At 49.0% G+C, this 141,896-nt stretch overlaps 1 protein-coding gene across 18 annotated transcripts; it reads left to right on the top strand.

Annotated features, from left to right (window-relative positions):
* The first annotated feature begins 31,533 nt into the window (after positions 1-31,533).
* FGFR2 (fibroblast growth factor receptor 2) lies at positions 31,534-134,462 on the top strand. Of its 18 annotated transcripts, none has more exons than XM_047702399.1 (18): positions 31,534-31,868; positions 35,811-36,102; positions 58,633-58,899; positions 59,817-59,894; positions 70,281-70,450; positions 82,001-82,124; positions 97,966-98,156; positions 100,845-100,989; positions 103,061-103,263; positions 112,206-112,357; positions 115,475-115,596; positions 117,853-117,963; positions 119,588-119,778; positions 125,956-126,078; positions 126,622-126,692; positions 128,433-128,570; positions 130,145-130,250; positions 133,646-134,462. In XM_047702399.1, exons 2-18 carry the CDS (start codon positions 35,934-35,936, stop codon positions 133,808-133,810), a joined length of 2,526 nt encoding a protein of 841 aa, XP_047558355.1. In that variant the 5' UTR covers positions 31,534-31,868; positions 35,811-35,933; the 3' UTR covers positions 133,811-134,462. The 18 variants fall into 18 exon arrangements, with proteins under 18 accessions (XP_047558355.1, XP_047558354.1, XP_047558365.1 ...); XM_047702398.1 differs by lacking the exon at positions 100,845-100,989 and adding an exon at positions 99,467-99,614; XM_047702397.1 differs by lacking the exons at positions 31,534-31,868; positions 100,845-100,989 and adding exons at positions 33,493-33,513; positions 99,467-99,614 and having other exon boundaries at positions 133,553-133,690.
* The last annotated feature ends 7,434 nt before the right edge of the window (positions 134,463-141,896 follow it).

Here is a 141,896-nt window from a genome sequence, read left to right as displayed (position 1 = left end):
GATTAGGACTTTTCCTTTTTCATATGGCCATAATACTATAATTACTCCCCACATTATTCCTTCATATCATCTAACACGTGGTGGGATCAGTTTTCCCTGATCACCCCCAACATGTCTTTTTGCAGCTGGATGTTTGAATCAAGATGCAACCACCCAACATCGCACTTGGGTGATATTTTTCATCTCTTTAGGGCAGTTTCCCACTCTTCTCCAGGCCATTTCTGGGTAGAATAGTCTAGATTTTGCTGTTTCTGTCGTGGTGGTGTCATTCAACCTGTTCCGTGGGAGTTAGAATGAGGGGTGGGATTCCATTCAGGCTTAATTCCCTGGAAAGAACCCTTTATGGGTATCGCTCTTCCTCCCTCGTAGGTAGGCTGTCTGGGGACACCGTTTTTAATGATGTGAATTGTTCTGTGGATTCAGGTGGTGTCAGCCTGGTCACTTCACGACCCTGCTCCCGGTTGGTCTTTGTAGCCATCGTGAGCACCGTCGAGGTCCCCCTGGGACAGCAAAATAGAGTTGTGTCTCCTCCTGCCATCCTGATCTGTATCCATTAGCTGAGCTGCTTCTCTGAAGTTTGCCCACTAACTCAGGCAGTTGGACTTGAGAGTTTGTATTCCGAAACTGGGCTTCTCGAACCTTCATGTGAGCCCAGATCAACTGAGAGTCTTGTTAGGTTGCAGATTCTGGCTCACTAGGACAGGGATGGGACGTGAGATTCTGTATTTTTAATAAGCTCCCAAGTGAATGGACTCCGGGTGCTGCTCCGTGAACCACATTTAAGGAGCAAGGCCAATCAATCACCAGTGTTTGCCCCCCAGTTAAATTTTTCTGGCTGTTTCTCTTCTCTACAGAATTATACTTGACTTATACAGGGACAAGCTATTCCAATGCTAAACTCTGGCTTCACAACTACCCAAGGCCAGTGGTTTTTACAAGAAAGTTTTTGCAAGAAGCTACCAGCATCGAAGATTGGATCTTCTCGTAGGATCGCCACTCCGCTACCTCCCAAAGCGACCCCACCAACACCGCCAATTGCAGCCACATCTAAAGGATGTTTCAATCATGGGGGTCTCCGTGAGGTCCCTGCATCATCAGACAAGTTTTGTGTAGTACATTCTGCTTAAGAAGGTAGGGAGGGGGAGGGCCCAGCTGGCACAGTTGGTTGAACGTTTGACTCTTGGTCTCGGCTCAGGTCATGGTCCTCAGGGTCGAGAGATGGAGCTCCGAGTCAGGCTTCATGCAGGGCGTGGAGTCTGCATGAGATTCTCTCCCCCTCCCTCTGACACTCCCCACTCGAGGGCATGCATGTGTGTGTGTGCGCACGCTACGTGCTCTCTCTCTCTCTCTCAAATGAAAAAAGGAAGGGAGGGTGGAATTTCTTGCTGAAGAAAGTAGAAGGATATTCATCCTCCTAATTCTCAACAAAACAAATTAGTAAATAACAAAAATAAAAATAAAACCCCAAAAAGCAAAGAGAGAAAAACAAATAGAAAGAAAAGAAAAGAAAAAAGCCCTACCAAAAACAAAGAAATTAACAAACAAACAAACCAAAAACCCACAAGTAGTAACCAAGCAAGGAATTACCTTTGTCTGGGAAAGTCATGACCTTGGAAAGAAACAGTAAATCCCAATGTAGGGCAGCTCCCGAGTCCAAACCTCTCTCTCCAAGAAAAGAAAGAACGTTGGTGAAATTCAGCATTTTTACTAATTCCCTTCCATTTAGAGAGAAACAGGATCTCCAGCTGAGAATGCAAGAGGAGGTAGCGCTGTGAAAAGATCCGTTGAATGTGCAAGGCCCAAAATGTCCCCTTGAAACCTCAGCCAAGGTTTGCCAGCGTTCAGGAAGCCAAAACCTGTAGAAATGAGATGCAGCCTTGGCTGGATGAAGTGGCCCTTGATTCATGACATCTAGTGACAGCCCCAAAGAGAGCAGTGCCCAGGTTTCCACAAGAAAGCTGCTGGCCCAGCTCCCTACCCCATGACCTGCTCCTTCCCCATCTCCTTTCCCCAGATTATAAAAGAATGGAGAGCTAGTAAAATCCCCACCAGGCTGTGACCTACAAGACAATGAACTCTCAATAATGCGAAGACCAAGGAAAATTCTTCTACTGTTTCTTTTCTTCTTCGTTGTCTTCTTCTTCCTTTTTTTTTTTTTAAAGATTTAATTATTTATTTTAGAAACAGAGAGGGGCGCCTGGGTGGCTCAGTGGGTTGGGGCCTCTGCTTTCGGCTCAGGTCATGATCCCGGGGTCCTGGGATTGAGCCCCACATCGGGCTCTCTGCCTGTCAGGGAGCCTGCTTCCTCCTGTCTCCCTCTCTCTCTCTGCCTGACTCTCTGCCTACTTGTGATCTCTGTCAAATAAATGGATAAAATCTTAAAAAAAAAATAGAAATAGAAACAGAGAGAGTACACGAGCTGGGGAGGAGCAGAGAGAGAGAGAGCAAGGGGAAGCAGACTCCTCACTGAGTGGGGAGCCTGAGGCAAGGTGGGGCTTGATCCCACAATCCTGAGACCATGCCCTGAGCTGAAACCAAGGGTCCAACGCTTAACCCATTAAGCAACCCAGGTGCCCCTAAAAATTCCTCCACTATTTTAGAGTAAATAGGTGCATAAATGGGTGCACTCATTCAACTTGAATAAGAAAGACACGGGATGACAACCCCGCAAATACATCCTAGCAACAGCAACGTAGGAAAGACAGGGAACACAGCTGGCAAAAAAACAAAAAGACGAGGAGCGGGCCACGGATGAAAACGTACTCCAGGAACTACCTGTGCACATGCTGGGTAACAGAATAACTTAGTACTACTGTGAATCCATTAACACAAGACCTCAAAAGCTAAATGATATAAAATAATTGAATGTGATTTTAAAAGATCTCAGAACAAAAGAAGCACACTGAGAAGTCCAAAAAAAAAAAAAAAGCAGTATTGATGATATCGCTAATACTGGAAGTCAGGAATAATAGAGATGCCACTGAAAAATCGAATTATTGACAAGGAAGACTTGCTGGAATTGTTCCTAGTATATACTCAGGAAGAAGCAAAGACGAGAGTAGAAAGCAAAGACCAAAGACGAGAGTAGGCTAGAACACATGAAAGCCACAGAGGACAAAGAGGGCCCAACATGGTCATGAGCGTGAGTGAGGGACCCGACAAATGAAAGAAAGGAAATGTGCTTGGATAGAGAAATTCTCGAAAAGAAAGTACAAACCTTAGAACAAAAGGGCATCGGGAAGAAAACAGCATGGACATACTGACGTTCAGCTGTATCCTGGTGAAGATCTTGAACTTGGAGGGTAAACAAAGGCTTCTCAGACATTCAGAAGAAGCCAATGAGGGGAAAAAGGCAGGTTTCGCAGACTCAGTAAGAGAAGACAATAAAGCAATGTCTTGAGTGTTCGGAAGGAAGGAAAGCCAAATCCAAAAATATTAAACCGATGCAAGTCATCACTCAAGCCAAAGAGCAGCGTGCAGACACCCGAGCAAAGTCCGTGCAGGACCTCCAGCGCCTGCCCGCTCCTCTGTAAGGAGCCCCTCCAGCCGAAAACACGAATTCAAGTGAAGACCTTGGAAGTGCCGTGCACGCAACAAAAACTAGGAGGGGGCTGGAAACGACTCCAAATTCGTGGTCTCTTTTTTTTAAGAATAAAAAATCAAGGGGCGCCTGAATGGCTCAGTTGGTTAAGTGTCTGCCTTTGGCTCAGGTCATATTAATATATCACAATCAGATCATTTAATATCCTATATTATATATAGCATTATAATATGTAATATAGCATAAATAGCATCTTAAATATATTATATTAATATATCATAGATCATATATCATACATTACATATGATACATATATACATAGCATTATTATATATGTTATACTATAAAATTATTTCTTATCCTTCTATCTATCCTTACAGAACTTTAGAATGATGTTCACCAAATATTAATGCTGTGATTTCTGGGTGGTTGGATGTGTGCCTTTGAAACTTTCATGTTGACTAAACTCTTTCTATAAAGCACATGTGTGACACTTTTCAGTGAAATACAGGTATTTAAAAAAAAAACTTTTATGAATGCTCTAGTTAATTGGAAATTGAGGAATTATTCCCTTTCACTTATTCATTTTGCTGCTTTTTCATTGTTAACGATGCTGAATGTTTTCCCATATCTTTGTTAGCTCAGGAATACATTAATCCTCATTGAAATGTTCAATGTTAGATAGTATTCCGCTTATTTGCCTGGATATATAAATGTGTTCTTTCGACTTTTACAATCTCCAACACATTTCTTCTTTACTGTACATATTATTCCTGGCCTTGTTTATGTTCATGTCTTAATTATTAAAATAATATATTTTTCTTTATAAAAATACATGATCATTGCAGAAAAATCAAATAATATAAATACAGTGAAGGGAGAAATCACACAATCCCACCTATTCAGAAACAACATCCATTAACACCTTGGAGTACAGATTTCCAGATGCTTTTCTGTATAAATACCAGTTGGGATTTTTTTTTTTTTAAACAAAAATGTCACAATTCCACACTGTTTTGCAATATGCTTTTCTTCACTTAATTTACTGTGAGCATCTTTCCATATCATTAAACTGTCCTGTTTTATTATTTGGCTCCTTATTTTTGGTTAATTCACTCTTGGCTCTTTCGATGGCTTCCTGTCTTTTGCTATTTTAATCCACAGCCGCATGGAGGTGTTTTATAAATAGATTTTTGTGCACACCCATGTTTCTTTCCATGTACAGTTGCTGGGACAAAAACTAGACACATTTTTAAAAGATGTTTGACATATATCAAAAACTGTCATCCAGGAAGACTGACCAAATTTCAGTCCCAAGGGAAGTAGACGGGTACTTTTGTCCTGACAACTTGCTGAAAAGTCATCCTGTTGGTTTCTTAAACCTCCTTACAGGTGAAAAATTGTGTCTGAAAGTTGCTTTAACATGAAATACTTTGATTAGGGGGAAGGTTGATTTTTTAAAATTCTTATCTGTCATTTCTTTTTCTTCTCTAAGAAATGTGTCCTCATGTCGCATCATTAGACGAACATGGGTATCTATTAGAGCTTCTTGTTTGGGAATAGTTACTTATGTCATAAGGACATAAGTCGCCCTTTATTATATATTTTATAACTCTTTTTTGTGGTTTGACATTTAATTTTTATTCTGATCTTTGTGCTGAAGTTTTGTTTATTTCTGTTGCAAAGTTATCAAAATTCTCCTTAAAAACACTAGGGGAGCGTAGAGCGTAACATACAGAGTTTCTACTTAACCTCAGTGAGAGCAGAAATGCTCAAGCACGTGACCTTGCAAATGGATTCTCCAGCATTGCTCTTTCCCCCAGGTTTCTTTTCCTTCTCCCCCCACCTAAATATTTTATTTATTTATTTGAGAGAGAGAGAGCACAAGCTCGGGGAGAGGGGGAAGGAGAAGCCGACTCCTTACTGTGCTGGGAGCCCAACATGGGGCTCTGATCCCAGGACCCTGGCATCATGAACCTGAGCCAAAGGCAGACACGTAACCACCATCCAGGCGTCCCTCTGCTGAGGGTTCCGATCACCCCGGTTCTGCCGCAGTTTGCTTTCATCTGTCCCCAGGATGCTGGTGACCTGCCACAATCCATTTCTCTTTTCTGGGGCACCTGCTACTCACCAGGTCGTGGATGAGAAGATGAGTTTGACAAGGCCAGTGCTCCGGGGTGCCCGCACTTTAAGCCGGGCTGGTGGAGCTGCCCCAGGCACCAAAGCAGTCCCCCTGCTTAGCCAGCCCTTCCCCCGGGGTGGGGGGGTGGGGGGGGCCTGCTGACATTGCTGCATGCAGGGCGTGTAGGTTTGGGCTCCAAGGGGATGTGGTTCTGGGCTGGACCCCCTCCCTGGGACCCCGGAAGGGGGCACGGCGAGGCTCCTCCAGTCCTGGGGAACATGGGGCGTCCCTAGACAGCCTGGCCACTAACAGATCTGAGGAAGCCGGGTTGTGGGGAGCAAAGTCAGGGTCCGGAAACCAGAGGTGGTCAGAGTGCAGCAGCTGCAAGAAAGGGGCTCTGAAGACCTTAACACCGGCAGGCTTTAATGTTTCTTGACTTACGAGTCCCGTGCCCCAAACTTCAGGCAATCCCCCCTGCGCCCATACGTATTCCCCACCTACTGTGTGGCACGCTTTGCTCTGGGCTAGGGTAACTGCTGCACAGGTGTTATCTGCCTCCTGGATCGCACCTCCCTGAGGTCCTGTGTCTGCACCCCCTCGAGCGCCCAACACGGAGCTTGGCCAGCACAAGCCTCCCTACAGAATGGATGCCTCACGGGGATGGGTGACCGGCCATGCACCGATTCAGTTGTCAAAACAGAAAGCTTCTCCTCCTCCTCCTCATGACGATGATGGAAGCGTTGGTGGCGGTGATACTTAATGAAGCATTTGTTTCCCTAAAGTTAGCGGCAGTCATCGCGCACTAAAGAAATAGGATTTTCCCAGCCATTCACTTTTGTCTCAAAGACGAGTTTTGCTGTAAACAAGGTTTCTTTGTTACAAAGTATGAAAACCGGATCCAAAGTGGCATTTTTCTGTTTGCTTCCCTGAGGACCGAACTCTGGTCGGGCGCTCACTGCAGGACTTCCTGATCTGTTTCCACAGGACCAGCCAAGGCCATGGACACAAGGGATGCAACCGTCCGAAGATATGGGAAGCAGGAAAGCCTGTGTCCTGCTCGAGCGGATGCCTGGGGGACACTTTACTCCAAGGATCCAGCCTACAATGTCACAGGGGGAAGGTGACCCCAAAACCACAGAAGCCAAGCCAAGACCCTGAGAAGAAGCACCGTCCATTTAGAGATGTGACACCCCAGCTCCTGGGGTGGGAGGTTGTGCAAAAGGAAGTGGTGGGACAATCAGGGAGACAACGGCAGAAGATAGTGAGGCTTCTGCTCCTGCCCTGTGGCCTGTTTCCAGCTTTGGGAAGGGAATGGTTGAACATGAACCTGAACTATTCATTTTCTCGCACATAAGCTCTGCTTACCCTTCTCGCCAGCTCTGACCTAGAAGTGTGGGGTGTCAGAATATATTCACACCCCAACTCAGACAACCGTGGGGCTCCGAGTCGCAGCACAGGCGTGGGGGGGCGGGCTTCCACCCTGCAGGTGCCCGCCCCCCCAGCTCCCTTCCCGGGGTCCCCCAGCAGCAGCATCCTAAACAAAAGCCCACTGGTGAAGGTTCTGGCTGGCGGGGGAGAAGAAAGGCGTACGGGTGGGTTTGCTGAGAGCCCAGAGCCATAAACCCAAGGTCCCCTCCACAGCCAGAAAGGAACAGAGGAGTGCTTGTTATTCTTTAAAATGTGTCTTTCTAAGCATCTGGCAAAGGCACCACATATAAATAAAGCACGTTCCGGTGAAGGGAGGGTTTAAGTGATACAGCTGACAGTTCACCGTCTGGCCGCGTGTTTGACTTGAACGACAGTGGGAAGGGTGAGTGTGTACTTGACATTTCTTCTTGAGCGTCTAATGTGTTGCCAATCTGTCTCCAGGATGGGACGTTCGTGGAAACCTCTATGTGTTCACCAGCAACGACGCAGCTTCTGAGTTGCCCAGCGTGGAACCGCTTTCGGCAAAACCCCTCAGAGATCCCAATTTTATTTCTTTGTTCCCAACCACACGGGGGTGTAGATTCCCAGCATCCGATTTGAGTTAGGCTACTTTGTCGCTGTGTTCCCACGGGCAGGTCGCTTGGCCTCTCTGTGCCCTAGTTTTAACATTTGCACAGAGCAGAGTGTCAGATTCAACATTTGTGCGAGCCATCTTTAGGCGAGAGTTCAGCAAACAGTGGCCCCTGGGTCAAATCTAGCTTTTGTATGGCTGGAGAGATAAGAAAGGTTTTTATATCTTTAGATCATTGAAAAACATCAAAAGAAGAATGTTTTGTGCAATGCCACAATTATTAAAATTCACACGATGCTAAGTAAAATAAGCCAGACACGAAAGGATAAAATACTGATTCTGCTCATGTGAGGTAAGTTCAAGTTCACAGGGACAGAAAGTAGAATGGTGGGTGCTGGGGGAGGGGAAAAGGGTGGGGGAGAGGAATGGGGAGTTAGTGTTTGATTTGTACGGAGTTTCAGTTTGGGAAGACGAAAATGTTCCAGAGATGGGTGGTGGCAGTGTGGTTACTGCCTACTGACCCGTACACTCCAAAATGGTTAACGTGGTCAATTTATGTTACGTGCACTTTATCACAATAAAACAATGATGCGGAGCTCCTGGGTGGCTCAGTCATTGAGCGTCTGTCTTTGGCTCAGGTCATGATCCCAGGGTTCTGGGATTGAGCCCTGCATCGGGCTCCCTGCTTGGCAGAAGGCCTGCTTCTCCTTCTCCCATTACCCCTCCTCACTCTGTCTCTCTCTGTCAAATAAGTAAATAAAATTAAAAAGAAAAAACAATGACGTGAAATTCAAATTTCAGCATCCATAGGTTAAGTCTGATCAGAATACTGTGCAGCCAGCCACTCACAGATCATCGACGGCTCCTTGTGCCACGACTGTGGACTCCAATAGTCACAACAGAGACCGTATGGTTCACAAAACCAACATCATTTCTATCTGGCCTTTTGCAGAGAAGGTTTGCTGAGCCCTTGAGTCGTAAAACACGTAAAACAGCACTGAGGCAGACGCAGCGACCCCCACGTATTCAGGCATCTCTGAATCCAAGGCATCTCTCGTGGAGGCGGGGTGGTGAGACAGAAAGACATGGCGACGTGGGGAGCGGTCGTCAAGCTCTGCTACCAGCTATCTGGGTGACTGTGGACAGGTCCTATCCCTCTCCGGGCCACAGTGTACTGAGAGGTGTGGGGGTGCATGTGGACCCTGGAGGGGCAGGTATATATCTACGACCAGTCAGAGCCACTTCTGAGCTGTGGGATGGTTGGATTAGGAATGGTACCGCCCCGTGCCTCAGTTTCCCCCCCTCACCGGATTAAAGAGGAGAAGTGTGTAGTTTGGGATGGTGAAAAAGTTCTGGACACAGGTGCTGGTGATGGTTGCACAACAATGTGATGAACTTCATGCCCTCGAACTGCCTACTTAGAACCCCTAAGACGATACACTTTACGTGATGGACATTTCACCACAACAATATAGAAAGAGTGGATCGCGCGCAGAGTTTAGCCTCGCACCTGGCATGCAGCAAGCACTTAATAAAGACAAACCATCTATGTGATGAAGGTTTGAAACCACATGATGGTGAAGAACGATGGTAACACTTGGGATCTGAGGGGTGTGTGCTCTTTGGATCCCAAATTTATTGCCCTCCCGTTAGTTCCTGAAAGCAGACTCTACCTGCTTGGGCCTTCTCCCATGGGGCTTTTGCTCAGTGCCCAGCAGGGACAACCGGTCAGCTGTTAGGATTTTCCTCCCCATTGAAGAGAGCCACCGCCTTAAGGAACATGCTTGCATTCTTCCTACTCCACGATACCCGGGGGGAAAAAACATGACTTCTACCTCCCACGGTCCCACCTGCGCTTCCTTGATGAGACCCAGCAAATGACTGGTCCTCAGTGGCCCCCGTTATGAGCTGAGAATGGGGACATTACCTCGCTTGCTTGATTCTCGTAAGAGAAGCAAATAGTTCCCTTCAGAGATGATTAAGAACATTACTGCTGCATAATGAAGTGTCCTAAAACCCACTATGCCAATGCCGTGACTTACTAGTTTTAGCAGGCTTTACCAGCCTCTGCGTTTGGTTTCCAAAATAATCGAGTTAGAGTTAAATTAACAAGGAGTGATCAGTTCATTGCTTTGAGAGGCTTGTACCGTCACATGGAACGGTCATTTCTAATAGGGCTGGAACAGGCGGGGAGGGCAGGAGAGTTAAATAAGACTTTTCTTCGAGGCAAAACTTTATTTCTGGTTTTTAAAACCATCACAGAGTAATGTTCGTGGAGAAAGCCAGCTGAAGCCCAGCCTCCCTGCGTCATTACCCAGGGAGCCCACATGCGTGGAAGCGGACCCACGAGAAAGGCCGGGGCTGAGACGAGCGCTTCTCAATTTGAGCAGGCGCGCTAAAAATCACAATCTGTGCTTTTGCAAAACGGCAGCTCAAATTTCAGTCTTGAGGTTTGCCACAGTCTGTGACCATCCGTTTAAACAGTCAGGTTGTAACTTAATTCTGTAGATCAGCGTTCCTCTAAAGGAGACGTTTTTAGCTGGGGGGCTCTGCCCAGCCTTTTCCTGGCAGCCTCGCTCGGAAGCCGTGTGTGCCTTTCTGCCTCCTCAGATCTTTAAGGACAGAACTGAATGCTGAGAAACTTTAGTCCATTTAAAAGAAACCCAGTCCGTATGTAGACCCCTGAGAGGACCCAGGGCATGCTGGAGATTAAAAAATGTGATGATCACACCTTGTTTGGGCTGTGGGAGGGCAGGTAGAGGGGAACGGGATAGTTTTTTAACCAGTAAAGGCATGTGTAGGACATAGATCTGAAAGAATTTCTGTAAATGCATTTTTACAAGCAGCATGCTAAATGCACTCGTTTTGGGGGGAAACTTGATGGTAAAGGATTCTCTTCCAGATGGTCTCTCTCTCTCTTTTTTTCTAAGCTTCTATCCATTTATCTTAGAGAGAGATAGAGGGAGTGAGCGGGAGGGGCTGGGGAAGAAAGACAAGCAGACTCCCCACTAAGTGAGAGCCCAATGAAGGCCCTATCCCAGGACCCTGGGATCATGACCTGAGCCGAAGGCAGATGCTTAACCGACTAAGCCACCCAGGCGCCCCCAGATGGTGTTTCCCTTTTTTTTTTTTGTTAAAGATTTTGTTTATTTATTTGACAGAGATCACAAGTAGGCAGAGAGGCAGGCAGAGAGAGAGGGGGAAGCAGGCTCCCTGCTGAGCAGAGAGCCTGATGCTGGGCTCGATCCCAGGACCCTGAGATCATGACCTGAGCTGAAGGCAGAGGCTTAACCCACTGAGCCACCCAGGCTTTGCAACAGTGTTATGCTGACTTGCCCACAATTGCCAGCGGAGGGCAGAGAACTGGGAGGATGGGTAGACACTGGGAGGAGTATGTGGGCTAAGAAGAGTCAGGCAGGGTTTGGTGCCATGATTATAGTAGCAGTATGCTTGTAAATGTGTAACATCTGCTTCCCCAAGAGGGGAAAAAAGCGCCCCGATTTATAGCATTTGCCGATGACTGTGGAAACACTCCCACCATGGCCATGCTCAAGCGATCCACATGACCTCTCCAGACATGCCCTCGGCGGGAGGTGCACACCGTGGGCTCCCGAGAACCCGAGGAGCCAGGTCCATCCCACCTATGGGATAAATAGTGATTCTCCGGGATTCAGGAGAGAGATGGCCGTGGGCACGAGGGAAGGAGACCTGGTTGAGGAAAGTCCCTGGCTGTGACCTAGGCTCAGTCATTGGGGGTGGGGACCTGGCACCTGACACTTTTCACTAGAGACAGGACATGTCAGCAGGGATGCTTGGGGCCCTTTCTGAGAATTTTCATGTCTCGACAGGGGAAATTTGGATCCCTGTCCGTTTGTATTGGGTTGTTGGCCATGATACTGACACGGAGAGCAATGACATTCAGCAACCTTCTCTGTGAGAGGCAGCAAGACCACCCTGGGCCAGGCATAGCCTCTCCCTCTGCAGAGCTCAGACCCCAGAAAGAGACATGTAACATACCAACGATGCTATGGTACGGATAGGTATGGCAGCGAGGTGAAGGGACGGTGACTTCTGACCAAATGTCTGCATTGTGCACCCACGATCACGACCAATCCGTGAGCTCCGAAACACACACACCAAACGAAGATGTGAGACGTTCCTGGAACTGCAGCTGACATCAACATGCCGACTCCCCCTTGAGCTCTTAGGAGCCACGTGCTGACATCCCACACTTCAGTGGAAGAGTCTGGGACACTGCCTGAGCTTACTGCTCTGTGGACTTAGGCAAGTTTCTTAACTTCTCTGAGGTTCATGGTCAAGCATTGCAGAATGGGACCTTGCAGAACCACAGGGATGGAGACCAGAGTGGCACTCCGCAGTGCTCGTGTTCTTGAGGGCAAGGAGCTTGCACCTGCAGCATGATTCTGAACCCGCATTCTGCTAATGGGCTTTGTGGCTTCAGGTCACTCTTTACCTCCCCAGGAATCACTAATTTATGTTTTGAATAAATAGTTTGGATCTGATCATCTCTAAGGATCTCTTTACGAAACAGGGACAAGGGGGTAACCATGTGCCTTCATTTACCCGGAACAGTCCTGATCGACACTTGCTGTTCTGGCATAATTATGAAAGTGCCCTATTTGCTGCCCAAAGTGTCCCTGTTTGGCCCATAGCATATACGGTCACCTTCTACAGCTGACATTTTTCAAGTACTTACTACTTGTCAGATGATGTGCTTTATAAATTTGATTTCATTTAATGATTTCACTTTCATTTCATCATTTAAATTTATGGGTTCATAAGCTTGGAAGGTGTAAGGTCATTCAGAGTGACAAACATCACTGAGACACGGACCCGGATCCTTCAGTCTGAAGCCAACGTCTCAGTTCCTTCCAGACACCAAGCTTCACTGCCTCAATGTTGTTCAGTCACTCAACAAATATTTATAGAGTGCCTGTTTTTCTATTCTAGGCCTGTGGTTCAGAAGAGGGTTCCAGAAACGAGTTCAAAAGGCTGTGCATGTGAAGTTGGTTATTGCTAATAAGGAAAAGCATCATTAATTAGCCTGTGCCTACGGCACACACTGTGGGCTTTCACGCACATGTGGTGCATACACGCGGCACATCTAGGCTTCAGGGAATCTTGCAGTAAAAAGAGTTTTGCCTTTTTCAACTTGATGCTTTGGGGAGGCCAAACTAATGTGAAACATTAGCTTAAGTAAAGCACCAATTAAGTAGGTGTGTTTGGTGCAAGGCGTGTTTCTGCTTGATAATTGTTCTTTATCTTACACAGATGTGGGTCAGATTCCCAGAGATGCCCAACCCTGACGCCAAAGAAAATCGGGGAGACCCATCGGGGGCTTAAAGAGACAGTAAAGCCTTTTCGGGTACAACTGGTTTTGCGTGATGTTTTTGCAAGGCTTCTCTGTGACTCCCAATTGCTGTCTTTTTCTCTGACCACCGCAGATCCGTTCGTCCTGCACTAAACCCATACACCGCACGCCCAGGTGGACGCCCAGCCGCTTCCTTCACATCGATAACTAGGATCCCCTTCTGCTTCAAGGCTGGGTAAACTCCAGGCTTCTAGGTCTGACTTCTCATCATACGAATGTCTGTTTCCTCTGGTCGCACCACACACTGCAAGGAAAGCAGGGCTGCACTGTTAGCCCGATCCGCAGATGGGCCTCCAGGACCAGGAGGTTCAGTGCTTGCTAGCAAGGTCGCTGGGGCTCGAGTGTCATCCCGCCCAACCTGCTGCTCCGTCCGAAGCACCCAGGGCGCCTGAGGACCGAGTACAGCCCTCGGAGACTGGGTAATGAAAAGATGCAGGTCCAAGCAGAGTAAAACGGCTGGGTCCTGAGATGCGTGTTGGGGGCGGGGGGCTGCTAAGGGCAAGCCACTCGGCCAGGGTCTGCAGCGTGCCCCGTGGTCTGTAGTCCTTGGACCAGCAGCATCGGCGTCATCTGAAAGCAGGTGTGACAGGCAGCGTCTCAAGGCCCAGCCCAGAACTCGGGTACGAGACTGCATTTTTTGGTAGGATCCGCAGGTGCTTCGTGGGCAAACTGAAGTTGGAGACCCTCTTTAGACAGTGGCTGCCCACCTGCCGGAGGGTGGGCTCCAAACCACAAGGACAAGACCCCTCGGGCACTCTTGACCTCCAGCCATTATTTTCTTGTTCCCTCTTGGTGTGATCTGTAATTGTCTTGTTTATATATTTACTGGGCTATTGTCTGTCCCTTCCAGAATATAAATTTTATTGAGGGGGGCAGCAAAGACATCGTCTTATTCCATGCTGAATTCCTGGTGCCTCATCCAGAGCTTGGCACAAGGCAGGTGTGCAAAAATATATTAGTAGTTTGGCTGGTTGGTTGGGTGAGAATGAATGAATATGGGGGGTAGGAAGGAAGGATGGGGTGCATTGGCAGACAAGTGGCCATCCTTTTCTCAAATCTCCTAAAGGCTCCTCTTGTTGCTTGTGAACTATTTGTTCCTCTGTCACAAAGCTGCCATTAGTAGAAATGGGTGACATTTATAGATTGACTGTAAGAGATACAGAGTTGTCAGTGGGATCCTTTAATGACCTAGCATTGGGGTTGTCACATTTACTTTAGCAGGGAAACTCCTTTGAAAGTGAAGTCTGATTGCAGAAACCCGACTTAGATGACGTACATAGCCAGCAGCAAAGGGATTCCAGATCAGGGGACCCTGGCATGTCCAGCCGAGGCCTCCCAGGTGCCCTGCATGGGGGCGGGGGTGCTGGGCACCTCCTCACTTCCATCCCTCTTGTTCTGGCCCTGACCACCTTCAGAATGAACACAGAGTGCCCCTGTTTCCCCTCTTCCACAATGGGGCTCGATGGTCAGCAGAGTGATGGAAAGCTGAAGGTGCTGCTCAGCCCAGGACAATGGGGGCAGCGGCCGGGACCTCCCTGGAGCCACAACCTTCCCAGGCCTGCACAGCGTGGGCCTTTCCCCTGCTAGACAGGTAACAGCACACAGATGCCCACACAACAGTGTGGTTGGGGACCAGCCTCTGGCCCCAGGGGAAGCTCCCCACCCCCGCCGCCCATTGCTCCCCTGTTGGTCAGTGGAAGAGCATGGCCCACCAGCCCTTTTCAACCAAGTTTGTAGATAAGAAAACAAAGCCAGAGAAGGGCAGTGTCTGCATTTGGCCTCCAGTGACCAAGCTGGGATGAGAACTGCCGTCCCTGGGGCAGTCCCAGTCCTTCCCCCACCTCCCCAGGCTGGGCCTGTCTTTTGGAAAGAAAGAAGGAAAGGAAGGAAGGAGGGAAGGGAGGAAAGGAGAGAGAAAGAAAGAAAGAGAGAGGGGGAGAGAGAAAGGAAGGAAGGAAGGAAGGAAGAGAGAAAGAAAGAAAAGAAGGACAGAAAGAAAGAGGGAGGGAGAGAGGAAGGAAGAGGGGGAGAGAGAGAAGGACAGAAGGAGAGAAGGAAAGAAGGAAAGAAAAGGAGGAAGGGATGAAGGAAGGAAGGGAAGAGGAGGAGGAAGGGAGGAAGAAAGGGGAGGGAAAGCCGGAGGGAGGAAAGCAGGGAATGCTGGGAACAGACAGCTTGCGTTCCCACCTCCCCGCCCCGGCCCTAAATTCAGATATTGAAACTGAATCCCAAATGTGACGAGATCTGGAGGTGGGGCTTTTGGAAGGGAATTAGGTCATGAGGGTGGAGTCCTCCTGAAGGAGATTCACGCCCTAATAATAGAGGCCCGAGAGCTCCCTTCCCCCTCCACCACTTGACGACCCAGCCGGAAGATGGTCATTCATGAACCAGAAGACGAGCTCTCACCAGACCTCCAATCTTCCAGCACCTTGATCTTGGCCTTCCCAGCCTCTGGAACCGTGAGAAACAACTATTTGATGTTTAAGGACCCGGTCTAGGTGTCTGTGTTGTAGCAACCCCAACAGACTCAGACACTGAGTCACCAGAATGATGGGCTGTAGGGATGAGTGGTGGAGGAGTGGCTGTTTGTCTCCACGGTCAAGTGTCCATTTCCTGGTGTGAACTTCAGACCAATCTCTGTGTGATATTTGGTAGCCGGGTCATGGCATCGCGTGCAGGACTGTGCCCATCGAAACTAGGCAGCAGACACCATTAATTCTCAAATCATTTGTTCATAATGTATTAATTTTTCAAACAGGACCTGGGCTGAGAGCTGCAGAACCAAATCTGTGCGGGCTTTGAGCGGAGACGCAGGACTAACGACATGATTCGCATTTGCAGTGAGACGTGGTTCTACGGCGTTCTTCCGACTCGTGATTACTTCTGGAACACCTGGGCTCCCACCTGACCGCAAGCTCCAGGACCATGGGCTCGAGCCGCCCAGCTACTCAGTAAACGGTGACTGAATGACTGAATGTACAAATCAGAGTCACTAGAAGTTGTCTGGAGTTTCTTGGTTATTCATTGCGTGGCTGTCTATGCATTTTATCAAATGTTCCAATTACCTCCCAGATATGTCTTGATGTGGAGACCGACCATTTTTTTTGGTTTCATTTTGTTGGATTTTAAATTGGTTTTGGGAACACCTCCAAAAGTAGGAGAATGCGCTGAGACAGCTGACCGGTGACACCATTAGTCACTGCGGAGAGCAGGGACACAGGCATGCGGTGACTGTCCCCACACCCCTGGGCTGCAGTCCACAGCAATATCTTTACACTCTCTGGAATTGCCTTGTGGATGAGAAATCACTTTCTGGAAACCTAGTGTGGTTTTCGCATTACTGTTTGGGAGTCCTTTAAATCTATTTCTGATACCCACACCCGTCCCCCACCGCTTTTCCCAGGAAAGGATTGGATTGGCCTTCTAGGTGTGGGGTGGGGGGGTCCTCGGGGGCTCAGTTCAGAGATCACCGCCAAGCTATAGTAGTATCTGTAGTCTGTGTGTGTGAAATCAGGCAGGGATGAGAGAAAGGAGGTTAAAAAAAAAAAAAAACAAAAAAACAAACAAACAAGTGTGTGTCTCTTTCCCGACTGTTCTCTATGTGGATTTAAGTGTTCTGCCGTGAATTCAGCCCCAAGCTTAAACTTCAGCGGATTTAGATCCCAGCACGGTCACCTAGAAAACGGCTCCTGGAAAGTGTGTTTGAAGCTTGGGATGGAAAAGTGCGGAGCGTTATGTGTCTTGTGGTCACCCGCAGACTCCAGTGGGTCAGTGAAAGCTCGCCGTTTGCATCAGGAATGTCCAAACCAGGGAAGAAGTGATGAGGCCAGGACAGGGTGGCTTCAAAGCCAAGCCATGCTCCCCCTGCCATCTCTCGCCCATTGAGGGAAAGGTGGAAAGTTTCCTTGTTTCCATGATTCGTGTCTCCAGCCATCGGTCTCTCTGCTGCTTCAATGTCAAGCTGGGACTGCTCTGTGACCGATCCTTCTGCCCAGGCTGCTGTGAGTCCTTAGCCACCAGTGGGGTCTTTAGCACCACAAAGGGGAGTGTCATCCTCCATCCCCCAAGAGTGGTCTCCTGCGGTGGATTAAAGATGGCCTCGAATTTTCTGCTGCTCCTCTCTCCTCCAAGGGTCCCTTCCCACTCCCCTTGGATTTGGGCTGGCCTGACTTGCTTGGATGAGAGGGATGTGAGGGAGCCTCCGGGGCTGGGGTCTCCCAGGTCTGCAGCTTCTGCTCGGAACACAGCGCTACCCCCACGAGAAGCTCAAGCCCTGCAGAGGGACTGTAGAGAGGGAAACTGAGGGTCTCTGTCGACGGCCCATTGGAGCTCCCAGATGACAGCTTGCACACATCACTGACTGTGCGAGTGGATGAGAGAGTGGGCATTCCTGCCCAGTGAAGCTTCCAGATAAGCGTGCCCCTGGTGACACCACTGGAGAGCCGAAAACCCCCAGCTGAGCCCAGCCAACCCACACAACTGTGGGGAGAGCAACTGGCTGCTGAGGCAGTCAAACATGCCTCAGAATCATGACAAAAAGGAGGTCCTGCTCAAGAGCCTCAGGTGGCCTCTCACCTGGCTTCCTTGACCTTGGCAGGTGCTCTGGGCTGAGCCGAGGCTGTGAGCGGCAGGTGCTGATCATGACCTCCTGGGCCGCTGGAAGCGTCGCCTGGCTTGTGGCGAGGGCCTGACTGGATTGCACCTGGAGATGTTCCAGAAGGATCTGCAGCTTGGACTCTCCCTCCCCCACAACCTAACAGGGAGCATTTCCTCTGAGCGGAACTTCCACACGCAGGCCCCTAGGAGGGATCCATAAACTAGGGTTATTAACCAGCTGAGAGGCGAGGAGCTCCGGACCCAGGGCTTTGACGCTAGGAGGATTCAAACATCACCACATTTGTTTATTTTTTTTTACGTTTCTGAGCGAATGTATATTTCTTCATGTTTAGAGATTGGCAGCCCTGGAAAATGAAGTTTATTTATCCACCAGATACACATCATATAAACAGCTGCAAACGGCTTCCCCCTACTCCCCCCGCGGCTGTGGCTCTCAGCTCTGACCTGTGGGACCGCAGGCTCTGTGACTGAAAGGTGGTTTCATTTTCTGGCATGCTCTGCCCTTGGCCTGGCCTGGGGTGGTGCCTATGGGAGGTGGAGAGCCTGCATTCTGGGACCCAGGTAGTGGGGAGACTAAGTCTCGGCTGCAAGAGGGGGCGGCTTTCAGAATCCTATCTGGTTGCCTCCAGTCATTCCCAGCTTGCGCTTATTTGTTCATTCAACAAACTGATATCCCTGTGCTAGTCACTGGTAATGCAGGGATAATCAGCCCAGCACCCCCGCTCCGAGGGGGACCCTTACCCTGAAGGTGAGAGCCTCGAGAAGCAGTGTCTTGGGGGAAACGGTGACTTCCCTCTGGGGCGTCTTTCAACCCCAACGGAGCCTACCTGCCTCTTCTATTTCCCCAGCGGCTACAGCTGTCCCTCGTCCTCCCTGCCCTGTTCCCATCTGTGCTGGGGGATGGGGGGGGGGTGAACTTAAGGACGTTTCCGGAAATGAGGAGAGGTCAGGATGCTAAAGTGTTTGGAAGTCATTCTAGAGGACGCCTGCTGAGGCCCTCGCTCTCCATGAAACTCTGCTTGTGGGACTGCTCTGGCTTTGCACGTGTTCCCATTTATTAAACGTGGAGGCGCTCAGCTTCGGGGTGAGATCCCAGGGCTGCTGATGGGATCCATCAAACCTTTCCTCCACTGCATATCGAAGGCGGGTGGACAGAAGAAATGCACAAGGGCGGTCATCAGCCAATACCCAGAGTCTTGCATGTAATGCAGATCCTCCAAGAATTATGGCTCCTGGAAGGCTCACTTGGCAAGAGTGTTTGGATGTTATTGTTTTTCTTTCTAGGAAGAGCAGTTCACGTTTACAAGATGGATGATTATCGGGCCAGGCGCGGCAGAGGGTGCAATTTCTTGCCTGAAAATTACTCGTCTTCTGAACCTTTCAGCCACTGAGTCAGCCCCTTGCTTTGTCTTTGCTTCTTCCTGGCGGGGCTGGGTTTTTCCTATCTGCATTTCCTAACAGGAAGGCTCTTTTTTCCGGCCAGCTGGGCAGCAGGATTTCCAGGGTGGTACGGCTTCTCCGTTCTCAGTCTTTAATCAGCTCAACCTGCCAGTGGGCACAGCACCTGAGATCTGGCCTTCCAGATCAGGTGGGACTTGAAGAGCGGCCAAGACGTGCATTTGGACAGCCCAGGGGTGGAGGGGGGCTCGCAGGCAAGGGGGCAGCCTGAGTTAAGGGCTCTAGGGAAAGCTGAACCCGTGCTGAGACAGGGATGGTCAGGAAGGCAGGACAGAAGGAGACTCCATTTCTCAGACTCTTGCCACACGTGCACCAGCTGGCCCAATGCATGCCCACCGGGACCCAGACCGCATGACCGTAGAGCTGCCCAGTGCCTCCCCCATTGGTTAAGCACCAGCCAGAGGTCTGGTCCCCATGCTAGGTGCTTTTCTGCCATTACCTTGTGTTTTGGGTTGAATTTTGTCCTTTTGAAGTCCTAACCCCATGATCTATGAATGCGACCTTGTCTGGAAATAGGATCTCTGCAGATGGAATCAAGTTAAGATGAGGTCGTCATGGTGGACCTCCCTTCAGTGGGACTGGTGTCCTTGGAAGAAGAGGGAAATTGGGACCCAGGCCTGCAGGAGAACACTGACTCCAGACAGAGGCAGAGCGGCAAGACTGGGACTCAGTGACTGCCAGCCACCACCAGGAGCCAGGAGAAGAGAGGGAGAATTCTTCTCTAAGGTTTCAGAGGAAGCATGGCCCCGCTGACCGCTTGATTTGGGCCTTCTAGACACCAGGACTGTGAGACGAGTCACCTGGCTTGTGGCACTTGGTTCCACTAGCCCTAGGAAACCAGTACGCCGGGGGTTACTCTACAACGTTGTCACCCCACCTGTGGTTGGCAAATAATGGCCCCTGTCCCGCGATGTCCATTCTCTACTCCCCAGAATCTGGTGAAAGGACTTGCAGATGACATTAGAGCTGCTGAGGTTGAAACAAGGAGCATACCTGGGTGGACCCAACCTGATCACGTGAGCCCCTGAAAGCAGACAGAGTCGTCCAGCTGGAGCAGAAGAGATGTGGCGGGGGGCAGGCACAGAGACTTGGAGGGTGACAGGGGCTGGAATGAAGCTGCCGGCTCTGAACATGAAGGCCAGGCACTGAGGGAGGCTCCCGGCTGCTGGTCAGGCCAGGAAACAGCAACTGAGTTCTGCAGCCACGAGGAACTGCCTTCTGCCAACAACCAGAACACGCCCAGAAGAGGTTCTTGCTCTGGAGTCTCCAGGAAGGAACACAGCTCCGCCGATGCCTTGATTTTGACGGAGTCCCCCCAGTCCCCTGGCCTTACAGAACTGTGATCTGAGAAATATGTGTTGTTTCAAGCCACCAAGTTTATGGTTACGTGTTCCAGCAGCCCTAGGACACCAATGCACCATGTATAAACCTCATGGAGCAGAGAGGGGTTAGCCACCTTGCCCAAGTTCAGATGAAGGCTCGGTCGAGAAGTGGGCACAGGGACCCAGCTCTGACTGAAACCAATGTCCACGACTTACCTGTTGGAAGCCGAAGACATTTGTGGCAAAAGTGAATGATGGGTAATGTGAGGCAGAGAACATCATTGATGTGACATATGGCGGCTGGCAGGGGGTAGGGGTGGGTAGACAGGGGGACTGTGATCCCCACGCTGGTAGGGGGGTGGTACCCACCAGACATGGCTGACACGGTCAGGGTCAGGAGAAGTTGCTGGGAACCCCACAGGCTCGAGCAGAGAGCCAGCCCTGACCAACCAGAACCAGGTAGAGTGGCAGAGGCTGGTGCTGGCAGGCAGCCTGAAAAATGGGCCAAGCGTGAGGGCGCATTTGTAGCAGGACGGTGGTCTGGCTCCATCCCGGACCAAAGTTCTATTTTCCCCATAAACTAACTCCCCATAGGATAGCTGAGACCAGGTAAGAAACCACAGTGGTGGGAGGCTGTCATCCCAAGCTTTGTGGCCAAAGTCCTCCTGGACCCACACTAACCCTGAACAGGAAGGCAGGACCCAGGACGGCCGGTGAAGCACCATTCTGTGGTGACATGGTCACTGGGTTCTAAGAAATGGATGGTGACCAGGATTTCTCCTGAGGGCAGGTGCCAGAGGCTGGCTGCTGAGGACCTGCCAATAGTGGTGAAACTGGCTGGTCCCTTAAATGTCTGGGGTCTTGGGCGCCTGGGTGGCTCAGTGGGTTAAGCCGCTGCCTTCGGCTCAGGTCATGATCTCAGGGTCCTGGGATCGAGTCCCGCATCGGGCTCTCTGCTCAGCAGGGAGCCTGCTTCCCTCTCTCTCTCTCTCTGCCTGCCTCTCTGTCTACTTGTGATCTCTCTCTGTCAAATAAATAAATAAAATCTTTAAAAAAAATAAATAAAAAAAATAAATGTCTGGGGTCTCACAGAGATTGTCCACTGTGGCAAGACTCTGCCCTGGGGAACTGACCCCAGCCACACGTCTCGTGTGCACATTTGATGACCAAACACCATAGCATCCTCACGCCCCAGTCGACAACCAGATGCTACTTCATTCAAGAGAAAAATATGGCGGGGCGCCCGGCTGGCTCAGTTGGGAGGGCGTGCGACTCGTAATCTCAGGTTGTGAGTTTGAGCTCCACGTTGGGTATAGAGATTACTTAAAAATAAAACCTTAAAAAAGATCCCTTTAATTAAAAAAAAGAGGAAACAGGACATTCTATAAGATTACTATCATTAACACCAAATATACAAATAGCTCTGTCAATTCATAAATTAATCACTTCAAAATAGGCCCAAGTCTGCCATACGGTGGCCCCAGAAACCAAGCCCAGGGAAAGCATTACACAGTTTCTGATCAGGCCTGACCCCCTTCTATTTAATGGAGACTTTTCCAGTGTGAGCCCAGGACGGAAGGAAAAGGCAGGTAATGCCCAGTGGTCTCTGGGAAGAATGCCCACTCTCTTGGACTTGTCCCAACCAGTCAACTTGTACGAGTGGCTTTTCCCCAGTACTGGGTTGCCATAGAAAATATAGAACACAAAGTTCAATCTGAGTTTCAGAAAAACAATAATTTTTTAAAAAGATTTTTTATTTATTTATTTGACTGAGATCACAAGTAGGCAGAGAGGCAGGCAGAGGGGTGGGGGGGAAGGAGGCTCCCCGCTGAGCAAAGACCCAGATTCAGGGCTCGATCCTAAGACCCTGAGATCATGACCCAAGCTAAAGGCAGAGACCCAACCCACTGAGCCACTGGCACCCTGAAAAACAATAATTTTTAACGTAAGTATGTCCCATGCAGTATTTGTTCATACAATATTGGGGAATGCTTCTCCTAAAAAAAAAAAAAAAGTGTTTATCTGAAATTCTAATTTAACTGGGTGTCCTGCATTTTTATTATTTGTTACCCCAAACTAGCAGTGTTCTGAAGTGGTATCTTGTCTTATTTGGAGGAGACAAGGTGAACAAATGTCTTGGTTCCCATTTTGAAGCACATAGAGGACTTTTTTTTTTTTTTTTTTTTTACAAAGGAAATGTCCTTGTCCCCAGAGGATGGGACAAAACAATGCTTCAGGTGGATCCATGCAGAAGGTGCCCATCACCATGACAAGCTACCTCTGGAATGAATCTGTGTGATTTCAGGAAGACCTTTAGAAGAAAGTTAGTGAATGCTCTGCCCTCAACAGCTCCAGCTTCTGCTGGAATCAAGGCTTTTAGAGGTGAGTCTGCAATATGGTTACATCCAATTTTCACAACCTATGAATAAGGACACAGACAGAAAAGCCAAGAAACTTGCCCAGAGTCACACAGCAAAGATAAACAGGGGGAAGTAAGGCCAGGGTTAGGACAGGGCTACAAAGAAGGTTCTGCATGCTTCTAGTCTGGAAACAGGAATCTCAGCTAACACACACTGACCGGTTGCCATGAACACTGAGCACCCCCCTGAAGCCTCCCATTCAATCCACACAAACTTGGGTAAGCACGTTAAGCAGGTTTATTACTCCAATTTACAGAGAAAGATGTGGTCAGAAGGGGCAGACATGAGGCCCTTTGGCAGCCAAACTGGCTTACAGATCCCGTGTTCCTAGCCACTTCCGGACAGCAGATGATAAGACCTGCAGACCCACAGGCCAACCCAACAAAGGAGTTAATGTCTAAAAATTGAGACAATTAGGGGCGCCTGGGTGGTTCAGTCGGTTCAGTGGCTGCCTTTTGCTCAGGTCATGATGCCAGGGTCCTGGGATGGAGCCCTACATTGTGCTCCCAGCTCAGTGGGGAGCCTGCTTCTCTCTCTCCCTCTGCCACTCCTCCCAGCTTGTGTTCTCAAGATCTCTCAAATAAATAAATAATATCTTAAAAAAAATAAAAACAGAGACAATTACCGTAATCTGGATCGGAAGGCCAACTTCTCCGGAAGGAATGGAAGAATGGGCTCCATTGGCCTACATTCCCAGTCTTGGGCTGCCCTGCCACTCTGGACCCTCCCCCACCTGGCCCACACCCCGTGCTCACCTATACGGACAGCATAAGTGAAAAGCAGACACTCAGAAATCAGGCTCCCTCCCTCAAGACCCTATGACCTTGGGCATGCTCTCAAAGTTTCCGCTGCCCAATTTGTTAAACTGGGGTCATAATGGAATCCACTTCACAGGGCCCTCGTAATCAATATGTGCTAATTCATGAAAGGCTCTGCTCACAGTTGTTTGGAATGTAATAGGAATCCAGTAAGTGTCCGCCACCACGCACCCAGTTCTGCGCAGAGAGAGCAGTTGCCATGATTCTTGCAAATGGGGACCCACCAAGTCTCTGAGTGACCTGATGGAGAAAGTTGACAGTGGTCCTCTCCTCTGGGCAGAGTGGCTGGCAAGCTGCCCAAGGATCCTGAATGACCATCCAGATGGAGCCTGGACAGCTTCAATGATACTAGAGAAAAGACCAAAAAGGAAGGGATACGTGGCTTTCAAAAGAAGCCCAGATCTAGGCTTGGGATGGCCTCGGTGAGAGGAGAGCTGGCAACCCCTGGCCTGGAGGGGGCCGGCCCAGGTGGAGACTGGGGCCTTAAGCTCAAACAGGAGGCCGGTAGTTGAAGTCGGTAAAGGCAGCTCTCTGGCTTGAGGATCCAGGCGAGGAGTTGCCGCCCCAAGCTGTGGACAGAGAGGAAGCGGAGATAGCTTCAGGCCAGGCCAGGTCCCGGGTGGAGACCGGGCAGGATCCCCTCCCAGCCACGCTTCAGCAAGCTCCAGGATTCCCGCCGCAGACACGCCTCGGCCTTGATCGCTCATCACCTGCACAGCCCGAACGAGTTCGGGGTGAGGCCTGGTGCAGACGGATCGCCCCTCCTCCGCGCCGGGCTTCCAACCCGCATCGCGCTCCTAGTCCCCCAGCCCCCTGCCCCCGGCGCCGACCGCCCCCGCACCCGCCCTGCGCCTCTCCGGACGCGCGCTGCCACACGGGGGCGCTGGCACCCGCCGCGCGTACCTGCGCAGAGCCCCGGGAACAAAGGGAGCCCTGGGGATCTGGGCCTCTTTCACCTGGAGCCACCTGCTCCCCAGGCTGCGGGCCCGAGCGCCACGCCGGCATCTGGCCCCCAGGAAGGAGTTAAGTTTTGCTCAACGCTGCTCTTAGAAATCTGTTAAAGAAATCGCTCCTCCCTTGATGGCCTTTCTCCCCAGCTTGGGGACAAAATATAAGAGCTCTGGGACTCTAAAAGGGTTACTGGGTTTGTGGTTTTACGATGCGTCCTGCTCTGTATTCTCCGTCTCCTTCCCGGAGTTTACCAGGATCCTGGCAGCATCATTTTTCTCCCCTTTGGTTTATTAAAGTGAACGTCTTTTCACGTTTGGACGAAGTAGACACACACTCTGGGGAAATGGTGTAACAAACTAAACAGAAATCAAGGGGAAGGAGGGAGGAACGCCTGGTGGAAACCGGGTCATTGCAAGGAAGGGAAACGTGCACTGCCGGGTTCCACAGGCCTTGCCCCGATGTAGCTTTTATTGTCTAACTTCGAAACATACCTCATCCGCTAGGCGCAAAACCCCGTGCTAATGTACCCGGATGCCTTAATTGGGAAACCCCCAAAGAGGCTAAGTTACAATCACCATCAATCAAGAATCTATTGAGGGTCTGTGAGCACAAAGGGCCTGTAGCAAACTGCCAGAGTCTGGCCAGGCAGCACGCCCGGCCCTCCAACTGCAAGATGGGGGAGGCAGCTGAGTTTTCTGGGGGTTCTAATTTAGTGGTCCCCGATGAACCCCCTCCCCCCAAACTGATGCCCTTGGTCAGATTCAATGGGGCGTTTTCGAAGTGCATCGCCCTCTTGGTTCAACCAGCCTTTCTCCCTTTGGGTTCCTGGCTCTGAACGCAAAGCTCTGAGTTCCTGGGGACTTGGGAGAGGAGGAGTCCTCCCAGAGAGAATCAGAACCCACAGAAATCCCCTGTGGGGGCTCCTTCAAGTGGTCCCCAGAATCAGGACATGATACTACAGACACCATATCACTTAGGTTCAGTCAACAGTAAGATTCCAGTTGTCCAACAAAGACCTTTCCTGGGAATCTCCAGGACTCTTGCCCAGCCGAGGAGTCGAGTTCCCACCCCTAAAGTCCTCTGGTAGCAGGACACCAGCGAGAATCCATGGGAGTTGTAGTGGGGGAGGGCAGAAGCAGTTCCTGGGGACTCTCCTGGCTAAGGAGACCTCAGAGGAAAAGAAGAAGACAGGGTACTCTCCAATGGCCATTTCCTGTAATCCCACCAACACTCAATTTGGTGGCCAGAGCCATTAGTGGCTGTTGAGCTTGTGAAATGTGGTTGGCACTCCTGAAGAGCTGATGTGTAAGTTTTATTTAGTTTTAATTAATTTAACTTGAAATCATCCCACTGGCTAGTGGCTACCATATCAGATAGTGCCGGTACAGCTCTAAGCAGGGACGGTGGGCAGGGGGTGGCAATAGGACATCATGGTTAATCTCTTTGTAGTTGCCTCACCCTGGCTAAAAGCACCTGCATAGCTTCCCTCCAGTCTGCTGGGAGCCCATTGTTGTGGTGGAGATGGGGGCAGAGTGCAGGCCAAGGGTGTTGGGAAGGCATGGAGCCTTGCAGCCAAGGAATGACATGCCATATGTTCTTAAGCAGCAATGGGCCAGGGATTAGAGGATTTTCCTGGTAGATACCGTTACCAGTAGACAGGGGTCAACAGCAGGGTTCCTAGACTGTGGTTTTAAAATACTTTAAAGGGTATGTTGATGTCCCCTAACGGGGTTGCTCTTTGGTGATGGGTCAATGACAACTTTTAGTGTCTCTGGAGGCAGCGAATGTTTAGTAATTGGAAAAGCTGGAGATCTTAGACAAATTTACTTTTTAAGGGGAGACATTATGCAAAAGAAGCAAGGCCAAGTGGGGGGAGGGGTGGGACATGTTCAATGACTGTCCCAGAATCATATGGTTCTTGGCAAAACTGGGTTAAAAACCCAGGTCTTGGATGTCTTGGCCTGGTGCTGTTCTACTACACAACATGGCAGGTGACTGTGACTTTGGGCAGTGTAGACATTACATGTGGCTGGTTTGGCCAACCATCGAACTGACCAATCGATTTTCCTTCACAGATGGGCAGGTGCCTGGTAGGATGCAGCCCTGGTAGTGGTGGTGAGGGGGGCTGGTTAGTGTTGAGCCCAAAGTAAAATTTCCCCAATTATTCCCCCTCCCGCTACTTTTACAGCAATTTTTGCTTTTCTTGAACCAGGATGCTGTCAAGGTTCCTGAATTGCCCATTCATCACCTTTGAGTAACAGACCTAGTTACCCAGTTTTAAATAGCAAACGTGTGGCAGATTATTAAGCCTTAATTCCTCAAACACAATTCTTCAGAATTTTCCATTTCTATTTGTTTTCATAATATTGCCGATAAGAGTCATTTCTATGAACCACAAACGTTGGCCCTTACCTCTTCCCCTATTTTGAAGACTGCGAATTCAGCTCGTGAACTGCAGGTGTGTGAAAGAGGTCTAACAGTCTTAGGTACCTGAACTTGAAGGTTTCTTGGAAACGTTAACAGCAACAATGACCCTCACCAAATTCTTGGAGCACTTGAAGAAGTCAGATGAACCTATGGTGTGGGGGTAACTGTTCTCTTGAAATATTAACACTTGGGGAGACAATGAATCCTACTCACATATTTTAGCTCTGGCCTGAGTTGGACCACCTAGAAGCCATCACGTGGCACGGAGAGGCGAATGAAAATGGTTGAGTTGCTGTAGTGGCTGCTGGAAGGAATCGCAGCCCCATCAGGAGACAAGACTTGGTTTCCCTGCCCTGAACCAGTGGTGTGACCCTGAGGCCACCACTTCCCCTCTCTGAGCTCCACTCCCCTCCCTTGTCAAATGTGGAGTGTCAACATGATGTTTTAACACACACTTCCTTGCCTGCGGGTCTGGTCTCCTTAGGAAGACCCATGCACGTCACTGAAGCCAGTTGGAGATCCGAAAAACCATAAGAGCAGAATGTCGTGGCAATTTTAATTCAGGTGCTTCTCATGTTTATACAAAAATTCTTTCTTGGGGCCGAATTTTTCACCAGTGTTAAAACAGCTTCTGTCTGACCTTCCTCCTGCCTCTCTTGCTACCCCCAGGTGGGGACCAGTGGGGACCAATAAGCATGAAGTTGCCTTCCGTTCGGATGATCATTTGTATGACAGGCATACATGCTGTGCAGGCGGCTTTCCGTCTCAGGTGGGCTTTGGGTGGGCGTCACCAGGTCCTTCAACTGGGGCAGAGGGTGGGCATGGGGAATTCAGAAGTCACGGCTCCAGACTCTGTGAAAACCAGGCCGCAGTCATATCCGGGTGGGGCCAGTGGGTTCTAGGCTCTTCACTGAAACACTTGAATCCTTCCGATAGACCCAGGGTTAGGAATATTAAGAACAGCTAATAATGATTATAGGGGACACATTGCATTTCCAGAACCATGAGGAGTATCTGAATAAAAACTGGTTTTGTCATACTTTCATTCATTTCGTCTTGTTAGTGACCCTATTAAAAAACTCCAAGATAGGTACCACGATTGTCCTCATTTTACCTGAGAAAATGGAAAACTCCGAGGAGTAACCTGCCCAAGGTCACACAGCCATTGAGTGAAGAGAGCGGCACCTTGCCTTTTGGAACCAAAGCGCCTTGCCTCAAAGCGAGGTAGGAATTCTGGAAGGACTGTGTCTCCAGGGACTCTTGGCTTTGAGATTCTGTTCTAAGTTTAGAAACATCGCTGATGTTCGATGGGCAGTGCTGGGATTTATGATGTCGCTTCAGTGAAATGCCGTAAGTTCCCTGAAGATGGGACTGAGCTGTGAGGGGTCAGACGCCTCCCCTCATCCCGGGAGTTAACTAGGCTAGCCACAGTCCTTGAACGAGTCTATATTTCACCTCTCAAATGCTTCTTTCATTCTCCGGACATTATTGAGATGTAGCCTAAAGAATGAAATTCATACTTTCCCAGTGAGCTCAGGACATTAGAAGGGCTTATTAGCACTTAATGCGAGTGGCCTTTATTCATCTAACTTTTCTATAGGGCAAAGGAACAACCACCCATTAAAAAACAAATTATTAAAAAAAAATTCTGAATCTTTAGAGGAGTATGGCCCGTGGCTGCAAGGGCTCCCACCCCTCCGACCGTTCCCCTCCCTTCCCTTCCCCTGCCCTCCCATCCCCTCCCCTCCCATAACCGATGGGCTAGTGACACAATTTGTTTCTTGAAAGTCATGGGGCATCGGAGTTCTGGTGTCCTCATTTTTCTTCCTTCCATTGATGTATCATTACTAGAGTGAAAGAAAGAAGGGCGTCTCGAGGGCTTTTGAAAAAAAAAAAAAAAAAGGTGGCTACTCAAGACATTTTTGTAAAGGGGCGAAAATTGTGAAGAAAAGGGACGCCAGTGGGGGGTGGAGGGGTGGTGAATGTGGCCTTGTCTGGCGGTCTTTCCCCAGAAACCTGGTGCTGGCGTTGTAGTTCAGTGCAAACTGTCACCTTTAGTTCTTGCTGGCTTTTCTGCCCTTGGCCCTGAACCTCAACAGATTGGGGCTTATTTACCTATTCACACTCGGCCGGGGAAGCTCATTAATAGGGTTATTAGCAACACCATTCACGGGAGGCCATTGACAAAAGGGGTTCCAGCCACTTGAAGAGGGAAGAGAAAAAAAAACTGTCCAGAGATTATTTTCTCATTCAGAAGCCTCACTGGTGTGAAAGCTTTCCTAGACCCTCTGAGATCACTTGAAGCCTAAATATGATGACAGAATTGGTTTTTGTTAAAAAAAAAAAAAAAAAAATTCCAAACATGCCTTTGCTTCTCTCAAAACTGAAGAAGGTTGCTGCTGTGGGCCTGTGGGCCTTGCTCCCTTAAAAACGGGAAAACTCTTACGGGAATAAGGGTCTCGTGATGGATGGGTGTCTTTTCATCCCTCGAAAGAATCAACTCTGCAAACTGCACTTGGACATGAAAGTAGGTGTTCTGATTTGTCATTTTCAGCGGAAGCCTGCCTTTTTATTCAGTGTGCGTAAAGCTATTGATGATCGGGGTGAGGGACGATGGCTTCCTGCACCAGTAATTTATGTGAGAACGTGTTAACAGCATTTTGAATGGCTGACGGATATGTTGCAGGACGGGAAGGGAATCTGTCCTGAGACACTTGAGTTTCCCCTTTGGTGGGGAATATAAAGATGTTAAGTGCCAGGACCTGAGCGGGCAGACATTCAGCCCCGTCTCTTTCTGTGACCCCAGGTCTGACGACTTGAAAAAGGTATTGGTGTGTCCAGAACCTTCCGGGTGTGTGAGCGGATCTGGGTGTGTGAGCAGACTGGTAAGATGTCAGTTCATGAAAAGACCTCTGGACCGATCCAGGTGAAAAGACTTGACCAAACACATACGCCAGCACTTGGACCAATAATTTTGGTTGAGAATCTATTCTTTTTGCTGTGAGATTTCCAAAATAGAATTTCACAGCCATTTGCCTGAAGCATGTCAATGGATTTGATACTCCCAGCATGTAAGTCATTTCATGAAAGTGTTCTGTGATGTATCGTGAAGAAAAATTATTTTCTCATGATGCGTGGCACCTTCAAAAAAAATTTTTTTTTCGTAAATGTTATTGAAGTGTGCTACGTCGGTGACCCAGGCGCAACTGCATTTCTCAATGCTGCAAAAGTCGATTTTCCAGGTCAGTTTTGTACTCACTACTCCATCTATCTTCAGGCCTCAAAAGCATTCTGAAGCACTTCAGGGTTTAATGACCTTTTCTAAAGAAAAATAATTAAGGTTTTTATCTATATTGTCTTGGACTTAAGCACAACAACTTAGGAGCTGGATGAGTGGGGAGGAGAGAAAGCATATTAAAAAATAAATTACCCCATTGCCACAGCCTCCCGAGAAAGGTAAATGGAAAATACGAACTTAAACCAGGTGCAGCCTGGCATTCAGTTGAAGAATCTGATTTTGCGGTTGAAGAATCTGAGATTCAGGAGGAGGAACTGCTTTGCTCAAGGCTACACAGCTATTTATAGCAGAGTCTTTAGAATCTTTCTAATTTCTTTGGATTACTCCAGATAGAATCACTAAACAACACTTTTTTTTTTTTTCTTTGTCGTTGCCGTTTTTTGACTTTCGGGAGGGGAGGCCGGATTCAAAGTCAGGCTGTGCCCATAAGCGGCTGTGTGGCCCTGGGCCAATGACTTAACCTCTCTGCTCCTGTTTCCTTATCAGAAAGTGGGAATAGGACCTTCTGCGGGGCGGTTGGGGCCGAGGAAGAATAACCTGCTCGGCGTGTCCTGCCCAGAGGAGGACCTCCAGAGATGCTGGTTTCTTCCCTCACCGCGGCTGTTTTGCAGGACAGAGAAGTGCAATGTCCTGCAGACCTTCTCATCCACAAGTTTCAGTTGCATTACCCCTACCTGCCCCCGCCCCCCGCCCCTGCCACCCCCACCGTGCAGACGCTTCAGGGGCAGGGCAGGCAGGCAGGTTGTCATTTGTTTTCTGCCTTGAACTAAAACAACGAACGCGATCAGCCGGCGCGCCGTCGGTCTGGGTCCCCCAGGGAAGGAGGGGGCGGTGGCGCGGGGCGAGGCCGTCGCCGCACGTCTCGGGGCCGGCGGTGGCCGCGGTCTCGGGCGGCTCGCGGGCGTCGGGAGCCGCGCGGAGTCGGGGCCGCCGGGCGCGCGGCGCTGATTGGCAGAGCGGGCGCCGCCGTCCAGGAAACGGCTCGGGTTTCAGCGGGGGCGTGACCCGCGGGGAGGGGGCGGTGGCGGCGGCGGCGGCGGCGGCGGCGGAGAGCGCCGCGGAGAGCCGAGCGGGCGGGCGGCGGGTGCGGAGCGGGGAGCGAGCGAGCGCGGCCGCCACAAAGCTCGGGCGCCGCGGGGTCTGCGCGCGGCGTAGCTGGCCTGGCGCGGCGACTGCTTCCCGGGCTGGCGGGGCCCGGGCGCCCCGAGGCCGCGGCTTTCCAGGGCGCCCCGAGCGTTCGCAAGTTGCGAGCAAAGTTTGGGGGAGGAGACGCCGAGCCTGAGTCCTTTCTTCCTCTCGCTCCTCAAACCCGAGGGCAGCCGGCGGGCGTCATGCCCGCGCTCCTCCGCAGCCTGGGCTGCGCCTGAAGCCTCGGAGCCTGGGCGCAGGCAGGACCCGAGGACCACTCGGTTTCCGAGTTTCCCCCGAGTTCGTCGCTTGCTGCATCCCGACTCGCGCGGGGCGCGGGGACAGACCGGCGGCCGCGGAGCGTTGCCATTCAAGGTAATCGCCGCGTCGGGTGCCTCGGGGAGCCTCGCCCGCCGGGGAAGCTGGCGCCACGGGAGTCCGGGACGCCGGGGGCACCCATCCCCGAGCGGAGGGCGCGGGGGACTGGCACCGTGGAGCCTGTTCCCCCTCCTCCTTCTTTGGCTGCGTAGGTGATGGGGGAGCCGGGTGCGTGCTGACCGCGGCCCCTCGGGAAGGTCTGCCTCTACTTACACCCCATCCAGATGCTGACATCTGCCTTTGGCGCTGACACCCCCTCCCTGTCAAACTCCGGCCGGCGCCGTCCCACGGGCCGGCGCGATCCTCCGACCCCAGGGCGGTCAGGCGAGTGGCGGGGCTACCTCGCTGGTGGTTCGGCCCCGCGGGTCCGGGGTTCGGAGGGGCATCGTCGGGGTGCCTCATTCCGGGGTCTGGGGGGCGCTCGCCTGTCCCATCCAGGCCGGGGGTGAGCGGGTGGAGACCCTTCCCCAGGAGGGAGCCGCTGGATGGGACCGGCGACCTCTCCATAGAGGGCTGGCTGTGCTCGGGGGGTGGCACCTTGGGCGGGTAGGCCGCTGGGGTTCCCCGGTTTCAGTAACCGGCGCCCCTCTCCCGCTGCCGCCGTCGGTGCTGGAGGGAGCGCCCCGCGCCTGGGGCTAGGGGGCGAACTGGACCGACTTTTCCCAGCTCGCCGCCTGCGCAGCCGGCAGCCGCTCGGGGGTGTCGAAAGCGCCGGCGAGTTCTAACTTGCGCGCTCATTCTTTCAGCGCCGGGGCCGCGCCGGGGAGTCAGCCGAGGGCCCTGCCAGGCGCTGGCTCCCACCCTCGCGGCCACAGGGCCAGGCTCAGGGGTCCCGGCCGGGCGCGCCGAGTGGCCGCCGCTCCCTTCGAAGCCCCGCTCCCGCCAGACCCTTCTCCGGGCTTGCCTTCCTCCGGCCCAATTCAATAAAACCTGCCCTTAAAAGCAAACCTGCTTTCACACTCGGGGCACCCATTATGTGTTTGGTGTGAAACGCTATCAACATTTAAAACCCCATTGTCCCCCTGGTCCCAAATCCCTGTAAATCTTCCACTGGCCGCGACTCATTTTCATCTGAAAAGCCTGTTTAGTTTGAATAGAAAAGCAATCAGGCGCCCCTCTCCCTCTCCCTGGAATGTCAATTAAAATGCAGATTTCTCTGAGCTCTTTAGCGCCCCAAGAAGGGGGAGAAAAACAGGATATTCCAGGCAAGCAAATGAAAGAAATGCTACAATGGAACAGGGGCTGGTGGTGTTCAGGAGTTCCCCAAAGCTGCGGCAAGTTCTCACTGGCTTGCTAACGTTAACCGGGGCATGGATCGTCGTCCTGGATCAGCCTGTATTTTGTGTTTTTTGAGATTTCTGTATGTTGAAGAATCTCTTCTCCATCCCCCCCTTTCCTCACCCACCCAGATTTGACCCCTGATAGCTCCCTCCATTACTCAGCTCAGAAGACAAGGAGAACAGTGGGGAGGCTTTGAGCTCACTGATAGGTCTGCCCCCTGGGGGGACCCAGGCATCCCAACCTTGCCTGGCACTGTTGACTTTCCTGAGGTAGAATCCACCAGAAACAAAGCACCCAAGTGCTCAGCATGGGTTAGCCGGCAGAGGACAGATAAGCGCTCAGCGATAGAAGCTCCGTTAAGGTAGGACTGTGTTGGTTTGTCTTCTTGGAGTGTAAGGGGGGTTGGGGAATATTTTGGTTAATTGAGCCCAGCACGAACCTGGCATAGGGGCTACTCGCCAGCCAGGCTCCCTTGCTTGTCACTTTGCCTGTCTATGGGGGCAGGCTTGTGTCCAGGTGAAAACAGACCAGGGGAGCAGGTGGCCACGGAGAGCCGTCCATCATAGGGAGGGTGACAACTCCTCCCTGGGCCCAGGCTGAGAAGAGAGTTCCCTTTCAGGGGGAAAAATAAACACGCTGGGGCTTTCACTGAGGCTCAGACTCCAGGAAGGATTATGGTATTGAAGGCAGGAAGCCGGGATTGTGGCCGTCAGCAGCCTGCTGGGCCTGTGTTCCCAACACCGAGCCTCGGGACCTAATTATCCTGCCTAGGAGGTCCCTCCACACTTGTGTCCACTCTGGTGAGGAGCTGTGCAGACCTGCTGCCTTAGGCCTCTGCCTTCCAGAGATTTGGGCAGGGGGAGGCCTGGGGCCTCGAGCTGGTAATGGCTAAAATTCAGGTTTCTCCTGCAAGCTGATGGGATGAATGAATGGTGTGAGATTTAGCTGGTTTAGGTCACTGGCCAGTTTTCTCTGCTTGGAGCAAAGGAGGCCCCTCTGGGCCGGGACAGGTGTGTGATGAGGCCAGGGAAGCAGCCCAGGATGGAATCTGCTAGGATTTAAGATTGTTTAACGAAGTCGTATCAGAGGCAGAACATTCCCATGCATTCTGGAAATGCTTAGTAAATCGATGAGAATGCTTGTGTACTTTCCTCCCACACGTGTGTAGAAATAGATACGGAGTTATCTTTTGAGGCTCTTAACTTCAAGAGGAAAGAAAATTGAGGGGGGGAAAACATCCTTCAAGCAAGCTGAAAATAGAGGGTGTGCTCCTAGGCACAGGCTTTTCTCGCTTGTGCCCTGAATCACACCGTTTCATACGTGCTTTCTTTTGAAGCAGAGGTTTTCTTTTTTCCTTCCCAGGAACTAGTGCAGCATTCTCTTTTCCCATTTTAATCCTTAGTCAAGGCTAGCAGGAACAGTTTTTCTGATGTAGCTTTGGAGAGGCTCAGGCAATGTTGAAGTCTTACACGGCAGAATTTGGAAACATCGAGTTGGCATGCCAAAAATCCAGGCTTTGGAGATTTTTATATTAAAGTTCTCACCCTTACACTCCCCCCTCCCCCCTTAAAGTGAGGTTCATTTGTTTCACCCAGTCTGTGGTTGTTTCAAATTTTCTCAAGTTTGTATATTTCGGTTGTGCACTTAGTCATGGAGGATAATGAATGCACTTAAAGTTATTTGGAATCGTTAAGCTTGGACGGTTCTCTTTGCTTTTGGGTCACATGGGTGCACAGACCAGTGAGTGGAGCACCCTCTGTAATTTCTGAAGTCTTAACTAATAGGTTAGCCTATTGGAAGTTATTGGCCCAATCCCATACCAGGGCAGTAATTTGCATATCACCTTTGTCCTTAATAAACACCTGCCTTTGCATCTGCTCCCTTCGGTCACCAACGCCGTGTGGGCTGAAGACAGTTACGGGGGTGGGGGGGTTGCGTGGAGTGGTAGTGGAGGGGGATTCAGGCTTTGAATGTATTGGCGGCTCCGTTCATTCTCCTGTAAGTGGCTGCTTGGTGAAAGATGGAAATACATTTCCGTATTGGAAAATGAATCCTGACAAGTGTAAACTGGTGGGGGCTTTCTGGTCGCCTTCCTGGGGTTCCCTTTATTTTGCTGGTCTCCTTTCTGGTCCAGTGCTACAGGGAGGGTGGGGCCAGCTGCTCTGCTGCAGCCGCAGCAGAAAGTCTGCACGCAGACGCCTCCACCGTCCAGCTGTCTGAAGCCCCGCTGGCCTAAGAGAAGTTAACAAGGCGGGTTCTGCCAACCCGAGCACTGGTTAACTCGCTTTTGTAGTTGCCCTTGAAACTAAGGTCACGTTGCTTCTGCGTTTTGAGGGCTGCGGAGGTGACAGTGGATGGCAGAAGAGAGTGCGCCTTGCCTAACCGGAGTGGCCGCAGGGAGCTGTGTCCTGGAGCTACTCCTTCATCTCCGTTTCTTAAAAGTATGCTTTCCTCCGATCAGCCCGACACGGCTCGCAGGGCACCGGTCTGGCGGGAGCACCTGGGACCCTGAGGCGTGTGTGCCAGGCATTTGCGGATAATGCCGAGGAACTGCTGGCGCCCGTTCGAAGAGGCTGAGAAACTGTTGTAGCCCACTTGGGTTTGCACCCGTTGGCACTGGGGAGGATTTCACTGACTCGCCGACTCTGTCTCCCCTAGAGGCTGCAGCAGCTGCGGGAGCAGCGGCCAGACCGGCAGCGGCTGCGGGAGCACCTGGGCTCCGGAGCCCACCGCAGGCTGGAGGCGTTGCTGGCAGTCCATGCTCGCAGGCGACGTGTGCAGATGGGAGTGACGTCCACATGGAGATATGGAAGAGGACGGGGGATTGGCACCGCCGCAGCCATGGTCAGCTGGGCCCGCTTCGGCTGCCTGGTCGCGGTCACCATGGCAACCTTGTCCCTGGCCAGGCCCTCCTTCAATTTAGTGGAGGACACCACATTAGAGCCGGAAGGTAAGTTGTTTCCTCTCACCCTTCAGGTCACCAAGTTTGTTTGGGGATGTGTCTGGGGAAGTGGCCCTGAGGTCAAGGCCTGCATTGTAAGTGAATCTTTAAGAGCAAGACGCATGGGCTCTCTGCTCCCCGGCAGGTCAGAGATTGGCAACTTCCGCCTCCTCCAAAGTCAGAGATTGTGTGAGACGCTTCCTTGCTGTGACACTGTGGTTAGAACGGTCCAGTTTGGTGGCTTCTTGGTGTGTGCGTTTGTTTTCCTGCGCTGGCTGAGGGAGGCAGCCGGCCCTTCACCTTTTTCCACTGCCCCGGGGAGCTGTGGGAGGGGACCTCTAGGTGAATGCCATCTAGAGCCTACCTGGCAGGAACAGTCTTACTGGAGGGAGAGTCTTGCTTATGATGTAAAGAATTGGCTATTTTCTGACAAAAGGAGCCACAAAGGGAAATTGCCAACATCTGAAATGCTGACATTTTATTTTCATTGTCTAAGGAGAAAAAGAAGCTTCTGGAGCTCACAGAGATGCTTGATGTTTAATTTTTTTTTTTTTTTTTTTAAGACACTGTAATTCCTAATACCTAAGCAATACATCACAGAAGCTGCAGATTCTGTTTGAGGTAAATTTGTAAGTGACGGTACCTGGGTGTCTTCCACATCTGTGACAACTTCCAGGTCGACCAGGCCACACACTGGTGTTTCAGTTTTAGAAATTTAATTCTAAAGGTAGAAAGCCAGTTGCGAACACTAAATGGGAGCGAATAACTCAGCTGGGCAGGTCTGGAACCTCTTTTCCAGGTCTTTCCAAGACGACAGTAGCCAAGCCTCCACTTGGGGTGGCATTGAAATCTGTCATCAGCCAGGAATATTGGTAGCTGAGTTATTTTTTGAGTGGTAATCCGAGAATAAAATGGCAGATCCCAGCACTCATCGCCACTTAATGAACCTGTTTGCTGAGAGCCCACCTGGTGCTTGCTTTGCTTTGGGGGCCTGCCGTGGTCCCGAGTGGTCTGGGGTCAGTTCAGCTGTTCTGGAAAAGCACCCAGGGCCACAGGCTGGCCGAGGACAGAGAGCCTGGTCAGGACAACACGGGAAGGAGGGCTGCATTCCTGCCCGAGGTGACCACACTGAGAGAGGGGCTCCCAGTGGGACCCCATGCATGGGTTGTGAAGGGATAGGAAAGAGCAACGGCTTTTCTAAAACGGCCCTGATTTTCCCCAGAGCAGTTGTGCTCTAGCTAGAGGGAGGCTGGTGCTGTGTCTCACACAGAGGCACAGAGGCCTCGTGAGAACAGGTGCGGTGATGTCACAGTAGCTTCTCAGGGAGGGGAGTCTGGCAAGAGTTTGTTTCTGTGGACTTACAGGCTCTAGCTACGGTGATGAGGGGACACCCTCCTTTTGACCTGTGCTGGGACGTAAGCACACGTGTGATTTGCAAAGGCAGTACCTTTCTGCGGGGCTTAAAGGGAGAGAAAAGGGTCCTGGTTTCTGAAAGTCAGGGCGTACTTCTTTAATTTTGCTAATAATTAAAATCGATGTGTTTCCTAATTGCTGGTTTTCCCTTGAGTGTGAGGCTCAGCACGCAGCCAGGCAGCTGAGCCAGGATTTCCCACCCGATGTGCCCGGAATGGCCCAGGTTAGGAAGAAACTGTCATTTTTCATTTCGACTCTCAGGGCAGCATATTCTTGGGAGTTTATCTCAGCAGAAAGTGTAAAACGGTCCTGGAGGACTTCTTTTCTCCTCCTTAATTACTGAGGAAAGTTTAAAATATGCAGGAAGAATGAGGTGGGGTAGAGAGGGGCAGAAACCATGGACAGCGATAAAGTGCCCCCAATGGTTCTTTGTGTAAAAATTTGTCTCCAACAATGGGAGTATTGTTGAAAGCAGGTCTTCCCAACCCGGGATCTGGGGCTGCTCTTGGGGATTGGGGGTGGGGTGGTTCGCCAATTCCCCCAAATTATAGGAAATACTTTGCCAAAGTTGTTTGATGCATTTTCCTGGGCTCACAGCTTCAATGAAGTTTGTGTCCAGGGTTGTGAGATGTTTTAAATGGAAGGTGCAGACCCGCAGAGGACTGGCTTTGGAAAAGCATGGGAACCCCCGCCCCTCTGTTTTCCTTCCTGTCCTCCCATGGTTTGATAAGGTGACCTTGAAAGGTCTTCATTAGTGTTGTGTATATTAACGTCCTCAGGAGGCTTCAGGTTCCTTACGTTAAGAGATCACCAGGAGATTCCAGCATCCCTGGGAGCAGAGAGTGGACAGCATGTGGCCTGGTGTCTCCGGGGGACCCAGGACATGTCAGCCTCCTTGTTGCCCGTGAGATGGGCTCACGTGTCTGCCTTGTCCTGTGTGGTCTGGTCCTGCTAGGTGCCACAATGTCAGGAAACGTGGAGGCTCTTGGGGACAGTTGGGAAGAAAGTCGCTCTGTCATGGCGAAGGCCCTTTGTGACTCCAAGCAGCCGTGTTTGCTTTCTGGAGCGTCCGGGCCACCCTGGTCTGTCCTGATCTGTCAGTACCATGTCGGCGACCGATTTGAGTTCTTCCATTGCAGGTAGTTTTGCTTTAGGGTCAGAGGTTATTAGGAAGGTCGGCTAATTCTAGATGAGGAAAGAGTTAGCTGGAAGCCAGTCGATTGACTGGGACAGCTCTGGTTTAGGCCATGGTCCTCCTGCCGAATTTGGGGGAAGGAGGGATGACAGATGAAAGAGTATGTGCCAGTCCCAGCCCGTCCCCTGTGGTTAGTGTAACTATACCTTTGGTTAATATGAGTTTAAGCTTAACCTTTTATTGCACCAGACCCCACCTTGGAAGACTTTCTGGTTTGTTAATTCGGAGGCTGAGCTTAGATGAGGTCTGTTGGGCTGGGCTGGAGGAAAACGCACCCAGGCAAAAAAGAGAGTAAGTTCCAGGAAGGAGCCTGAGCCCTAAGACCGGAGGATCCTTTTTCTGTCTTCTCAGCTTTGTACGACATGATCCTTTATCATCATATCCTGTTGACCATCACATGCCCTTTGTCTTCTGGACACGATGAAGTAGAAACAAACAGTAGGGTTGGATCTACTCAGCTGACTTGAGAAGCAAATAATCTCTAGGGGATTTTAGTTAATATCCCTGATTAAAAAAGAATATTTCCAGTTGGTTGTTCATTGTTGTGGAGGAACGGCTGAAGGCTATAAACTCAGTTATTGATGCGGGGGGGGGGGGGCAGTCCTCAATGCCAAGTACTGTTCTGTTGACTAATATTCCCATTATTTAAAGTAGAGTCAAGCTTGATTATCCCGGGGAGGAGGTACTCTTTCGAGTTCTTGTCACCTACTCTGGTTAATTAAATCATTGTTGACATTAATGATATCTTTGTTTACACCAGCCCAGTAGGAGCTAAAATAAAAGGGCTTTTCCAACCCCAAACCCCTAATTACTTTCCCACCCTCCAGAAAGTGTGATTCTGGAGAGCAACAACCTGGGAAGAATGTAGTTTTCTTTTCTTTTTTTTTTTTAAACCAGTTTTTTTTTTGGCCACCTTCTAAGAGGTGATGCTGTCCTGGACTCATGTGAGTTGGCCCAAAACTCAGTAGCAGAGCGGGTGAGTGCAGGACGCACATGGAGAACTTTCGAAGTTCAGATTTTTCCAGCATGGTTTAAGTTCTTTATTAGAAGTATTGCAAATGCCACAACGCCAGCCACACTCATTTAATTGTAAGTTAAAAGAAGAGAAAAAAAAGAACGTATCCGTATACCAAGAGTGAATGATTTAAAATAATCTTCTGTTTTGTATTATCTGCGTCTTTGTTCCTCAATACAAGTGTTAATATTTAAGAGTCCACTGGACCTGGAGAGTTAGCTCAGGAACAAGAACTTAACTCTGGGTCAGTTAAACCAAATGCAGGCTTATGCAGTTAAATACACAATGAAGTACACACTTTTTATTAGTATATAAAGTATTTCACAATTCAGAGACAGAGAACTATGCTTAATATTACTTCGAGAGTGACAATTTGGCAGGCTGAGTTTCTATACTCCCTCCCTCTGATCCAAATTCAGTGTGTGTGTGTGTGTGTGTGTATGTGTGTGTGTGTGTGTGTTCTGCCTGTTTATTCTAACCAGCCAGAACACTTTGAGTACCTACTATGGGATGAACTCCCTGGCGAGAAGCCAGAAGCGTTTCTTTCCAAGTCCTTCTGACCCAACTGAGGGTGAGAATTCAGATAACCAGAACAATGCAGTGGGTGATGTTTCCAGTATGGGACGGAAGGAAGAATTATGCATTTATGCAATACCCACGGTAGCGTTGAGGCAGGAAGAGTCCTGTTCCCTGTTCATATTCTCCATAAAATGTATCCAGTAGCCTTGCAGCCTGACGTTTGTTTGGATGTTGATTTATCCAGGGTAATTGTTAAAAGGCTACCACCCCAGGGGCGCCTGGGTGGCTCAGTGGGTTAAGCCTCTGCCTTTGGCTCAGGTCATGATCTCAGGGTCCTGGGATCAAGCCCCGAATCAGGCCCTCTGCTTGGCGGGGAGCCTGCTTCTCCCCTCTCTCTCTGCCTGCCTCTCTGCCTACTTGTGATCTCCCTTTCTCCGTCAAATAAATAAATAAAATCTTAAAAAAAAAAAAAAAGGCTACTACCCTTTCTTTGCACAGTCTGGCCTGATTTTCCATTTCCAAGGAAGCTGCCTGATTTTAGTCTTTCAGGGAGAATGTGGGAAATCAGGTTTTGGCCCCAGGTAGGAAGTAAAACTGGCGTGCTACTTTCCACGGTCCTGACTGGAGTCCTACCATGGTGACTTGGCTCGGAAGGCAACTCTGAAATTATTTGGGGAAGTGTTTCAGGTGATCCCACAAATGATTCCGATGCAGGGCGTTTTCTGCTGCTGTACAGAAATTCCTGTGATCTTTATTATTTGTTTTCCTTGAGGAGGGTTGACTTTAGCCTTAGGTTGTTTTTTTTTTTTTTTTTTTTTTCTTTATGATTCTATTTATTTGTCAGAGAGAAAGTGAACACAAGCCAGGGGTGGGTGGCGGCAGGTAGAGGGAGAAGCAGGCTCCCCGCTGAGCAGGGAGCCCGATGTGGGACTCGATCCCAGGACCCTGGGATCATGACCTGAGTGTCCCATGGCTCTGTATTCCTTTTTATCCGTTTGCGGTGTCCACTTATGGAGGGTTCGCAGTGGCTGTGTTTTTTTAGCTTTAATGGCATGGCTTGAAGCAGCGCACCATGCCTTTGCCTCAAGGCCTCTGACCTGCCTTCTCAGTGGGTTTCTTTTAACTGATGGTGACTGTGTTCGAGGCTGTATGTGGCTGAACAGTGAGCCTGATGTAGGAGCCTTAGCTGAAGGGAGCTGAAGGGAGGTGAGGGGGTCTCGGTAGTCGTCCTTCAGCAGCATCGTTGTATCCAAGATGAGCAAATGCCTAAGAACACAGCTTGGACTTGTTAGAGGCTCTTGGACTTGAGATTTTAGTATTTTTATTTATCTTATTATTTTCCTATGTAAGTTCTATTCCCATCGTGGGACTTGGACTCATGACGCTGGACTCGAGAGTCACATGCTCTACAGACTGAGCCCACTAAGGGCCCTGGGCATGAGATTTTAAAGCTCGGTAAAACTCGTGTTCCATTTTGGGGCAACTCTTTTATCTTCCTGTGGAGGCTTGAGGCTTTCTGGCTGCTGTAGAGTCTCCACAAAATGGCCTCTTCCTTCTGCTTACCCAGGTCACCTGGAGTGACCCAGCTGGTTTAGCTCTGGCCTTCTTGAATTAGGGAATGTGTAAAGAAGGAGGTAGGGAAGGGAGCCTGAGGCCAGGCTCTTTAATGAGTCTGGTTGAGCAAGCTGTTGGCCTCTTTACTCTAATGATCCTGTGTGTCTTGGAGATGTCTTCTGGAATGAACAAAGGTTACACTTTTCCCAAGTGTTTTTTTTTTTTTTTTTCCTTTTCTTCACCCCTTCCTTGCTCTGATTTGTGACTACCCCCCCACTTTTTAAAAAAGGTTTTATTTATTTATTTGATAGATCACAGGTAGGCAGAGAGGTAGAGAGCCCGTTGCGGGGCCCGATCCCAGGACCCTGAGACCATGACCTGAGTGGAAGGCAGAGGCCTAACCCACTGAGCAACTCAGGCGCCCCCGTGACTACCCCTTTTAATAGGACATGATAGAGAACCCAAAATGGGTTTCACTGGGCTTCATTTATGTAACTTCAAGCTTTTACCCCTTCTATATTCATGCAAAAGGATATTTAATTCTCAGGATAGACTGGCTGCCCTTGAAGAGAGTATGTTATGTAAAATGGGCATGCTGTAGGTTTTCGCTGATTATGGTTTTGGGAAACTTGCACCATGACGGAGTTGTAAGATGTCGGGTGTGAACTGTTGTCATTTATTCCACTTTGGAATCCATAAGTAATTACTCCCCATTCCGGATTTTTGCCACTTCGTGGGAATATGGTAAATTTCAGATTCTTTTTGTACTGAGTCAGGGACCTAGGCTGTGGCATATTATTTCCTTTAACCCCTTGTTCAGCTAAAGAATGGTAAATTCTAAGTCCTGTACGAATGGAATACATATATGAAATTTCAGGTTACAGTGAATATGTTTTATGAGGAGGTCAAAAACCAACTTATAGGAAAGTTCTGATATATTCAGGAATGAGGACAAGGTACATATTTATTCGTTTGACTTATGTATCACGTTCCCTGGAAAGAAGGAAACTCAGTCCTGAGCTCTGACACCGAGAAACCCTATATGAATTGTCCTATTTATTTTCTAACACCAGAACTCCTTCTTTGTGGTACTAGGGTCTCTCTTTTCACATGACTGTTCACTGTTAAGGTTTTCCATACATGACCAGGTGTCCTGCTTTAAGAATATGTAGACATCATGAAGGCCGTCTTGGCCTTTTGGGTGCAGAGCAGGGTGGAGAGGGGCCTTAGAGTGAAAATAAGGGTCATTGCAGTGACAAGTTTTGGATTTAGCCTTTTTTGAAAACCCTGAATCTTCAGATTCTTAGTTGATGGTGAGATTGCCTCATAGGAGTGTGGCTGGCTGCGTTTAAGGGCCTCCTCTTTGTTCGCCAAAACTCCTCTGGGTTTCCGCCAAAACGTGTTGCATTCTTAGCTGACGGGAGGTAGGTGTACAATTGAATTTGGATCCTAAATGTTCTTAATGTTTCAAAGTTAATATCACTCAAATCTTTAAAGACCAAAAAGCCCCTCTAAAATTAACTTAAATTTTTCATCTATTCCCCCCCCCCCCATAGAAACGAATAAAATACTGAATGGCCTGTGTTGTGTTTTCTGGAGACAGACAGAAGGAACTTAGCCTTGGGAGTTAGGCAAGTCAGGCTTGAATCACTCTCCTCTATCTCCTGGTGCTGTGACCTTGGATAAGATAGATAATCTCTCTGAGCCTCCCTTTATCTAAAATGGGGCTGATAATATCTCCACGAAGGGGGTAATATGAAGATTAAATGCAAATAGAGCCCTTACTGGAGTTCTTGGCCTAGGAGAGGTGCTCAGTAAATGCTACTTTTCTTTCTACCCATCCCTACTTTTTGTCTATGTAAAAATCTGATAAAGGATTTTTAAACATTTTTCAATTTTTTATTTTTTAAAGTCGGGCCGGTGGAGGCGGAGGGAGAGAATCTTAAGCAAGCTCCTTGCCCAGCATGGAGCCCGATGATGTGGGGATTGATCTCGTGACTCTGAGATCATGACTCTGAAATCAGGACCTGAGCCGAGACCAAGAGTCAGACGGTAACATCTGACTGAGCCACCCAGGCACCTCGGTAGAGGATTTAAAACCAATATTTCAGGTATATTTACCCTACCACGTATAACGATAAATCTGATGAGAGGCATTTACATTAATTAAAATAGAATGGGTGCTCTAGGCTCTGGGCTATCCAACCCTTTTTATTTTCGTGGGGTCTTTCTAAGTCTGGACTTCAGGAGTGTGCTCTGATCGTCTTGTTGGTGGTAGTCCAGATGGTTCAGGGTTGACCTGTTTTTCCCCATTGAAGAAACGGGTGGCAGCTCTGCAGTCATGGTGGGACACACACTTTGTGAAGAGCCGTATATTTGGGCAAGGAAAGAGTTTTTCTTTTTGTTGTTGGAGGCTTCCAAAGGGTTGTCATCAGGCCCTGTGAAGAATGGTGGAGACCGGGGAGTGGGGGTTGGGAGCGGGGTTGGGGTGTAGCAGGCTCTGCTTTTGTCCGGGCCATCGTATGTTATGGACATCCTGGCCCAGTTTGCCCTAGTGATTTCCCCTGGGCAGCCTGCTGGGCTTTCCTTGGGGCCAAAGTAGTTAGGCTTCCAGAATTTAGGGAAGGGAGGGAAATTGTGAGGGGACACACATGACTGAGGGCAAGGTGCTGAGCAGTCCTTCTCATGTTATACCCTTGTGGGGTCACTTGATAGGACCAGTGGAGGTGAGAGGGGGAGGGGTCAAGATGGGTGGATGGGGTCATATTCTTTAGCCCATTCCTTGAGAGGATGAGGACGAAGACGGTACCAGGAGCTCATTACCATTAATTAAGTGCCTGCCATGTGTTAGACATGGTGCTACATACCTTGACCTGTATTATCTCTAATCTTCCCTTTCCCCCTCCCCCATTAATTGAGATACGATAGGCATACAGCATGGTGTAAGTGTAGGGTATATATAATGATGATTTGAATTATTTATATTATGAAATGATTATTGTAGTAACTTTAATATCCATTATCTCCTATAGATGCAAATATAAATATAAATATGTATGTATGGTTTTCCTTGTGATGAGAGCTCTTAGGATCTATTCCCTCAACAACCGTCACGTACACGACACAGTGGTAGTAATTGTAGCCATCCTACTGTGCGTTACATGCCTAGTCCTTGTTTATGTACAACTGGAAGTTTGTCCCTTAGGACCACCTTCCTCCGGTTCCGCTCTCCTGCCATCTCTAATCTTAACGACCCAGCTGATCCCAGGTGTTACGCATTGTCCCATTTTATGGAGGAGACTCTTGGCTGAGACTCTTGGAGATGAAATGTTTCCTCCAAGTTAGCATTCCTCCAGTTAGCGTTGGCCCAGGCGTTTGGGTGAATTTATCGGTATGACAAAGATTTATCAGTTGATTCCTTCTCTTTCCTGAGTGGGAGGGTATTTTGTGGAATACTGTACCGGCCCCTCGTTCTTTCCTAAGTCTGTCATGGGACTCAAACATGTAAGGATGCTGCTGGGTGATTCTGTCTCTTCCCCACATATCCACACCTATTTTCCTAAAGCTGTATGAAGAAAAGTCATGGGCAATAAAACCACTCCAAGAATTACCCCTTTGTGATTCTTCTAGAATGGCCTTTGGCAGTATGTAGCATATTAGTAAGGAGCTAACCCTTCTGCTCCTTAGGGAGATGCTGCGAGTCCCAGTTAGCGACCCAGGCTGAGTCACCTGGCAGGTGTGTAGGCAGGTAGGGCAGGCTGGCCTGGTATTTGCCCGTTTTCTGGCGGTTTGCTCTGGCACTACGAAATGTTTGCCTTGTGGGTTGTCACTCTGATAGCATGTCAAGCTTTTCCTCAGCATGTCTGATTTTCCGTGGGGTCAAGACCCACCCGCACAGACCAGTGTACCTGGGGCTACTGCCGCCTGTGGTCATGGCAATGACAGATGCCATAGAAATGACAAATACCTGACCCTTATGATGTCAGAGACCAGGGAAGAAAAAAAATAGTGGGGAAGGAAAAAAATATTAAAGAATGAAAGGTCAGAAGGAACAATACCTACGCCGCGGCCTCTTGGCTAGGAGGGGCATCCCAAGGGGAGGAAAAGGTTGGGGAGTAGAGCATTTTGTAAGCAAACGGAGTTCATTTTGGGTGGTTAAAAGTAATTTCTGGGGCGCCTGGGTGGCTCAGTGGGTTAAAGCCTCTGCCTTCAGCTCAGGTCATGATCCCAGGGTCCTGGGATCGAGCCCCTCATCGGGCTCTCTGCTCAGCAGGGAGCCTGCTTCCCCCTCCCCTCTCTGCCTGCCTCTCTGCCTACTTGTGATCTCTGTCAAATAAATAAATAAATAAATAATCTTAAAAAAAAAAAAAAAATTCTGAGCGGAGCTGCTGGTCCTGGAGGTGAATCGGGGCTGGTTTAGTCTGCCGGGTTCTGCACGGAACTTGGATGGTGACTGCAGAACGCACGCTCAGGGGTCACGGGCGTTGAGAAGGGGGTGCTTGGTGCCGGACGGAAGGTGTTGGCCCAAGGAGAGCCTGCACTTTCCCTCTAAGCCTCGAAGCCTGGTGGGGTGACCACTTGCAGAGCTCGGCAGAGACAGCCGATCGTCGGCACGCTCTCCACACTGCAGCGCAATCGACTTTGACTTTGTTCCCCCAGGTTTGGTTTTTGAAACCCTACTATGTCCTAGGCCCTGTGAGGATAGCGTTTCAAGCCAAAATCAGCCTCAAGTGCTGTTGAGTGGGCAGCCACGGACCTTTGTCACAGAGCTACAGAAGGGAGGTGCCCGTCCCCTTGCAGGGTGCAGGTGCTCTGAAGAAGCTGCCTGGCCGCCTCGCAGGGAGGTGGGAGGCCAGGGTGCTGCAGTGACAGGGGCCGGGGGCCTGTGTGAGGCTGGAGAAGTGGGCTGGGAGGCCTGTGGGCCATGCTGAGGATTTTTCTGGCTACTCCCAACGAGGCAGCTTCCCAGGCCGTGCTTCGAAGGGAGGTGTGCAGCCACCCACCGCATCGGCCCTAGTGGGTACTGCCAGACGTGCCGGCCAGGTGGCTTCCCGTGCCCCTTGGGAACTGTCCAGGGCTTGGTCCCTCTGCTGGCCTCTGTCCGCATTCGCTTGTCACCCAGAGGTGCCCACCCATAAAGGCGGGGCCTGTGGATGGGTGGGCAGGGGGAACTCTCGGCTGCCCCCCTGACGGTCTCTTTTCCAGAGCTGTAGTTGTTTATCAGGCCACTGGGGAGGCGGAGGTACCTGGCCTGGGTAGCGAACACCAATGGTGGGGCCTCCCCCGAAGACCTGGGGGTTCACATAAGACTTCTTCCTTTTCTTGGAGTGGGGTGGGGCACAGTCTTGTGTTCCAAAGGGCAGGTATGCCCTCCACAGCAAGCCAGGATGCTTGGGGGCCCGGCACAGCCCCTTCCAAGAGGAGATGTTCTGGTGTGTTTTGCAAGGGGCTCTGTCTAGAGAAGCAGGATTTCTTGAGTTTGTTTTCAGGAAGGCTTTTTTGTCTATGCAAAGACGTGGCTTAGGGCCTAGGAGAAAGGTTAGGGTCTAACCCCGGTGGCACCTTTCTTAATTTGGAATTTCCTGAATGACTGTGGTTTCAGTCCTGGGGCACAGGATCGCCCAAGGGAGAATTTCCTTTTCTTTCTAAATCACTGGAGAAAAGTGACCCCCCCCCACCCCCCCAGCCCTGGGCTCGGACCTCCCTTTCTCCGTCCTGCCTTTCTTGGCTTGAGGGGCAAAGCCGGCTGGGGACGTGCCCCACCCACCGCAGAGGCTCCCTGCCCCCTCTGACTTTAGGAAACCTCTCCAAGAGGTCATTCCTACCCAGCTGCTTGCTAAAGACCCCTCAGGCTATGAATCTGTGCCTTCAGCCCGAGCGCGATTTCTGCCCTGGCCAGGCCTGAACTTGCTGAGGCCTGTGTTGCTAGATCAAACCCATTCAAATGAGGAGGGCCATCTGTTTCCCAGTATCCAGCTGCTGTCCCTTCACTTGTAAATGGCCGGGATGCTGCTGGGTTGGGGCGGGGGACCAGTCCTGGGACACAGCTGCAGACTCTGAACAAGTGTTGGAGCTGGGGTCCTGCTGAGAGGAGAGAGGTCCAGCCCTTTAAGTCAACTTGCGATTGGTGGGTGCGGCAAAGGGCCCTGAGTTGAAGTGCAGGCTGCGGCTTGCCCTCAAGGAGTCACTCTTAGCCCACCCCCTTTCCCTTTTCTTTTGTCCCTGGGGGCACTATTTCACTGCTTCTGAAAGTTCTTATCGCAGGATGGGCTGGGGGAAAATGTCACAGAGGATCTGGATGTGCTCTGACTTTTCAGGGACTTGTCGGGCAGATGTACCCACTTGAGTATGTCGGGGGGTGGTGATCTGGTCCCGGAGCAGCGGTAACACTAAGTATGGAAAGGTGACTTGCGGCCCCTGAAAACTTGCTTCTGGCCTGTAGTCAGAAGGCTGGCTGTGGGACGTGGTCTCTGGAAAGCAGGCCAGTTTCCCCCTTGCTGTAGCATGGCCCCTCAAGCTTGGGGGATGTGCAGGACATGGGTTGGGCCCCGTGCCCCAGGGGTTTGGTGTTCAGGGATACTTCTGGCATGCTGTGGGGTTGTGATAAGGCATCCTGTCAAGGGAACTCTGCTGGGGTTTCTGTGCCCTGCATATAAATATCAGGGACCCCTGATTTGTGGGATGGATGAACAGTAGATGCTATTTTAATAAGCCACAGGCCTCTTCCCTCACTGAAGTCATCAAACAGGTGTCATCGGTGTTGGTAACAACACTCACAGGACGTTTAGTTTCATTTACGAACATTCCAGAAATCCCCACTTAGGTAACTTACATAGATGCAATGTGACAGATCTACGCATTTGTAAGAAAACCCTGTCTTAAAGTCAGAGGAATGCAAATCAAGGTTCCCATGTGGTTGGGGAAAAAGAAAATCTGCTGCTCAGGTAGGATCAAGCTACAACCCACAGGTAGGAGCCCAGGTCCGTCCTGGCTGGAGCTGGGGTTAGGGGCGCTTTTTCTCAGATGTGCCCCCCACTTCAGGGTTTACAAAGTCCTTCCTAGGCAGCGTCCTGGTTTGTCCTCATGGTGACCTTGACCAGCAGCAGGCCAGCCCAGAGGTGTTTTTCCTGTTCTATAAACCAGGACTCAGGCTCCGCAATGGGAAGGGGCTGCCCACGTCAGTGTGGGTTCATCACAGCAAAACCAGGCCTCAGACTCTTACCCTTGGACACTGGTGCTGAAGCTCTTCCAGTGCTGATCCCCTCTTGAGGAAGGTCCGTCGGAGAGGGCGGGCAGGGGAGCGGACTGTACCAGGCTGTGTATGTACTAGGTGCATAGACAGAGGCTGTAGTGCCTTGGAGATGAGAGCAGTGTGGGCTGTGTTGATGGGAATCAGGAATTTTCACAGAGATGATATCTGAGTTGGGCTTTGAAGCCTGAGTAGGAGTTTGCCAGGCAGAGCAGTAGGACAGGGTTTCCAGGTAGAGGAATGAGTGCCCATGAGAACAGACAAGTCTGGGGTGTGAGGGAGAAGGTGGAAAGGGATCTGGGGCCAGGAGCAACCAAGGCCTTAATGTGGGTGATGTTCTTTGGGGTTTTCCCTGTCAGAGTGGGGAGTGGTCTTTGCTTTTTTTTTTTTTTTTTTTTAAAGTCAGGGTCAGCTTTGCTTTTCAGAAGCTTGCTCTGGTGGTCTGTGGTGGATGATCATAGGGCGGACTGTGGCAGTGGGTTGGGGCCCTCGTTGAGGTCTTCTGGAGAAAAGGTAGGGGGCTTGCTGTGAATCTGCATGTGAGGTCTTGCCCTTGCTCTCTTTTCAGAGCCGTTTCAGAGGGAATTGGCCGGGGTACAGGTGCGGGGTGCAGGTGCGGGGTGCAGGGCCGGGGCCCAATCGGATGGGAGGCAGGAGGGAGAAGCCGGGCTTCAGGGCGGACTTGGAGCTTGAGTCATGTTGCGGGGTGATTCTGTTCAGCAAGGAAGGGCACGTTCTGGTTTTGGGTGGCACGTCTGTAGCAGGGCAGCTGGAAATGGGAGCCCGAGAGCAGGGAGTTGAGCGGCATTGACCTGGAGTGGGTGGGAAGAGCTGCTGAGATGGAGGGGAACAGAGGGCAGGGCAGGGAGCCCCAGAGCCGGGGTGGGATTTGGCACCTATTCGCAGACACAGGGTGTGCAGAAGGAGGAGGAGGTCCCAGGAAGCCAGGAACACCACGGGGCTAGGTAGTTAGGAACTCACACATGCGCACAAGCAGAAAACAGAATGACACTGTAGGGGCGCCTGGGTGGCTCAGTGGGTTAAAGCCTCTGCCTTCGGCTCAGGTCATGATCCCAGGGTCCTGGGATCGAGCCCCGCATCGGGCTCTCTGCTCAGCGGGGAGCCTGCTTCCTCCTCTCTCTCTCTCTTTGCCTGCCTCTCTGCCTACTTGTGATCTCTATCAAATGAATAAATAAAATCTTAAAAAAAAAAAAAAGAATGACACTATAGACGAATAACACTAAACCACGTGTCAGGGCGCCCGGAATATAATAGGAGGCTCCGCTCTGCTGTGTTACGTCCCCATCCTTCCATGCTGAGAACACCGGGTTAGGTGGCTTTCCTTTCTCTTGTGCTTTGTCCGCTGCCGCCGAAGAGCCGAGTTTTGGCTGGAAGGTCTGTCTTCCTGCTGGCGCATCCATTCGTGTTTCGCGGAGGGCGGCCCGAGCTTGATGCTTTCCACCCGCTGTTTTATTCCTGGTTTGCAGGTGAAGAGACAGGAAGTGATGACAAAAAGCTAAGAGGTTTGTTTCCGGGTGCACAGGTTTTAAGTGGCAGATTGGGACTTGGGTCTGTTCTCAGTGTGTTTGCGTCTCCATTGTGTCCTTTTCTGAAGAGTCACTGGGGCGGGGACCGAGATGGGATCAGAGCCTGAATGCCAGGGCACCAGGAAGGGCCTCGGGAACCAGCTGTGGGAGTCCAAGGAGCATCTGATTAGGAAGGTGGCTTTAACCCCTTTATACGAGGAAGAGGCTGTGCCATAGTCAGGACTGGGAGGTGCTGAAAACATTTTGGGGGCTGATGGGGGTTTTCAGAACCGGAGATGATGTGTTGATTTTAGAGGCGACGCCTCTGCAAGGCCACTCCTGATCTTAAACGTTGTGTCGATAAAGGTCCGGCAAATCCCGATGATTCCTTCCTTCCTTTACCTCCTCGTGAAGCTCTGTCCCCCGGCCCCCAGTTCCCTTCCTGATATAGTGAGTATGAAGCCTTCCCGTGGGGAGAGAGTTCCCAGGGGTCTGGGTCAGCCAGCAGGGACACCAGCTGTGCTTCTAAGGAGCCCTGAAGATCTTGAGAAGTGCCCCTTCCTCCCGTGTCTTGCAAGTGTGTTTCCAGAAGGCAGGGGGCTCAGGCAGCCAAGAGCATGGACTCCTTGTTGTATACCAGACCGGGGCTGTGGGCTACTGCGACAGAACTTGGGCTGGTTTCTGCTTCAGATAATCTAATGGCTTGCTTGGGATATGCTTTATGAGCAGAGGGGGCTGACTTTGGAGGTTCTCACTCAAGCAGAGCTCCTGGGGACTTGCGGCAGAGGGGGCTGTTTGGTGCCTGTGTCCTGGGGATCCGTGGAAATTCTGCTGTCCTGAACATGAGGGTTCGATGCAGGTGTCGTGACCAGGGAGTAAACCCTCCTTTTGGTGTCCCCCCTCTCCCTTTTGGAGAACGTGATGGTTAATATCCCAGAACGTCAGGATCAAAAGGAGGAGGAGATACAGTAAGACAGGGAGCAAATATTTCCATGTTGGGTCCAAATCTTGGGGGATAGTAATGACCCCTCAGATGGGCCTTCCTTGGCACTTGGCGGTTTCTCCAGTTTGATTTTCTCATGGGCAACAGCATCATTTCTTTTCAAATTTGGAAAGCTGTTCACCATGGTTCTCAGCGATAGACCGAAATTATATGAGGGGTGTGCCTAAATATATAATTTTTAATGGTTACCATATTGGGACCATATGCCATTATCCCATCCGATCATGAGGCATGTGAGCCAGTCCAGAATTTCTGGAACAGGCGAGCTACTGTGGAAGAGGTAGCTATTAGCCGTTGTTACGGGCCCCGTGGAACCGACAAGGGGAGTTTTAAGTGCTGACGTGTGTCTATAAGACACCCCGACAACTGGTTGGAAAGAGAAATCCTCAGCCTTTCAGCCTGGTTACGTATCTGCGTTCCGTCGCTTTGACTTCTGTGTGTCCCTCGTTTTCCTGCTGGCAGCATTTCTCAAGGGAGGGAGCTTTTGTCTTTGTGCCGTGCAGCCTATTTGCCTCTCCCTCCTGCTTCTTAAAGAACAAGTAGTACCCATGCCTTATAAGGTCTCCGTTTGATGTCAGGCTTTTTGTCTTCGGCAAGTCTGATCTCGTAGCAGGGAAGCTTGGAGGATGTCTCAGCCGAAACAGCCAGGTCTGCTGCCGTCTTCACCGGCTGTGTGTCTGCAGAGCCCCCGCAGTAGGACCCACGGGGGCGGTCGTTTCTGATGTCATTGGGGGGTGGGGACCCTGGTGCCTTTATGTCTTCCCAGTGGTGAGTGTCGGTGCCAGGCGGGCCGATCTGGTGCCATCAGCCTCTGTAGGTTACAGGAAAGCGGGCTGTGATGCCCAGGTCTCCACTGTCCCGACTCCCTCCAGTCCCGCTTGTGAAAATGCTTCAGGAGTCCTGTGTGAGAAGAGGGGGTTGGTAGTCCATTCCCGTGGACAGAAAATTGGGTACCGGCCAGTTAAAACTTTGTCCCCGGACCATGGCGTGGTGGCTTCAGGCCGTCTCCAACACCAGGAGGGCAAGTCGTGGCTCACCGGAACGGACGGGATCAGCCGCCACTTACTTCCATGTGTGGCACGCACTGTGACACTGCAGTGACATTTGCAGCTTCGTTCTGTGGCTGTTTCTGTCCCGACGCTGGCAGCCGCATGGCGGTGATGTTTATTTCTCTTGTATGGGGCGGAGCGTATCTGGGAGGGCACCAGGAAACCCAGGCTGTTCTACTACTCCCGCCCCCGGGGCTGGTGCGACAGTTCCCGTGGGAGCCCCGAGCTGTGCCGAGGGGCGCGGGGTTGTCCCCGCACCCTGCCACCCGCCAGGCCTCCGCTCCAGGTCCACACCCGGGGGTTGAGAGCGGGGGATCTGTTTCCCCAGTTCTCGCTCTTTCTCCCTTTTTTTAACCCTTTGTGGAGGAATATGTTTGGGGCTTGGGTGCCCCTGACTATCTGAGAGGGAGGAGCGCAGGGGGCTGCCTTCCGGGGGCCACCCCACCGCATCCTCGAAGCTGGGGTTCCTGTTTCTTAGCCGTGATCACCTTGGCTCGTGAAAAGCCACCTGTCCCGAGGAAACCCCAGCAGAGGCTGAGTCTGTGCCGTGTGACGTCGTCGTTCTGCTGGCATAAGCCGCTTTGTTCGCCCGGAACAGTTTAAATCTGTCGTCCACGCTCTTCAAGTGATTGGATGGGGCGAGACGCGGGCTTCCCATCTGTTCTCTGTTTGCACTTGGGCGCCATTTCAAAAACCACACGGGAAAGTTTATAGGCAAACGTTATAAAAAGTGACAGTCTGAATTGCTGCTATGGCTGGTTTGGCAACATAAAGCGTTACCTGAAATAGCTTACTGTTCCAAACGCCCGCCCCGCTTCGGTTGTCCCCAGGCGGTCCTGCTGGTGACACTGGCAAGGGACCAGGAACAGGCACGGTGAAGGCGTGTAAGTCACGGCCCTTTGCTGACTTTCATGGGATGCCCCCCCCCACCCTCCCCAGGCCGCTGGGCACAGTCAGCCAGGATTTGCTTCCCTCGGCTTGTTTACGTGGAGGTCAACACCCATGGCCTGCTGCCAGTGACATCAGTGCAAGTGTCACTCCGAGGGTTCATGACCTCTGCCTCAGTTTCCTTCTCTGCCCAGATGAGGTCCCTCCGCTCCCCAGGAGTGAGGGCATGAGGCCTTTCTCAGGGCAGTGGAGGGTGGCCCACGGCGGGGATCACACAGACTACATTCAGGAAACACCGCTGCAGGCGTGCCCGCTCTTCCAGTTCCTAACCTCCCAGTGGTCACTTTATAGAGAAGCAGTGAGACCTCCTGCTGCTGGCACTTCCCAGGGTTTGGAACTTCTGGGGAGAAAGTTGAAATTCATGTGCCCAGTGTGTGTGTGCGGGTCATAGAAAGCAGCACGGTGAGCCCTCCCTGGATGCCACCTTGCCCGCCTACCTGCTTAGCGGTTTTAGGTCACAGCGACAGTGCCCAACGCTAGTGTGCGTCTCTGCTCGCTTTCTCACTTCTTTGTGAACTTACATTATGAAAGACAGGCGGGGACGTTATCTGTCTGTCTGGGGACATCCCTGAAAGAGTATTTGGTGTGATGCACAGTGGCTTCTGGAACCTTCCCCTGTTGTGATTTGGCGAGATCAGATGAGGGACAGCGTTGGACTGTGCGTCCCACGGGGATGTCAGCCCCTGCTCTGCACAAGAAAGGTCAAAAGTAAGCTGTGGCACCAGAAAAACAAAACAAAACAAAACAAAGCCCCAAATCCAGGAAATGCTAATATGACTATAAAAGGTATTGTTTAAATCTCCCTGGGAATACTTTACCCTGTGTGGACCGTGGTGTGTTAGAGAGTGGGTCGAGCTGCCGGTTGGAGTCCGGGGGAGGCCCGGGCTGTGTCCGTGGAAGCGGACCAACCTCAGGGAGGCTGCTGGGGCATCGCCCCCGCGTCATCACTGGTGTCCAAGGACTGGGGTGAGGGAGAGACCTGTGCAGCTATGGGCAGAGCACTTGGGGAGCGCATTTGCCTGGTGCGGGCAAGAAAGCCACCTGTAGGATTCGGGCACAGAAGAGAAACCCAGCCCGGGGTGGCCTCTTGGGGATGGGTGGGGACAGAGTGGCCTCCACGGAGCCAGCTGTTGGGGTTCCAGACAAAGCACCCGTGTCCTTGGCACCTTGTTCCGAGGTGTCCGATGCCCGAACCCACAGGTGGGCGGGGTTGCTCCTGGGAGCAGTGGACCGGTGCAGCATCCCTTCCCTCCCCTGCTCACCCCCCATCACAGTCCTCCTGGCGTGCACCCCGGTCTTGCTGGGCCTCACACAGCCCGGGTGAGCTTTGTGTGAACGGATCGTTCTGGTGAGGGAGGAGCACGTGCTTTCTGAATTTCCCACGCGGTAGTCACGGTCAGACTTAAAGAGTCACGTGGCTTCATCTGATGGATGGACATCATTAGTGATGTCTTTGGGGGAGTTATTTGACTATCCTTGAAGCTTATCACCTAACTGGGAGACTGGGTGACAGTTTTGACCTGGTTTTACTGGAAAGAAAAACCACTTTTAGTATAAGTCATCTTCTATGGAGATGGGAGCCCGTCCGTAAAACCGTCCGGTGTCCTGCGGAGATCCGCCAGTCCAGGTTTTGTCCGAGCATCCTCTGGCAGGAGCGGAAGGAAGGCAGCAGCAGTGCCTGTCACGGGCCCAACGAGCTACAGGTGGGACTATGGGGTTCCTGCTGGTCGGCTCACTGGGCCCTCCCAGGGGACACTGTGTTATCTGGGCCTTCTCGCTCGTCAGTGGATGAGGGGCCAGGGATGCGGAGATAAGTAGGAGCGGAGTGCACTTGGGCCTCAGGGCTCCATCCCCTTCTCGTGCAGGATGGCCCCCGTTTATCAAGCGGCCTCTGTGTGTCCGGCCCCAGACAGGACATGGTCCCTGCCCTTGAGGCCTCCTGTGCCCTGTCCCTTCTACGTCCGGTAGGTGGTTGTGTCTTTGGTCACATGGTCCAGGCCCCTGTGGTTTTGGTGAGACTTAGTGGTCCGTATTTCAGGTGAGGCAAAGGATTCTCAGTCAAAATGCGTTCCTTTAAAAACAGGCAAATCCTGACTCTCCCTTGGTCAGGGGAGAGATTTTTCTGTATCATAAGTGCAAGTATCTTGCTTATCTTTTTTATTCTTTTAAAGCAGTGTGAGTGCGCCCCCCTGCCTGCCTGTAATAGGGACATAATTCTGACCTGAGGGCCAGGGTAGAGGCAGGCTGGCTGCATGGGTCCCATGTCTCCTGAAGAGAGAGGGGAACATCGTGGTTTGGGTCCAGCTCCCCCTCTTCAGTCGTCTCTGGATGACCAGCTCTGACTCAGAGGAATATGCTCAGTGATGGGCGCATGGGGCCATGTGGGCCTCATAGATATTATTTCATGACCCGGGCTAATCCCGTGTAAATTCACTCTAACGTTGCGGGTGCTTTTCAGTAATTATTGGTCGGTTATAGGGAACCAAAGGGCACCTGATCCTTGCTCTGACCAGCTGTGGAAGGGGTGGGCCAGCGGTCCTTTGGGACACTGCGAGCCCTGAGGGGCTCTAGGCTGCCGCAAGTGGGGCAGAGTCTGAGATTTGCGGCCATACTGAAATACGTTTTTCTCCTCCTCTTCTCTCTCCTCTTGCCCACATTTTCCCTCCTTTCCCTTTTCTGCCCAGGCTTCAGAGTTCAAGGTCTTTCTCTTTGTCCTGCAGTTCAGTTGCATTAGGACTTGACCAGCCTCAGGAAGTGTGGCCCGAGGACCTCCCAGCTACGTTCCTAGCGGCATTTTTCAAAAGCCACTTTGCCCTTCACTCCCTAGGGAAGCCTTCCTCGAACAGCCCATTCAATGGGGCTTGGCAAACATTTTGTAAAGGGCAAGGCTTTGCAGGACGGAGAGCATCTGTTGGGACACGTCCGCTCTGCCATTGTAGCAGCCGCAGCCCCAGACAATACTTGAGGAAGGAGCGTGGCTGCGAGCCAGCAAAACTCTGTTTACAGTGACAGGCAATGGCTGGCTTTGGCCTGGGGGCCGCAGTCTGCCAGCTCCCGCTCTGGGACGAGTCCTCCCCCCGTCTGTGCTGGTGCTGCTGTCTTGCGGGGTTGGGCTTCCTGGCCCTTGAGACCACCTCCCATACTTTATACCTTTGGCCGATTTTCTCTTTATTGTCGGTCGCCTCCGCTGTAATTAAGGTCCCACCCATGTTGCAAGGATTTCCTTGTGCCCCGTTGCTTCCCAAGCATCCAGGCTGAAGTGTGGCCCGTGGTACGTGTTCAGCAGGTGTTGAATGAGGAAAACAGACTTACTTGGGAAATGTCATGTGCCTGCGAGTTGGGGTTTTCTGCCCTTGTTGCGGGCTATGTTTGTCCACGGTAAACTTGACTTTCATTTTCTTATACTTTGTTGCGGTTGTCCCTTTATGTCCACATCGTCTTCAGTGTCTGGGCCCGTCTCGGCATGTGTGCTTTTGGAGGTGCCCCTTTGGGGAGCCCTGGGCCTCCCATGTTGGCTGTTGATGGTGGTGCTGTGGAGAACTTCTAGAAGCAGAGGCACGCGGTCTTCCCTGTTCCTTCAACAGTGGGACTAAGGCACGAAGCGACTTTATTCCCTTGTTACATGGGAGTTTTGTCTCGACTACGCTCAGAGGGACAAAACAGCCATCTCGTGATGCCCAGATTTGGAGCCGTCCCAGAGCTGGGAAGTTTGGGTTCCCGGGCCTGGGACTCTGGGTACCATTCACAGTTCCCATTGTGAGGGATGAAAGCCCATTCATGGGTCCTCGTGGGTCCCAGCCAGCAGCTCCGGCTGCTTTCCTTATAAGCCTGTGGCTCCATCTCACCTCTCCTTGCACACGTTGTCCCGTCCCCTCTTGCCCTGCACATCTGGTGCCTGCAGTCCTGGTCAGCACGGGCCCCTTCCGTATGTATGCTTGGAGGCAGGGCAGGACACTCAAGGAGACCTGAGCCCTCCATCTAGACCTCGCTATCTCCCCAGAAGACAGGACACGGCCATGGGATCTGTGGTGCTTCCCCAGAAGTGGGCGAAGCAGGCAGGTGGACAAGAAGGGGAGATCCATGTCACCCCTGGCCTGGGGGACGGATGACAAGCTCACATCCAACAGGATGATTTGGGCCTTGAAGCATGAGTTGGGTAAATGGGGAGGTGAGGGAGGAAAGACCCCTAAACGGACATAAAGTTAGAGGCCTGAGGGGGCTGGAACCCAGGATGTGTTGGGGGAGCTGGCAGGCAGGGAGGGACCGGGCCTGCAGTGTCTGAGGATCGGGTGTGCAATGCTCAGTAGGTTCGTTTCTAGATCGATTTGAGTGCGATATGGAGACCACCTCTCGGAGGTCTGGGGGCATTTTATCTTTTCAGTGTGAAGAAAAACAGTGTGTTCCAGCTTAGCTAGCACAGAATTAGGTCTCCAGACCAGCAAAGCAATCTGAGCCTGAGAGTTTTGTAGAAGGACTCATTTGTCTCCCTTGAGTTTGAGGCATTTCATTTTAAGAAGCTCGGCTTTGTGACAATAGAGTCTAGCAAAGATAAATACAGGTGTGTGTGTGTGTGTGTGTGTGTGTGTGTACTTGGGTATGTGTGTGTAGGTATAGACGCACAGCTGTGCAGTTGCTTGCACTGCATGAAAAAAATGATAAAACACTCATCCCTACAAATGAAAAAATGCCACAGGAATAGAATTACCAGGTGTGACAGTTGCAAGCAGACTTGGGATTGGCAATCGACTGAAAAGTTTTCTTGTACGATATCGTTCCATGCTGGGTCTCGGGTGTGTGTTTACAGCCCTCCAGCTCACACAGACCCAGCGGAGCCGCTTCTGCTGGGCGCTTCCTGTGGTCCCCGTCTCAGACACTCAGTCTGCTCTATGTACGAGGCTGTCTCCTGGGTTCCCGGGCGTGGGCAGAGGTGAATGCCTGCCCGGGCCATTTGCAAACCAACAACGGCCTCTCCTGGGAATAAACGGGCCGCCACTGACCTTTGTTGGACGTTCTCTCCTTTTCCTCCTTCCCATCTGTCTCCCGTCTTCTCTCTCCTACCTTTCTGCAGAGCCGCCAACCAAATACCAAATCTCCCAACCTGAAGTTTACGTGGCCGCGCCCGGGGAGTCGCTAGAGTTGCGCTGTCCGTTGAGAGACGCCGCCACGATCAGTTGGACTAAGGATGGGGTACACTTGGGGCCCAACAATAGGACAGTGCTTACGGGGGAATACTTGCAGATAAAAGGTGCCACGCCTAGAGACTCCGGCCTCTATGCTTGCACGGCGGCTAGGCCGGTAGACAGCGAGGCTGTCTACTTCATGGTGAATGTCACAGGTGAGTTGGCCCGCGGGCCCTCCGCTCTCTCTCCTTTGTAGCTGTTTTCTGGGTCAAATCGTATTGGATGAGCGAAGTCATAGCGGGAGCCGCTAATTGGATGCCACGCACAGAGCTTTATAGTTTGCTGTTGATCTATTTCTGAAGTTCTTCCACGGGACCAGCTCGACCACAAAGGCTGGTCGTTAAAAATGACGGGATTCTCATGTGCAAAGTAACATTTCCCTTTTAAGACAGTCCGCTCTTGTAGAAGTAAAAACACATCTTCAACTCCCATTCCCTGCCAAACCACCACCCCCCCACACCGCCATACTGCTGGCATCCTTGGCATGTAGAACCCAGGATTGAAATTTGATGGGGAAGATTTCTGATTCCTTTTATTAAAATGTGAGTTTCTCTCCTTCTTGATATTTCCTCCATGCAATTAGGGGGAACCACATGGATCCCCTGTGTGGCCGAGTTTAAAGGTTTGCTTTGAGAAGTCAGTGAACGGACGGAAGGCCACACAGGGGCTAAGTTGGGCTAGGGACTAAATACAGATTCCCTTCTTGAAGGGGATCCTGAGAACTGAAAGGTGGTGTTGGGAAGACTCTTTGGATGGATCACAACACAATCAGTCAATCTGTTGGGGACCTGAATGCTGTTTGAAGCTTAAAAATCTAGCTTCAATATATATCCAGCTTGACAGCATGTTTAAATAACGTGAAAGCAGAAAGCTTTGCGAACCATAATACAGACCAACTGTCATCACGGAGAGAACATTTAAGCCATTCAAACCATCTTTGCTAAGCACGGTCTCGGAGTCTTGCGTGGGCTCCCGGGTTGAGGAAGGCCCTCTCTAGAAGGACCGAGTTGTACGTGATTACAGCCTCTTGCTTCGCACAAACACAACCATGGCTATATTCTTTTGAATACAGATGCCATCTCATCTGGAGATGACGAGGACGACACAGACGGCTCCGAGGATTTTGTCAGTGAGAACAGTAACAACAAGAGTAAGTAGTGGCCGCCTCAGAAGGTTCCGGAGTGAGCAGAGCCTGGTGGGAAGTCCGGACTCTAACCTGTCGTCTCGTCCATTCTTCCGGATGCCGTGTCTGTCCTCCAGCCCTCGCCTTTCCTCTGCTGTGTCTGCTCTCCCAACTTTCTAATTCTGAGAATAAACCGTTGTTCCTGTACACCCTTCTCTACCGTTTGTCCTTTCTTACTGTGTCAGAAAGCCGCTCTCTCTGGAAAGCCGTCACAATTTTCCTTTCCTTGAATTTCTTTTTCTCTTTGGTTTCTCACCATTTGGGGACATCACCCGAGTAGAACCGAATACTATCTTCTGGTGTCCTGTGACCGTGCGGGGCTTAACTCGGGGGTTCTCCGCTGGGGGGCTTCTCCTCCTTCTCCCTTCCCTGGGGACATTGGGCAATGTTTGGTTGTCTCAGAGGGGGAGGAGGGATGCCAGTGGCTTCCAGTGGATGGAAGCCAGGGGGCTGCTGCGGTGTCCTGGACCACCCATGACAAAGAGGGATCTGGTCCAGGATGTCAGTAGGGCTGAGGTTGGGAAACCAGGGCCTTTTTAAACATTACTGCGTGCTGAGCGGAAGTAAGGGGAGTGGTGTGCCTTACTCTGCAGACAGCGATAGAGAAGGGGACTAGCAGGTGCTATCTGCTTTGTGAAGGCGGTTACTGCTGAGCAGTGACACATGGGCGGCCTTGGTGTAGAAGCACGTGGCCTCTCTACCTCTGTCACTCGGGCAAGTAATTTACTTCTGTGCCTCAGTTTCTTCAACTATAAAATGGGAATTGCCACAGTGTCCATTGCGGTTAATGAGGATTTTGTTTGTATTTGAGTTTGTATTTGTACAGCGCTCAGAAGAGTGTGTGCGTTTGTTCAAGAAAGAAGGTAAAATAGAGCCTTCATTGTCTTTCCGATAATAGGGCTTGCGTGTTCCCAGAGTGATTTTAGACGGGTCCCTGGCATTCTCCCCTCAGGCCTTATATTCTACATTTTTCCAGAAGGATTTTCATCAGTTTCATAAATTTAAACAAGTCCTAAATAATAAGACAGTTATTAAAAGAGGCCCAGGGCTGTTTCAGGGAAGATGAGAAAATTGAAACTGTTAGGGACCCGGAAGAATGTGTTAAGTGGGGAATTGCACTTGTCCCTGAGTCTCCTAGCAGCTTAGGCAAAAAGGGAAATATTTTGGTCTGTAGTTTTCACTGTTTTGGAAAAAGGCTTAGGGTCTGGACCCCTAACATCAGCGTCATCTCTAACAACTTACCAGAAATGAAAATGGCAAGGCCCCACCCCAGACGCACTGAATTAGAAACTCCTGGAGTGATTCTCCTGTCCCGTGAAGAATGATAAGGTCTGACTTAGGGATTCCCCCATGTCGATGTGCCTTGAGCAGGAGTTTGCCGTTAGAGCTCTTGTTTATAAAACAGTGGGTGAGTGAAACTGCCTTCTGCTGTGATTGTATCAACCCTTTAACAAAGTTATTATTACCATTTAATAATAAAACTCTGGTACATCAGAAGACATCACTCATTCCCTATTATTAGTTCTTTGGCTCTACAGGGGAGGATAAAAAAGACCCTGCTTTGGAGGCCCTGCTTTGGGCAGACTCTGTGCTGGTTGCTGGCTCAGGCGGAGCATCCCCCCTGCGCCCCGCCACACCCCACAAGGTAGAGAAAGGTATTATTCTTGTGTTATTGGTTGGGAGTTAACAATTCAGCGAGCAAAAGGCGAAACCGGTTGCATGTTGAGTCACAGTCCCCAGGGCGATGAAGGGGGCGCAGTGTTGTTTATAGCCCCAAGTGGGGCCCACTCGTGGGGTACTGACACCGGCGGTGGCTGGGTTGTGTTAGCATGACTGCCAGCTGCACTGTCCCACTGAACCAAGTCTGATGTCAGGTTACCTGCAATACTTGGGATGCAGTACAATGTAACAGCAAGGTATAGGTTACGTAACAAGTAGACCGACTGAACCGACCCTCTTTCTGACGATTGGGATGGATTACCTGCCTCGGAGCTCCAGGCTCTCCTCCTGAACACTAGTCCCAACTGCCCGGTGCCTGTGCAGACGGGCCAGGGAGTGGAGTGCACTTCAGGGACGCCATGCCTTCACCCTGGGACCAGGCTTCTTTGTAATTAGCTCTCGAATGACACCAAGTCTGCCCCGCGATGGGTGCTGTGCAGTGATTAAGGGCTGGTGTTAGCTGTACCAGGGAGATAGTGCTGTCGGGAACTGCCTCTGTTTGGTGCCTGTGAAACATTAGATGCGATTTAAAGTGATAGCAGTTCTTAGCTGGCTACTTGGCCTCTGCCATCTGTTAGTGTGATTAGGCTGGTCTGATTCACAGGTGCAGCCTGGGGCAGCGGAGATTAAGCAGCTGTGGCCTGTGTGGACAGAGGAATGCCATGGCCAGGGTAATTGGCAAGGCGGGGAAGGGGATGTTGCCATTAAAACAATTTTTTGCCACCTCCAGTGTCAAATGCCTGGCCTGATTAATAGGGAAAATTGTCGAAGCACCGAATTCCATGCATTTTCAGCCACCTGGAAAACACCCGTGTGTCCAGATTGATTCCTCTGGTGCCTTCTGATTGTCTGGAAATGCCACTGGGGTGTGTTTGAAAGTTCCTCTTCAGTGAAGTTAACAAATGATGTTCTAGGGACCCTGTGCTGACAGTCACATTTCTGGGCTTGTCTCAGAGATTTTTTTTTTTTTTCCTCTCCCTTTTTTGGGGTTGGTAGTTGTTCTGCAGCCGATGGCTTGAAAAATATATTGCGGGTCCTTCCCTCCGCTGGTATGCTAGATTTTGTTTATCTAATTTGGGTGGTTAGCTGTAAGAAGGCGAGCTTATCTGCCTGGTGGAGTTCTTAACTTTGGTATGGAGTACAAAAAGCATGGTAGTCAGGTACAATGGCAAAAATAAGTTCAAAATTAAGGCAGGATTGTTGAATGTTGGCCATGAAAGTAGGTCTGATTTTTTTTTATAGGGATGTTTTGCACTATTTAGGTTGACCTTAACTCTCACAGCATCATACAGGACCCAGCTCAGCTCAACGGTGGGTTTTCCTATAGAGATTTCCTTGCTTACACAAGCCGATTGAGTGGCTCGATCTTGAAAGTTCATGTGTCCTGTTTTCTGGCATCATGGGCGGTATCGCATCGTGTCTCAGACCCGCCTTTCCTGCTGGACCACTTTGGGAGGCAAGGACTAGCCTGGATGTTCAGGGAATAGTTTGTGAAATTACAGCCCTCACATACATCTTTTACGGGTCTCGTTACAAGTGGTAATGTTCAGGTCTGGTCTGTGCCTTAAGAGAATAAGCTGATGTTTTCCAAAGTATATCCCTTTGGAACCCTAGTCCAGAATAATTCTGTGCCAAGGAGGAGTTGTATTTTGAAATGAATTTGAGAAATACCTCCTCCTATGACCCTTTCTCATAGACTTAAAGCGTCCATCCGTAAGCATAATACAAACTCTGCAGCATTCAGTGATAAAACATCTGTTTAATTTTGGCTTTTCCCAGGGTTTTCCAAACTTACTGACCATACGACCCTTTTTAAAATCCAGCATTTATTCGCATCCTGTTGCCCACGCTTTGAACATCCCTGCAATGGGCTGATCTGGTTGACCTGACTTTTGTCTTGCCTTTTAAGTCAAGTCCTTCCATCACTGATGGGAAGGGCATTCTCAGGTCAGATTTTAGCAGCTGACTAGCTGATGACCTCACACTTTACCATCCCTAGGCGTTTCCCCGAGCGGAGCAATCCTGTGATGTCATTACAAGCTTGGCTGCCAGGAAATAAGGCTGCTTACGTATGCCCTGTAGTGAAACAGACTTTCTCGCTCTGAAAGTTGCAATTTCAAATACTGATTTTTGAAATGGATCCAGGTTGAGGGTTTTGAAAGGTTCAGAGTTTCTACTTCAGCAGGGAAAGCATAACTTAATTAGTCCTTGCCTCCCCTAGGTGCAGGTATCTTAATGGGTTATCTGGCAGCTAATAAGTAGACGTGCATGTCCATTTTATTTTTCTCGAGTGATTTTTATTACCTCAAGCGGGTGTTTAAGTGATGAATGTTTCTGAAGAGCTAGAGACTTAGTTCTTGGGAAGATCAGGATTGACAAAGTTCAGGTTAACTGCTGAACTAGAGAGAATTGATGTGAGGCAGCTCTATCAAGATTTTTGCTCCTGGAGTGGCTTTTTCTCTGGAGTGCAGAGAGACACAAGGCAATTTTCTTTCTTTCTTTCTTTCTTTTTCTTTCTTTCTTTCTTTCTTTCTTTCTTTCTTTCTTTCTTTCTTTCTTTCTTAAGACTTTATTTATTTATTTGACAGAGATCACAAGTAGGTAGAGAGGCAGGGAGAGGGCAGGGGTGGGAAGCAGCCTCCCCACTGAGCAGAGAGCCCAATGGGGGACTCGATCCCAGGACCCTAAGATCATGACCTGAGCCAAAGGCAGAGGCTTTAACCCACTGCGTCACCCAGGCGCCCTGACAAGGCAGTTTCCTATTTTGGTTTCATTCCTGTTGAGACCCGCAGGTACTCATACTCTGTGTCAGGGAGAAAGGCAATGTTTTTGGAACTAGCCAGGGAAAATGAAGGAACTTGGCCTGAGATTCCATACTCCTTTTGTGGTTAACCTGCTGATAATTAACAGTTCACCGTCACCTTTGGTCTAACTGAGATTTTTACTTGGTAGAGATTATATCTAAGTTGGTAAATGTTGTGTTGCAGTTTCCAGGAATTGAAAATAATAGTAATAATAATAATAATACCCAGAGCACACAGCCTTCCTGAATTTTTTAACATTCTTTCATAATGAAAACCTCACCCTAAATTGGTTTGGGTGTTTTATCACAAAAGCCAGGGATAGTGTTCTGTTTCGGAAGGTTGGGTTAAATTATCTCTTTCTTGGCCTCCCCTGTGTTCAACCAGCACAACCAGTAAGTGGAGGTTTTCTTTTGAAGGCAGATTCTAGGAACTCCCATGGGGCAGCTGGTCTCCCAGTAGACTCAGGCATTTCAAAGGAGGGTCACTTGCCTGGCTCGTTTTAATGTGTTTCTTATCAAATGCCTCACTGGTCAGCAAGTTGTTGTTTTTAATGAGATTCTCAAATAAAGCCCGCCAACCCCATAACCACGCGCTCACTTATGTCTCTGCATTTTGTTATATTTGTTTTCTCTGAGTTTATTCAAAACTGAAAACAGATGAACCTCAGTCTACTGGGAGGACGGGGTTGGAGCTCAGAGACATCCTCCCACCCCCACCCCAGTCAGGGTCAAAGCATTCAAATGTCCTGATTAGTGATATTTTTAAAGGCCCTAATTATAGACTTAAGACAGAGGCCTTAGTGGGGCTTTAGGGAGTTTGTGAGACTTAATCTAGGAGCTGAAACAGGCTGTGTTTTTTTATTTTTGCATCAATAAAAATACAGTTGGCAGTCATCAGTGTCCACAGCTCACATAAATCTTGAACTTTTGACTTAATTACCATGGGAGAGTTCAAAGGGCAGCCTGGAGAGGTTGAAAGAGCATTGCCCAGGGAGCTGGAGGCCTGGGTCTTGCCTCAGCCCGGCCTTGGCCATGCAACCTAGATCGGATCACTTGACCTTTCTGGTGACATTGATCAGATCTGCCGTTGGACCAGATGGTCACTGAGGCCTATTGGTACAGTGGTAATATGACTCCATGTTTTTCCTTTAAACTGCTGGACTGTATTCTCTTTTTGATTTCAGAAAGAGAGGAGACCATAAAGCGTAGATGTCCATGTTGGCATACATACTGGGGCATGTAAGGGCTTCTTTGGGAGCAGCCCATGTTTTCAATGGCACAGTCAAAAGAAACCCTCTAATCCTACCATGTGTTGACATGATCGATATCTGCCTGGAATACCTGCACAGAATGTTAGGACGGGGAGGGACCTTACCAGAACATTCAGTTCAGCTCCTTCATTTTATAGCTCAAGCTTTTAGCAGTTGTCCATCTTGTACATTTATCCATCTGTCTGTCAGTCCGTCCTTCCGTCCATCCATCCATCTCTCTGTCCATTCAATAAACACTTGAGTGCCTACTCTATGCGCTGAAGACGACTCAGGCTGGACCCCCCCCCAGGTGCTGTACTCTGACTGGTCAGCAGACACCGAAGGGGATACATTTCACAATGGAGCCATCCTGGTGATGGAAACACGTACATGACAGAGAGGAGGCCCAGCGAAGGGTATGATGGATCTTCAGTGCTGGATGGAGGTGGTAGGTGGAAGGAACGTTGAAGGAAGTTTCTGCGGGATTCTACATCTCTGTTTAACCAGCACATCTTAAGAGGATACTGCCCTATTAAAGTAAAATTCTATTAGCATTTTCACTAATACCCAATAACTGTTTCAGGGTGGAAAATGATATTGAGGATTGGTATCGTATTCCTTGATGGAATGCCAAGCCTTGATTCCTTTACTTATTTTTTTCCATGGGTTTCACTCTTCCTTTAAGCTCATTGTTCGTATTTCGTGACTAAGAGAGCATCATTCTTTTGCTACATGTTACATCAGAAGATCTGAGAATGTCAGAGCAGAAGGGACCCACCTGTCCTATAGGTCAACTTATTTACCTCTGATTTAGTAGAATTTGTTTCTCTGTGCCATCCGAGATTTATATCACCATTCCTTTTCTATGGATTGACTTTAAACTCACTCCTACACAAGTTTCATCTTTTATAAAATTGTTGAGGAGATGTTTGCACTGAACACCTACTGCATGCAAGGGCCATCTCGCTTTTGTGAACTGTTAATTTCTTCAGTGAGTTCCTTCTGCAAATGAGGGTTAACACTGTTCACCAGCCATGGTTTGAAAAAAGGAGCCTGGTCCTGGTCTCTCACCAGCTGCATTGTTGTTCTTGGGGTGTGTGTGTGTTGGGGGGAGGTGGGAGGAGGTGGCTAGCATTTCCACGTATCCAGACTGCAAAAATGGCAGGAAACATCGAATACAAAGTTCGCGGAGGACACGAGGCCGCTGATGAAGAAAGCGCAGTGAGGGGGCACCTGGGTGGCTCAGTGGGTTAAGCCGCTGCCTTCGGCTCAGGTCATGATCCCAGGTCCTGGGTTCGAGCCCCGCATCGGGCTTTCTGCTCAGCAGGGAGCCTGCTTCCTCCTCTCTCTCTGCCTGCCTCTCTGCTTACTTGTGATTTCTCTCTGTCAAATAAATAAAATCTTTAAAAAAAAAAAAAAAAGAAGAAAGCGCAGTGAGGGCTAATTCTACAGTCTCAGTATTTTTCTAGACCTTCCAGGTTCTTCAGTCTCCACATAAAACTAGTTTATTTCAGGAGGAACCATTATAAAATAATAACTCCTCCTCTCCAGCATCATGCTCATTAAAAAAATTTTTTTAATGCGTGAGCTCAAAATCTTAGAGGAAAGCCTTGTCACAGAAGCGTGTTGTCCTGTGTGATGTGAGTGGGACTGGGCAGAGCGTTGGGGTGGCCCAGCACTGCCCCCACAGAGAACCCGGAAAACTTGGCTCGATGGCTTTTCCATCAAGTCACGGTTTTCGGGCATTTGGGAAAAGAGTGTTGCCGATGGAGGTTTCCAGCCCGAGCCGTGTAGGTGATGGGTGTCTACTCGGCTGATTAGATCTTACAGTGCCCTGCCCACCTGGCATCTCTGTGACTTCAGGTGACAAACCGGGTGCCCCTGGGCTTCGTGGCCGTGCGTTTCTTTTGCACGAGCAGATTTTATAGGTGCCGTTTTAACGATTGAAATTTTACCCCAGGGAAGTGGCTTCCTGCCAGAAATTCCAGCAAAATTCTTTGCACTCTTGTCCTTAAATCATTCCTTAGGTGCCAAGACAAAGGTGCTGGCTGCCAGGGTGCTGTTGCCACAGGCCAGGCCCGTACGGGCTCCTGTGGTCTGGGGCGAGTCCTGTGTGGGTTCTTGCCTCCCGGACAGCTTTGCTCCGTGAGAGGGGAACGCAGCAACGTTCCCAGGTCCTTCCACTAAATCCTACTTTTTAGCATTTTAGGGAACATAAAAATCCTGCCTCATGGAATTGAAACACATATCTGTTGGTTCCTTTTATATGAAAAAAAAAAAAAAAAAAAAAGACATTCCAGAGGACCAGCTCAGCCCTAATTGATGCTATCTCAAAGAGTTACTACATTAATATTTAGCTAATTCATATGAATAGGCCATTGTGTTTACTTAAACAAATGACACGAGTATGGACACCTGACAGCATGAGGTATGCTTTTCATTTAGGTCAGATTTATAAAAGTCTTTGTGTAGTGACAAAGCTCATTATTTATTTTGTGCTCTTAATGGTTTCTTTTTAGTGGCTGTGGCTGTGGTTGGATTTTTCTAAGTAGAAGCTTTTAAAATGAAAGATTATTGAAATTGTTCCAGTAGATGCCAGGCCCTGGGAGTCTTATGACGAATAGCAATCGAGCAGTCCGTGGTGAGCCCTCAGAAGAATGGGTGTGTTTATGGGCATTTGACACCCAGAGCCAAATGGTTACCAAGTTGCCTACTCATTGCAGATAAAACTGGTTTCAAGAGGAATGTGCACAGCCCCGTTGGTATTCCCTTGGCTCTCCCCCTGCCCCTGCTCTGGTCTTTCTTTCTCTGGCACACAGGACCGACCACCTCGGCTCTGCCTTGCCTGCACGGTCTTGGCATCGTGTAGACACCATCCACATCGACGCTGATGCTTAGATAAACAAGGATAAAGAAGATTCGGCATGCCCTTGTTAAGAAATCTCAACTCCACCTTTTATAGTCAGGTTTTAAGAGCAAGGGTGAGGCAAACAGGGGTAGGTGTTTTGAATGCACTTTTTCCCATTCCTCAGTCTGCCATGGGAGTCTGGCTGTTAAGGGAAGGGGATTGTTACCCCCTCCCGGGAGCAGGCTGTGCCATCCACAGAATAGAGGAGACTTGTAAATCCGCATCAGAGACAAAAACCCTGCCTGGACCCGTTTGTTTCTGGTTTGTGAAATGTGTGTGCTGCTGATCAGGCTAACTAACCTTCATCAGCAGTAAACACGTTATGAATCAGGCTTCTAGCATTTCAGTGTTCTAGAATGTTCTAGAATGTACAAGGCTCCCTGTTGATGGATGCTTTAGGGAAATTTCGGCTACCAGTTTGCTAAGACAGAAACACAAATGTGAAAAGTTGAGTAGCTACACGAGATTTCAGTGGAACTTTTGGGCCGTCATAGAGAAGGCAACGAGCGTGCCTCTGGAAAGGGCTGGCTGTCCTGGACTCCGGTCTTGAATATCGGAGTGGCCGAAAGTATGGATTCTGACCCCTTGGAGAAGCTGGTTCTTACCAGCCTTGGAGAGTAGGGGCAAAGACAGTGGGCTCAGGAATCAGAGTGCCTTGGCTCAAACCTGCCTGCACCTCTTCCTAACTTTGTAGCTTCTCTGTGCCTCAGTTTCCCTGTCTGTGCACAAGGATTATAATAACGCCTTTCTTATCAGATTGGTGTCAGGATTAATATGCTAAACATGTAAGAGTTTTTAGAGCTCTGTTTGGCAAATAAGAGGCCCTCAGTCAGCAGTGCTGACTGTTGGCAGGCATGAGGAACTTACGGTGGTATTCTGGGTCGATGCTGCAGTCCTTACTTAGATAAAATGTCCTTCGTTTGGGAATTTAAAAAGTTATCTTGTGAGTTTAAAGAATCACTTGTATCCATGACTTTGCAGGTCATTTAGAGGGCTCACCTTCATAGAACATGTAATCAATAGCCTCCTGTTAAGATTTTCCTGTTTAGAGACGGTGGTAGAATTATGGCATTCACAACCACTGAAAAATCATTGCTCATTTTAAAAAAATTAAAACGTAATTAGTGACAGGGCTTTTTGGTTTGTCGTAAAAAGTCCTGGGAATTTAATGATACCTTCCTGAATGATTTCTCATCTTAGGATGGTAAATTCTATTATTGATTGTCCCTTACAGCTTCAGTGGCTAAGTTGACCTGGCTTTGAGCACACCTTGTGTGTGTGTATGCGATCACTTGCTAGGTATGGTGATCCAAAAGGATACATTTTGGTGGACTCAGTTGTTGTTATCTGTGTTGACACTGTCATGTAAAGTTGCATTTGAAAACATGATTCGCTGTGAATTTATACTCTGGGACTGGGAACAAGGGTGAGAAGGTACCTTAGATACTTAGATACTTAACTTTTGTTAAGAGACACAAACTACCAAGCAGTCTCTCTCCAGGGACTTCTGCTAGGCCATCTGCTAGACTTCAGAAAATTTTTTTCCTAATGTAAATATTACCCGAAGATTTTTGAGCATGTCAGCTCGCTCACATACAAAGTAACATTATCTTCCCCGCTATGGAAATGAAGCTCTCCTTCTCTGTACATTGTAATCTTGTTTTCCACCCCAGGAGCTCCGTACTGGACCAACACAGAAAAGATGGAAAAGCGACTTCATGCTGTCCCCGCAGCCAATACTGTCAAGTTCCGCTGTCCAGCTGGGGGGAATCCAACACCAACGATGCGCTGGCTGAAGAACGGAAAGGAGTTTAAGCAGGAACATCGCATCGGAGGCTATAAGGTAGAATGAAATTTTCAAAATGCTCTGTTTTTCAAGTTTTTATGAATCTCTGTCTCTTTTTTTTTTTTAAAGATTTTATTTATTTGACAGAGAGAGAGACAGCGGGAGAGGGAACCCAAACAGGGGGAGTGGGAGAGGGAGAAGCAGGCTCCCTGCTGAACAGAGAGCCCAGGGCTGGGTTCGATCCCAGGACCCGTGTGGATCATGACCTGAGCCGAAGGCAGACGCTTAACTGACTGAGCCACCCAGGTGCCCCTCACGGTGGATATTTTAAAACCGTTTTCCTGGACTCGAGTGTACTTTAAAAGCATAGCCCCCATTTGCATTGTTCTTTATGTGAGAAGAGTTTAATAACAGAAGGGTAGAAAGTTGAGTCTGTTTTCTACATGCTTTATAGTCCATAAGACTGAACGTGAAGCAGAATTGGAGAAGCGTGAGTATACTTGCCCTGTTTGAGCAGGATGTGTGAGTATGGATGGACTTGGCCTAGACGCTGGGTATGAAATAGTGAGTATGCGGACAGGATGCTTCCGTGGTGACAGGATCTTTGTCCTCCATCTGCCAGGCTCTGGAGAGCCCATCACAGAAGGTATAGTCTCCTCACACCGGGGGAGGTGGACCTTGACAGCCATCTCCCTAAAGAGGTGTGGAAATGCCCGTTCAAGCTCTTGTTCATCCAGTCAGCGATGGGGATGACATCCTTGGGGGCAGGCCCATCTGAGGTGCTGGACGGAGCACAACCCCAGCTCACCTCACGCTGGTTCCTCATGTGGTAGGGAAGGTAGACCAGAAAGCCGTTATCTGAGTAGGCGGAAGTCAGAAGAGCATGTTGTCCTGTGGGCGTGTGGGGAGAGAGGGTGTTGGCTCTTCCGGAGGCGACAGATTACAGAGGTCAGGAAGGGATCCTGGGCTGAGTTTGAAGGAAGGATGTCTCAGGAAGAGAAATGGAGTCTCTACATCATTTACCCTGGAAAGGGAGGCCTTGAGGAACATAGTATGTGAGGAAGGCATAAGGAATTTGACTATGACATTCTTTGATGCGTTTGGAAAACATGAGTCGGTGTATTAGTTACCTATTACTGTGTAACAAATTCCCCCAAGGCGCAGTCGCTTTAAACAACATTTATTATCTCACAGTTTTCGGGTGTGGCTTAGTTGGGCCTTCCACGGGGAGGTCTCTCATGGTACTAAGATTTCAGTTTTGTCTGGAGTCTCATTTGTGGGGTCGGTTGGGGGAAGGACCTGCTCCCGGTCTCATTCCCATGGTTGTTGGACTCTCTTCTTTGTAGGCTGTTGGGCTGAGGGCCTCAGTTCCTCGCTGGCTGTGGGCTGGAGGCTATCCTCAGTTGCTTGTCCCATGGGCCTCTTTGTGTGGTAGCTGTCACCCCTCAGGGAGGGGAGACCAGAAGAGGTAGCACGTGAAGAAGGCAGGAGTCACAGCCTTTGGTAACCTAATGGAAGTGACCTCCAAGCACTTTGGCTGTTTTCTGTTACTCAGCAGATCATTAGGGAGGAGATGAATTCCTCAAGGGCACGGACATCGGGAGACCTGGGATCAGCGGGAGCCATCTGAGCAGCCTGCAGGGGGACGCTCTCGCCTGGGACCCCAGGTTCCAAAGAACCAGGTCAAAGAGGATTTCTTGGTGGGTGGACTTTCCTGCTATAGATGTGTCCACAGCACTGATGACACGTAAGAGGGCGTGTGAGCCCTGACCTCATCGCTGCTGTGGTTCAGGGGGCCTCCTCTCCACCAAGAAGTACCCTGGAGCCCTTTTCTGAAATACCCTACCCGGTTCTCATCTTTATTATTATTTAAAAAAAAGAAAAGATTTTATTTATTTTTTTGACAGAGATCACAAGCAGGCAGAGAGGCAGGCAGAGAAAGGAGGAAGCAGGATCCCTGCTGAGCAGAGAGCCCGATGTAGGGCTCGATCCCAGGACCCTGGGATCGTGACCTGGGCCGAAGGCAGAGGCTTTAACCCACTGAGCCACCCAGGCACCCCCAGTTCTCATCTTTAAAAGGGTTGTTTTCTTCTTCAAAAATGGCTGACTTTTGTTTTACCATTTAAAAACATTCAGAAGCCAAAACCCAGAGGGCAACGGGGAAAGCCTAGGAGTAAATTTCTAAGCCCAGACATGGGGCAGTTGGTGTGTGTGACAGGTGTGAGGTACGTTTGCTGCCAGGTGGGTGCCTCGGAAGCTGTGGAAAGAGACAGACGTGGCCCGTCTTCTACGACTCCTTGTTGGCGGGAGCAGGAGGCAGGAGGCTGCTGTGTCTCTTTGCTCTGAGATTGGTATCTTAACCCAGGTGCCATGAGAGGGGGAGGCTGGCTTGCTTTCTTTGTAAAAGACGGTAAGACGGAGATTTACGTAGGTGGTTGCTGCTTGGAAAGGAGGACTTTCCAAGATTGGAAACACAACTCCAGTTGTGGCCCTGGGGATGGTTCTAACCACCAAATGCTTCTCGGGGACATAATCGATGTCTTTCCGATGATTTCATTTCAATACAACCGGAGTGTCAGAGCCGTGGTCAGAATCCTGGCTGTTAACAAGTTTCCTCACTTAAGTCAGCCTTGGAAAAAAGTAGAAAGAATTGATGAGCCTCCAGAAACTCCTGGTCTCAAAATAAATAGGACCAACATCATTATTATGGGTAAGGAGCGTTTTGCAAATCTGAATTAGTGATTATAAATGCGCTTAAAGACTAAGGGCGCCTGATGAGGAAATGCTGCTTGATTTTCAGCAGGTGCAGTTCCGTGTAAATTACCGAGGGCCGCATTCCGCTAACTGGAGAGCGCCCGGGTTCCACAAGCAAAGTGGGGGACCTTGTGCAGGGGACCTTTCTTTTGCCTGTGCGCGCGGAGGCACAGATGACCAAAGGATTTTTGTTGTTTTGCGTTGGAGCCATTTCTGGAGTGGAAAAGGATGGGAATTTGAGTGCAGGGGAATGAAAATATGAAGTATATTTTGCTATAGGCGTGCCTGGCTGGGCGTGTCAGCACCGCGTGTAACTCTTGATCTCAAGGGTGTGAGTTCTAGTCCCATTCTGAGTGTAGAGATTAATTAAGAAAGAGGATCTGAAAAAAAGATAAAGTGATTTTTGCTATTAAAAAAAGGGCAAAGAAGGGAGAGTATTGTACCTTTGGGACGTGGTTTGCTGGCTGGCGGTGATGAGTGCGCGTTGGACTCTCTCCGGAGAAGAGTCCATGGCCGTGCCTGGGCACTCTGGGGTGTGGCGGGGGTGTCACTCCATCAAATGTGAAGGTGGTCCACCTGGGTTTAGTAAGGAGTTTTCACAGCAGTTGTGGTGCTGGACATTGATTTGGGGGAGACCGTTTTAGCTCAGGAATTCCTTCCAGCCAGCCCCAGGGGCTTCTGGGACTTGAAAGGGAAAGAGATCTCTCATCTCCTGGGAAGACATAGTTACCTACAGCATAAGCCTTGCTAATGATGTGTGAGGCTCACCCCAGGTCCCAGGTCATGAAGTCCTGGGGGGGGGTCACAGAGCCCAACAGCCCCACCTCTACCACGAGTCCAAGCTTTCTGGCTGGTGCAGGCCTTCTCAGGGCCCTGAACAGGGCAGAGTCAGGAGCATGGTTGCTACGGATGGGTTTTCTTTCTTACCTGCAGAGACTTTTTTTTTTTTAAATTTTTTTTTTATTTTTTCAGCATAACAGTATTCATTATTTTTGCACCACACCCAGTGCTCCATGCAATCTGTGCCCTCTACAATACCCACCACCTGGTGCCCCCAACCTCCCACCCCCCACCCCTTTTAAATTCTCAGATCATTTTTCAGAGTCCATAGTCTCTCATGGTTCACCTCCCCTTCCAATTTCCCTCAACTCCCTTCTCCTCTCCATCTCCCCTTGTCCTCCATGCTATTTGTTATGCTCCACAAATAAGTGAAACCATATGATAATTGACTCTCTCTTACCTGCAGAGACTTTTAAAAGAATTCTGCTTCTCCAACATTCTGCCTGAGGGAACCCTCCACCCCCCAAAGCAGAGATCCCTTTGATGCGTGGATAGCCTGAGGTCCAAATGTCCCTCTCCCCTGACTCCCATCCCTTTGCTACTTTATTTAACGAAGAAGCAAAGTGTCAAGTTTTCCAAGATGTATTTTTCCAGAAAGCAAGACTTGAAAGTTTCCGCAAACAAATGTCTGTTATTTCTGTGATTTTTTTTTTTTCCTTCATAAATCTCATTCCATAAACCATGGTTGCTCTGTCTGCCTCGCTCAGCTGTCGCTCTAGCTCTTTCTACCTGTTTATGGATCAGGCATTTTGGCCCTTGTCCACTGTGTTATAGCTTGTTTTGAAATGGTGGCCAGTGAAGGGAGAAGGAAAAAAACCCAAAACAAAATCAAAGAGAATTATGAAATGGGACAGAAAGCTCATTTTAATTAAAATGGCCAACAAAGCCCTTCGGTATTCTGTGGGTGGGTCTTACTTACCAAAGAACTCATGCTGAGCCTTCCTTAGGTGATTTAAGAGTCATATTATTGTTTTTCTTAGTATGTGGGCACACAGGCTGGGTGGATGTTATTATTTATGGTGATAAAGGTTGACTTGAAGCGTAACTACATCTCCCTAATTGTCCTCCCGCCTGGGCTTTTTCATCAGTCTTGACTGTGGGCAAGTTGTTGAAACTCTTCTTTTAGGTCCTCTGTCCTTAAAATGAAGTTTGGATGGATAGTCTTGAACATCTGATTCCTTCCAACTGTGATTTAGTAGCATAACCACCAACTATTTTTTATCATAAACAATAGCACAGATTTTTTTTTTTTTTTAAGAACAAGGTTACCTATAAGGCTAGATATTTCAAAGGGCTCTGAACAGTAATTACAATTTAATGCAGAAAAGCAAGAAGACTGAGGTAATTAAGAGACCACCTCAGTTCCAGACTCATTCCTAGGTAATGACTCAGGCATAGAGGGGAAGAGTATTCTTAAAAACTGCCTTTCATGCCATTTAATAACTGCTTAAGAACCAAGAGGGATCACAGGGTCCAGTCTTCCCTCAGTCTGAGCCTGGGACGGGCACAAGAGGGCGTGGCTTCAGGCCTCCTGAGGGCGAGAACACCCGTGGACCCCAGGCAGGGTAAAGTGTCACCGGATCTGGACTGTCCGTTTCCTTGTATGTTTCAGGTCCAAGAAAACATGAGGAAAAATCTGTTTTCTCATAATCCCGGCTAAACTGGTGGTTTTGCTGGGTAGGTTCACTTTCCAGGTTACTTAGCTGTCCTGTTAGTGATGTTTGATTAAATGTTATGCCTAATCCCAAAGTACGTTTCTTGGGAAAAATCACGACTGATGTCCTTATGTTTATATTTATATTTGGTTGAGCTCTTTCTCAGCCCAGGCATTGCAGTGTTCAGCCCAGCTCGGGCCATCTGGGATGAGTCAGCAGGTGTAGGTCAGCCAACCTGTGTCGTGACTGCACTGGGCACTTCCCGCCCGCCATGACCCTGAGTCCCCTGCACCACCCGAAGAGGGGGACGCTGTTATTTTGCCCCTTTTATAGATGACACTTGTCATGTGGCTCCTTGGTGGTGAAGCTGCCTTATTTGGACCCAGGTAGTTTTCCTCCAAGGTTCACGCTCTTCCTAAACTGCTTTCTTCAAAGGCGGTTCCATGTCTTTATAAAAAACACTGTGATAACTTAGAAACATGGAGGTAGTAGAGGCATCCCAGGAAGATGTATCAGTCAGCCCAGGGTATACTGTTGAGAGCAAAGTTGGCCGTATGATCCATGACCAGTGTGGGATTTTTCAAATTGTGGTAAAATATACAGAATATAACATATGTCATTTATTTTTCCTCTCCCCAAACAGAAACTGTGTATCTGTTATGCAATAATTTTCCTTTCCTCTTTCCCCCTCCTCCCATGCCCTGGTAACCTCCAGTCTTTCTATCTCTGAATTTGTCTGTTGTAGGCATTTCGTGTAAGTGGAATCACAGGATAATTGTCCTTCTACCTGGGTTCAGGTGTGTTGTAGCAAGAATCAGACCTTTATTGCTTTTTAGGGCTGGATACTTATATGGATATTATATGGATTATATTATATGGATAGGTCCCATTTTGTGTAGCTGCTCCTCTGTCGATGGGCCCTTGGGATGTTTCCACCTTTTGGTTCTTGTGCATGAAGCAACTTCAAACATGCATGAGCAAGTATTTAAGTCCTTGCTTGCGGCTCCTTAGGGCATATACCTGGCAGTGCGATTGCTGGGTCATCTGATGGTTCTTCATTCAGCTTTTTGAAGAAGGTCATGAGATTTTAAAAAAGAGTGAAATTCAGAAGGCAGTGATCCTGCTGGCAGTGTGCCCCCAGAGCACCTTTCTGAGCCCCTTCGGGCGTCTGAGGACGGCCTTCCATGTTGTAATCCTCTCCTCCCTGCTCTGGGAGATCCACGCATCGTTCACGGAGTGGAGGAAAGAGTTGTAGTTGTGCGCTAGATGGGATCAGAGCTCGCCTCGCCCTGTTCTCTGGACACCTCCTGAAAAGCAAACTTCTGGAGTTCAAGCATTAATCAGGCATTTGCCTCCACATCTGCGTGGTGATAAGCAGCTGTGAGTGCCACAGCCCTTGACACGGGTGAACTCTCTTTGTGCACACCTCCAGAGGTCTGGCTTAGAGACCCCAGTAACCTGCTGGAAAATGGGGTCTGGAATGGGATCGTAAGGCTCTATGTGTCCCAGTGACAGCTGGGTTAATGGCGAGTTGCAGTTCACGGGCTGCCTTTATGAAGGCCAGGGTTCGAAGGGGTTGCTGCCTTTGTCCATAAGCTAGGCCTGACACGGGTGGAAGGAAGTTGCTGGGGTATTTGCCATCACACGGACACAGTGTTCATTGACTTGGCATCGAGCAAAACTTTCCATCCAGCTTCTGGATGTTTATTCTTCTCGTTATCGAACACCTAGCTGTTTGGAAATGTCCAGAATTTTTTTTTTTCTTTCTGCAATGTGGAAACCAAACATCCAGGTGACAGCCTGGGTCTTTGGCCTTTCACCTTTCCCCGGGGTGTTTTGGTATCATAACAAACTAAATCTGCATTCCCAGTTGTCACCTGAAGATAGCTGAGGGTTTCCACATGCTTCTTGGAAGACTTAGGTAGCAGAGGAATTCTGAGAAAACCTGTCTGGGCCACCTTTGGTCTTTGTGACCAGGGGCGTGGAATGTTTGTGGAATCCACCTTTTTTGTAGTAAGAGTAAGAGTTGAGGCCATTAGCTTCAACCTGCTTTGTTTCAGTATTGAAATGTTATTTTTACAAGTCTTTAGTGAACATAGTTTTGAAGCCTCATGCTCTCTAATTCTGTTCCTTGGCAGATGAAAAAATCATGATGAATTCTGCAAAGATTTGGCCACAGGCAGGAATGAGGAGAAAGGATGGTGTGTGTGTCTGCTGGTGCAGGATTTCTGTCCTCCCTGGCCATGTCGCTCAGTCTGCCAGAGGCTTACAGTCCCTGTGGTTTTGTCACAGAGCTGCTCCTGCTGAAGGGGGAGGCAGGGGGAGTGGTCAGTTTTTGGGTGCCATGTCTGTGATTTCGGGTTAAATTTGAAGAGTGAAAATGAGAAAAAAGTCAGCAACATGCATAACCCCGGCACCTAATTATATACAGTGGACTGCTAACAATTTAGTACAGTTGTGTTCTGATTTCAGCTATGTTTATACAGTTGTGCTTACAGATTCAGGGTGATACCATAGGCATCTGCAGGGCTGTGTATGTGTGTGTGTGCGCGTGCGTGCACGCGTTTGTATTTCTATACAGCGGAATCCTGAATATAAATATTTTTATCTCACCTACTCCCCTCCCCCCCATTTATCAGTAACTATTCATAGTATCTTACCAGGTCTGAATGTAAGAATACCTCTTTCTTTTTAATGACTGTGTGTTATTTTGTTGCAATGAATTAACTGTTAGTTCATATAGGACAAAGTATATTTTAGTAATGATTTTCTTCCTGGTGGATTCATTTTTGCTGTTACAAACGGTGCTGGAAACCTCAGTCTTGTTCATGTGCCTTGAAGTCATCCTGCTGTTTTCTGTGTAGGTCTCATTGCTAGCGGTGGAATTAACTGGATAAAAAGAAAAAGAATGGGTTGCTGATTTTAATAGGCCCTGCCAAATTATTGCACAGAAAGGTTTTTCTCTATGTTCCTGTTCTGTTTGAGCCTTTTGCCCTCCACCCTCGCTAAGTACTCAGTGACAGGTACTCAGTGACGTGGCTCTTCCTAATTTTTGTTAATCAGCAGGTGAATAACAGGGTCTCATTATTGTTTTAATTTGCATTTCCTTGATTGTTAATGAGGTTAAGCATCTTTTCATATGTTTATTGGGTATTTACATTCCCTCTTCCGTGAAAGCAAAGATGTGCATTTGCTCTAACTGGCAGAAAAATGGTAGCACTAAAAAGATGAGGAATATAAAAAAAAAAAACCCACAAAGAGGACATCTGACATTTTTGTTGGAAGGTTAGTGTCTTTAGGTTGACCCTGAATTGGGGTATGGAAGAGGAGTGCTTAGAAAAGAAACACAAAAGTCTTTGTGTCTTTGCCCCCCCATCTTGATAGAGTTACTGTTTGTCCTCTCTCAGCTTTTCATTAAGCAACCACTAATTAATGGTAGGATATCCCCTAGGAGAGTGTCAAACGTTCCCACTGTTGGCAGCTTCTAAGGGCGTCCATTTGGAAAGTGCCACAGCTCATAAAATTTGGGATTGGTGGTATGTCAAGGAATCAAATACTGGAGCAGTGGTGTAAGAAAATAAATATTAACAGCACTGCATGGGGCGGTATTGACTGAGTACCAAGGTCTCGGGCAGGGCAGAAGCACCTTGTTTGGTAAGTGGGTTTCTCATTGTGAAAGCGTTTTCTAAATGTTAACTTATTAATATTTGTAGTGCATCTCCAGGAAGGAAACATTTCGGGGAGCACAGGCTGTCGACGAGGGGTTTTACGTGGAATGCCATCGCCCCGACAAGAGTCTGGGTCTGACCATATGCCCTGGGGTTAAACACGGCAGTGGTATGCCGAGCTGCCTATGCCAAGATTTAATGTCTTGGGCAGAGGCAGACGATGCCCTCCCTGTGCAGTTCAGGTTCAGCTCCATTTGGAATGTGCCATGTGCCAAATCTGGATCCAGGCGCAAGAAAGACATTGACAGTTTGGACGGGGTCCAGAGACAGGCACTAGTCATGATTAAGGGCTTATGGGCATGACATTTGAGCAGGGGCTCAAAGAACTGAATATTTACAGCAGGGCTGAATGCTGGATTACGTGGCTTGGTGACGTTAGGCCCTGTGGCTTCATCCCCAAGTTACCCTCTGTGTGATTAGTCCTTCAGATCCCAGGAAAGTCCCATTTCTGATACCACTGAGAGCTTGGGGAGAGGGAGGGTCTCTGTGTGGGCCCATCTGAAGGAGTTAGTTTCTGAGTCTCCCATGCTCTTCAACACACGGCTCCAGGGTGACTGACACCCATGGGGGGCCAGGATTTCAGTAGAGAATTAGCAACCGCTTCTTCTTCTTGGTGTTCCCTCTACACACTGCATAGAAGGCTTATCCCTCCTGAGAGGAGACCTCCCCTCTTGCTTGGGTTCTCCTAGAAGCCTACGTACCGCCCAGCCGAGAGCAGGAGGGAGGTCTTTGCCAGTGGAGGGGACACACTCTCTCCACTGGGGTCTGATGCCTTCAGGTTCATTTTACCACCAGACTCTTCGCCTGTGACACCGAGAATGAATGTTCCCTCGTCAGCTCCATGACAGGAGATGGAAACAGTCCAGGGTTGTACAGGGGAGCTGGTGAGAGGACAGCAGCTTGAGCAAAGGGACTGTCTGCCCAGAACTCACTCTCATTTCACTGATCGTCCTCGGTGAAGAAGAGTCCAGCCCTTACCCCCGTGATCCTTCATGAGACTGTGCGTGACGAGCAGTGGTCTCGTTTTTGGTTTTTTTTTTTTTAAGATTTTATTTATTTATTTATCAGAGAGAGAGAGAGAGAGAGAGAGAGCGAGCACAGGCAGACAGAGTGGCAGGTAGAGGCAGAGGGAGAAGCAGGCTCCCCACAGAACAAGGAGCCCGATGTGGGACTCGATCCCAGGACGCTGGGATCATGACCTGAGCCGAAGGCAGCTGCTTAACCAACTGAGCCACCCAGGCGTCCCGTGGTCTCGTTTTTGAACCAGCATCGGTCGCTGCTGTCTGTGACAGCGGCTCACAACAGAGCTCAGCCTGTGACACGACATGAGTTGGCGGGTAACGGGCTCCTGTAACCTCTTACTTCTGTGGGTGCTGCTTTTCGAAGTGGACAGCTGCTCTGCCCTCCTGTTTTTATAATGGAGAGTTCATGAGATGAGTTTCTTTATTCTCTAGTTCCTTGACTCACTCATGTGCTTGCAGAGGCTCGGCTGGTATTATCGGTTTTTATGTGATTAAGGCAGAAAACACTTGCAGTGTTCAGGGAATCATTCAGAAGTTCAGTTGAAATTCCTGAAATCATAGTTAAGACTGGTAGGGCCCAGGCTTTTAATTTACTTTTTGATTTTCTCCTCGCCATGTCTTTAGAGTGCCTTGTCCAAAATACCTTTACAACATGATTTGGATTTGGAGAGAAAGGGTAGAGCCTTGAGCCTGCAAGAGAAAATCTGCATTTCGGTCTTAGTGAGGAAAAGTCATGCTTGCTTGAAAGTTTGAGTCGGTGGAAATATTTTAAAAGCAAGGTGGGAATGTCAGAGTCTAGCCTGTTTGCGTGTTGACAGAACTATGGGTGGCAGTCCCAATACCTTATTGTCACATGTGCTGCTTATCTTTGAAAAAGTCTCAAGGAGTCTGTAAGCAGATGGATATGCAGCTTAGGTTTCCTGAGGATTCATTGCTCCCATATTTGGAATTCTGAGTGTGTCTCTCAGGAATATGTAGCATCTATTCGACCACTGCCAGAGATGGGAGGGGCAGACCTGTGTTCCCAGTTGAAACTTCTGGCGGCTTCCAGACAGCCTCTGAGGGCCGTGGGAAAAGAAACTGGAAGGTTCCAGAACAATACAGAATGTAGCTTGTGGGCTTCTTGAGAGATTCACCTTAGCTAAGGCCGGATGGAATGCTCAGAGCAGTGACTGGCATACAATAAGTGCTCATTGGTGCTGGCCCTAAGTGGTCCATGGGTGCCCTGGGGCCTGAGGGTTCCTATTGGATGAGCAACCTTTCAGCCTCTGCTCTGGGGCACTGGTAGGGTCGCAGGCTAAAGGGCAGGCTCCCCCGGCCATTTGGCAGCTCCTGGAGGAACCATCAAACCATGACTGCGAGAGACCCAGTCTGCACACTTGCGTATCTGAACGTGTCTGTATCCCCTTGTGAGACATTCACCTTGATGACAATGATTGTTTTCACTTGTCTCCATTCTGAGTCCTTTGTATGAGGGAAATGTAGAATTCAGGAGATAGTTCTCTACTTTCCTTGTCTCCCCCAACTGCTTTTTAGATCAAGAAAGCAAAGTATCTAGTATTCTGTGCTAAGCATGTTAAATAAGCACCTTTACTTTGATCTTTTCAGGTGCGAAACCAGCACTGGAGCCTTATTATGGAGAGTGTGGTCCCGTCCGACAAAGGAAATTACACCTGTGTGGTAGAGAATGAGTATGGCTCCATCAATCACACGTACCACCTCGATGTTGTTGGTGAGTTTGCTTCTCCCAAAGGGGCAGCTGTACACCAGCTTGACTCCTGTGACATCGTGAAAGTGAGTCTTGTTTCTTTCCCGTGGTTTAAGGAGAGTTGGTCCATTTCCTTCTTCCTCAACACATGCTGTCGTTAGAGGAGGATTCTTTTGTCAGAAGACAGTGTTCTGTTTCCCGAGGAGCCATGCTTTATGTATTTTGTGTGATCCTCTTGGTTCCCTCACGTCTTGTGGAAAATGGACATAGTGTGAAAGGTGCTGACATTCTGGAAGCTGAAAATGGATGGACATAGAGAATGAAAATAACATTCTGGAGAATGTTGGTGTGTTCAGGGAAGGGGCACAGATATGCTCTAAGAGAACTTTTAAAGATTTCTTTATTTGTTTTAGAGGGAGAACAAGAGCAAGTGCAGGGGGTGGGGAGGGGCAGAGGGAGAGGGAGAGAGAGAATCTTGAGTAGACTCCACACTGAGCGTGGAGCCCGACATGGGGCTCGATCCCATGACCCTGAGATCATGACCTGAGCTGAAATCAAGAGTTGGATGTTTAACTGACTGAGCCACCCAGGAGCCTATAGACCTTTGCTTTTAAAAGAGAGGAAGCACAATCAAAAAAGGGCTATTGTATTATATTGTATTGTGTGGTATTGCCTGCGAAAGAGTAAAGGAAAAGGTATCAGTATGACTGAGCTGATAGCTGGCTGGGGCAGGTCAGGGTCAAGGCACCCAAGTGAAAGTCATTCGAGATTGTAGGCTCAGCGTTTGTTCCCAGAAATGATTCCTTCTGTGGAAAGGGAACTGTGTATATGGGCTTGTAAATATCTAAGTGCTCAGATAGATAGGGCATTTTAATTAAATATCTTAAGACCAAGTAGCCTGATGTCCTGGAACTCAGATTTTGTCCCATCTTGCCTATTGTGGTGGGTTGTGTTGTAACTGATAAGGAAAGAGGGTTCCTCTGTCCCGTGGGAGGATTGGAGATGCCGAGCTTGGGTCTCATTGCAGCAGGGATGGTGGCCTAAGATCTTTGGATCCTTTGTATGATCCATCTTTTCTCTGTCTTGTCGTCTACCTGGACTCTCAGGCTCACCGCCTGACCTTGAGTCCTGGCTGAGGGTCAGCTAACCAGTTCGCCCTTCTCTTGCGGATTGCCAGCTTCAGCTAAGGGGCTCAACTCCAGGCTCTCCCTGATGGACTTTAGGTCACCTTAAGGAAGGTGACCCTATGTAACTCCACAGACCATGCCCACCCTTCATGTCTATGAACAACGGCTTTCCTCCATCATTTCCTGTGCATGTGTCCCTAGTATTATTTCATGTGTGGCCATTCTTCTCCTTCAAGAAGCTATAAACTCTCTGAAGAGAGGCTCCATAGTGATTTGAATTGCCCAAAGAACCATGAAAACACCTTCCAAAAGCTTGATTAACCAAATTACCTAGATTTTGGTTCATTGAAGTTTGAGACTAACTGCAAATTGAACAAAACCATTTTGATTTTTTATCAGGTTGCCTTAAATTAAATCCATAAGAAGCTCTGCCTTTGAAAGCATGAGGTAGTATTTATTTCTGAGCATGTGTTAAAATTCAGTGAAAAAAGTATTTGTGATGCTTTATCTTTGTTATAACAACGTCAAATTTGGTAGCTTTTACATAATGTAGATCCCCTGGACATTCCTAAAAGACTGAGTTTCTTTGCTCACAGAGATATTGGGGAAGGTTTCTTAGTGGGAATCAGTACGCACAGGTATTTTACAGATCAAACCGAAAGAAGTAACACAAACATGAGAAGAGAATGGTGAACATTTATTTTGGCATCGATGGGCCATACATCTGTTGATTAAGCACACAACATGAGTTCACATTGGGCCTCACATCGCTTGAATTTGACATGAGAGTGTTTCTATTTAAGGAAAGAAAGATTTGGGACTAGAAATTCTTCAATACTTAATTTTGAAACAAAGTAATTGATTGTGTGAATAAGATAATCATGTTGTAGCAGTCCCCAGGGATTCTGGCTTTGCGTGGGTCGTCGTCACCCATGGCTCGCTGGGATTGGCTGGGGACCCGTCCAGGAATCTGGAGTCCAGGAATCTGGAGTCGGCTGGGCCACCTCAGCTCCTAGCAGGTTTTGGGTTGAGTTGTTATGTAAAACATTCAAAGCCCCTCACCCCACCTCTCCTTTGAGCTTTCTGGCAGCTCATCTCTGTGAAGCCCTCTGCCGTCTCTCTTACAGTTTAGGGCTGGATTTGAATTGGGCTGCTGAATAATGGAATTGTGCTGTCTAATGTTAATCCCCTGGCAATCAGTCTTGTTGAAAAGAGCGTATGACTCAGTGGTGTAATGTAGAGGGAGCATAGAGTGTATGGAGTAATGCAGAGAAAGGCCTGATTATGTCACAAATTTGGGAGATTGCCCAGCCAGACATGGGCCAATAATGACACAATGCTGGTTGGGAATATCCATTAAAGCTCAACCCTTAATAATTTTCCGAGCCTTGAACCTTCTTTATAAATAGAAGCCAAAAGTCAGTGGAGTATAAGACATTTTCAGGAAAGATGGAGGTGTGAAATACTGTCATCTTTGCTCAAAACCCCGGTAATTGCTTTGAGAAGCACTAATAAAATAAGAATTGAGTCGGCTCGAGAGTCTCATGCAGACTTACGGGGTTGGCAGGCGGGCGTTCTGAACATCTCAGCAAGTGGCAGCAGAAGGGATTCGGGCTTGAACACCGATTTTCTGGTGGCCCACAGTCTGAGCGTAATACAGCGCCCCATGATAACAAGCTTCCCAGCTATAGCTGCATCTCCCAGAACATCGGAGACTTCCCCAGTGAAAGTGAAGTCCTGTCCTTGCTCACGTTCCTCGAGAGTTTATTTTTGTTGCTATGATACATAGGTTTGGGGTACAGATACTGCGAAGCATCAAAATGGGCAAGATCTTTTTATTGAAATTCTTCCTTGGGAAGGCATTCCCATAAGCACTTTAATGTAAAAGCCGTGTAATTTAAGTGACATTCTTGTGTTCTGGAATTAAACAGCCAGCCATTGTTGTGTGCGAGGGAAATGCTCTGGTGTATGGCAGCCCTTTTAGGAGCCTCGCTTGATCCTCATTAAAATTGACACCATTACTTTTCAGCCATTTACTGGTGAGGGAAAATTAGCGCGAAGCTCCACATCCCGGTAATTGTGACTCTCCTAAACCAGGCTCCCCTCAGAGGGCTGGCTTCGGGAGGTGGCGAGTCTTGGCCCTTGTTCATCAGTGAAACGAGGCCAAGGCTCTGGGTTCTGATGGCTCTGCCACCAAGAAGCCACAACCTGGGACACATCCCGTGACCTTGGGTTTCCCGAGCGAATGGCGACAAGTCCCTTCGCCTTTCCTGAGCCCTTCTGGCCTCACCGGGGGAGTTGGAATGTTGGTATTTAGCTCATTCCTGTGATGGCGGGGTCTGTCTCCTGGGGGCTGCTGTGACAAGTGAGGGCAAACTGGGATGGGTTAAGACAACGGAGGTTGATTCCGTCTCCGTTCTAGAAGCCAGATGTTTGAAGTCGGGGTGTCAGCGGGGTTGGTTCCTTCTGCAGACTGAAGGGGCATCTGGTTCACCCTTTTCTCCCCAGCTGCTGCTGGCCGCCCTCGGCTTGTGGACATGTCACTTCCATCTCGACCTCTGTCATTCCACGGCTTTCCTCTCTGTGTCTCAGATCTCCCTCTGTGTGTCTCCTGCAGGGACATGTGTCACTGGATTGAGGGTGTGCCCTCCATCCAGGATGGTCTCATCTCAAGATCCTTAATTAGAAAGACTCGTTTCCAAATAGAGTCACATTCACAGGTTCCAGGAGTGAGAACATGGACTTACCTTTTTTTGGTGGGGTGGGGGGTGTTCAGTTCAACCCAGTATAGTTGTTATGAGGAATCTGTTTGGGTTCAAAGATTAAAAAAAAATGCAAAACCCAAAACACCGAATTGGCATCAGGTGGCCAGCAATAAATGCTGGTTTTCTTTTTTCTTTTCTTTTTTTTTTTTTAAAGATTTTATTTATTTATTTGACAGACAAAGATCATAAGTAGGCAGAGAGGCAGACAGAGAGAGAGGAGGAAGCAGGCTCCCCGCTGAGTGAAGAGCCCGATAAGGGGCTCGATCCCAGGACCCTGGGATCATGACCTGAGCCGAAGGCAGAGGCTTTAACCCAGTGAGCCACCCAGAAGCCCCAAATGCTGGTTTTCTCCCTTCAAACCTGGACTCTCTGGAGAGTTAGAAGGCATTTTATTTGTTTTTATATATATTTTTAAAAGATTTTATTTAGTTGAGAGAGAGAGGGAGGGCATGAGAGAGAATAGAGGGAGAGGGAGAAGCAGATTGAGTGGGGAGCCTGATGCTGGGCTCGATCCCAGGTCCCCAGGATCATTACCTGAGCCAAAGGCAAATGCTTAACCAACTGAGCTACTACCCAGGTGCCTCTAGAAGGCATTTTTAATAGCTTTTATTAGACTCCATCAGAAGTTTTATTAAATAAACTGAGTGCCATAATGGGACCAATGGAAGGGGCCAGGGGCTGCCGTTCACGTCCTGCTGGGTTTACCCCTTCGGTTAATCCAGTTGTCAGGGCCGTCCCAGGACCGATCCAGTCACAGAAGAGGATCATGGCGTGTTTGCGAGCCCCGAGTTCCTGAGGCTTTCCTCCACCCTCACCCCTCACCCCACTGATAGTTGAGGAACATCAGGTTTGGGGTGTTGGGGGTTGGTGAGGGATTTATTTGCCAAGGACTTAAAAAACCTCCAGAGCCCGGGGCTCCATCTGGCTGTTCTGGAAACCACGATTAATGCTCCGTCCGGCACTGCACATGGAGGTCTTGGTTTTAGGTGTCCCGTGGTGTGGAGCAGCAGGGACCGCTGCAAAATTCTGAAAACCCCCACCCTGTGTTCCAAACAACAAAGTGAGAGAGAGAGAGAGAGGGAGAGAAAGAGAGAGAGAATGTGTTTAATGGACCAGTTGGCCCTCCTCATTCACAGAGACTCTTTGACTTTGATTTAAGAACTTTTTCCCCCTTTGGGTGTCCCAACTCTGGAATCCCAGAGACCATGATATAAGTTTTGAGCTTTTCACCTGGTGGTGGGTATTTGCAGGGTAGGGTGCAGGGGAGGTTGGAAGCGGTGCCTCTGGATTTGCTGGGCCGGCCATGCCTTGTCCTCTATCAGTCGGACTTTCTAGAGATTTGTCTTCCCCCAGGACAAGAAGTTTAGGCGCCGGACGGTGTCTCAGTGGTTGGGAGCCAGTCAGCGGGCACGCAGGCCTCTGGCTGGGGGGGGGTCGCTCAGGCTCCTCACCAGTCCTGACTTGCTCAGCAGCAGAGCGCAGGGGTGCTGTCGACGAGCCCTTGACATAAATCTCCTCTAACTGGGCTCCGGACATGATGGGACGGAGCCTGAAAGCACGAAGGAATCTGTCCTGGCGCTCACCCCCCCTCCGGTGTGTGTTCAGGAGGAATGAAGCGTCTTTTATTCCAGCACTGACGGACCGATAAGCCTGGCTGCGGGGTTGACACCTGGCACCCATCCCCAGTGGGAGAAGGAGAAATTTCGTAAATTGTTTACTGCTTCGGGTAGCCTCTGTCCGGGGAAGACAAAGCCTCCAGTGTGGTCCCTGAGCAGAAGGGGGACTTGGAAAAAAGTAACATTTAGGTAAATGAAGAAGTGGTGGCCTCATTAATTAACTGGTTGGTTTCTTACTGAAACTGTCAAAAATTGGGATCGTTCCTGATCGTTCTCCTCAGGGAAGAACCCTCTCTGTCCTCATGTCTATCATCCTGGGGCTTCTAGACAAATCTTTTATTTCTCTGTCTGATGAGGGGTGGCTGTTGTAGTAGGTAACGTTGAACTACATGAAACCGTGCGTCCACAGATTCTAACGCCTTGAACGCTTGACTCTCATGTCCAGCAGTTGCCGCCCTTGTGCATTTCCCTGGTGTCCACCAGCCTCAGCCTCACAGAGCCCCTGGCAGTTCTAAACTGGAGTCATCTTGACCTAGAGGCTTCCTGGCCAGGCCCCCTCTGATTTTCCATCTTCATCTTCTTGCTGCCAGCTAATTCTTTCCTTTTCTTGGTCTGGGTTTAAGACTCGGTGTGTTTTCCCTGATGCAGGTCCCGCGTGCCAGCTCTGGGGTGGTGAAATCCTTCCCGGGGGAGATAGGAAGCCCCTTGTTGATAGTGGGTTGGGGTGCCACGCTTGGTCATAGGTCACAGCCAATGCCTTCGTAAGTAGGCTTGTGTAGTTACTATAGGATCCTGGAACGTGGGCAGGGTTGAGTAGGACGCGAAGTCATGTTGCTGCTTTCTTCTGTGGCTCCTGGAGCCATTTCCCCATTTTCTTCCCAACCAATGCTACTGTGTCTGCCCTTATGGGACTCCATGCCTTCTGGAAGCGACTCTGGAGGTTCGTGTGGGAATTACGTGGTGGAGGGGTTCATGTTCCATTTCCAGCTTGGGCAGTGCTGTGGCCTTGGAAGGCGCGGAACCTCTGAGCCTCGGGTCCCTCGTCTATAAAGCGGGGGGCAGTGACCTCGTCCCGTTGTCCGGATGCAGGGGGTGGTGAGGTGGTGGGGGTCGATGCTTCTAAATAATAGAACCATGTGCTTGAGGGTTAGTCACTCAAATTAGGTGGTCCCCCAGCTCTTCTTGGATGGCCAGGCTGAGCCACGTGCACTCGGCACAACCCTGGGTAAAGGAGTGGCCCGTCCTCTTTCCTCTGGACAGAGATTTCAAAACTTCCCTTTGATCTACTGTTTAAATGAGCTTTGGGTTACTGCAGAGTGGATTTTTATACCTGTTTCACAACAGGGATTCCAGGGGGTGAGAGCTGGTCAGTGGGTAGCCCCGGCACCCCGAAGGTACCGACCTGTAAATGAGTGCTCTCCTGCAGGACCAGGACCAGCCAGAAGTCCTTCCTTCAGGTCCGTGGGCAGGTGGTATCTCGTGTGCTGGCTCCTGAGGCTGGAGCAGGCACAGGCCAGCGTGGATGGGGCACGTTAGGACTTTGCAGCGTCAGCGTTTTTGCCGTGTTCTCTGCAAGCCATCAGTTGCCCTCTGCCCCACAGCTGAGGAAGGAAGCTTTATTGATTGCTTTCGATTCTGGCAGGGGTCCCGGCCGAGGTGGCTGGGGAGAAGGCTAGGCTAATACCTGATCTCTTGTCTCATCTTTGGCATTGAGTCTATGGTGTGGGCAAAGAGGGTGTAGAAGTGTCACAGATGAGTTACGATCTTACGGCTTTTTGTACAAAGACGGTCTCTTCCCCACACCTGGTGGTAGGATAGGTCGGGGCAGGGGGTGGGGAGAAAGCTGCTGCTGTCCAAGCGTGGTCGAGTGGTCTTGGCATGAGGATCTAAGTGCACTGCTGGCAATCTCAGTGCCCAGGAATGGGCTAGAACTTCATAACCGCTCCGTCGTGCTTGCTGAATTGGAAAAACAGAGGAAAAGCAGTTTAATGCATGACTTTCTTTTCTTTTTTAAAGATTTTATTTATTTATTTGAGGGAGCAAAAGAGAGAGAGAGAGAGAGCGTGCGCATGAGCAGGGGGAGGGGGAGGGGCAGAGGGAGAGCGAGAAGCAGACTCTACACCGAGCAGGGAACCCGACATGAGACTTGGTCCCAGGACCTCCAGATCATGGACTGAACTGAAGGCAGGCGCTTCACTGACTGAGCCACTCAGGCCATCCCTGACCTGTGACTTTATATTTGGAGTTTGTGGTTCTTAACATGGCAAGTTCTGAAGCGAGTGCTTTTCAGAGTTGCCTGATGTCAGTCCCCTTTATAACCAAAAGATCTTGGTTGGGAAGTATTAGGTCAGCTGTCATTAAAACGTCAATACAGAAATGCTGTGAGCTTTCTTCCCGTTTCAAATGATACCTTCACCCGATCCTTTATGCCTTTATGGGTGATGCCGCCCTTAGAACGGGGGTGGTACCCAGTTGACTGAGAGATCCTGTCGGAGTTCTAACGTCACAGCACAGAAGACCCCAAAGCTGCCACAGTGAGATGATGATAGATAGGGATGGAGATTTCTGGATCTTGATAGAACGACTTTTTCTTTCTTTCTCCCAGAGCCTCCCCCTCAGAGGGTTCTCTCACGCAAGGATTCCTGTAGGAATCCTTTCCATCACAAAGAAGTGTACAAATTAACAGGTCAGATTATGTGCCGGACCTGTTTCCCCTCACGTCAGCTGGAAAGTGGTATTTCGCAAGACAGGTGTTGGATATTATTCTAGAAGGATCATTTGGCTGTGGTGCTTTCTTTGACAAAGAAAGTCCCTTTTATTTACTTGAAAGAGTGAGAGAGTGAGAGAGAGAGAGAGCATGAGCAGGAGGAGGGAGAGAAGCAGACTCTCCTCCTGAGCAAGGTGCCCAACACGGTGCTCGACCCCAGGACCCTGGGATCATAACCTGAGCCAAAGGCAGACACGTAACTGACTGAGCCACCCAGGCACCCCAGAGAGTGCGAATCTAACGAAGCCTCCATGCCTAGCAGGGAACCCAAAATGGGGCTCAGTCCTCCGACCCTGAGATCATGACCTGGCCGAAATCAAGAGCTGGACACTTAACTGAGCCACGCAGGCACCCCAAGAAAGTCCTCATTTTATTGGGTTCAGTGTGCACTCAGGACTGGGGCTGAAGTCCTTTGCATTTTGCATTTGGCCAATAGAAACAAAACCACTCTGGGTGTGAAACCATCAGTGAATGTTCCGCGGTGTTGGGGGGGAGGGTGGCGCTGGTCTGCAGGCTGGCTTGAGGCTTCCCAGCTGGCTCAGACAGTGAGAAATGGTGCCTCTCGTGAGCTGGGTGACTATCTGGACTCTTCTCTGTAGGCGACGCTGACAGCAAGGGGTATTGAGTTCTGTGTTCAGTTCTGAGTTTGCCTCTAAGAAAACAAATGAGGTTTTATCATTTAACTTCTCATGTTGTTTGCACCAAAGGGAGGCATTTCTTGTTTGCTCAGATGGGCTGAAAGCTTTTCCTTCTGCTTGAATCACCCCAGGAGCAAAATAAAGCATCGAAGAGTTTGGTGTGGTCGATTTTTCTAGACTTCCTCTAGGGCGAAGGCCTTTTCATGGTGGAAGTTGATTAACCTGTGAACATTATTTTTGTAGACCTCTTCCAACATCTGTACGTGTTGTCGATTTCCTTCTTATTCGTGACCCCTGTGCTCTTCTGGATCTCAGATAGTTTATTTAATCATTTCCCTCTGGGTGGGTGTTTAGGCAGTTTCAAAAGAGGCAAGCTTTGTGCACACGATAGTTGGCTGCCTGGGTGACTCTTTTTCTGGGCTGGATTTCTAGAGCCGGACTCACTGGATCCCCTTGGATGTCAGTGAAACATCTCCAACCTAAAGAGCTCCATTTTGAGTACTGCTGTCTCTGGGGACTCCCCAGTGATGTGATTTTTAGCTTCTCTGCAGGTCGTTTGAGAGAAGTCATTCTGATCTGGAGTTCAGCAGGAAGGTATGTTTCATTCTGGGACTTTGGAAAAACATCTCCAGTATGTTCTTCCCATGGAGGGAACCCAGCTATGCAGACACCAGCTGATAATCTTACATTCCTGAGAGATGTCGCACCCCCTGTGGCAAGTAGCGGGGTGCTGAGGCTCTGGGACGTGGCTCCCAGCATGACCGCTCTCAGCTGTGTTTACCCCAGCGCCACTGGAGTGAGCGTGGGGAGACTGACGTCTGAGTTTTACATCAGCGTGAAAACCAAGCACAAGACAGGGAGGGCCCCTGTGCGGAGTCTTTGTGTCAGAACAGAGAAAAGCTCTCAGTAAACTGGGCAAGGTAAATACACTTAACTAATTGAGAAGGCAGGTTTTCCGTGACCCTAGAAATAGATCTTGTTCGCTCTGAGATAGAGTCACCTTTGCCGTGTCTCCTTTAAAAAAAAAATGGTGGCAAAGCATATGTAACAGAATGTCCCATTTTGGTCAATTTCGAACGTGCAGTTTAGTGGCATGAAATATACATTTACATGGTTCTGCAATGATCACCACCATCTGTCCCCAGAACTTTCCTTCGTCCCAAAGCCACATCTCTCTTTAACCAGAGGAAAGACCTTTTTGACCCTCTCTTGGACATAACTTTGTGGTCACCTAGGAGTCTTCAGTTCTGGTTTAACTTTTTAAAGGCACAGAGCTCAGGGTATCGTAAACATTTGGGGGTGTGAATAACACACAGCTCTGCTCTGGTAATTTGCCCAAGAAGACCTAAATTGACACCCAGCTGGTAGAAGCCACTCAGCCCCCAGCCACATAATACAGTCAATGACATTAATTAGGGAAGGCACTTTGCCTCCACCTGCTTTGGTCTTCCCAGGCTGCCCGACCACGGCCAGCACTTTGCCCCGTTCTCCACCTCATCGAGCAAGTACAAAGGAATTAGTGGTGTTTTGCTTCTAGCATTTCGCATGGTGCAGCCTCCCTAAGTCACTGAGGGACTTTGGCACTGGAGGGAAGACACCGTGGCTTTCCCCAGACAGGCCTGGTCTGCAGACATTTTTGTTCTCTCTGTAGGAAAATTGTGTATGTTTTAGAGGAAGCTGGATCCCCACCCTGCCCAGTTCTGCAAGACTTTCAGGGTCGGATGTCCAGGCAGGGGGAAAATGAGGCTCAGCTGAGCTCAGGACAGAGAGCAACACACCAGTGACCTTCTACAAAAAGGCATTTTTCCTTTTTTTTTAAGTTATTCCAGGTGCTCAGTACCCCCAGGTCACTCCATCTGTTCTAGAAGATGACAAGTCGGAATGCCCGCTTCTGGTACTCGGACTCTTAATAAAAGAGATCAGTTCTACGGACCCTTTTTGTTCTGACCTTCTTTTGTGCCCATCCCTAGAGGCTGGAGAAAACGTAGGGAAAACAAAACTCAGAGCCCAACTCGATCTGTCCCGTGTGTGTGGAGTATATCAGGTAGAGGCTTGACAAGGCAATGAACTCGTTCTACTAATTGTAATTAATTAGCGCGAGGTCTCTGGCAGGTTATTGGGCTCCTTGGACTTCAGAGGGCGTTGATCGCCTCTTGCTAACTGGGTTAGTGCGTTTTTTTATGCAGCAAAAGCAACTACTACCTGCTCTTTAGAAAATCAATCGAGGCTGGGCTTTAGAGAAAGAATTCTCTGTTGTTTTCACTTGTCCTCCAAATCGGGTAGAACGTTCTTTCCCTATTCAACACCATTTTGAGTTGCTAAGAAACTACCATTTTAGAGGAGGGGGTAATTAAATTTTGATTTCAATTTAAGGACAGAGCAGGCAAGGTTCTCTATGCTCCTTAGATGAATGGGTGCCCCAGAGCAGGAGACCTGCTGTTTCCAGATCAATACTGGCCACTCGGCGTGATTCAAGTCTCTGGGTGTTTTGCTGCCCAGAGAACAGCTTTGAAATGGTTCTTTGTGACAAGGGCTGCTGAACTTTTGGGGCAGAAATACTCAGGAGACTAGTGTGTGCTGGGAAACCTGCAACTCTGGGCTTGATTAATTTATAGGTGTAATTTAAGAACCTGGTCTCCTTCTGATCCCCGGGATGCGTGTTTACCGAGCCTGTAGGCATGAGGCCTGTCTGCTCTGTGGACATTTTTTATGGTCTTTGCTATGTCAGAGCTGAAGTTGTAGATCTCTTATGAGCCAAGCGTATTATTATGTCCAGAGGAGGACTGGCATGTTATAAAGTTTCAGTGGTCAATTAACAAAGATTTATTCTTTGTCACTCAGGTATTTTCTCTTTCTCAATAATTACCTCTTGGAACGAAGCAGGCTGTTTTCCGCCTGCTTTTTCTGGTTGTGGCCCCCAGTGTCAGAGCAGGACCCGAGAGGGTCAGTCTCGAAATTCAGACTCGGAGCAGCTGGGCCTTCCACTTGGGGAGCGTGGACTGGCTTGGAGCTCCTGACCAAAGGGAGTGAGAGCGAGTGAACCCACGGGGGAGAGAACGTATTTTGTAAAGCACTTCAGTCTGTGTTTACTACGCATCGGTTTGGCGGAACCTCATTCCAGCCGGGCAGCCAACTACCCCGCCGGCAGCCACCGCACACCCTGGGCTTCGTTCCCTTCTGTCTCAAGCTGGAGTTCGCACAGGGGCCCGAGAGCCGCTCCTTTCAAGGCGCGCGACCGGGTTCGGGTCCGCACCCCGCCCGCCTGCCGCCCGCTGCGCTCAGAATGTATCTTTAAAACATCACAGGAAGGACGCAGGGGTTGAGCTGCTTGTCAGCCTTTCTGTTTTTCCTTCTATTTATGTCACTGCCCCTGGAAAGAGAAAAGTCTGTTTTCTGTAAGATCTGAGAGCTAAACACGCAGTAAGAGAACCTTGCCTAAAACCGTAAAACCTTCCTGGTAGAGGCTGTCATTTTTTTGTTATCACGTAGAGAGATGGGCCAGCTCTGAGTGTTAGTGTGTAACCGAGAGATAATTCATTGACTTCTTCTTTTTGTATCAGCCTTTTGCCGCAAGCATCGGAAACCTGAGGGGTTTGCTCTGCCCGGGGCCTGGTGAGGTTCTGGGGAGAGCATGTTAGCCTTTGGCGGGGGGGTCTTCCTGCCCACCATCACTGCCCTGTTCCGGGGCCCCTGGGGTGCTGGCCACGGAAGCCCCCTCTCTGCGGGAGCTACTGCCCGCACCCTGCTCCCCCGCACCCTGCTCCTCCTCCCCCGCGTGTTTCAGAAGCTGGAACTTCTGTCATCCCCTTGCTGCTGATCACTGCTCTTTCGGGTCTGACAGACACCAGGAAAGAGTGATCGCTGAAGGTTTTGAGAAGAGGCATAGCTCTGTGCAGATCCTGGCATCCCGGGACCTCTTCCAAGATGTTTGGGGCCTGGTCTCAGACTTGTTTAAGGGCAGAGAATAAGGTTGCAAAGGAAATCAAAGCCTGATGTGGAGAAACGAAACATGAGGCCTACTGACTTTTTAAAAACATTTTAAATAACATTCTCTAAGGTTTCATTTTATACTGAAGGCCGCTGTAATAAGTTTTGGAAGACGGTGTAAGGTTTCGATTACAGAGCGATCCCGACTTGCAGTTTCTGTACCAAAAGTGAGAAAGGGCGGAGGGACGCGGGGCCGGTTGAGAGGTTATTTTGTATAAGGTGAGAAAATATGAAAGGATACATTCAGGACTGCAAGCGGCAACTTTTGTTGCCCTATAATTTGCAAACGCAATAATATTAAACCATTGCAAGGACTCCCCGCCCCCCCTTGGTGGAAATCGTCCGGATAGCAATGGAATAACTTAATAAGTGGAACGCGGCAGCGCGCTGACCACAAGTGAACAAGGCTGCGTCTCTGGCGTGGGCCCTGCCAGTGCTGTCCCAGGGACTACATTCCCTGCTGAAGGCTGGCGCAGGCCAGAGATGCCGGCCTTATGAAAGCACTCATTGTTCCCAGGGCATCGTTATTTGGTATTACATGCACAGTGTTTGCTTGTGAAACGATTTATTGGAAACAAGTATGTTTAAGAAGGAGAACTTGGTTTGAAATTCAGTTGATCTGGCTTATGACATTTAAGGTTTTATAGGGCCTTTGTTTCTAAGAATAAATATTTAGGTCCATTGTAAATATTTATCTCGAAACACACAAACACAGGCACGCAAAACTGGAAAACCGAGCCAGGGAACAAAAGGGTACCTAAAATGCACTTCTCTGCGGGAAAGGGCAAACTACCTCAATATGAGGTTATGTGTGAAGAAGGGGATTTTGTGAGCTTGGCTGGCAGTGTCTAGCCCAGAGGACAGATTCCCCTCCCACAAGGCGTCATGGGAGGAGGCCTGGTGAGGACAGAGTGTGTGTGTGTGTGTGTGTGTGTGTGTGTGTGTGTGTACACTTGACTCTGTTCTCCTCTCGTGGATGGGGCTCACTGGGATTAAACCAGCCTTGCCCATGCTGGCTCCAGGCCGGGTGCCACACTGGGCTTGCCGTGGCCCAGTGCAGAGATGGCATGTCCGCCAAAGGGTGAGGCTTCCGGTCATGTTTCTGGTCATCTGTGGTCATGAAGAGATCATAGATTTGAGATTTTCTGCCCACAAAAGTAGGCTTTCTGGGTTCTTTGTTCAGCCTCCAGGGTAATGTCCCGCAAATGAATGACTTCTTTGGAGACTCAAATTCTTATCTTTTTTTTTTTTTTTTTGGTAAAGATTTTATTTATTTATTTGACAGAGAGAGATCACAAGTAGACGGAGAGGCAGGCAGAGAGAGAGAGAGAGGGAAGCAGGCTCCCTGCTGAGCAGAGAGCCCGATGCGGGACTCGATCCCAGGACCCTGAGATCATGACCTGAGCCGAAGGCAGCGGCTTAACCCACTGAGCCACCCAGGCGCCCCTCAAATTCTTATCTTTAATGTGAAAGTGTAGGTGTCTCTGAAGTGATGGGAGATTCTGGAATGAAATGTGCTAAGAGTAACCCACTAGCATTTCTTTCTTTTCTTTTCCTTTTTTAAAAAGTTTTTAAAGACCAACAGGCTTGTGCAGTAAAATCAATTTACATGTGGTTTGGTTTGTGTCCAACAAATTCCACCAAATACTATTTTAAGGCCCAAATATAGAAGGGTTTCAATATCGATCATTGTAATTTGCTGTTTCCAGTCCAGCACACGGGGACACTCAGGTACAAGGTGGAGGCATGTTTGGTGTGTTGGGTTGGCTGGGATCTCTTCCTATCCTCGGCCATTTCTTAAGCCGGGGGTTAAAGGCAGTGGCCTCTGTAGTGTGGGGAGACAGATAGGCTGGCTTGCAGGTAAGGTAAGATAGGCTTACGTGCAGGTAAGGTGGGGGTGGGCTGATAGATTTGTGGATGGCTGGATGGGCGATTGGGTATGTGTTACCCTTGACCGAACTGCCATGTAGGAAGATGGCAGTCAGCTTGTGATTCTAGAGCCTTTGTGGACGGGATCACACAGTGGGCTGCTCGGTTACCAGTTTCTTAAGGACACTTGTGTGCAGTTTCTCATGGACCTTGAACTATAGGATTTCTATAGAGACCCCCTTGAAACTGGAGAGGGACTTTTGCAGGTGTAAGACGAGGGGTGTCTTCTGTTGAGAACTTTTTGCTTCGAAAGAGCAGCAAGGCACGTGAGGGTGGGAAGTGATTGCTAACATGCCCTCTGTGGGGCTTCCTTAAACATGGCCTAGAACGTTGCCGGGATTGGGGGACTGGGGTCTGTCTGTGTTTCTTTCGGTGCCACATCTGAATAAGGAATGTCTCCTTGTGCACCTAGCATTGGGCAGACGGTAACACTCAGTATATATCGAGAAAACGAAGGGGTGGATGGTGACTAAAAGGGGTGAAGTCCACGGTGAAAAGAGGAAACCCGTTGTTCATCCAGTCTGTTCATCACCTTGAACTCGTGCTTTCGGTTTTTCTTTCCAAACAAGAAACAGTCTTCTCAGAGCGCCTTAGAGATGTTTTGGGAGACAACTGAGTACAGGAGCCATTTTGGTGTTCTAGGTGACCTTGGGCTTGTCCCTTGCCAGTGACCTTAAGCTTATGGTCAAAGTGAGTCTCGATATTATCCCAAGGGGGACAAGTGAAGAGGCCCCCGTCCCTCTGCCGTTTGTCTTTTCCATTGTCAAAGTAAGACCTTTCCCCTTGTTTGGTGAGTGGCCACAGACAACCCATAACTTGAGATATCAGAAGTTCTTCTGTGTGTTTTCTAAGTAAGTATTCTTTTTACAAGGGTCGTGCTCTAGCAGTCTCCTTTGAAGTCGGTTTTGTTATACATTGGGTTGTGGTGTTATTTCAAAGGAGTCAGCCAGCAGACTTGAGGCCTTTAAGGCTTGTGTTCAGGAACAGCCTTCTGGACAACACAACTTACTTATTCGTCTCCCTCCCTGCCCCGCAGAGCGATCGCCACACCGGCCCATCCTCCAAGCTGGATTGCCGGCCAACGCCTCCACCGTGGTGGGAGGTGACGTCGAGTTCGTCTGCAAAGTGTACAGCGACGCCCAGCCCCACATTCAGTGGATCAAACACGTAGAAAAGAACGGCAGCAAATACGGGCCCGACGGGCTGCCTTACCTCAAGGTGCTGAAGGTGAGGACTTTCTGAATCTCAAGGGACCCGCAGGGGTCTCCGTCGTGGACGTCAGGGCAGGTTCTCCGATTTCCTGTTGGATCTGGGAGATGACAATTCTCCCATTTGACCGGCTAGGGGGAGAGTGTGTTAGGGGATTAGCAGATTATTAGACTCGCTAGTAAAATTGCATAAGGGAACTGGGGGCGGGGTGGGGTGGGGAGGAAGGGCTCTTCGAGTGGGAGCTGGAATAATTCAGCTATTTATCGGCCCCGAGATCGCCGACGGGGCATTGAGGCTTAGCTGCATGTCCATAAAAGTGGGGGTCGCGATGCCGCCTCCTCTAGCAGAGTCCACGGGACGGCGTGCATTGAGAGAGCTCTGTAAACTCGAGGCAAGGTACCAGCGCTTACCGTGATGCTGATGTCTCCATCTCTTAATATGACGTTAGGATCGAATTGGCGTAGCCGTCTGTCCGAAGCAATTCACGTTTTATTTTCAGAAGAGGGCTTTTAGCCTTGGAAACTCATTCACCTGTGGCTTAGACAATAAACTTTATTTTTTTATTTTTTAAAGATTTTATTTATTTATTTGACAGAGATCACAAGTAGGCAGAGAGGCAGGCAGAGAGAGAGGAGGAAGCAGGCTTCCTACTAAGCAGAGAGTCCGATGCGGGGCTCGATCCCAGGACCCTGGGATCATGACCTGAGCTGAAGGCAGAGGCTTTAACCCACTGAGCCACCCAGGTGCCCCAACAATCAACTTTAGAAAATAATTTTGCACAAGTGAAATGTTGAACAAGGAAACTTTCTCCTTGCCTTTCATATTTGGCTCCTTGAAAGTCCCCAGTGGAGCCAGCATCAGTCTCTTTAATGTTTAGGTCTGTCTTATTCTCCAGGATGGTGATGGCAAGCAACAGCTAAGTCTACAGACTTTTCTTAGCCACTGCCTACCACGTCTCCTGCATGTAGGTGCTCAAAGAGATCGTCCTTAGAAAAGAACAGTCTTCCCGTAGAACCATAGGTAGCCCCACTCAGAACTCTCAACCGGTGAGCTATTCTCCCCAGCTGAGAATCCCAGTGATCAAAAGAGCTGGAAAAAGATGACCAGCCTGGGGAACCGCGGGTTTGTTCTGCTTGGTCTTGATCACACGGCCCTCCCTCCCTCTCCATGGTCGAAGCCCATGACTCAGCTCGTTAAGGCAGTCGCTTAGACCTCATGGAAGTTGTTTTCTCTGTTAGTTTTTTTGGTGGTGTGTTGGTGGTGGGACCCTAGACAGTGCAAAGTCCTTCCTGGTTGGCCGTTATATTGTTCTCCTGTGTCTGTTCCAGCACTCGGGGATTAATAGTTCCAATGCAGAAGTGCTGGCTCTGTTCAATGTGACGGAGGCGGATGCTGGGGAGTATATATGTAAGGTCTCCAATTATATAGGGCAGGCCAACCAGTCCGCCTGGCTCACTGTCCTGCCAAAACAGCAAGGTAACAATGTTTTGTGTTTTTTTGTTTTTTGTTTTTTTTTTAAAAAAGAAGTCTGGATGTAGAAGCTGAAAAGACTTGGTGCTTTGGGAAACTGCAGGCAGCTTCTAGGATGACTCTGTGGCCTTGGTATATTCATAATCATCTTTCTTCGGTGATGCAGCTGGTAGGATGCCAGCAGCCATGGAAAAATGCCCACGATGCTCAAAGTGCTTGCTCTCATCTCTTCTAAAGATTACCCTCCACCCCCTCTCCCCCAACCCAGTTTTGAAGTCGTTCCTTCTGGCTTGTCTTGTTCGGGCTGCACATTCCCCATCATGACTGTCCACCATCAGCATTTTAAACACACGCAGGCATGCCTGTTGAATTTGGGACATTGGCGTATCAGTAGAATTCCTATCTCCTTCTGCCCCAAATTGGTAGAGAAGTATTGGCACGCAATAATTTTTCCAACAGAATATCACTTCCTTGGTTACCCGTAATGGGTGCTTAGGAGATCCTGTCCCTGACCTTGCTGTCCCAAACTGGAGCATAATCCATCTCATGGGCGTGGACGCAGTTGAAGGCAGCTGCTGTTGAAGGCAGCCGTTGCTGTTCTCTGTCACAACTCACACTCAAATGTCTATATTGAGGGAAAAAAACCCCTGCAGTGTCTTTGCTACCAAGATTGTACTTTCTTCTGTTTTTTTTTTTTCACCCAACGTGAGTCAAAGTGGTGACATGTGAAAATCAGACACAATATCCCACCCTGGTTGGTGCCCACAGGGCCGGAAGGACGTGCCAGGTGTCCACTTGGGCGCGTCTCCAGGGTTTTGCTCCCTAATGCAATAAATTCAAGACAGCACCATCCCTTCCTCAAGGTGGGAGTCTGCAGCCAACAGGACCAGAAGCCAGCTGGGACTTTTGGGGTGTTTATGCTTTTGGAAAACCATCCCTCAATCCAAAGCAACACAAAGGCCAAGAGAAGGGATCTCTGTGGGTTGATTTTTCCATGCGTCTGATTGCATGCATGTCTAGGTGGTGAAGCCGGTGTGGTGACGGGCCTGTGGCGGCGAGCTGCTCATTGTCGCTCAGTGTTTCTCGGTTGTGGGCTTTGTGGATGGGCTGCGATCGGAATCTTCTGCTGGCCAGCACCTGCCGGAGCCCCCCGGTGCGATGCCTCATGGTTCCACGGCCCCCTCCACGGTCATCCCTGTGTTGTCTAGCCTTTTCTCTTGCCTCCCTGTTTTCTAGGCCGCCGGTGTTAATACCACGGACAAAGAGATTGAGGTTCTCTATATCCGGAATGTAACTTTTGAGGATGCTGGGGAGTATACGTGCTTGGCGGGTAATTCTATTGGGATATCCTTTCACTCTGCATGGTTGACCGTTCTGCCAGGTACATACTGCTCTTTCTCTCCATGGTTTTTTCCCTTTTCTGGGTTGATTGCTATAAAATTAACACAGCTTCTGTTCTCAGAAACAGCCCCTTTTATCCCAGCGTAAAGATTTTGCAAAATGTTGAAAATTATCCCCCAGGGATAAGAATGTTGCCTTTGGAAATTCACTTACAATGAGATCCCACACTCACATTTATGATCAAGTGAAATTTCATCCTTAAAACCCAAAGGGATCTTAACATTTTCAGTGAGTCAATGTATAAATTCACCCATCCGCAGTTCTCTGAAGGAAGACGTGGCAATTACTTTGTAAAATTCAAAGTAATTTTTTCTCATTTCAAATTCCATTTCACTAAAATCCCATATGTACTTTGATCACGTGGTTCCACTCTCTCTTTTCAATGATATGTGAATAGAGGGATGTACGTTGGGGTGCCTGGGGAGAAGCACCCTGGCATGTAGGACGTACAGAAGCAGTGTGTTACCTACCATGGGAATCGGTGGCTTTGCTGCATGTTGCAATGAAATGGACCCTCCGTTTGCTTTTCCTGCAAAGCATGCTCGCGCCGACGTGGGCTTGATGTGATTTCCGCCCTTTGGAGAAATCAACATCAGCGAAGCCCTGTTGTTACATGCTGCTGTGGTCTGGGTCTTCGACCAGCATCTCTGTCCTAGTCGAACCTCTCCTGACAACCACGGTCTACTTTGATGCATCTGTCTCTGTCATTTCCTTTGTGAAGCTGCCTAGATTGGTTCGCTAGCTCATGATGTTCCACTCCAGTTCCTAATTCCTTATTTCTAGAGTAAAGTGCCTACCTGCATGCTTATTTTTATATCTAGTAAAAAGAAATTGATCATTTCATTTTGTGCTGTGCTGCTGGGAGTTTTGACTATCTTGCAAGTATTTTTTTCTGATTAAAATGGATAAGCTTTAAATAATACCATTGCATCCATTTTGCCTTTTGTTTTGAGTCTGCTCTGTGAATATTTGCTTTGAAACAATGAGATGCCTTTGACTTTGAGCTTGCTTTTACTTGTAGTACTGCATTCTACAGGGGCCTAATTGGCTCTTCTTAACCGATTTGCCTGACAGTACTAGCACATTAACTAAGGATGCCGTTCGAGAGAAATACCATTTGGAAATACACTGCCTGTAGCTCCATGACCACTGAGGACTGAGGAGGGAGCGGATAGTATTTTAAGTCGATCTAAGAACCTGTTACCTTAAGTAATTCCATGGATATGCACACGTCATACCATTTCTCTTTTTTCTTTTAGAGAAAAGTTGTAGTGACCTCAATATAACCAGAAAACACAAATCTTAAATGGTAATTGACTAAGGGATATTAGAAACGTTCCATGGTATGGATGTAATGATTCTGTATCAAAGGCAATTCGGTCTTTAAATTCAGTGCTTTCATTTGTTCGGTTAAATAATATGCTGGATTGTGTTAAGAAATTTGAAACCTTTCCGGACCAGCCTACTAGATGAATATTTATTTCATTTCGTATGGAAGTGTGTTCATCTGGGGAAAATCACCCCGTCACATCTTCCTTTGGAAGGGCTTACCCAAATAAGAGTGACGTTCCATCTGTTCACATGCGAAAGTGGGCGTTGTTTATATTTAGGAATTTTTAATTTGGTTTGCATCAGAGATCCCCTCGGAAGACAGTTTCTTTCTTTTTTTTTTTTTTTTAAAACAAGTGTGGATAACTGTCCTATTCTGTCCACACGTGTGACAGAATGTGGCCCCATAGCCTGCCCTTCATGTATTGGAGCCAGCCAGTCCGTGACGATCACTGGATTGCAGAGGCCGTTGCGGCTAGAGATAGTGGCTGCTCGGGCCCTGGTGGTCCAGCGGGCAGCCCTTGGTCACTCACCCTCATTTGGGAGCGGTGCAGGGCAGGCCCATAGCCCATGCCATTCTGTAGCACTGAGGCAATGGGAAGCCTGTCGTTGGGAATGGTCACCACCTTGTGATTCGTTTAGCTGTCCGGGATGCGTCATCAACCCCGTGTCCTAACTCTGTGGCCTGCTTATCTGTTCCTCCCCTGTGGTGTCCACTCCAGCTCCTGTAAGAGAGAAGGAGATCACGGCTTCCCCAGACTACCTGGAGATAGCCATTTACTGCATAGGGGTCTTCCTAATTGCCTGTATGGTGGTGACGGTCATCTTGTGCCGAATGAAGACCACGACCAAGAAGCCAGACTTCAGCAGCCAGCCAGCTGTGCACAAGCTGACGAAACGGATCCCCCTGCGGAGACAGGTAACAGAAAGTAGATAAAGAGTTTAAAGAAATTTACTCCTCCCTGCACGCCCCAGCCAGCCCTCGGCTCTCTTTCTGGGCTACGATATCCTCTACTTCTGCGAGCTTCTGTGCGCCACATGCCTCTCAGTGGCTCTCCAGTTAGTGTTTGGGGCTCAGAGAGTCAAATTCTGGTGCATCGATGGGGTCCGCTGGGTCAAGTTCCAAGGGCAAGAAAGTGGGTTGGTGTGAGACTCTGGGAGCTAATTGGCAGGACTGGAAATAACAGGGAGGCAATGCCCTTGTGTGTTCGAGGCTCAAGTGTAACCATCTTTTTGAATCATAGGCCACTTTTGTCCCCGTGATCTAATGCTGTTTTTGAGACAGGCTTATGCCACTAGTTGGGAAGGGAGGGACTCTAGTTCTCTTTGACTTATTATTATTTTTTTAATCAAGGTCAGAAACTTATGCCCTGGAGATGAAACTGAACTACTGCTTGATTTAAACCAGACTATGATGTCTCTAGTAACTGGGTTTTGGCTTGACCTCTCTGATTCTTAAAATAGACGTGTATGCATATATTATGTGTTATTATTAATCGTTCGCAAGTGCGGCTGTGGATTTGGTGGTAGAAAGATTTTTATACTGAATGAGCAACAGATTGTTCTTAACCCTGTGTCTGGCCTTGGTGGTTACTTTTCGCTCGTGTGTCCCTCCTGATGGGTGTTGTTTTGCTCTGGAGAGACAGGGCAAGATAGAACCTCTGCCGCCTCTGCCGTGACCCACAGCTGCAAAGCCGAGTGGGACAGGATATGCTTTGACTCCTTCCTCTGTGTTCCTGAGCATGGAAGGGGAAGGCAGATGTGAATGACAAGTGTTTACAAGTCAAGTATTGGAAACTTTGTTCTGATCAAGGAATTTCTTTGGTGGCAGCAAGTAAAATGGCTAACGCGCCGCTCTGTGGTAGCGTGTCCTTTAGTGGAATTTACAGGGTGTCTGTTAAAATTGCAGATTCCCTCGTCTTAGCCCCAGAGGCTTGTCATCCAGTAGATGTAGAATGGGGCCAGGAATCTGTATTTTAAGTGGGTCCTTAGGTGATTCTGAAATGCACTCTGAGAAACTCTGGGTGAATCCCAGCCCCGCCCCCCCGGCACTTCAGGTGGCGATGACATTTCTGGGGCAGGCATTAGCACGGATTAGGAACCAGTCGGCCGGCCGCAGCTTTGGCATGGCTCTGGCTGTTCCCAACCTAGCTCCACACTCCTGGCTGAATGGGTCCTTGTTGACTTCTCCGGAGCTGTGAATCAAGCAGCTCTTTATTCTTCTTAGAGGCTGAGCATGGCATCTGGAGTGTGTGTCAAGTGCAGGTGGTTGCCCAAACTGTGAAGAGCGAGGCAAGTAAAGGTGCCCATTGGGTGACTCCTGCCACCAAGAATGCTATTGTCATTAAAATGACACCACCATCATTCTTGGGGCCTTCCAGAGCAGCAATGATGGGGCCACTTGCCTGACTCTGGGAGAATCCAGTCTGAAGGTGACTCTTCACACGGCCAGGTGGTGCCTTCAGTGACCTTCAGGGGCTATGGCCACCCCTCCCCCTCCCTCCTCCTTTCCAGTTACCTCTGGGCCATTCTTCCAGACACCATCTTGAGAACCTGACCTCAGGTTGCAAAAGGGAGTGGTGTTCCCATCTCTATTATTAATTTTTTTTCTAATAGGGGAAAATGCTACCTTCTGGAGGAAACCTGCAATTTGGTGTAGCTAGACCATTGGCCCATAGTGATGTCATCATCTTTTTCTGCCACTGTGACAGTGCTCTTCTCTTTACTTAAATATAAAAGACCCAGTTGCCCTTAAAATCCCCTTGACTCAGCCCTATTCATTGTATTTCCGTTTCTCTTTGGCTGACTGGCCTTTTTTCTTTGTCTCCACTTTGGTTCGTCATTCTTTCTGTACTCTCCCCTGTGGAGCCAAAGGGAACATTAGGTTTTCTCTTTTTGTTCTCCTTCTTCTTCCTTTATTTATCATAATTTCCTGAGTGCTTGATCTAACCCAGGTTCCATGCAAGATAAGACTTGTCACCTTCCAGTGTTATTTGGCCATCATCGTTTAGAATGTAGCTGTCTTGGGTTTTAGCAGCATCAAGGAGAATAAGAGAAACAGAGGAAGGTGGGCAAATAGCCATGCCCTGGAGAGGGGGAGGGGAACCAACAGATCTCTGGGAGATTAATTTATTTGGGGGAATGTTGATTATTCATTTGGGGGAATGTTGACACCCCTCACCAACTCTTACGTGTTAAAATGGGTGTGTGATTCTTGACAACGAGCACGGCCCCTTTGGTGGGGAAGGAGATGCCCATCAGGTATCTGGATAAAAGAGGGTTATTGGGCTGTAGCTGGAATGAAAACCCCATAAAGGCTGGCAGATATGTTGATGACAGAGAAAATACCACAGGGATGCCAAGCATGCCTTTACCTGGCGACAGGTGAGCCTGTAATCAGATGTCTTGAGGATGGGTTCTTCCTAGTTACTTGCAAAGCCACTTTTCAGGCTGTATCTTCCCAACCTCCTCTACCACACAGGGAACACTGAGTGTCTTCATGCTGGAGTCTGAGTGTTATCTTCTTGGCCCTGACCCTCGCCCCTCCCCCAACACACATACACACAACGTCTCACTCAGCTCAGTCCATCATTGTTCTCTGTTTAGAACAAGAGGAGTGGTGTTCTTATTTTTCCTTCTTTCTCTCTCTCTTTTTTTTTAATCCTTCTGTGAGTGTTTCCTTCTTGACATTTACTAATTTGTCCTGGACTTAACTGTTATAAGACCGACGTTTCAGTGTGTTATTTTATTTGAGTCAAAGATACTTTTTCCTTGGGTAGCTCAGAAGAAATTCCTTGTGTGCCTGTCCCAGTAAGCAGGAGTTTTTTGAGGTTCTTTATGAATTTTGATGCTTGAGGAAAGGGGGGAACTTTTTGGTTGTGGGGGAGGTGGGTGGCACACAGCATCTCCCCGTGTCCCTTAACTGAGGTTCACCCTGGCTCAGACACCGTGCCAGCCCTTGGCTCTCCCGCTCTCGCTCCTCTGGAATCGGCATGATCAAGGTGGGGGCCAGCCCGGAGAGTATGTCCTCGTGCGCTTGTCAGTGCTAGTGCAGGTGTCTGGGGCTGCCCGTGGATGGCTGTAGTCATTAGGAGGCAGCCTCTGCATGTCCACGCGTGTAAGAGAGGGCTCCGCCTTCCCTGGACGCACACATCACTTGGGCATCGCTGGAGGGGGGTGGGAGGAAATTGTGGAGGTTTCTTTAGGAAGCATGAGCTATTTTGCTGGGTTTGGTGGATCCGGTTTTCAGTGAGTACCTCGACTTTCTTCTCTGGAGCCAGAAGTCTCCAGAGGGCAGGATGGAGATTTCCCTTTTGCTATAAACAGGTAAACCCATCTCCTAGGTGGGGAGGTATACACGTGCGTGCAGTGCACACTCCCACCACCACTGGCCTCTGAGAAGGGCTATGGGGTAATTTTTGTGAGACTTTAGTTTTGCCATGTTGGTTGTTGATACAGGTGGATCAAGGGCATCTTTCATAACAGTATCTTTGAGGTGAGTGGCATGAGCCCAGAAACCTCCTGAACGGGACAGAAGATGTGGGGGTGGGGGAGGCCTGAATGGGGACAAGGGGATTCAGGAGCCAGTTCTTGGGGCTGTGCACTAATGGTTATTAAACGCACCGTGAAGGCGGGTTCCACTCTTAGAAGCTCATTCACTGTCTAGCAGCCAGATATCAGGATCTTGGCATATTCTTCATGGTTTGATCAGTCATGGGGTCTAGTGAGACCTCCCTGGTTCCAGAACACACGTGGGTAATGAGACTGGCCATGGGTGGCTCCCTGCACTCTGCCCTTCCATGTGGGCTCTCCCATTGGGCTGCTCTCCCCCTCTCAGCCTTCCAGAGACAGGGCGGTGTGAGATCTGGTTTGGATTTTGGCTCCTGGGATCTTCTAGAAGAACCAGCCCATCCACGACTGGGGAGCCATTGCTCTGATGGGTTGAGTCATGGAGTCCAGGGAGCAGCGTGGGGGAGGCAGAGACCTGGTGAAGGAGACGAGTGACAAAAACCTTGTCTGATGACTTAAATTTTGTTATGGAGGGAAACAGAATCCAACCCCCGAACCCCCTTGAACCTTTAACCCAGCCACCTGGTTTGAGGTGGTGAAAGCATTTTGTTTGGACATTGGGGAACGGCAGGCAGGTCTTACAGCAAAAAGTGTGTTAACTTCTGTTCTGGCTTGGGACCGTGGACCCACAGCTTCAGAGTCAGGAATTAGCATGCACATTCGTCACCGCCCCCCCTTCCGCCTTTGCTTCTGCCTGCCTCGTTCTCTGTGAGGTCCCCTGCCTTGGTTCTAATCTAGTCTAATCTAGTGTGCAGAGATAACACGATTTCTTGGTGGCCCTTTAAAAAGAAAGAAAAAATCACTTCCTTTCTTAATCTCCCGTATAGACTGTAGAAATATACAAAAGGCACATTTCGTTAAAAGCCTGATTTATGGCATGTGTTAAAGAGATTCCGGAAAGTGGGGAGTTGAGTAGAGACTGAAAATACATGCTAGAACGTGCCTGTGGGGACTGAGAATGGCGAAGGCGGTTTATTTTAGGGTGTTCCCATTTATGGCTTGTCTATCACTTAATGATCGCCACCCATGGAATATTTTCAAATTAGATAGGCTATCCAATGAGGGGAGATCATGGTTTTGTGCAAAAAAAGAGCAGTTTATAATTGAATAGTGCTGTGTTAGGAGATTCACAGGTGGGCAGCGGGAATGACTTGGGGGGTGTGTTTGGAAGGAGAGAAGCTCCAGCGAGATGCCGCGTTGCGTGGAGGCATTGATAAGCCAACCGAAGCGTGTCAGCTCGCAGCAGAAACGGAGTGAGGACAAAGCCAGCCATAGTTACAGTCCCAGAGGGGATTTTAAAAGCTCAATAAAAATGCATGGAGGTAAAATTAAGATAACACTTCCACGGACAGAGTGACCAAATTCTAGTTTCTTATATTGCTGGCATTTTCTTACCTTTCTCCCCTCTGATTGGTGCTTTTTATAGAAGTATTTTCCAGATTTATACATTGAATCTAAACCTCCACCCTTAATCTGGACAGAACTTTCCTAAGTAATCCTTTTTGTAAACACGATTTTCAGGTTTTTAATAGTCACGATAACAACCAAGTTTGCCAAGGGTTTCCGTTTTGAAAGCTTTCACAGGAAAACCTCGTTGAGATTGTTTGGAGGAAGATGCGTACGTATGTGAACTTCTGCTGTGGGTTTGTGGGCGAAGATTGCTCGGGTCATAGGTGAGCCGCAGAGCAGTCAGCGTCTGATGGAACGTTAGGTTTTTCTGCTCTTAAGCCCCCTCTGAGCCGTATTTGTCACGAGGATGTTTTTATGCTCCAGCTTTCCTCCTGCTCTGGGACCAACCCCTGACTCCCGGATCCTTTGTTTCTTGTGTTTGCTTTTTCCCTTGCTGGAGCCCCAGCCCACCCTGGCTGAGCAGAGGGTCTCATCTTCCAGGCCAGTAAGGCAGTCAGCCCTTAATGCCAGTGGGTTTCGTTCTTCACAGGGCACACAGGAAGCTAACATCTCCCACTCGAAACCACCACAGGCTCCAGATCTTCTGGGTTCCCCAGAGGAAGATGCCGGTCATAAGCTCCCTTGGATCTGGGCAGCTCAGGATTCTGAAAAGGTGCTAGGAAAAACTACTGTGGTCTTGGCAAATATTAACTGAGCTTTTAGCAAGCGCCAAGCTCAGCACTAAATGTCTTATGGGCGTGACCTCATTTCACCCTCATGGTGCCCCTGCGGGGTGGGAACTTCCCCGGTTTCCTTCTAACAGGTAGGAGAGTCTAGCTTGGGATGGGTAAATGACTTCCCCAAACTCTCACAGTTGGCCAGCATGGGAATTGGCACACGGCCCCCACCTGATTGGGCCCCCATGTTGTAGATAGTTAGCAGGGGAAGGGGACCAGCTAGGGTGGGCTGCTTGGCCAGGGCTGGTCAGTGGGGTGCCCACGTGGGAGGGTGCAGAGATGCTGCAGAACCCAGCACAGGGGAAGGAGAAGGGCAGTGTTCTCGTCATTTCTACCTCATTTTGGAAATCAAGTCAATGTGTTTCAAACGTGTTTTTCTTGTTAAAGAAGGTGCTATTTCTAAAACATCAGAGAAATACATAGACAAGGTAATAAAATTCAAATGGCTTAGAGAGTTCTGAGGTAGAACAAATTCTGCCCCATCCCTCAGCTGTTTGAGTCTCTCTCTGAAGGTGGCCGCTCTGAAATCTCTATCCTTCCTGAACGTTTGGAAGTAATGCTGTGTTCTCACACCCACAAGGGAAGAAATTCTGGAGGACCTATTCACTCAGAACCACCTCCCCCTGTGATTTCCCCATTGGGTTCCCCTCCTTTCTACCGATGCCAGCACACCAGGCACCGATGGTGGAATTCTGGAAATCCTGCAGGGCCGGTGGCGAGAGTCTACCTGGCTGGCCTTGCAGAGAGCGTCACGACGACAGAAACTGTTAGAGCGCGGCCTTTTGAGGCTTGCGTCATCTCATCGTGAGGCTGACTTTTACTAGTGTGGTTGGTACTTGTTGCTTGTGACCTTTAAGTACAAGTTCCCGTTGTAGTGAATGGTGATTTTTTTCCTCTTCGTGGGGAAGAACTTTCCAGAAAACACCAGCCTCTTTTGGTATCCATAGCACATGGCCTTGAGTCAGTGTAGTGCCCTGTGTTGGGCCCCCCACACTGGAGGGGTGTTCCAGGTTGTCTCTTTGGCCAAGGTGGGGTTCCTGCCTCGGCCCCGGCATTAGTGGGGGCCAGGGGTGGATTCTGGGGGAGTCGCCACGGTCACTACTGTGCTTTCTTCCTTGCTTCTGCCATTCGAGTGTGTGGACACTTGGGTGTGAGGCTGCAGCTTTTTGGAGCCCAGTCTGTTCATGGGGTTCTCTCAACTCCAAAATTAATGATTCTTCAACTCCTTTTGAAAGAAAAAAATTATTTATGGCGCTCACAATAACACGGCTCATACTGTCTGCATAGTAAAATTTAGGAGGGAGTCCCCTGTCAAAAGATTGCTTAGAAGGGTCAGAAATGTTTTCTTGTACATTTTATTTTTATATTTTAAAGATTAATATATTTAGGGGCGCCTGGGTGGCTCAAGTGGGTTAAGCCTCTGCCTTCGGCTCAGGTCATGATCCCAGGGTCCTGAGATGGAGCCCCACATCGGGCTCTCTGCTCAGCAGGGAGCCTGCTTCCCCCCTCTCCCTGCCTGCCTCTCTGCCTGCTTGTGCTTTCTGTCTGTCAAATAAATAAATAAAATCTTTAAAAAAAGGATTAATATATTTAGAGGGAGAGTGAGTGGGGGGACAGAGAGGGAGGGAGAATCCTCAAGCAGACTGTGCTGAGTGGGGAACCCAGCATGGGGCTCGATCCCACAGCCCTGGGATTGTGACCTGAGCTGAAATCTGGAGTCTGATGCTCGACCGGTTGAGTCACCCAGGTGCCCGTTCTCTTGTACATTTTAAAACATAATAGAAATTCTGGCTTAAAAATCCCATGCAACTTGATTTTAGTACTGAAAGCAACTTCCTGTTCCTAAAATGATTTCCCCCTCCCAGTCCATTCTTGGGCGTTTCTTGGGATTCCGTCTGTACTAAGGGCAGTTTGGGCTTACCAAGAAGAGAATAAAGGTTTTCCCAATAGGACGTGGCCCAGGAAGTACAGATCTTCTGGTTCCCAGTGGGGATGGTTCAGGTTCTACTTTGTGAACACTCATCCCAACTAAGTTTGCTCACCTGTGTTCCGTCTTTGGCATCTTAATTTGAAAATTACTCATCAGCACAGCTGGGGCATGCAGTTGACCTGCGCAGTCGTGCAGGGGATAGAACCAGGTGGGGGGGACAGCGGGCTGCTTTGTTGGACCATGTTAAACCTCATGTTCTGACTTTCTTGAGCCCCAGGGCTCGTTCATGGTTTAGAATAAGGTGGTCAAGCAGCCCGCGATTGTATCAGGACAGTTCAGTAACTGTTAAAACTGGCCTTCAGGTGGGCTCTGCGCGAGTTTTCCTTTACAGAAACCAGCACAGGGAGGACGCTATGTTTAAGAAGTAACCCTTTTATCAGACGCAGCCCGAAAAGGGTGATGGTGAATGACAAAACTCGGGGAAACCCTTGCCTACCTCAGGTGGGAGAGGAGCTTTGCTATGTGATTATGAATCGAGGATGTAGTTTTTTTTCTCCTTGACTCTTCATCCCTTGTGTCCAGTCCACTCATTTCTGAAGGCGAAGTTGACAAGAATCTTGATTTTCACCGAATGGTCGGCGTCAGCACAGAACGGCCCCAGGGCCTGGCTTCAGGTGTCCTGGCATTATGGCCCTGGGAGCGAATAGAACGCCCTTCACCTTCAAATCCTAGAGCTAGCTCCTTGAGACATCCGGCTTTTCTTTCCAAAAGGCAGATGAAATATCGAAGAGCGGATTTTCTAAGAAGGTTCCATGGAGTTGCATAGGCAGAGAATTGATTCATGGTCTGAGCTGGTCCACAGGGAGATTGATTGTGCGGGGCTCTGGGACAGATCTAGGCCAAAAGGCAATTGCGAAGCCCGTGGGGTGGTTGCCCTGTGCTCAGGTGCTTATTTGGGAGGAATTAGGTCAGAAAGCTGACTTAGATGTTGCTCAGGTACCATCTAAAAATGTTTGCAAATCTGGTCTTAGGAACCTCGGATATGGGTGAAATCTGGTGCTGCAGAGATGGGAGCGCAGAGGAGCTGGGATCCAGTGGTTTGGGGCCTAAATTCTTGACTTTGTCCAGTGCTCCCACTTGTCTTCCTTTCTAAGGATCGAACATCTGGCTGGGCTCTGGCCGGCTGCCAGGCCTCCCAGGTAGAGCCAGGATTACATCTGGGGCTTTGCATTTTGTATCCAGGTTTCTGCCGAGTCCAGCTCCTCCATGAACTCCAACACCCCACTGGTGAGGATAACCACACGCCTGTCCTCAACAGCAGACACTCCCATGCTGGCAGGGGTCTCCGAGTATGAATTGCCAGAAGATCCAAAGTGGGAGTTCCCAAGAGATAAGTGAGTATTTCTATTGGCTGCAGCCCCGAATGGAATCATGTATAAATGGGGATGCTGGATTGACATGTTCTTTTCCTGATCTTAACTGCAAAGGTCATGTGTGACGGGGTCAGTAGGAACGAGTGAGATTGTAATTCTAAATAACCAACTTCTGAAAAAGAAAAGAATGGATTTTCTCTCTCTCTTTCTATTTCACTGGTTCTTTTAAAACAGATGCTAGGCATGGCTGGTCCCCAACCAAGATAATACTTTCTTAGCACTTTTTTTACTTTTGAGATGATTCAAACCCAGTCACACGGACTTCATGTAAGGCCGTATTCCATTTGTAAAACAGATACAATGTTCCAACTTCTGGTTATTAGAACATGACTCTTCTATAGTTCATTTCTTTGGGGGAAATTAGGTATAAGACATAAATTGTCTGAAGAATCTTTAGTCCATGTTGCTCCTTTTAAGTGTTGTTAATGTGATATGTGGCTGTGAAGGTCTGAATACGGTACCTGATGTCACATTTCCTCTGGTCCGTAATATTTTCTCTATCGGATGATGTGGAGGTGTTTCAATCCGATGTTTAGTCAGAGCATGGCCACCTGGGCTCTGTTGAAGGCATTACTGGGGAGTCTTTATGTCTTGATTTGGCGTCAGGCCTGTGTATTTGGGCTGTCTTGGGTGGGATTTGAATCCTTGCTCAGCTAGCCAGTGGCTGGGCAGCCTTGACTCTCTGAACTTCATGTTTATAAAATGATGACCATGGTGTAGACTTCACAGGACTGAGTACGGTTCTGGACTCATGAGTTTCCACGTCTTGCGCTCTCCTTCATGTAGTGGTAAGCTAGGGGCTCTGAACCGTAGACCCCAACAATATGGCAGTGCTTGGCAGAGAGTGTGGGAGGCAGACCCTGTGCTCCCGGCACTCTGTCTTCTGGGCGGGACCAGCTTCTAGACCTACCTTCTGCAGTACAGTCTGATGGTCCTTCAAGGCCCTCAGCTCACTTCTGGGGTACCACTTGTAGTCCCCCGAGTCTGAACCGTGGTACTAGTGGAAGGTGGAAATCATGGACTCTCCGTCTACATCATGTCAACTAAGACAAGCTCTTGCCTTGCTTCTGTGTAGAGCTCCTACTCACCGTTGGTCTTGACATTGGCAGTATCTCCCTGAGATTAGGTCAGAGAGGTGTTTAATTACGACAGAAGAAACTCATCCACCAATGTAGAGGTACCAAGATAAGCTTTTCCAGAGCCTGGGTCTGACGAGTTCTGTTTGGAAAGAGAGGGAGCTTATAGGGCCCTGTGATTTTTTTTTTTCTTTAAATTTATTTATTTGTTAGAGAGAGAGAGAGAGAGAGAGAGCACAAGTAGGCAGAGAGGCAGGCGGCGGGGCAGGGGAGAGAGAAGCAGGTTCCCTGCTGAGCAGAGAGCCCGACGCGGGGCTCAATCCCAGGACCCTGAGATCATGACCTGAGCGGAAGGCAGAGGCTTAACCCACTGAGCCCCCCGGGCGCCCCAGGGCACTGTGATTTTGATTCCCACAACTCCACGCCACTTTTGCTTCCCAGGAGCCAGTCTGGAGATACGAATGTGTATCATAAGCTAGAATCAAATAACTGCCCAGGTCTCACTCTGTCAGGAGGGTTAAGGGAGGTCATTTCCAGTGTGTTCGTGTGTTGTAGTGGACAGACCATTCACTTGGTTTTTGAACAACAACCAGGAGACATCAGAGAAAAACACAAAGAGTGGTGTCCTTACCTGGGGAGTGTGGAAAGAGAACAGGGCTGTTTCTCACGAAGCCACCTCGCTCCCTCCTTTGGGCGTACAAGCAAGAGGGCTCCTGCGCACGTTCCTGTGCATAGAGGACTGACCTGGGTGGCTGTGATGGGACGTTAAGAAACGACGGCTCTCAGGTTCGGGCCACAGTGCTCGCCGCCCGTGACGCCGCCAACAGTGGACGTCTGTGTGTGCCTAACCGTCCGCTCCCACCGGGGGGGGGGGGCTGAGTGCGGAAAATGTGAGTGCTAAGCGTTTCAGAACAGAGTTGAGCACAAATGTAGGTGGGGCAGATTTCTAGTGAATGAAGGCTATTTAGAAGAGGTTTATTAGATTGGAGACAGAGGTGGCACAAAGAAAGGATTGTTAGGCTTGTACTAACAGGGCAGAGGGACATAAATTAGCCATTTTTCCAATGCAAATGTTTATTTTCTGCCAAGATATTAAATTTAATTTTAGTTCAGGAGAGAAACAGAATGACCTCAGCCTAGCGTACACTGCCCTCAGTCTTTGCTTAGCTTTTGTAAACCATTGTGTACTTAACCATAAATACAGTATATTTACTAAGAGCTGCTAAACACTTTGCTTTTTTGTGCTTAAGTGAAACACACACACACACACACACACATTCATAAGCATTCCAAGGATTTCGCCATTCTGTCGGCTTTTAGAATGTCCAAAGACAATATATGGCCATTAGTAGGACAGGCACCGAGCTTCTGAGCTTAGAAATTAGAAAAATAGTTTATCATGTTCACTCTGGATTTTCTTCATTAACAATTTGGGTAGTTAAGGATTTCTGAACTGTTAGGTCAAGAAAGATTTCCCTCAATTTCTAGAAATGTCTTTGTCCTTTAGGGAAAAATTAGAGATTCCTTGAAATGCATTTAAGATTCATATCATGTAACTTGGCCAGGAATGTGACCGTAAAATCCGCTGGTATTTGAATAATAGTGATTTTAAAGACATCACTTCACAGAGACCAAAAAAGAAGAACAGCTTTAACAGTTTTTCTTTTAAGACATTTTAAATTACGAATATTCAATTGGCCTGAGATCAGAAGCTCCTCCTTGTTAGCACTTAGGAAAGCTGACCGCCTCACTAGCAAGGATACCTTCCACAAAGAAAATAAATCGTGAACACAAATGTGAAACTTAATAGCTGTCCCGCCCGTAATTGACATTCTCTACAACGTCACTAAGAAAATACTCAAGCGCGTGTATACTCCGGTCTCATTAGTTCCATATGATAAATGCTCCATGCTTTTGCAAGCCGCTGAAAGATTTTTATATTTCGTTCTGGAATTTCCCCTTCACCAGATGCTCTGCGCTAATCCCCTATTTACACATTTAGGCTGACGCTGGGCAAACCTCTGGGGGAAGGTTGCTTTGGGCAAGTGGTCATGGCTGAGGCGGTGGGAATTGACAAAGAGAAGCCCAAGGAAGCAGTCACTGTGGCCGTGAAGATGTTGAAAGGTGCGTGGGGAGGGGGACGGGCGGGGGGTTGGGGAGAAGCCTTATCAAGAATGTTCCTTTTGTGGCATGTGAACTCCATCATGGCAGGGGGTCAGAGAGCACATAGTTGACCCAGGGGTTGAGAAGTTTTCAGTATAAATCAGCATCCTGGACAGACGATTTATCTGGAGCTGCGTGCACTTCCAAGAAAGAAAAGCCCGTTTTGTTAGAAAGGGTGGCCTCCCATCCCAGATTGTTCTTGGTCAGCTCCTTATTGATGACCGTGATTTTTTTTTTATTCCCACTGTATATGTATGTGCTTAGAAAAATCAACTCCCGTGTGATTGGTTCCTTTAGATGAGTCTGGGTATGCTGAATTTAACTTGCAAACGAAGGAAGGTTGGCCTCTGGGAGGGAGTGAGGAGGCGTAGGGAGAGGAGGACATACCTCTTTTGTAAGAGGAACAACGCAGAATTGACACTGGTCTGGGAGAAGCCCTTGGAGAGCTAATAGGGAAGGAGCGGGATTGGTGGCCTGGCAGAACCTTCTGGAACATGTGAACAGTTACTGTGTGATGTGGATGTCACATGGCATTCGTGGGATGACCGCCCAGCCCTGCTTCATGCTCATGTCCAAGGAGCTTACAGCACTTCCAACTGTCAGCTCCGTAGTATTCTCTTAGGAGAGGAGTTCCAGGGAATGGTTCTGTTACAAACCCTATTGTTGGGGGCTGAGAAAGGATGGAGCTTTTCCTGTGTGTCCAGGCAGAGATGCCTGTTCTTGGATGTGGGTGCCTCTCCCATCGTGGATGCTCCTGGAGTTAGGCTTTTTCTTTCTTTTGTGGGCTCTCTGTGATGGTCATCCTGTCCTTCCCCAAGTGGGGAGGTAGCAGGGTGGAAATAGTATTTAAAAAAAAAAAAAAAAGGAATTTTTTTAAGCTGTTGATCTGAGTGGCTCTTTGGGAAGCTTGGGTGTTTTGAGCCCTTCACTTTGGGATTTGATGCGAGGGAGGCCCGTGCTCAGCAGCTCAGCTGCACCAACAGAGATGATCCTCTGGCTTTTGTCCTGCATGGCTGGGGTCTGCCTGTGTGCCCTCGCCCCCCTGTGTGGCAGGTGTAGGCAGCTGTGTGCCCCCAACAGCCAGCCTCAGCAGCCCCTGGCCACTGACCATGGCCAATGTGGGGAAGGCCTAGGCTTCCAGTCTCTCTTGGCTGAACTTTTGTTTGGTTTTTGGAGCTCAGAATTAGAGATCTGAGCGTTTGTTTCTCTGGGTATAATCAGGCTAGCCTTCCCTTTAAGGGTGGAGGCGGGCATCGGCCCCAGAGCCCTGTGGGGACCCTGGCGACTCTTACAGGCAGTGGGTGGCTCACGTCAGGACAGCCCTCCCCGTGCTCCAGCCCAATGCGTTGCTCATTCATTTGTGAAGTTAAAAAACTTTTGGCCACGTGGCTCGTTTGCATTTCTTTATCTCATTTTTTTTTTTTAGTAAATGCAGAGTTTTTCATATCAAATGAACTCGAAGGGAGGCCCATGGGGAAGAGTCTTGCCACTCTCCAGAAGCTATGAGCCCATGAATGTGGGACCGAAGCTGTTTTTCTTGAAATTGGAGAGCAGAGGTTTATAAAACTTCTATTTTTTTAGGTTGGGACTCAAAGACCCCTTTGGAAGGCATGAAACTTTGCCTGCTCAAAAGACACACGTGCGCGCGCGCGCGCACACACACACACACACACACACACACACTTTTGTAAACACTTACAAGGTGCCCTCTGAACCTGTCTGTGACTTCTGTAAGGGCTCGGATTAGTGGCATTTGATCTGGAGAAAGTCTGTTGATTTGGGATGCCCCATTCCTCTCTCCCTCCTCTTCCTTTCTGTTGGACTCCCAGTTGCTTTTAGGCACCTTGAAGTTCGATACGGTTTTTTGGAGGCACCGTAGATCTGCCAGAAGGTGGACTTGCTTCACGATAAAGTTAAACACCCCCACACTCGGGGGGGTTGCTAGAAAAGAATTGGTCTTAGCATCAGAGGCCTATATTCTCATCCTGACTTTTGACCCCACTGACCCCAAATTAGCTGTTTGACACGGAGCAGGGCAGTTCCCTGTCTGGGCCTTTGCCCCCTTACCAATAAAATGAGGGAGATGATTTAGAAAGTGTTTTCTGGTCCTAAAATTCAATTTCACGCTGTTTCCACTAAGTTTCTGGCAACTAGCAGCAGCTGTTGATGGGTTAGAGGAAACTACTAACTGGTTTTTAATTTACCTAATGTTTGTAGATGATGCCACAGAGAAAGATCTTTCTGATCTAGTGTCCGAGATGGAGATGATGAAGATGATTGGAAAACACAAAAATATCATAAATCTCCTTGGAGCCTGTACTCAGGATGGTGAGTAGGAGGAAAAAATGCTTTCATCCAAATAATTTGAGCTTCAGTGTTAACATCATTTTAGAAATGGTTGGACTTTTGGATCTTGCTGCTAGGCACCTCAAGGGAATGTTTAAAATTCTCTTTCAAATCCCCTTAGGAAGATGTTCCTGGCCATGAACACAAAGGGGACTTTGTGACTGTACAGGGGGACTGGGGAAAGGTAGGCGTTGAGAGGCTTTGAATGGGAGGGCCTTCTAGAGTCCTGCTGTTTTTAGGGCATAACCTGGAGGGTGTTTAGAAAAGACAGTCTCCTTATGTTTTTATTTTGTAGTGCTAAGAGTGATTTTTCAAAATAAGACCCTATGGGGGGCGCCTGGGGGGCTCAGTGGGTTAACAGTCTGCCTTCGGCTCAGGTCATGATCCTGGGGTCCTGGGATCGAGCCCTATATTGGGCTCCCTGTTCAGGGGGGAGTCTGTTTGTCCCTCCCTCTCTGCCTCTCCTGCTGATGCTGTGTCTCCCTCTCTTTCAAATAAACAAAATCTTAGGGAAAAAAAAAAAAAAAAGACCCAGTGTTATGGTTAACAAATCCCTTAAAATGGGGATTGAAGAAGCCATGTCTTGCTGTGGGCGGCGATGGCTGAGCTCCCAATAGTGCAGGAGAGGGACAGAGTGGGACGAAGGGACACATTATCTTCCTTAGAGGAGAGAGTGCTCTGCCTTCTCTCACTGGAGAGCTGACACTTTGGAAATCAGTTTGACGATAATTTATAAACTTGAAGATGGCTATCTTTGCCGCAGCTTTTCTCTTTTAGGTCTATACCAGGAGTTGGGAGACTTTCTGGGAAGGGTGATTGTAGATATTTTCGGTTTTGTGGCCATTAGGGTCTTTGTGGCAACTCCTCACCTTTGCCAGTGTAGTGAGAAAGCAGCCACAGACAGTACAGAAATGAATGGGCCTGGCTGTGTGCCAATACGCTTCAATTACAGAAAGAGGCCGTGGGCAGGATTCGGCCTGCGGGCTGTAGTTTGCTGGCCTCTGGTCCATGCCTCGGAGAGAGGGCGGCACGTGTGTGTCGGGAAGCAGACACAGAAAGGTTCACTGCGCGCTAGAACCTGGAAGCAATGTCAGTGCCCACAAATGTAGGAAAATAGTGTTTATGTGATGGGATGTAGATAGGAATAGAAAAGGAACGATCTCGATTTATTTTTATCAGCCTGATTGGGTTCCATGCGGATAACGTGTAAGGGAATAATGTTAGCTGTAGCTCTATTATATATACCACTAAAAATAATAACGTTGTTTCTTGATCCATATCTGTATGTCAGATGGTTAAAGTGAACTGGAAAAGGCAAATTTATGATAAGCGTTGCTCTGCAGGAGGGCGCAGGTGAGCCGGGGAGTGGCAGGGAAGGACGCTCTCTGCCTCTTCTACTAGGACTTTTGAGGCTATCTTGACCCAAGTCTCAGTGATCACTGGGGGAAGATGTGATTGCAGGTGTTGTGTTTTTGTGAGTGCTTTTCTATATGTTTCAATTAAAGAAAAAAAAAAAGTGCTGGGTTCTCAGAAACAAAACTGGGCTGAGCTTCCCAAGGTGGGTCTGGGTGCATCGTCTCAGCGAGCTTGCCCTGTCCATCCACAGGGCCTCTCTACGTCATCGTCGAGTATGCCTCGAAAGGCAACCTCCGTGAATACCTCCGAGCCCGCAGGCCGCCTGGGATGGAGTACTCCTATGACATCAACCGCGTTCCCGAGGAGCAGATGACCTTCAAGGACTTGGTGTCCTGCACCTACCAGCTGGCGAGGGGCATGGAGTACTTGGCTTCCCAGAAAGTGAGTCCTTCGCATTCTCCTCAGTTGGGTGGATTCCAGTGAAAAAGGTCTGTGAAGAAAACAGGCAATTTGGACGTGCTCATTTGCTGAATCAAGCCCTTGCATGTCTTGTACAACCTGGAAAATATTTATCGTGTTATTCACGTTGGGGTTTGGTGAACTCTTTAAAAGCCAAAGCAGCCTCAGACGTGACATGGCAGAGATGAGCAGAAAAGATGTCTCTTCCTCTGGGATTCTGCTCTCGGCACGGAACAGCTAGGTTAGGGGGCGCTGCCTTTAATTCTGATGAGTTTTGGGGGCTTTATTTGTTTTGGGATGAGTTTTTGGACGTAGACTTTGGGTGTCGTGTTTATAGTTCTAAGCTTGGAAGGGCCTTGAATATTCTATGACTAAAGATCACGCGAGGGGACATTTTAGGAACACGGGGTCCTGGGTGTCATCTGGGTTTATTTTGTCTCATTTAGCGGGGTGACCCTCTGGTTCAAAATTGGCCAGGTCCCCTGAGGTGAACCGTCTGCATTCCAAGCATGCCACTTGCAGTGGAACTTTAAACATCTGAGTTATTCTGAAAGCAGTTAGACAGGTGCCCTGATGTCCTCTGGGGCATTTTGGATGACCCAGGACACCCTGCCTTAGCTCACACTTTGGCAGGGAGGGAGGGTTACAGAACTTTCCCCTTGGTCAGAAGTGGGGTTCCTTCCTACCTGTGGTGGGGCTTAATGCTGCTCTTTGGGTCCCCAAAGAAGTGAGGTTCTCTTGTGGGCGTGGACACCTTGTCACCGGGGACCCGAGCTTGGTCATGGCTCGGCCCATTCACAGCAGTGGGGGATGCGACCACAGGGATAAGGGAGGGGCGGCTGTCCCTCAGCCGCTGCTTCTGTGGCTGTGTTGGAACGTGGCCAGAGCTCCCACGTATTCTGTTTTTTTGGTTTGTTTTTTATTTTCTTTTTTGTTTGTGTTTTATTTTCGAGGGAGTCCAGAGTTGGAGACTTTCTCAGATTTCTTTTTTTCCGGGAAAAGCTCTTAACCTGTAGATTTTAGGGAACTGTTGTGCCCGCGATTGTGCGCATGTGCGGGAATACAGGCCCCGCTGAAAAGTCTTCGACGTGAGGAAATGGATCATATCCAGAATGGGGGACGTTTGACAAGACATCGCTCCCACATGTCCAAGTTGTGAGAGACAAAAACCACTGGGGGGGACAGTTCAGATTAAGGGAGGCTTAAGGGACAGGATAACCATGTGTGCATGTGTGACCCTGGACTGGGCCTTGGGCAGGGTAGGAAAGGGGGGCAGCTTTTATAGAGAATATTTAGGAACATCGGAAACCTGAATTGGGTCTGCATTCTATAATACGATTGGATTGATATGCAATCTGGGGGTGGTGAGAGTGGTCCTGGATTAAGGTGGGAGATAATTTTTACGTGTTTGGGAGTGAGGTGTGCAGTCACTCTTAAATGGTTCAGGAATACAAAGATGTGTGTTGGGGGTACATTGTGAAGGGAGAGAGCCGGCGTGACAAGCCATCCCAGCACACACGGACCATCGTTGTTCTCTTTCACCTTTGCTGTAGCTTTCAAATGTTCCTCACTAAACCCTGGGGAGCGTGACCCCCCCCAGGTCTGGGGGCCCTGGCCACTCTGTACCCTTCCCCGCATGGGACGGGGGAAGCATTTTTTGGATATAGCGTGGCTCTGCTATTAATACAAAGGCAGTAGGAAGGCTGGCTCAGTCATTTTATTATCCTTCAAGCAAACATTCCCGAGCACTCCTGACTCCTGCCTCGCGCCCTAGGTCAGGCTCCCTTAGTGGGTGGCCGTTACGGGCGGAGTCCTTAGACCTCTTGGAGCAGGAACCTCGGGCGACAGCAGGAGAAATCAACAAATTAGGATGGGAAAGGCTGAGAGGTGTGCTGTGCAGGAGACCGATTGTGGGAGGTCAGTGGGGGGTTGGTGAGTGCCCCCGCCGGGGGACAGCCAGGAGCCGAGTGTGAGATGTGGCTGGAGACAGGCAGGACCAGCTCACTCCAGGCCTCCAGACTGCACCCTAGGCAGGGATAATGGGGGCGGGTCTGTGCTCTAAGGATGGCTCACTGGGACGCTGCTCACAGCTGGTGGGTCGCAAGCTTGGTGCTGGTGTGTTGGGCTCGAGTTTCTTGGCTCCTGCAGGTACTGGAGAAGAAGATGGATTTTAGATAGCTGTTGCTCTTGGGATACTTAGTGATTTCCAGCCTGCGAGATCAGACGGTAGGACCAGGAGGAGGAAGACTCCGAGGCGGGAGGTGGGGGAAGACGGCGGGCAGAGATCCTAGTGGGCACTTGGGCAGGTGCTCTGAACACCAGGGAGAGCCAGTCAAGGGCCGGTGCCAGGAGGAAGCTGCGGGCTGAAGCTCAGCCCTGGGGTCTGGGCTGAGACCTTGGGAGCCAGCAGAGGAAGTGTGGTTCCCAGGCATGGGCGGTCCTGTAGAGGGGGAGTAGGAAAAGCTCTCAGTTTCTCGAGCTTGGCTCAAAGCACCTGATGGCAGTGGAGGCCGAGGGGACACAGAGAGGTGGGAGGAAAGGCAGGATATGGTTCACAGAGGCCACAGGACGGGTTTCTGGAAGGCAGAGTGTTGTTCCTCCCAGAACGGGGCAATTTTTCTTGCACCTGGCTGGTAGAGCCCGTGTGGACTCCTCATTGCTCCCCAGCCCTGAGGACTCTGAGATCCTTCCTCTTTGGAACTGTTGAATATAGGGAAGAGGGAACTTTGTGAAAGGGGGCAATTCTCATTATTAGTCAGTACCAGGTTTTGAGAGCTCAGCATCTGCTAGGCACAGGACGAGCATTTTCCATACAGTATCCTCCATAACCCCAGAACACATCTGAAATAGGGGCGATTTTAGGAGAAGGATTCTGAGGACTGTTCGGAGATGCCAGGACCCCTTCGAAACCAGGTGTGCCTAAGTCATTGTCCTCATTTCCAAGATGGGGACTCCTAGGTCCACAGAGCAGAGAAAAGTTGCTGGTCCTGGGCTTGGCCCTTTGGCCAAGTACCCACCATGCCCCCCAGCCTTCCTCACTGCTCTCTGGTAATCCCTGCCTCACTCTGCTTTGGCGGGGAGTGGGGACGGGACTGATAAGATGCCCTGTGTCAGGGCTTTGCTCACAGACACAGAGTGGGCTAGAAGGGATGGAGTTGTATGTCATTAGGGCCTTGAAGGGTTCCAAAGCCCTTCGTAGAAGATTGCCTGTAGTTAAGGACCTAGAGCTGGTGTTAAGCCAGCAGTAGCTAAAGATCTTAAAAATGGTCCCCTTGAGTGGAGACTGCCTGCAAAGATGGAGGCTTATTCCTGACGGTGAGGGTGAAGAAGAAGGGAAGGGGCCAGATTCTGGTCTGCTCGCACGCATGCCTCCCAGCCTCCAGCCAGGACCTTGCTGGAGGCCCGCTTAAGGAACTGTTGAGTGAGCTCTCTGGCTCATTACTGATGGAATGCAATAATGAATTCGGCTCAGTAAACATTTACTGGGTCAGGCTCTGCAGTCAGTGCTGGGAATATAGACATGAACATGCAGGGTCTGTCCCTGAGCCGTTGAAATATGCGCACGCGTGTGCATGTGTGCGCGTGGGTTGGTGGGGAGCTAGGGGTAGGCAAGTGAAGAGACACCAGGAGTATACAGATTACAGCAAGGTAATGGGTATTTGAACCTTGTACAAATTATGAAAGCTTTGCTTTTTTGTTCAAAGCACACTAATTTTGCTTTTTACCAAATCCCAAAGCCAGTTCGACTTGCTTCAAAGTGTTAAACCTGAGTGGGTGGTGTTTTTGTTACTACAAGCAGGGCCAGCTTCCCCATCTGTAAAATGGGTGCAGTCATACCCATCTCATGGGGAGCCCTGGGAATTTAAGTCAGTCAGCCGTGCGGTGGCCCCCGTCACCTGTCTGGGCCATAAGGATGTTAGTCTTCCTTCCCTTCGTGACTTCCTTAAGAAATGGATGCCAAATGGTCTGAGGGCCTTAGTTATGTAAATGGTCAGCTCTGCCCTGGAGAACAGCTCCGATTTCTGCAGATGATGGGAATTTGGCTTGATGTGAATTATTTTCTTTTTCTTGTATGTTGGTTCCAAGTCTCTTACCGTCCAGCCCAGAGGGTGGGCGTTGGTATCTGCTAGCACCGTGGGATGTGGGACTTCGGTGCTCGATCCTGGCTCTCGCCAAGACAATGATGGAGGTCACTGTTGTGGGTGTCTCTTGAGTTGAGCCCTCATGTGTGGTGGGAGCCCAGCGTGTGGGAATCCAGAGTCTTCTGACCACACAGCTTGCCAAATGCACAGAACTCGTGTCGGCCGGGAGCACGCCGCCGGGAAAGTTTGGCCGAGGGCTTGGAAGTTCAGTCTGAGGAGGCCTCCAAACTAGAACATGGCTCCCGCCTGGCCGGATCCCCAGGCCACTTCTGGGAGCTCTCACGTTTCCTGCTTCCGTTCTGGCCAGGCTCAGGCATACTTACTTGCGGGCTTTTCCTGCTCTCCCTTTCCCGGTCTTCGCCCATCCAGGGGACCACAGAAGCATCTAAAATCAAGGAATTGTTGGGCAGTGGGTAGGAAAAAGTAACTCCTAATTTATTCTTCAGCGAGAGTGTGGCTTGCTCCTTTTTATTGGCCGTTTCTTGGCATCCCTAACTACAAGCAGCCCCGTCTGACCCTTGTCAAGTGGCTGGGTAAGACCTTCTTTCATCCACTAGTTAACTTTGCCAGGAGCCCATGTCAAAACATTTGGTAGAACTTTTTGTTCACTTCCTTAGACTTTGCCTTTTCCAAAAATAGGGGATGGTGATGGGGGAGTCTCCTTACCGTGTGTCATGATGAAGTTTTGTGATACTGAAGTGTAACACTTTACAAAAGCCTGTCATTTGCAGAAAGGAGAAATGGGAGTTATAATGACCAGACCTTTCTGAGACCGAAGAATAGGTATCAGAACTATGAATTAGCTGCCCTGTAGGGAGCGTGTCTGCATTCTCCACCCCACCCCCTGGCCCCCAGGTGTTTCGCAGACCTAGGTGGGGCCCTTTGTGTGGGCCGGTGTCCTCCAGGCCTGGGCATGGACAGACAGGTGTGGGTCATGATACAAGCCTGGAAAGGACATGGCCGGTTCTTTGAGAACCACAGCTCGTGGCGAACATAGCAGGTGCGGCCAGGCTGGGTCTGGAAGCATGGAGACCAGTCAGTCAGTGTGGCTCTCCGTGGGGCTGGGGGTGGGCAGTGGTGATGTCCTGGACTAAGTGTGGCTAGAAGTGGGGACTGAGCAGGGTGGACAGACTGCAGAGGCCTGTGGGAGTCAGCAAATCTGCAGAACTGGGGAGGGGTGTGCAGAGAATTCTGGTGTGTACCTCTTGGACTGAGAGAGTCTCAAGATGAGAACGAGGGGAGCAGAGGCCTTGAATTTGAGGTGCTGACAGGATGTCACAGTGGAAATATCCCGTAGCCTGTGGAAGGTGACAGTTAGGGTCCCAGGAGAAAGGTTAGGAGAGAGGTAGGAATTTGCAGATCTTTTGTGTGTATCTAAAACTAGAAGCCCTGGGGATATGTAGAAGTATACAAAATTAATGGGATATTTCTTCCATTTTAAGGGACAGGGGAAGAGAGGAGCTAGACTGGGAGAGGGTGAACCAAGAGAAGGGATGGGATAGAACTCAAGGTAGGGGGTGGGGACTGTTTTTTAAAAGGAGCACGAATCAACAGTGTCCAGAGCTGCAGAAGGAAACACTGAGGGGTTAGAAGAGCTCACTTGGGTCTGACTGGAGGTTCCCCATAAACTTTTTGGGAGGAGCAGGGATGGAAAGAGAATGTTTGCAGACCTACCAGGAGGTAAAGACGATGTGGTATTGGAGTTTAAACAGCTCTTCTGAAAGTCTGGCTGTAAAGGCTGGGAGAGTAAGTATAGAGATAGAAGGTTTTTAGAATAATCTAGTACAGATCTCCTGGGAAGGGCGACAGTGTTGTTGGTCCTCTGCAAGTAAAAGAGAATTGGCAACTTGGCGTATCTTTGCTCTTTGAAATTATTGGGGCCTTGGTTTTTTAAGTTACCTTTAATTAGAAAAGAAATACCATTTTTTGACCCAAGATGTATTTTTCTGTCTGCATTGTGAGTATGATTTCTCTTTATTCTTGTAATAGTTTGAAACGAGTTCTTTCTTGATTTCAGTGTATTCATCGGGATTTAGCAGCCAGAAATGTTTTGGTAACAGAAAACAATGTCATGAAAATAGCAGACTTTGGACTGGCCAGAGATATCAACAATATAGACTATTACAAAAAGACCACAAACGTAAGTCTATGGTGGTTCTGTGGTGGAAGGGAGGGGGCTAGTGGTGGCACGGAATGTTCCAGATGAGAGATAATAGGACTTCATTCCTCTGCCCTTTCTCCCTGTCCCTGGGCCATGCTCTTGACAAACTTCTCAATGAGCACATTTCAGCTGTCTTTAAGATACTTCAAGTAAATGTGGAACAGCCTTGTCCACGGAACCATCATCAGGCTCTTTGTCAAGAACTTGCCCAGCCAAAACTAGAGCTTGGGAATTTCTGGATTGATTTTTGCCCAGGAGGTGCTCAGGGTGTGTCTCTGTGTGAGGGAGATCAAGCGTCATGAGAGTCCAAAGAAATGGCATTTTACTCGTGTGCCCAGATCTGTGCATTTTGCATGTTACACATAGGCCCTGCGGGGACTGATTTCTGCTCTGGGAACACACCAGTGACAGTCAGTGTCAGCTCTCAGATAGGACACAGCCTGCTGAGCGAGCAAAAGTAAACTGGTTGTAATCTAGCGGTTTTTACCTTTTTTTTTTTTTTTTTTTAACCCACACCCGCAGGGGCGACTTCCAGTCAAGTGGATGGCCCCAGAAGCCCTTTTTGACCGCGTGTACACCCACCAGAGTGACGTGTAAGTAACTCCCTTCTCTCCAGCTTCTTGGCCAGGTTGGGTTGCAAAAATACTGTGTTCACCCTTCTTCATTCTTCGGCGCCTGCCGTATTTCACACATCGATGGAAGGTGCAGGAGCCAGCCTCAGAAAGGGCGGATTTTCTGGTAGGCTGGTCACCAGTGCACTGTTGCTAATCTGCCCAGCTTCAAAGTGCACAGGGTCGGGGTGGGGGGGGCGGTGTGTAACTTTGAACCTCCTCCCGCCAGGGCGGAAGTGCTCCCCCCCACCCCCCAACTTACTCACGGATCTACGACTACAGAGCTGCTGTGTCATTTGCCAGGCTGTTGGCGTGTTCTTTGCTCCCTGAAAGAAGGAATTTTGAAACTTTTTTTACTGAGGCTGGTTTGTCCTACTCCCCCACTGACCCTGCATCCTGGGCTCGTCCTTGTAGGGAGAAGCCAAGTGCGGGGGGTGATTTCCACGGGGCCCACTTGTTCTGTTTGTCCTCGGAAAAAATCTGACCTTGTCCTGCCATCCTTGATGAGATTAGAGAAATAGAGTGAAAACTATATAACGTTTCCATTATGATACACTTAAAAATACCATCAGGGTCAGGCTTCAACTGATATTTCAGAATTTCAGGTTTGGAAATTAGGTTGGAAGCAGTTCTCCTGGTGGGAAACCAGGGGGAAGGTACGGAGCATCTCTCTGTACTGTTTTTTCCAAGTTCCTGCGAGTCTATAATTAGCCCAAAATAAAAAGTAAAAAAAAAAAAAAAATCAGTTGAGCTATTTTTATTTACGGGACCAAGAGGCTCTCTGGGGTAGGCCTGGTGTCGCTGCTGGTCCCCTTTAGCAGTCCTAGAAGAAAGGCATTCTGAAACCCGTTTTTGTAGGGAGTCCGCTGCCTGCATTGTGCTCCCACTTTTGCTCTAGACAACACTGGGGAGAGTTTCATTGCTCACCCCAAAACTGAAGGGAGTCAGGAAGGGTGTGTGTTTTGAGCCTCGGGGACGGAGGTAAATGCAGGAGTCTTGGCTTGATTATCCCAGGAATGGCGAGCATCCTGATGAGGCTCAGAAAGGCCAACTAGGCCTCCACGAGGTCAGGTACCCAGGGTGCCCTGTGAGATGCTTTCAGTTTCTGTTGTAGGAAACCCTTTGGGCTCTGGGATTCCTTCATTGTCACCCCAGCCCGGTGCCTGCTCCCTTCCTGACCTTAGTAGTGAAACCTTTATGCTCTCAGATGCTCCAACTGCCACAGCGGGCTGCTGTTGACCTCGCAGAATGGGCTTGCTGGCCTTATTTAGTCAGCAGCCCCTACTGGTGGGTCCCAGCACCCCCGGGGGGGTGGGTGTCAGGTGCAGAGGCTGATGGAAAAGCTGGACGAGAGCATGAAGAATTTTGCAACTTAGGAGCTGAGACCCTCCCATGGCTAACGCTGCATTTAAGAATGTCAGAATAAAAAAGCAACCACCCCAGATCTCCACTAACAAAAAAAACAGAAAAATGGATGGATGGTTTCCCACCCCTACTCTGTTGTCTGTTGACGGAAAATTCCAAGGGAACATCCCTCACGTCCTCATTTGGGAAGGATGCTCCTTCGGGACAGGGAGGGGCCTGTGGGATGAACTGGAGGAGGGTTCAGGCCATTTGTCTTTGAACAGGAGAAGTGAGTGGGCGTCGACGTTATTCACTGGGTACGTTTGGGTTTTGGGGATTCAGGTGGGTCAGTAACACTGTTTTCTCTCTTCCTTGCAGTTGGTCCTTCGGGGTGTTAATGTGGGAGATCTTCACATTGGGGGGCTCCCCCTACCCAGGGATCCCGGTGGAGGAACTTTTTAAGCTGCTGAAGGACGGACACAGGATGGATAAGCCGGCAAACTGCACCAGCGACCTGTAAGGAACCTGTTCTCTCCTGACACCAAGCGGACCCGCGATGCCACTAACTCTCTCCCAACTTATTTCGGGTTTCCTAAGGCCTCTGGTTTTCCGTACAGGCCCTAGGAAGAATTACTGCTGAAGCTTTCTGGGCTTAATCCCAGGACTGGGGAGGATGGCTACACCAATGGCCCTAACTGTCCAAAAGAGAAAACGTCCTTCTGAGGTGTATGGAGTGAGCTCTAAATCAGGGCATTGGGCTTCCCGGCTGAGGGCGTCTGACTTTATTAGAGAGCGAGCCTCAGTGGTCTTCCTGGGCCACTAGGCCGTGCTTCGCTCTTGTCTCTTCTCAGAGGGTCAGGGAGATGGAACTGGCCTTCTCTCATACACAGGCTAGAAAGCACAGCCTTTCCTCACGACCTGTGTCTGTCCCCAATGCAGCCAGTGGGCATGGGCGACCGCTGAAAATTGCTCTTATGGATTGACGTTGACCACATTTCTTCAGAGCACACCGGTGTCTGGTTACCTCTGTTCTACCCAGAGTCTAGCACAGAGAATTAAGAATGTGTCCAGGTGCCATCCTTGGAGTCCCAGATCTGACTATAAAACCATGAGCTGGTTTCGAGAAAAGCCTGGCCCACACTTCAAGTGGAATTATGTTGTGTTTGTGACATGCGTCTTGTGCAGTAGAACTAGTGCTTTGAAAGGGAGTCTCTCTTCCCAACCCCCCTAGGATTAACTAAGAAGAGTGATTGTCCCGGAGACTGTGGTCTATTGTGTATCGTTTCATGGGGATTTTATATCCGTAATCCCATGAGTGCTTTTCACTGTACAGTGGACATCTGATGAATGGCCACATTTTTATAGTATATTATATAAAGGTATTTATTGTGCTGCCTGTCATTCCTATTGCTTTTTCTAATATAGAGGGTCTGTCAAAACCCATGATCAAGATAAGGCCTGGGACCCTAGGCCTGTCCAAGAGTTAATCAGGAAGTTAATGTGCAGCCCTGGGATGGCAGCTTAATTCATGAAAACCTTACGTTAAAGTTGTGTTTTTCAAACTTCATTTTTTTTTTAAACTGAGGAGCCTTTGTCCTCTGTAATCATTAAAATAAAACCTGAAGTGTCAGGGAGAAGAATGTGTAGCGGCTTTGGTCTGGAGCAGGGGCCGGGGGGCGGGGGGCAGGGTGTGCTGGGAAGAGACTGGAGAGCCCGTTGGTCCTAGAAGGCTTTCCCCCCTGCAGTGTCTGAAAGTGCCCGAAAGGTGTGATAACCACCATGCTGTGTCACTGTCACAGGAACGCACAAGTCTGCAGCGAAGATTTAGGAAAAAGTCTCTCCTGATGGCATAGACACTATCGTAAAACATTTGGGGGGGCGGGTAAAGTGATGTGTTTATAGCTCAAAGCGCCTTTCAAGACAAATCAAGCAATGAATATTTTGGGAAAGCAAATAACTGCTTTCTAATTTGGAAAGTTCTGATAGATCTTCATAGTTTAGGACGTATCTCCCTAGCACCTGTTAACAATGGCTGGTAGCCATGCACCACGTCCTTACAGAGTTAATTCACCAGGAAATCTGTTTCCCAGGTATATGATGATGAGGGACTGTTGGCATGCGGTGCCCTCCCAGAGGCCGACGTTCAAACAGTTGGTAGAAGACTTGGATCGGATTCTCACTCTCACAACCAACGAGGTAAGAACCCTCTTCCGGGAGCCTGGGGTCCATTCTTGGGAGGCCCATGTGGCTTTTCCAACACAACCTCCCCCGTCGGAGTCTGTGGTGTAGGTGATCGTTTTCCCACAGGGGTCAGACAGAGTTAAAACGTGTGTTCCTCCTAAATTCTGGTTTCTCTTAGGACTGCAGTTTGAGAGTTCTGACTCAGGAAACCAGACCGAGGGTCCTAGTCGAGGCTGCCGCTCTCTCTGGCCTTCGGGTGGTGGGTCCAGGCTGTTACCACAGGCTGGACAGTGAGGAGACGAGAGAAGTGTCCCAACAGCAGCATTTGGGTTTGTGTGTCAGGAGCTTGGGTTTCTGTGCCCTAGTAATGAACGTAGGAGCTGCTGACCTGTTACTGGTGGTCTCTACCGGAAGCAACGAAGTCCAGTCATTCTAGCTTCCCGCACACGGCGCAGTCCGCCATGACCGTCTGGTAATGGCGTGGGGCATGTGGTCTCCATCCGTGTGCATGTGAATGTATACACAGTTTCATATCATGAGGGGCTTGTGATGTTTTTAAAGATTCATTTATTGGAGAAAGAGCGAGAGCGTGAACGGGGAGGGGCAGAGGGAGAGAAAGAATCTCCAGCAGACTCCCTGCCGAGCTCAGAGCCTGATGTGGGGCTCGATCTCATGACCCTGAGATCCTGGAGAGCCAAAATCAAGAGTCAGATGCTTAACTGACTCAGCCAGCCAGGTGGCCCTGGGATTTATGATTTCTAAGTGAAAACTTGTACCCTTTTGTTAAAATATTTTTCTAGAAAATATTTATAATCTCTACCAATGAAAGAAACACTCGTCTGTCCCAGACCGTCAGAATCCAGTCATGGTAGTGCTCAGCATGTGGACAGAGTGGTCTCTAGGGTTGTAGAGAGTGTCTGATCTGAGCAGGGAAGATGATAAACCCACCAAGGTCAGAAGAATCCCACGAAAAAATGGTTAATGAATCAATTTGTGATATTTAATGAGGGTGCAGCAAACAGTCTTCCTTCAAACAGGAAAAAAGTCCCAAAACCCAGTTCTCTTGACAACAACAAAAAGAGGTTAAAATTGTTTGAATAAAAATATGCATTTAATGTAATTTTGAATACATTTAATAGTTTTAGAATGATTTTTTTTAAAATCAGATGTTGTGATATGAAGCCTTAAGCCAGCAACATTATCTTGTGCGTCTAACTGTAGCCGATAAAAGGGGAGATTGCATTTAAATGAATACAGCTGACCTTCAGAAGTTGAAAGGAAAGGGAGCAGTTCAAGGGGAAAAAAAGCAACTTTCTTCTCCTGCCAAAATTGTTGTTTCTAGTGTAAGTTCCTTTAACCCTAGACTTGGAATCCACTGATACCCCTCTCTTTCCTCTATCAGATCTGAACATTTATGGCTGCATTTAGAAACTGGGAAAGCACTGATATTCCATTTTAATGGTCCTAAGTCCAGGCGCAATGCTCTGTATTTAAATATTTATATTTAAAGTGGGCCCATTCATACTGAAATTTACATCTAGCATCCTAATATAAAAAAAGCAGAATGCCATATTGTCTAACGGATATAAAAATCGAAGTTTCTTTCCTTCGGAAAATCATTACCATATGCTTGAGAAAAATGGTTCCATTTAGGACAAAATTTCATTTTTATCATTGTAAGCAAAAAGTTCTCTTTTGATGTGGTGGGCGTGTTTGTTTCCAGTTGTGCGGTCAATGCTGATGTTGTTGGAACTGACACATTCCCCATTCTGGGATGGGGACTCTTTCCCTTGCCAGCCCTGGTGATGAATTATAGTGGGGTTTTTTTTTTGGGGGGGGGTCTTTTAAAATGTAGAGTCGCCAACATTCTGTGGCTTCTTCTCTGATAACACCGGGCCGGTTGTGCTGTGGTCTGCGCTTTTCTGCCTCCCCTCTCAGCAAAACCACACATCCTGGAATGTGACTGACCGGCTTCAGGGTGTGGGAGCAGAACCACCCCAGCGTGTGAGCCCAGTGGAGGCAGCAAAACCCAGAAGTTCCTCAGTTTAGAAATCTTTCCATAGTTTCTGAGCAAGGGTCTGCGAATCTGTTCATTAAAGGGCCAAATAGTGAACATTTCTTTATCTCCGGGGGCCCCACCGTTCAGTTCAGCCGTCAAGGCGAGAAAGCACTTACAGGGGACGCCTGGGTGGCTCAGTTGGTTGGACGACTGCCTTCGGCTCAGGTCATGATCCTGGAGTCCCGGGATCGAGTCCCGCATCGGGCTCCCAGCTCCACGGGGAGTCTGCTTCTCTCTCTGACCTTCTCCTAGCTCATGCTCTCTCTCACTGTCTCTCTCTCAAATAAATAAATAAAATCTTTAAAAAAAAAAAAAGAAAGCACTTACAGACAAAACGTCAATGAGCGTGTCTATGTTTGAAGTAAAAGTTGATGGACCCTAGCATTCAAATTCTATATGGATTTTACGTCCTTGGATGTCATTTTAATGCCACGAGATATTATTTTTCCTTGGATTTTTTTAACCCCTCCCACCCTTGAAAAAGGTTAACATTTTAGCTCATGTTTCAAAACATGTTTTTAGCTTTCAGACCATGCAAGACCTGGCAGTGGGCTCTCACCCTGCCATAAGTTGGAGGCACTGTTATCCTGGGTCATCCAGTGGGCTCTCTTCACAGCAACCCCAGCAGAGGCTGGAGGGAGCAGAAGAGCCCCTTTCGAATTTCAAACTTTTCTTTAACAGTCCATTATGGATTTAACATACACGAGTACATCGGAGCCTTTTCTGAACCTGTTTACGTTTTCAAACTCAGAGAGCTTCTGAGAGTAATGAATTCCATCTGTGAAATTACTCGCTGAATGGAGACAGAGTCCCCCTAAATTATCCTAGAAACTGCAATAGTAAAGCGTAATTCTTTAAACAAATATTCACGGTCTCCACTATTTTAAGCGGTCCCCTTAAAACACATTGCGTTTTTTTTCATTTTTTGTGGGGCCTCTCGCTCTCTCTCTCTCTCTCTTTCTTGACGAGGCACGTAGCAAGCCACTTGTTGGGATCTGGGCAAGTGGACTGGAGGGCCCAGAATTTTCCCATTCCCTCCTTGCCACTCGTTTATTGATGATGGATTGTAAGAGAAGAGTTCAAGGCAGCCTCGGGTCAATCAAGTGGGGGAGGAGTCTCAAGGAGGTCTTTGTGGGAGCGGGGGGGAGGGGGGACTGGGTCCCTGAATCCTCCAGGGGTGCCCCGTCCCGTCTCCTCTCCGGTAGAGCATCTCAAGAGCCTGCATTTGAAATAAAAGTCTTCTCTTCCCTTCTTTCAGGAATACTTGGACCTCAGTCAGCCTCTCGAACCGTATTCACCTTGTTATCCTGACCCGAGATGAAATAAAACGTCTTCTCTTCCCTTCTTTCAGGAGTACTTGGACCTCAGTCAGCCTCTCGAACAGTATTCACCTAGTTATCCTGACACAAGGAGTTCTTGTTCTTCGGGAGATGATTCTGTTTTCTCTCCGGACCCCATGCCTTACGAGCCCTGCCTTCCTCAGTATCCACACGTAAACGGCAGTGTTAAAACATGAATGAGCTTGTCCTTCTGTCCTTCTGTCCCCACATGGGACGGCGCCAGGAGCCTAGCCACACTGAGCAGGGAGGCCATGCCTCCAGGAGCCGCTTGGCTCCGCTTGTATATATGCATCAGAGGAGTAAATAATTGGAAAAGTAATCGGCACACATGTAAAGAATTTATACAGTTGGAAACTTGTAATCTTCACCAGGAGAAGAAGAATGTTTCTGGGGCTGTGGACTGCCGTGGGCCGCCACGCGCCTGTGACCCACTGTGGGTCCTGGCTGTGGGCCCTCCGAACTCAAGGCAGAGTTACGTTCTGCCTTCCTTGTGAATTTTGTAATAATTGGAGAAAATATATGTCAGCACACACTTACAGAGCACAATGGCAGTATATAGGTGCTGGAAGTATGTAAATATATTCAAATTATGTATAAATATATATTATATATTTACAAGGAATTATTTTTTGTATTGATTTTAAATGGATGTCCCAAGGCACCTAGAAAATTGGTCTCTCTTTTTTAAATAGCTCTTTGCTAAATGCTGTTCTTACACAGAATTTCTTAATTTTCACCGAGCAGAGGTGGAAGAATACTTTTGCTTTCAGGGAAAATGGTATAATGTTAATTTATTAATGAATTGGTAATATACAAAACAATTAATCATTTATAGTTTTGTGTTTTGTTTTGTTTTGTTGTTTGGTAATTTAAGTGGCATTTCTGTGCAGACAGCACATCGGACTAGTGGATCTATGGCTTGGACTTAACTAGTTATCAGATTCTTTGAAAAGAGAAATATTTACAGAGTATGACTAATTTGGGGAAGATGAAGTTTTGATTTATCTGTTTAAACTCTGCTGTCAAATGATTGTTCTTACACCACCAAAACACCGATAGGAAACAAACCCATTAGGAGGAGAGTATTTTGTTTTGCTGTGCAGCTCTGTCATTGGGCCCCTGGAACATTCAACTAGACTTCCCAAGACAAATGGTACCAGCGTTCTCTTAAAAAGATGCCTTAATCCATTCCTCGAGGATGGACCTTAGTTGACGACTGTACTCCTCTCCGGCAGCTGGCCTTCTGCCCTGAGTTGCACGTTAATCAGATTAGCCTGTATTCTCTTCAGTGGATTTTGATAATGGCTTCCAGATTCACTGGCGTTAGAGAAGCCTTTTAGAATCTTCACGTCTCATCGTAGAAATTGAAACACTGAGTTGTTCTGCTGATGGTTTTGGAGATACTTCCATCTTTTTAAGGGATTGCTTCTGCCTAAGTCTGGCAGGCCCTCACCAAAAGATCAGGCCTCATACCAACGTCAGACACAATGTTGCCGTGTTGTGCGTTCTATATGAAAGTATCGTGTTTTGCTTTGGAAACAAACACCTACTCACTTTGCTATAGCCATGCAACATGAATGCAGATTACACTGATTCTACTTGTTACAAAATTGGAGAAAGTATTTAATAAAACCTGTTAATTTTTATACTGACAATAAAAATGTTTCTACAGATATTAATGTTAACAAGACAAAATAAATGTCACGCAACTTATTTTTTTAAGACTCGTGTCTCACCAAATGGTTTCCTGTGCTCGGGGGTGTTGACTCAGTGCTGTTTGGTGTGATCGCATGAAAGGCGCAGCTGGGAAGGTTCGTTGTTGGCTATGAACCGGTGACTTGCGACAGGGACTGGCCAGGACCAGCAGTACCTGGGACAGGTGCATCAGGTGAAAATCAGGGGAGTTGGTTTAAGCTCTGGCTCAGTTGCTTCCTGAGGCCTCGAAGGTGTCGTCGTATCTTTCTGGGCTTTAACTTCTAGAAAAGCAAACAAGGGATGGTGCGGGCGAAGCTTTGCAAATGGGGAGGTGTCCTGCTGGTGGCAGGTGCTATGAGAGGAGAGGTTCAGACGATCTGGATCCTAGGGAGGGATCCTTGAAGCCTCCTAGGCTGGCTTCCTCCTAATGTACAGGGAGCAGAACTGGTTTCAGCCTTTCAAGAGAGCTTGAACAAATGTTAAAATACTTTGACCTATTTCCAGGCCACCACGACTCTGAAGAGGGAAATGGTGTTTTGCCTGCTAAGAAGGTGAAGTTATGATTCAAGGTCCCATTATGTCTGCTTGCCAGCCTCCCTGTTGGGAAAGGGAGACAGAAATAGCCCAGATTCATGCAGACTTCAGCCCTGCTCTCAGAACCGGATGGTTGAAAAAGGGCCATGTTGAAGCTGTTCACTGGGTTTGAGGCCGGTGGTAGTGGAGCGAGGGTCTGGCCAGTCATCTGGAGGCTGGCCCGCTGTCCTGGGGTTCTGTGTCGATCTGCTTTTTACCTACCATCTATTATCGGTGGAGCCCAGTTACAATCCCACCTGAGAGAATGTGACTTTAGAAAATAATTGAAAGCAGCTTTGATTCACCTGTGAGCAGAATGCCGATTCTGCGGCATGCTGGACATCTTCCCTGGTGGGAGAACTTGGTGCCGGTGCCGTGCTTGAAGCCAGGCCCCGTCTCTCTGCGCTGACTCTGGGAAGACCACTGGTGCGCATTTTATGCTTTGGAGACTGAAGGGGTAGTTTATGGCTCTGGGAGACCGTGTAGACTAGAGCCCTGTACTGGCTGTTGGCCACTTGGATTTTTTGAATTACTTTGGAAGATTTGACATCCAGGGGAAGAAGTCAGTAGGGTGCATGAGAAGAATGAGAAATACTTTTTTTTTTTTTTGAGCCCTGCCCCCACATAAATAGATGGAAGCAGGGTGTGGTAGGATCCTGGAGCTTTTGGCTTTCCCGCTCTCCCACCACCAGACCTAAGGAAACTAGTTAGACCACAGTGAGATTGGCAACGTGGTAGGAGTGAGTTCATTTACAAAAAACCAAAAGTGTCCGGCATCTCGCTGAGAAATGAGTAGGGCCTGCTCTGTCTCCAGCTGGGAAGGGGTAGTCGAGAGGCTACCAGAATGTAGCTAGTGATGGGCTCGGGCCGGCTGGGGAGGACAGAGGAGCAGGGCAAAGAAGTGGGGCCTTCCAGAGAGTTCTGTGGATTCCTTTGGGACTGGGTACCCTTCTCCATTGCTCAGCCTCTCAATGCCTCTTTACCTCAGAAGCTTCCCTACACCGGATCTTGGGGAAAGTTCCTTGATCGCACATACAGGGAAGTAAAACACGCAGTTACAGTCAGACACCTGGTAGACCTGAATGGCCACAGAATGAGGACCCAACCACCCATCTGGAAACAGGAAGCGGGTCTGCTAGCTTGTACTGTACAGTTGAGGCTCCAGAAGGGCGGAGAACAGAGGTCTCTGCTATTCCAGATCGGGAACTGGAGGTTCCCCGAGGGTCACATGGCTGGAGATGGTCTAAAGAAGGCTGCAGCCTTATACAGGAGAGGATGGTGGGTTGAGACAGATTTGGATTGGTTCATTTCTTAACGTTGGACAAGTCACGGATTCTGTCTGGACTGTCTCTTCCTCAGCTGCAAAACTGGTTCTCACCAGCCTTGTGGTCTTAACAGTGAGGTCTATGAGTAGGACCTTAGGTCAGCTCTGGCATAGCATCCTTAATAAATAGTGTTCTAAGAATTTGTTTTTGGACACTTGTGATTTTTTTTTTTTTTTTTTTTTTTTTTTTTAGTATATTCACAAGGTTATGCAACCATTGCCACCATGTAATTCCAGAACATTTTCATAACTCCAAAAGGAAGCCCTGTACCAATTAGCAATCACTTCCCATTTTCCTTTTCCCCTCGAGCCCTGACAACCATCGATCTGCTTCCTGTCCATGGATTTGCCCATTCTAGCCATTTTATAGAAATGGAATGGTGCTATATATGCTATATATATATATATATATAGTCTTTTGTGTTTGGCCATGCTTTCACTTAGCATAATGTCTTCGAGAGTCATCCATTTTATAGTATTTCTTAGTACTTGATTCCTCTTTTTAAAAAAAGATCTTACTTGTTTATTTGAGAGAGAGCAAGAGCACGAGGTGGGGACGTGGGGGCAGAGGAAGAGGGAGATGGTTTCTCTTGGGTGCAGCCCTGGCAGGGGAATTGCTGGGACATATGGTAACTGTGTTTAGCCTTTCAAGGAACTGCCACATGGTTTCCAAAGTGGTTGCCCTGGTGTATATTTTCACTAGCACTGTAGGTTGCAATTTCTACATATCCTTGCGGACATTTGTTATTGTCCATATTTTTTTATGATAGCCATCCTACTGGGTGTGAAGTGTCTTCCTAAGAATTTAATAGCTGAGGAGATACCACTCCCATCATGAATCAAAGATGCAGAATGCCTTACTGGGTTTTCTAGAACAAAATACTTAACTTCAAACAATGGGCCGGCTTTTGCGGTTAGGTAATGACCAAGATAGCTGAGGGGCTTCGTTGGAGCCTCCTGGAGTGGAGGGGCTGAGAAATTGATCATTTCCTCTTGGCTGAGAAAGGAAGGAAGCACTGACATGTGATGCAACGGAACAGACCTGCTTTCTGGCTGGAATCCTTGAGTATATCTCTGTCCCGTGTCCCCAGTTTTAGGGAGTCTGGTGGGCTTGAGCAATCCACTGGGACTGATTAATGCACCATTACTTATGCATGCACATCGGAGCCCTCCTTATCCAGCCTGTGTTTTGATGTTATTTATTTTTTGATGTTTTTTAAAGATGAAAGCCAAGTTTATCTTCTCTCACATTTCATCCCCAGGAGGCCTTGAAATGGCTTGGCGGGGCACGGACTGCAGCAGTCTTCCATGGCTTAAGTGACATTCTGGACAGGGGCCCCTCTTGTGTCCTTTCTCCCTCAGGGTTCCGGGGGTTTTGATGGACTCAAAATTGCATCTTAAGTCCTGGCTCAGAGGTCACACGAGGTGCTATAGAAAGAAGACAGTGGCTATGAGAATGATCAGTGTTGACCACCTTGTCATTATCTAGAGACTTGGAAGTACAAGGCTGTGGATTTCTTCTAATTTGCAAAGCAAATTAGATATGTAGCAGCTGAGTGGCAGAATTGGGCTTAAAATACGTATGTAGGTACGTGATCCTTCCTCCTATGTCTCAGAACACTGCCTCCTTCTGGGCCGTGTCTTTTTAGTTTCTTTCTCTCCTAATTGCCTAGTTGAGGGCACTCAACAAAACCTTGCCTGATTGCCTTTCAAGTCAAAGTCCACAGCACAATGGATTTGGAAAGGGACAGAGAACGCTTATGGATTTGTAAATTAAGAATAGAGGAGGAAATGTATTCTTATTCTGTAAATGGATGACAAATGATCTCTTTCTCAGATGATTGTTGAATTAAATGATATTTTTACCTGGGAAGTGCTGAACACAGTGCCTGCTACATAGCCCTCAAATACTAACAGCAGTTTATTTTTTTAAAGTTATTTTTATTGATCAGAAAGAGAGGGAGGGGCAGAGGGAGAGAGAGAGAGTCTCAAGCAGATTCCCCGCTGAGCCCGACACAGGGCTCGATCCCACATCCCTGAGATCATGAACTGAGCAGAAACCAAGAGTCGGATGCTTAACTGACTGAGCCCCCCAGGAGTCCCTTAGCAGCTGTTTTTATCTATCATTTTAAAAAATAGATACAGATGTAAACATACACACAGATACAGACCTAAAGACAGAAAGAAAAAACATACCTGGGTATATGTTTATAATCCCTACTGAAGAAACTGATTCCTGAAATTGCTAGACAGTTGTGAATTTCATGAGGGTGATTGTTTCTCTCCACTTTTGTAAACAAAAATCCTTAAGTTTTAAAAGAAAATGATCAAAAATTTTTAAAATGAAATTATGCTTATGACATTCAACCTGTTATGTTTCCCTTTTATTTTTTTAAAATATTTTATTTATTTATTTGACAGAGATCACAAGTAGGCAGAGAGGCAGGCAGAGAGAGAGGGAGAAGCAGGCTCCCCGCTGAGCAGAGAGCCCGATGTGGAGCTCGATCCCAGGACCCTGGGATCATGACCCCAGCTGAAGGCAGAGGCTTTAACCCACTGAGCCACCCAGGCACCCTATGTTTCCCTTTTAAATAAGAATTTGCTCTATGAGCACTGCCAGGCAATGCTCTGTCTGTGCTTTAAGGGATAATTCAACATGTTTGAACTGTATGGACCAAGCTGCTGAGTGGTTGAAGTACCACGGTCTAAAAGGCAGACCAGAACAGAGCAGTTCAGGATGGTTTTTGCAAGGGAAGCTCCTTCCCAGCTCTGCGTGTGATGTTGTTACAAGCAAATCCAAATGGGTTCTGTGACAAAAGGAAGTATCACACGGAAAAATCAGAGAAAGCCTGATGCAGTGTTTTCCCCGGGTTAGGGTTGTGTATTGCTTGGGGGCTGTCCCACTGAATCCTTGGGAATTGTGAAATGAACATAAGTTACCCAACAGGGCTGGAGAGGTTGAAAGACACTGTGTTTCGTGGGGAAGTTCATTAAGGGTTCTGGTCCGCTACCGGCTTATCTCGTTCCTGCAGTGAGTACTGCAAGAGTGGAAATGGGAGAAGATGGCTTGAGAGTTTATGCAGACTGAGAACTGCCCTTTCAAATTATGCTGTGACTTGACTGGCTGTCTCTTCTGGAAAAAAGGCTAAGTGTATCTGTGCGTACACTCACCCAGCAGGAGAGGAAGTGAGAACCCATTTTCCGTCTTGGCATCATTGTTACTCCCCATGAAACTTGCTAGCCCTTTGGTTACTTTGTAATGAATTTGGATTTAACCAAAATGCAGAAGTTCCTGGTTTATTGCTGGCCATCACCCAGTAGCTGCCAGAGGGCGTGAAGGAAAAAGGCAATGTCAAAGCATTAAATCGCAGCATGGGCAGTGACATCACTGGGGTTGCCGGTGTGGTTGATGAGAGAGTTTCCCTGCTCTTGAGGAGATCTGAGTGGACAAACGGTGGCCCACAGACCCAATCCAGCCAACCACCTGCTTTTGTACTGCTTGTGAGCTGGAAGGAAGGTTTTTACATTATTTATTTATTAAAGATTTATTTATTTTAGACAGAGGGCAGGAGCTGGAGGGGTAGAGAGAGAGGGAGAGAGAATCTCAAGCCGACTCCCCACTGAGCAGGGAGCCCAATGTGGGGCTCCATCTCACAACCCATGAGATCAGGACCTGAGCCAAAACCAAGAGTCGTATGCTTCGCCAAATGAGCTCTAGTTTTTATGTTTTTAAGTGGTTGAAAAAAATATATATATCTTGTGATGTATGAAAATTGCATAAAACTTCAATTTCAGCGTCCATACAGAAAGTTTTATGGGCACACGGCTGTGCACGTTCACTGACGCATGGCGCTCTGCACTTTAGCCCTGTGACCATGACGGAAGAGTCGCAGAAGCCTCATGGCCCAGCGGACTGAACACATTTGCCATCTGTTGCCCTTTACGAAAAAGTTTGCTGAGCCCTGGTTTAGACACACCGGTTGGAGCCCAGGCTTCATGCAGGTGGCTTGTGGGCAAGGACACCAGCAGATAAAGAGGTCCTGATGACGGGTGATGCATTAGAGAAGGGGTCCACCTGGAAGAGAGGCCTGCGGGTGTGGATGAAAGTTGTGAGCAACACCCTTGGGCCAGGCAGGGTGTTTTAAGATCCTTTGGAGATGGTTAGTGGACGATGTGATGTGTCTGAACGAGCCTTCCTGGCGCCGTCTCTCCCTCAGAGCGCTGTGTAGCAACGTGCCCAGGGCTCTTCCAAATAAGGTTGCCACAGAGATCCACAAACCCAAGGCTAAATAAATAATAGTGTGACCCTTCCAGAAGCAGGGAAGGTGAGAGATTGACGTTTGGGTTCGAAAGATGCTCGTTTGGCAGGAAGTAAACCTGCTCTCTTCCGGGGAAGGGGCACGTCTGTACTATCACACTGTCTTCCTCGGCGGGGCTGGGAACACTGAGTTCAGGGGTCGGGATGGCCCCTAATTTCTTTGGCCGGGTTTTATTTTCCATCACTCTGGTGTTCTTGTGTGCAGTAGGATTTTCATGGACAAGATGGGAGGCACACATCCTTGTCCAAACTGAACACAAAGGCCATCGCTGGACAGATGGTATTGGGGCTACTTTAGTTTACCTGCCCTCACCACCAGGTACGACCTCTATTTGCTTCCCAAGAACTGGAG

This window comes from Lutra lutra, chromosome 14, assembly GCF_902655055.1.
Source record: "Lutra lutra chromosome 14, mLutLut1.2, whole genome shotgun sequence".
Taxonomy (NCBI): Eukaryota; Metazoa; Chordata; class Mammalia; order Carnivora; family Mustelidae; genus Lutra; species Lutra lutra.
This window is presented reverse-complemented; position numbering and strand designations above follow the sequence as displayed.

Excerpts from the sequence above, each read along its gene's own strand:
- FGFR2 (XM_047702398.1), top strand. The coding sequence starts at position 35,934 with ATGGGAGTGACGTCCACATGGAGATATGGAAGAGGACGGGGGATTGGC. Across the intron at positions 36,103-58,632 it reads CACCACATTAGAGCCGGAAG|AGCCGCCAACCAAATACCAA; the intron begins GTAAGTTGTTTC and ends ACCTTTCTGCAG. Across the intron at positions 112,358-115,474 it reads TGGGAGTTCCCAAGAGATAA|GCTGACGCTGGGCAAACCTC; the intron begins GTGAGTATTTCT and ends TTACACATTTAG.